This window comes from Apus apus, chromosome 3, assembly GCF_020740795.1.
Source record: "Apus apus isolate bApuApu2 chromosome 3, bApuApu2.pri.cur, whole genome shotgun sequence".
In the NCBI taxonomy this organism is placed as follows: Eukaryota; Metazoa; Chordata; class Aves; order Apodiformes; family Apodidae; genus Apus; species Apus apus.
This window is the reverse complement of record NC_067284.1, coordinates 1,085,458-1,209,062: the sequence shown is the minus strand read 5'-3', so window position 1 is coordinate 1,209,062 and position 123,605 is coordinate 1,085,458. Positions and strand designations below refer to the sequence as shown.

The 123,605-nt window shown below is 46.2% G+C and overlaps 1 protein-coding gene across 2 annotated transcripts; it reads right to left on the bottom strand.

Annotated features, from left to right (window-relative positions):
• Window positions 1-2,678: 2,678 nt before the first annotated feature.
• Window positions 2,679-99,157, bottom strand: LAMA4 (laminin subunit alpha 4). 2 transcript variants are annotated; one of them, XM_051613090.1, is made up of 38 exons: window positions 98,776-99,157; window positions 80,639-80,740; window positions 70,672-70,796; window positions 67,387-67,467; window positions 62,375-62,589; window positions 61,153-61,248; window positions 59,724-59,875; window positions 59,476-59,586; window positions 55,695-55,806; window positions 52,427-52,594; window positions 51,486-51,679; window positions 49,486-49,602; window positions 45,455-45,603; window positions 43,067-43,208; window positions 41,937-42,033; window positions 40,834-40,950; window positions 39,589-39,774; window positions 33,032-33,171; window positions 31,654-31,827; window positions 30,606-30,748; window positions 30,138-30,300; window positions 27,981-28,114; window positions 26,082-26,253; window positions 23,763-23,894; window positions 22,320-22,462; window positions 19,646-19,784; window positions 18,434-18,571; window positions 16,249-16,382; window positions 14,423-14,587; window positions 13,572-13,725; window positions 12,673-12,866; window positions 11,875-12,064; window positions 10,889-11,044; window positions 9,896-10,055; window positions 8,747-8,877; window positions 6,935-7,028; window positions 5,738-5,857; window positions 2,679-4,016 (listed from the first exon to the last, which is right to left on the bottom strand). In XM_051613090.1, exons 1-38 carry the CDS (start codon window positions 98,971-98,973, stop codon window positions 3,871-3,873), a joined length of 5,484 nt encoding a protein of 1,827 aa, XP_051469050.1. In that variant the 5' UTR covers window positions 98,974-99,157; the 3' UTR covers window positions 2,679-3,870. The 2 variants fall into 2 exon arrangements, with proteins under 2 accessions (XP_051469050.1, XP_051469051.1); XM_051613091.1 differs by having other exon boundaries at window positions 19,646-19,781.
• Between the last annotated feature and the right edge of the window lie 24,448 nt (window positions 99,158-123,605).

Genomic DNA, 123,605 nt, shown 5'->3' with positions numbered 1-123,605 from the left:
CAGAGCTTAGGTCATAGTTCATTTTGTTGGATTAAAAAAAAAAAAAAAAGGATTATTTTTACATAATTATTTATTTATTAATTATGAGTTAGAATGGTTGGCTTTTGGGAAATTACTGTCAGACCTGTAACCCTTCATCTTTTGCTTTCCTCTCCAGGCTGTTGTCCAAACTCTTGATCCTTGATAAAAGCCTTAAGCTATGGGAGATCTCGAGAGACCTTCAGAAATAAGAGACAGAGGGGCTAGGAATCTCCTAATTAAATACTCTATTTTGAAGCAATTTCTTGAGTGTTTCAGCTTGAGATTGGATTCTTTCCTACGTAGCCACACAAATGTCAAATTTCAGACTATTCCATGATACAATAACAGTGCAGTTGTACCTGATTTAGATAATGGCTCTAGCGACACTTATTAAAACCCTGCAGGTGACAGGGCAAGTTACAATCTCCTCAGGGTCAGTGCTCCTTTTTTTGGTAGGCTTTCTGCAGGACTGAGATAGTTATATTCATATTGGAAATGCAAATGGGTAATCTGACCATGTACCTCAGAACTTGGAGGTTTCTCCCCAAATCTTTGAGGACGAATCACTTTGTACTTTGGAGCGATAATGTTGAAGAGAGAAAGAGAAGACAACTTGGATTCTGGGAAGAAAACTGCTTCGGCAGTTGCTTTCTCTTAATTACCTGGAGCTTTGAAATGAGTGCAGAGGTGTGTGTAATGTCATGCATCCCATGCAGACCTTCCTTGGTGCATATGGAATGTTAATTTCAAGCTCTGTGTTGGAGGCAGGGAAATTTGCATTATTATCTTTCTCCTGAGTCTGCAAGTATCCTCTGGTTTATCGTATTTTTCTTTGGAAACCCTGTTCTGCAGAGTCAAAACCTGCATCTCTGAGGCCAAGGAATGAAAACTGAGGAAGATCTCCTCCACAAATAGTGCTGGGTTTGATTAGCTGGTGATACAGTAAAGAAAAGTAAATGGAATGGTAGCAGTTTATGAATTTTAATATTGGGGTTTTTTAAAATTCTCATACTATTTTACTTCATTTTCAGTTTTCCATAGATAAAGTATGCAAAGGACTGATTAATCAGAAAAGCCATTCTTAAATGTAAATTGGTTGAACAAAACCAAACCTCATTGCAGCAAATATGGATAAGAAAAATACTGTTTATTCACAGAGCTGGGATGTGAATATGAGAAAATATGCTTTGGTTTGAAGTAAGATGGAAAAACATTCTGATGATGAATGTAGTAGTTAATGTGCAAAACTCCACTGAATACCAGCATTCACTAAGCTGTGGTGTTCCTGGGAGGCACCAGCATTTGCTATTCCTGCCTATCTCTGCTTAGAAGCTGCAGACAACCTGGGAGGGAATGTCAGTTAATCCTTGTCAGGAACCCATCTAAGCAGGGAATCTGCTGTTCCTTTCTCTGCAGCAGTAGCATCCTGGAGCTCAGGGCCTGAGGAAATTTAGCTCAGGTTGTGGTGTCACGTTCTTAAGGGCTTGTAGTGAGAGGACAAAGGGGAATAGATGAAAACTGGAGGAGGGGAGATTGAGGTGAGACATGAGGAGGAGATTCTGGAGTGTGAGGGTGGTGAGACCCTGGCCCAGGTTGCCCAGGGAAGCTGTGGCTGCCCCATCCCTGGCAGTGTTGAAGGGCAGGTTGGATGGGGCTTGGAGCAACCTGGGCTGGTGGGAGGTGTCCCTGCCCATGCAGGGGGTTGGATCTGGATCGTTAAGGTTTCCTTTTTCACCCCTGCTCCCAGCTGCACTGCCCTGACACCTTGCACAGCCTCTGGTACCCACTGATCTGAGGACAATCCCCCTCAACCTCAATAACAAAACATTCCCACACCAAAAGCTGTATGTGTTTTCTGTTCAGTGCCTGGGCATCAGCTGGGAGCAGGGAAAAGCTGAGCAGGCATCCTGGTTTTGTTCTCTGAGACAAAGGTGGCATTTGAAGGCACCTGGATTTGGAGCCCCATGGTGTGGTTGCTTCAGAGAGGCTGCAGAGGGGTGCTCGGACTGCCTGCTCCTGAGGGGTGGGCAGGGGGCTGTGGAGTGATGGGCAGAGGGGTCTGCACCTCTCCCTGAGCTGTGGCCTCCCTATGGGCTTGGGAAGCACAGCAGTCTCGGGAGCTGCAGGGAACAGAATAGGAGCTGTGTCCAGGAGAAGGCAGTTAGAGCAGGCGTGGGGCTGACAACATGAGCAGGGCTGACAGGGCTGGTGGCAGGAGAGGCCGTGGCTGATGGAGCCACACTATCTTCTCTCCTCTGCTTCCCACCCAGCTCTGATCTCTAGAGAAAAGTGGGGAGGCAGTGGTGGGATCCCAGCTTTTGGAGAGTTCCTGTGCCAGGCTGTTCAGAGCTTGCTGTGCTTTATCCAGAGCAGACCAAGACCACTTCACTCTGTCAAACCCCTTTTCCTACTGGGAGAGTAGTATGGAAGCTACTGCTCAGTGCTTACACATGTATCTTATTCTGGTGGTTCCTCTACCTGTCCATTGATTCAATATCTTTGGATTCCATTTGTCACTTATGTGTTTTCCAGATGAGCTGCTATTAATTTTCAGTCTGTGAGGTGTTGCCCTTCACTTTCACCTTTCATACTTTACTGCTTTGCAGCTGGTCATGTTTTGGATGGATTCCAACAATAATTTGCCCAGCAATCATACATTTTCCTGTCAACAGTAGTTTATTCTTTAAAGAAAACAAACTTAAATGATTTTGGTGCCTTGTAGGTTGTCACTGAAGAGGCTGAGTTTTGCCAGTGTCTTGTGTCTGTTGGATCTTCAAGCCTGCTGGAGCAAAAGCCCAGTATCATCTTCCATCTGCCTTCTAGGGTTTGAACACAGCTCAGATCTGCAGCCCTTTGCCTTATGTTTGCACCTTCCTGTTCCACTCCCAGTTCCTCTTCCAGGATACATTCCACAGGAACATGTTTCCAGTTTGATGGTTATGGCTGCAAACTGGAGTCCTGCAGCAGCCTCACAAGGCAGTGTTAATTTTATGTGATGTGCCTGAAACTGTGACTACAATTCTGCTTCATGGTTACTTGGGTTATATTGGTGCAAACGAGTTCACAACAAGGTGATGGATTTAGTGCTGTGTCTCTATGCAAGTGCATTTAAAATTTAGAGAAAAACCCTGACATTTTGAATTTTGCTTCTCCTCTCCCTTCCTTGGTGAGACAAGTATTGCTGTGAAGCTCCTCAGTTTAGGTAGATGGTTGGTTCTAGAAAGTGTCTGGCTTAAAAGATACATGTCCTGTCTTCACTTTGTGCTAGAACATGCCCAGGGAGTCTAGAAGAGGATTAACATTTTCAGTTTGTAATTGTTTGTAAGCCTACATAGTTGGTGTGCTCTCTGCCTCTCATTTTAAGTGAGGAATGTGTACACGAGTTGAATGGAAACTGAAAAACAAATACCTTTGAGCACAGTTATTTGCAATATTATCCAGCTTTATTCTGGTGTGTGCATTAGCAGATCTTTTCCTGTGAAACAAAGGGTGGCCTAAAGTATGGAACGAAATGATGGAAAGGATCTATCTTGAAAGTAACACATCTAATGGAGGTTTTGTTTCTTTCCTCACCCCACATACTGGTGTGACAGGCTGGCCGCAGATAACGCTGTAAGAAATGGTAAAGCTCACTCTTGTGGCATAGTAAGAGAAGTGCAGAAGCAACAGCCCTTTATTCTTCAGGGATTTTTGTTTGCACATGAGGACTAGAAGTGACCCTTAAACATCCTGCTTTCTGTAGACGAATCCTTCATCTTTTCATCCTTCTTCTCTGGATGAACCCGGTTTCTTTTGTCCCGTTTTACTTTCTGTGGTCCAAGGAGCTGCACAGGGTTGATGCAGGCCCTGTCAGGCTGCTGGGCAGGTGTTGATGCTTACAGCACCACTAACCAAAGCTGCCTTGCTAAAACTCACTGGCTTCTCATCAATCATGAAGTTACGGATGCAGCCGATGAAGGAATTGCGTGTAGTCAGGCTGGCTGTTAGCAGGGACTCTGGAAGGAGCAGATTTAACAACAAATAATTAACAAGTTAGAGCTCACGATGACCAAAATAATCATTTTGGTGGCAGAATCTGTAACAGAAGGTGAACCCCCTCCCTAAGAGCTCAGAGGTCTGTTCTGAGGACCGTGCTGTAGTACATCCTGCACATCTATACACTCCACCAACATAACTGGCCAGTCCAAATGGTACAGAGAGGATTAGTAAAACACTGGAGCACTGGAAGAGTCAGAATATAGGGAAGGTATTTCTGTTGCACTGAAAAACCTGCAGGGATTAAAGAGAAGCTGGTGTCTCCAGGCTAGTCTGTGTGTACAAGAACCTGCCACACGTTTCTCTTCCTTGGCAATTTGCTACTGACTGCAGCTCTGCTGAGTGTTGTGTGGGTCTGTTCCAGCATCTGCTCTCCTGCCAGTGTCCTAGAGACTGTTAGAGTGAGTGTGGGCAGTTCTCTACATCTGTGTCAAACTCTTGATGCTGCACAGTCAATAGAAGCAGAATCTTGCATTTTTTGACCAGTGCATTTTCTTTTAAATAGCAGAGTAGATGAATCCCAGGGTGCATGTTTGTAATTGCTTTTAGCATTACATCCAGTGTCCTCTCTGTCTGATTTGTTAGATTGCATTTAGATTCTGGTATTTGCCTGGCACTGGTTAGTATTCTAGCTTGGTTGTTGTGGTGAAGTTCAGTGTAAGATGTTTCTGCACTAAGGTGGTAACAACATTAGAGAGCCAACGTGTGGCATTGCTTTCGTGCTTCAGCATGAATGGAGCAGTGGAAGGCTCTGTCATGAAGCAGAACTGCATTTGCAATCACCACTTTATATTACCTCTCTGGGAAGAGTTATAAAATTCCAGTTTGGATTTAAAGACTGAACAGGCATCTGCACATAGATTTTTATTATTCCCTTCAGGCTCGTTTGTCCTCCTGCTAGTGTGGGATGGATGAGATCAGCATGGACTCAAGCCACTAATCTAAGATAAGTAATGTCATAAATTTTGTAGCTGGAGCTGTTCCTGATTGACACGCAAGGCACGGAGAAATTATGTCGTGTGTTTTCCATGAGAAATGTGCAGGAGATGGCTTAAAAATGGAACCACGTAGTGTTGATTACAGTTTGCATATGAAGCTCAGCAGAGTAGCTGTGTCTGTTGAGTAAGGGAAGTTACTGTAGTAATCTTGGCCCACGCTCCACAGATGGTCTGTGAGTCACAAATTCACATGAGCAGACATCTGTGCAATAGAAATCACTAGTCAGAAATAGAATCTTCATGTTTTGTCTGGTGTTCAAAGAAAGAAGTCTACCAGCAACCAAACCCTGAGATTCCAGTTACAGCCACAGTGAGTTTCCAATCCCATCAACAACTAAATAACTTCTTAAAGCACAGTCAGCCCATTCTGGAAGAGTCAAGTGGGAAAAAAAAAAAGCTATTTTTTTCCTAGCTAGGTGATTTCTCTTCTGACTCCATATCTGACCCTCCAGCAACTGTGACTGTGTTTATTTCACTGAAGCAGCACTTTTTTTCTTTGAGAACTTGAGGCAGAACATTTCTCATCAACTGTTGAGCCTTTGAATTTCACCAGGTTCCTCACATCAGGTTTGTGTTGCTCTTTTTTTTTTTTTTTTTTTAAATGAAAACAAAAGCTTCATGTTTTTTTTCTAGAAACTGTTGCATTTTGAGAACAACACGTGGTAACACTGCCAAAGCCTTACCTGGCACACCTCCAATGAACACTGGCTCCTTGTGGTCAACTGCCTTTGGATTTAGTGGCCCCACCACATGGTTGACTTCAGAGTCCACGTCCAGCTGCACCACGTTAGCATCTCGAATAACTGAAAGGAGAAGGAGCAGGGATCAAAAAGGTTGTAAAAATAGCAGGTGAGTTTTCTCTGACAGACAGACCTTAGCTGTTTGATCTGAGGAGCTGGGGTCAGTGTTTGCTCGAGGGGGTGTGAGCCACCAGTGTGTGTGGACATGTTGGCACAGAGCAGGGCCAGTGCCAGGTGCAGCTGGGAGCAAGGTGCTGTGCATGGAGCTTCTGGCTGGTGGCAGCTGTGTCTGGGCTCAGAGTCTGAGCACACAGTGGCACGTGGCTTGGTGAGACTGTATCACAGACTCACAGAGTGGTGGGGTTGGAAGGGACCTCTGGAGATCATCTACTCCAACCCCTGCTAGAGCAAGATCCCCTAGAGCAGATCCCACAGGAACATGTCCAGGTGGGTTCTGAATGTCTCCAGGGATGCTAACTCATTCCCAGTAGGGACATGCTGGGATGCAGAGAGGTTTCCTCCTTGCTTGTGTCCCTGGGTTTACTTCAAAAGGAAACCAGAACGCGTGGGGAAAGGGTGCACACTTGGATCTCCTCTGGATGTGACACTGGGAGACATCCCAAGTGAGCACCTAGACAGGAAGAAGAGGGAGCTCAAAGTACCTGAGGTTTGGAAGTACCTTTTGACTTTCAGACCCAGGAAAGCAGAGTGGCTGTCTGGCACAGGGGCCAGATCCTGACCCCAGGCATCTCTCTGTGTGAGGCAGGGGCTCCCCAGGTCTGTCCTGTTAGTTGACCTCTAAGGGCAGCACATATTTGCCTACTGCCTTCCACCAACTTACTGACCCTCCAGTTGGGAGAAGAATATAATCTGGTGTAGGGCTGAGGAGGGATTGGACATGGAACTGCCAGCCTTGGTTTTTCTTCATAACAACTTGTTCTCATCCTCCCAGCAGCTCTACAGTTCCTGTATCTGAGGGACAGACTCGACTGTCTCTTTCACACAGACTTCCACCCTGGCAGGTGAAAGGGAAGAATGGAAAATACAAGCCCGTTCCCAGTGCACCAGCCCATGGAGATGGATATCTGGGGAGGGGGAACTGGGTCACCTTCTTTAAAGGGATGCTGCTGTTTTACTGACCTGCAATTCGGTGCCACCTGCCATCGCAGAGACTCTGTTTCAGTGTCACTGAAGTTGAAAACTCCCTGATTCCATTATTGAGTTTCACAGTAACCTGGAGGAAAAGAATGTAGTCATCACTGTCAGCCCCATCCTGGGCTGTTTTCCTTCTGTTGTAATAATGCTGCATTCACTACTCAAAACATGTCTAGTATGTAAGTGAAAGAAAAACATGATTTAATTCTATTCTTTAAAATAAAGCACCTTTCTCATTCGCACGTATATTTGTTTATTTTTTTAGATTCAATAGTTCTGCAACATTTCTGGTTTGAACTCAAGAAAGAGTTAAAAAGATATTAAAGAATAACAACGAATTTCACTTCAATTTTCTAGTACTGCTGCCCTGTGTGATAAATTAGTGTTCAGAGGCATCAGATGATGTCTTGGCATGTTGCTGGCCTCTGAATGAGGAAAACAGTGGTGAACAGCCCAAGCATAAGCAGCCAAGAAATGAGAAAGGACCAGATGAGAAACCTCAGAATAACTTTGATTTTTTCAGGCTTACCAGGAAATTTCTGGCACAGCTAGGAAGTGAACCTTGTTCTGAATTTTGCATGTCTACTGTAGAGATGTGTATTATGGTGGCTGTGCAGGGAAGTGGCCCAGTAGTGGCCCCTGTTGTGGGGCACAGAATTCCCAGTAGGGATTGCCAGAGAACTCCAAACATGGAGCCAAATAAAACTCTCTGGCTTTTCAAACGTCTGTGCTGTCCCTGGCAATGGTGACACCTTGCCTGCTGAAAATGTTGCATGGGAACAACTTATATTTCAGCTGAGAGGATCTCTGTTTCAGTATAGTTGTAGTTAAGAAATCTTTGAACATTTTTTTCCACAGGGGCACCAGCAAACATCAATGCAATGATCCTCATGTTCTCTTTCATCTACACATGGACAAAATACAAAGGAGTGAATAAATAAAATGCAGGATCATGAAATAAAGTGGCTCCTTAGTGAATCCCACAGACAAGCTGCACTGATGGAGAGAGGTGTGTGGACATTTAAGAAATGAATTAAAGGTGCTGGTTGTTCTAGTTTGTCCAGCAAAAATGTTTTCACAGAACAGGTCTTTGGTAACACAGCCAAGGAGAGCAGAGAGTGGCAAAGCCACAGGTGCTCACTAGGACAATGTAATTGTCATGCTTGTTGCAGTGAGAAGCAGGGAAGAGCTGCTTTTCCAGGGGGATTGTGTTTATTGTATGTACAGGAAGTGATCTCTAAGGTGTGTGGTGTGAAGGGACTCAGATTTCAGCATTGAATGTAATAAAACAAACAGCAGCAGCAACAACTATCTGGTAAGTGCAGTTCATTGACAAAAACCCAGAGGCTCTAGGAACCAGACCAACAGATAATCAGAACTTTCCCTCACTCTGCCCATCACACACGTGTGTCTTAAAGCAGGAATAGACCCAGCACAACTCAGGCTTCTCTTTTAATGAACCAGAAATAAAAAATCATCAACAGTTACCTTATTTGTGCTGTTACACGTTTTTCATGTGTGGATGAAAAAAGAGTCAGTGCTTTTGCTTCTTTTCCACTGCTCATGAAATATTTACAGTTGGTCTCAGTAAAGTGATCTGATTTTGCTTCAGGTGCTACTTGTTATATTTTAAAGGGAGTATCTAAGTTGCCTGATCTAAGCAGTTGGAATGTATTGGAGAGGAATATGAGGCAACTCATGGTGAGTTTGCAAGAGAAAAGCTGCAGGTAGCAGAGCCCAAGGAGGTAGGAGAGGAGCCAGTGAGGGCAGGGGAGGCCAGGGGAGCTCCCACTCTACCTGTCCATCTCTCATGTGCATGTTCAGGTACTCTCCGTTCACACTGTGGCCGTGCAGCAAAATCCCGGAGCTGCTTCGGGGACGGAGCTCAAAAACAACTTCAAATTTCAAGCCTAGACTGAAGGATTCATCTAGGGGGGGGAAAGAAAATAACATTATTTTTGTCCTGAGTTAGGAATGAAATTGGTCGCCTGCTCAAAGTCAAAAGGGCGACTGAAAGCCCCAGGGTGGAACTTGCTTGTCCTGTCTTTAAACCGCCGGAAGCGGTGCCAGTGCACGCAGGTGAGGAGATGGTGTGTTGTGCTGCCAAGGACCCCTCCCAATGCTTGTTTTCATTATGTCTGCTTGAACTACTAACCGAGGTTTCTTTGTTTTACTAATTATTTGTTTTTAAAGTATTTTGTTAAAACAAATTTTCTCAGCAATGAAACGGGCAGCAGAAAGTAAATGATCTGTATTTTTTTGGCAGCTTCTTCTTGTGCAGTTTGCTAGATACTCAGCAGTCTTTGCACAGTGAGTGGGAGTTCACCTGAGCTTTGAGGGTTCAGCAGAAGAAACCCCCTTTTTCAATCTGGTGTCAGGCCAGCAAGGAACCTTGCCTGACTCTCCTGGTGTTGCCAATGAACAGGGCTGTGTCATTTCTTTTCCTGTTCAGATCAGAGCCTATGTGACCAAAACCCCTTCCTGAAACCCTTCCTGGAGCACAGCAGGCTGAGTGACAGGAAAGATGTGTTCTGTCATGCTGTTCACACATGCAGAAAGCCCTTCCTTAGGATTCTTTAGTTACTTGTGGTTTTATTATTTAAGAGCTAAGGGATGACCATTTACTCATGTGCTTGGTCTTAGCCACATTGACTTCCACATGTTTATGATCATTTTTACCACATTATAATCTGCTTCCTTGCAAAAGTGTTTTAATTATTTTTAATACTCACATAGGTACAGGCAGCTATGTTTATGAAACAGCTTCTTAAGTTCCGTGGTGGCATTGTGACCTGCCACCTTCAGCTGCTTCCCACAATAAAGATCTCTACTTCTTAGGGCTTTCAGCCCCAGAAGTTCCCACACCCTTGGGTGAAATATGTCAACCTGAAGCATGGTGAATACTATAGGCTTATTATGGGATGCATTTGCTCAGCAAGGTATTACCAAGGACGACATATCCTCCTTCTGATGAGAAGTATGTTCCTGCTTCGGCCGGGCCTTCAAAGCAAGGCGTGACGCTGAACGTCTGGGAGGCTGAGGTGACTGATCTCCCATTGAGCTGTAAATTGCTGAGGCAGCCACTGAAACTGTAGACAGAGTTAATCTGAGGGGGAAAAACAAAGCATGATTAACAGGCAAACTGCTTGTGGAAGGAAAGAAACTCCTCCGTCTTTGCTTGTACTTGTTCATGAGCTGTAAGGCTGTGACTGTCTGGTGTGTCAGTGCTGAATTAAAATGCTTTCCAGAGAAGAGAAGCAGGACTGATGCTTTTCACAGCCTCTCATGTCTCTCTGATGCCTTCAAGGTAAGTCCAGCTCGTGTTGTTTCTCAGACAGCCCTTACTGAACCCTGAGATACAAGGTGCAACTGGAACCAGGCAGTGTGACACACACCTCATGCCCTCAAGGCGAGGCAGGGCTCTGCTGCTCCTGAGCAGCACATCTGGCTTGTTAGGCACCTAACACTGAAGGTTATTTTGAAGGAGCCTTGGTTATATTCTTTTTTGCTTTAACACTCCTTTCCATGTACTTCAGTACCAAGATGTAGAGCAGAATCCTGACTTCTAGGTAGTGTCTTACAGCAGGGATACTAAACAACACGTGATCTCTCTGAAGCTCCTCTGTACCCCAGACCTTTGGGTGCAACTGACCTCGCCTCACTTCACCTGTCTCACCTAAGCTTGGGGGTCACCAGGGTTCCTCTGTTCCTCAGAGACCACTGGCTTTGCAGTTGCTGCTGCAAGTCTGTGGAAGCCTCGTCCAGCTGCAGCCAGCCCAGCCCTGCAGGACCTGTGCTGGCCCCTGGACCTGGGCAGTGTCACTTCAGCATGCTCAGGACTCCAACCACAACACACTTCATCCTCACCTCATCCCTACAGTCAGTTTGGCAACTGCTGTACACAGAGCTGTGGGGTGATGGAATGGCTGGCTGCTTTACCTGGATATTTTTTACAGCTTTTCCTGGAGCAACACCCCCAATGTAGAGTGGTTTGGTGACTTGCCAGGGACTGGCATTACCACCAAAAGGTTCTTCCAGTACTCGGAGACCGTCGATTATCAACCGACCAATATTCCTGCCTCTCATAAATATCACCTAGAATGGGAGAAAAAAATAATTGGAAGATTACTTTAAGCTGTTGAGGGAACATTCCTGTGCAGTGGAAGAAGATAAGAAGTTTGAGAAGAAAAGCTTGTGAGTGATATTCTACAATCCTGTTGGATTAACTGCCATCATTCTTTGCTGGACAATTCTGTATTTTGCATTAGGTAGTAAAACTGCTGTCTTTTTGACATTTTGGTGCACAAGGCAGAGGTAATCAAGGTGTCCCAAGGTCTACTGAGATCTGCCCATCTTATGTTTGCAGATGTGATTCATTTCTACAGGGCTATCACCGTGAGCATTTGCATGGTCGTCACCAGTTTTCTGGTCAGGATTCATCCAGTCTGCTTTAAACAATGAAATGCCCATGTTAGGAGCTTAGTAACTGTAGAGTTCCTCTGTGGTCAGTGATGAGAGAGGGAAATTCAGAGGGAAATTCACCTGGATCCATAAAACTGTCTTTTTTATTTTCATATCCTACAGAGGGCTCCTCAGACAGCTGTGCTCTTTGCTTAAGCACAAAATGATCAAAGTCCTTCCTTTCCTAGCTAAGTTACCTCTGAATTGTCTCACTGCTCTACTTGTTCCTGCCCCCTCTGTTGAGCTGTTAGTGTTGGGAATTGCTGGGGTTTTCTAGCTGCTTCACTCTCCTGTCCCTAGTTAATGACTTAATAAAATGCAACATTGAAGATTTTAAAGTATTGGCAGAAGTTTCTCAAGGTGTGAGCACAGGAATGAGAACTCCCTGAGCTGTCACATCAGCAGGGACTTTTCTGCAGCCTTGCTGGCATGTGCCACTCTAATGCTTCCTTTCTTTTACTTACGTTGTGCCAGAGGCCATCATTGTATTTCTCTTGGCTCTTAATCCTTATCTTCTGATGACCAGCATTAAACATGAAGATGAGTCGGCCGTGAGCAACGAAAAGGGCCATGAAGTTGGTCTCTTTTTGATCCGAGACGTAGAAAATCATTCCGTGAGATGAGTGGGTTTTCAGACTGATAGAGAACTGGGCTCTGGCACATAAATACACAATATTCAAGTTAGAGCAGATGTAATTGACTTACATGAAACTGTAGGCAGAGGAAGACAGGTTTTCCCTCCATCCAAAGGAATATCTATCTCCTTTATGGAACTGCTGTTTTTGAGAAACATTCTTTACTGGGTCTTTTTGGAGTAGAAGTCAGAGTTGCAGAAGAAACTGCCTTGCAAGGAATTTGTTTTAAAAAATTAAAATCTGTAGAGCTAACAAAATCAGTACAGGCCACCAATAACTGACACTATGCACTCTAGAGTTCCATTCCTGTTGGACATTAGTGCTGGGAGACTTTTAAACCACAATGGCATGGAGGCCTGAAAGGTCACAAACCTTTAATGTCTTCCAGACTCCCTGCCAAGCTTCTCCTTCCTTGTAGTTCCTTGTAAAGTCCAAAACAACGTGGCAAGCTCTGCCAGCTTGGTTTGACACTGAACAGTGAAGATCCTAACAACATGCTCTGTACAAGCATTGGCTGAAGATATGAAGAAAAAGCCAAGGTGACAGCAGAACAGAGCCTTTTAAAAATTGGAAATATGTCTGTCTCCTCCCCAGTGAATTCAGTTTTTATTTCTAGGGTCCCCTTACCTTTCACCAAAATCCTTTGGGATGTGATCAAATTCCTGCCGGCTGTTTGCTGTTCCTCCAAACTGGAATGCATCTTTGGTTGCCTTGGGATTCACGGGCAAGTGGCACTGAGGGTCTCTTTGCATGTTCACCTCTTGATGCAGCTTTTTGAGGCCCCCTGAAGGCTGAGAGATCTTGTCTTTATCTCTTCCCACCTTCGCAGAAAGAGAAACATCAACCAGAAATGTTAAGGATGGTTGGACATAACGAAATAACTCTGATATCTAAGCTGGTGATGTATCGTTTCCTTACAGGACAAACAAGAATGGTTCCCTGTCAGATTTTCCATGAGGAGGTCTAGTACAGATGCTGGTTTAGGGTAAAAGAAGGGTTAACCAGAGCACTGGTGTAGCTAACATCATTGCAACTCAATTCTTTTCTAATGGAACCTTCTCCTTTCTGCTTTTGCTGACACCAGCTCTACTGCAGGCAGGAGAGGACACGATGGAACTGAAGGCTCTGGGTGCTGCAGGAAGGATTTTGTCACACTGGTGTTAATGCATGCTAACTGTGCCCAGTGGAAAGAGCCACACAGAAGCAGCTGAGAATAGGAGCTTGTTCATTCAGGACATGGGAAATCAAAAAGGCTTGTTTCTGAAGTACTTCTGTGCAGATGTCATGGATTTTATTTTACAGCTCTAGGAAGAGGGAGCGGTGCAAGTGCAGGGCAGATGGAGGGGGTCAGGGCAGTCATTTGCAGCAGTGGGATATGCAAAGGAACAGGGTCCTTTCCCTCCTGCATCTGAAAAATTCCTCATGTGGTGCATCTTGGGCCCACGATCTGGAGAATCCCCAGGGGTGACACAGGACGGATCAACTCTGGAAAATTCTAGGTGGTACTGGGACAATTTGTAGCAAACCTTTTTATTACGGTTTCCTTTGGCTTTTGATGAGTTTTTTCCTTTCTTATGGAGAAGAGCAACTGGAGGAGATTCAACAGGGCATCCATACAAAGCAGCCTGAACTTTCTCAGGGTACTGCTGGAAATCTTCCACTTCAACCTCTCGGTCCAGCCTGTGTTTCACATAGGGGGGGACAAGAACAGCTTTCTTTGCAAGTGTTGGAATTGTCAGCATAAAAATCACAGAATTTTACATTTATAGTTCAGGTGGTGCTTAATTGCTGGGTGTTCTGTCATTCTTGGCTCATGGGTAAGAGTACAGGTTGACCAGTCAGTGTTAGAGTAATGCAGCCTGTACTACCCCACCCCCTTGCATCCATGATTGCACAAACAGTCTCAACCTGCAGCACCAAATTCACTTCAGAATCTTCCACATAAGAACATTTTGTGAAGCTAATAAGATCAACAAATTCTAGCCATTTTCACAAGACCAAACTTCTAACTTCCCCAGCTCCTGTGAGATGCCTTAATATAATTTTGTTTCAAAGGCAGAGCTGAAAGCTGCATCATCTAAGTGTGAATTACAGCTGTGCACATTGCATGTTGCACCAGCAGGTGTGGGACTGAAAGCTGATTTACAGCCAGTCGTTCCTTTAACAATTCCTTTAACTTTAACAGTATCTTAACCTAGCAGGGCTGTGCCAACAGGTCCCATGGCAAATGAGCTGAGAAGCTTCTTCACACGTAACGTCCAGCCTTGCAGAACGAGAGAGGGAATTTTATTCCGACAATAAACCAATTCTCTCCAGCTCCTATCTGAGCTGCCAGGCAGGGACTGCTTGGTGGTGGGTTTGGGGGGAAGCTGCTCACCTGGTGAAGTAAGCATTGCTTATGCAGCCCGTGAAGTTGGCTTGCTGGGTTCTGAGGGGAGAGCCACCAAAATAAAACTTCTTGCCACCCTCTGGGCTTTTCCCTGCTCTGTCCTTTGCTGGGTTCTTCTTGCTTTGTTTCTTGTCGTCAACACTCAGCTCGTATCTGCAAGGCAAAGAACCCATTCTGTAGGCAAGTCTTGGAGCAGCCAGTGCAGGTGGTTAGATGGCCCTTCACATGCAGCCAGGCTGCTCCAAGCCATGTGCACATCACTGAATCACAGAGTTACTGAGGCTGTAAAAGACCTTTAGGATCATAAAGTCCAGCCTGTGACCAACACCACCACATCTCCAGACCATGGCACTAAGAACCACATCCAGCCTTTCCTTGAACACCTCCAGGGATGGTGCCTCCACCACTTCCCTGCGCAGTCTGTCCCAATGTCTGATCACCCTCTCCATGAGGAAGTGCTTCCTGATAGCCAACCTACACCTCCCCTGGAGCAGCTTCAGGCCAGGCTCTCTTGTCCTGTCACCTGGGAGAAAAGCCCGAGCCCACCTGCTCACAACCTCCCTTCAGGGAGTTGAAGAGAGTGAGAAGGTTCCCCTGTTAGTGCTCAAGGTGAGAAGCCCTTCTCACTCCCAGCTGTGCAGCAGTAGCAATGCCATTACCCCCCTGGCAAAGTGGAGTCCAGAGGCCCATGGATTTTATAACACCCTGGGGTTAATTGTGGAGTCCAAAATAAATTGAGTCCACCCAGTGAAGGTAGATAAGTTAAGGGGCTGGTAGTGAGTAGATGGAGCCACCATTTAGGTACAGCAAGATCTAAACACGTGCTAATCCTTCTTCTTTATGCCCCTATCAATTTTTCCTTCTCTTTCATCACAGTACATTAAGTTTAAAGTTTATACAATGCTTTAAGTTTACACTGTGTGTTTTTTACCTGATCTCATTTTGCATCACATTAGTGGCTGCAGAAGTCAGGGAGGATCCTGCTGCTTTAGTAAGAAACTGAGCATAATGAAAACATCAGACATTGGTTTGGCAAGTTGAGAATTCAGAGCACTCAGGGAAGCATCACAGTCCCCAACGCTCTCCCAGAGGCACCTTTTTGCACCTTCAGCTTTTCAAACTGTGTTGCTGGGATGTTGGAAGTCATGGGAGCAACCCTCTGCTTCTGTTAGAAAATTAAGAGTGACCTGGTTGTGTCTGCACGGGCAGGGCTCTTCAAGAAAGACTCTTTGGTTATATGATCTTCTGAAGAAATTTTAAACATAAAAAGCATCAGTAAAACCTGCCAATAAAGCAGTGCTTTCAAGGTTTTAAAGAAGCAGGCAGAGCCTTATTCCCTGCTGCTCTATTTAGTCTTACATTTCTGTCTGTCAGTGCTAAAGATATTTTCACCACGTTCCACTGAGTATGGCCCAAGTGAATCCTTCTTGTGAAGGTGCCCAAAACTTCAGGGTCAATTTGGGATTGCTCTAACAAATCAGAACAATCAATCCTGCTGAAAAATTAATCTCATGCTCGTCTTAAATTATATTAAACTACTGCCATAGTTGAGTACAAAAGAGGGACTCAGCTTTTAGAAAAACTCTTATTTTAGTTCTACTAAAAATTCCCAACATCTTGTGTTCCGGCCAGACTGGCCAGTTTTCAAGCAGTGATTTTTGGCTTGGTTTTTTTTTAAACTGAATTGGTGAATTAAAACTATAACTTAAACCCCCCCCGCCATCACTTTGAAAGGGAGTATTACATGCTAATGTGCTTTCCAAGAAATATCTATGCTCCTAAGGTGGGGAACAGGAGAGGCTGGACAGCTTTACCTTTCTGGGGTGACAGAAGTCATGATGAAGTGAGTTTTCCCATCGTTGTAATTTCGGTCGGGGGATTGAATTTTGGTTCCACTTGCATTTAAAACCACAGCACCTCTGTCCATGGAGATGGATAATACATCTGACTGAAAGGCAGACAGAAACATCTTCATAAGCAAGTGGAACACTGAGCAATTAACAGTTCTGTGCATTCTCCTGTTGTCTTTATTTTCCTTCCTGCTGTTTTCCCCATTTGTGCTTTCTTGGCAGAAAGGGATGCTGAGAACCAAACCAGGAGATGATCTTGTTAGAATTGATGTTCTTGCTGTTTTTTTTAAGCCTGAATTCTGGGAATTCTGCTGCTGATTATGTCTCATGTGTCTGTCACATGAGCCCCTTCCCCACCATGGGTATAAGGTGCTTGCAGTTCATTTGTGTTCCTGGAGCCCTTGGTGCTGCAGGATTTTTGCTGTCATAAAACCTAGACATTTTTTTCTTCTCCTAATTCCCTCTGATCAGATCCATTCAATCACTCAAAATTATCTCATAGAATAAGATCTGCTATCTGGGTCAGGCATATAGGATCACAGGGCCAGAAAGCAGGAATATTTTCTGTTCTATTTGAGCAAGTTCTGCCACTGTGCATTGAGAAGAGCGTGTCCAGCAGGTCAGGGAGGTTCTCCTGCCCCTCTGCTCTGCCCTGGGGAGGCCTCCCCTGCAGCACTGCGGGCAGGTCTGGGCTCCCCAGTTCCAGAAGGACAAGAACTACTGGAGAGAGGCCAGCACAGGGCACTGAGGTGCTGAAGGGGCTGGAGCATCTGCCTGGGAGGAAAGGCTGGGAGAGCTGGGGCTGCTCAGCTGGAGAAAAGGAGGCTGAGGGGGGATCTGATCAGTGCTGGTCAATATCTGCAGGGGGTGTCAGGAGGATGGGCCAGACTCTGCTCAGGGGTGTCCAGGGACAGGACAAGGGGCAGTGGGCACAAACTGGAGCACAGGAGGTTGAACCTGGAGATGGGAAAACCCTTCTTGACTCTGAGGGTCCCAGAGCCCTGGGACAGGCTGCCCAGGGAGGCTGTGGAGTCTCCATCCCTGGAGACATTCCAGCCCCACCTGGACGTGTTCCTGTGGGATCTGCTCTAGGGGATCCTGCTCTGGCAGGGGTTGGACTGGGTGATCTCCAGAGCTCCCTTCCAACCCCACCACTCTGGGATTCTGTGATTCATCCTGTCTCTATCAAAGTGCTGATAAGCTGAGCCTCCATTTGTGAAGTAGAGCACTTGGCAGCTCACAGGATTACAGCTTTTAAGTTAAGACCAGAAGTGGTGTTTTTAAGGCCTCATTTATGCCAAAGATGTGGATAACTGACATGGTTCCTGATTTCAGTTTAGGGTAATATTGCAGGCTGTAAAAGGTAGAAGTTCAGGGATGGTACTTGGTGTCATGCAGCCTTCCTGCTGCACGGCTGACCATCTTCTGCAAGTGTGGCAGAACAGACCTTTGGAGGTGGTTGCAAATGTTCTGTCATCTGAGGTCACACTTGCTGTAGATGTCAGTCTGAGCCTGCAGGATCTGGGAAGCAATTCTCTGGCTCACACATTTTGGGAATGCAAGTCCTTCTTTCTGCCCATGTCACTCCTCTGAGGGGGCATTTAGGGCAGCCTGGCTTCCCAGAGCTGCAAGGAGCCATTCTCAAGTGCAGCTTTTCACAGCCACACACGGATGTCTGGGGGCCAGCTGGGAAGGCAAGCAGCTTTCTGACTGACTCAAAATGCCACTAACTCCAACAAACGTTGGCTTTCCTTCTAGGGGATTGAGTCTAGGTGGAAAACATGAGGCTCCTAATATTATTTGTGCTTTGGTAGCACCTACAGATCCAAACAGGGATTGCAGTGCTGCTGAGCTCAACAAGATCCACTCTGTATTTTTGCCCTGAGGACTTTATTGAGCCCAAATGGATGCATCTTAATTCTGGGCAGATGATCAAATCCTCTCAACACCAGAATGTCTGAGCATTGCTGGTTTTCATCTGTAGATTAAGTGTGATCTGTGAAAATGAGGCCATCAATGGATCTTTCTGTATTGTGAGCTGCTTTCTCTGTTAGGAAAAGATGATGTGAGACATTGTATGATTCCCCTAGGATTCTGGGAGACAGTCCAAGGCTAAAATAAAACAAACTGTAAAGAAATGCATACTCACTCCTTCTGAATAGTAGAAGAGCAGCCCATTGGGCTGCAGGGTCCGGAAATTAAAGCCTCCTTCAAATTCACCCAAGAGAGACACTTTCTGGCTTGATGCAATGAAGCTCTCTCCATTGAAATACGCTTTGCGGGACATCTGTGTGTTACACCAAACAAAAGCACATGGAAATGGCAGAAAATAATCCAATCACAAAATGAATGGGGCTATTTCTTTTTAAAAAAGACACAGCCAGATTGATTCTATAAAAACATCAATTTCTCCTGCGTGTCTCCACCTAATTCATCAAGGCTTTCCATTTTAGGCAGCATGAGACAAGTTGTTCTCAGTTCCCTGGGATTCTTGGTCTCATCCTAAGTCTGCAGATGTTGGTGAGCATGAAGATTAGAAGCAGAGGGGCTCAGGCCCCTGCCTGGCCTGTCTGACACTGAGTTACCATCCCAGCAGGTGGCACATTAATTGGGATGCTGGGATGGGGGGTGTTGGACATGGTGGTCTGCAGCCCTTGGAGTCTCAGGAATTAAGCTAGGTCTGAGGTGGGACAAATTGCTGCCAGCTTCCTCGTGGGCAGTGAGGTTGCCTGTGAGCTCTGCACGTGGTGGGCTCCTCCATCCTGACAGGCCTGTGAGCGTGGCTTTGGATAGACAAGGCTGCGTGAGAAGGGCCACAAACACCTGGAGATGTGCCAGCCTTGCAGGGTCATGGAGAAATGGTGAATGATGGAAGGGATCAGACTCCAAATGGCAATTTTCTTAGGGCTAATGCCACTGCAGTTGGTTTGTGTGTCACAGGGGAAGGGCTGACCTGACTGAAGGGGAGATCTGAAGTGAAGGGCGAAGGTCTCTCATTTCACACATCTGCATTAGGATACATGCAAGGACAATTATCCTTGTTTTTTTAAGGAAAAAATACTTATGCTGGAAGATTTCCTTTCAGAATGCAGCACACAAGGCGCTTCAGATCCAGCTTTCACACAACATTCTCCCATGTGTTAAGAATATCAAGGGGAACACCTGGTGCTGCAGGTCAGGGTGAAAATGGGGCATTATGTCAGCAAATTTCACAGCCTGACACCCCAGCCCTGCCTGTCACTGTCTGCACTGTCATCCCTTGCTTCAAGGCTTCTGTTGGTTGTTTGGAGCAAAACTCAAGCTCCCAGCTGAACCCACTGCCAAAGCTTTATTGTTATCTCACAAATGATGCTGTGCTTACCAGTGAATCCTCTGGGCACCCATAGCTGATTCCCAGGGTTCCTGGTTCTTCTAACAAGTTGAAATCCTTCTTCTGGAACTGGAAACCCTTCATGCAGCCTTTAAAGCCAACGGTTCCTGCCAGGTGTGAGCTAATGCTGCTGGGAAACAAAGTCAGACAAGCTGTGGTTAGAGGGCCCTTGCCTTTCTGAAGAGGCTTTTATCACCAAGGCGTTCTAAAAAAACCTTGGAAGAACCTCAATGATTTGCCTCACTAGTGCCCAACTCCTGCATCTTTTTGGTAAATGCTAATAAACCACATTATGTGTTTTGAAAAGTCAAGATGCATCAGATGTAACAAATGTTACAGAAGGAAAGAGATGAGGGTTCAGAGAGGAGACCCATAGAGAATAACCAATGAAATCAAAAGTCTTATTTTTAAATGGTTTTCTACCCACTTACAGTGAAAATGAATAGATTTCTATCTCCATTTTTGATAATTTTTAAAAGTGCTGGTTTATTTCTCCTGCTTTGCTGTCTTCTTGTCCTGGGAAGCAAATGGTTCTTCATTTCTTAACAGGCAACAGCACCAGAGGTCAAGGCAGTGAGAGTAAACTCTGCTTGCTGAGAAGGGGCTTTACACAGTTGTGCCTGAGAGCAGTAGGTGGGCTTCCAGGGTCCTGTCTGTGCCAGGTTTGAGGTGGAGAGCACAGCAGGGCACCCCACGTGTGCATCATCCTTGTGCTCTCGACAGGATGGACCTGAGCACTGGGACTCTTCTCACTTTTCTGCTTTATGCAGTGACTGAGTTGGGAGAAAAATGACCTATAATGGTACTTCCAGGTGAATTTGTTTGGGAAAAATGACAATTGAAAGAGGAAAGGGCTGTTGGAATGAATGCAAATATACTGCTTTGAATGAATACTAAACTCCTCCTCTAAGACTAGAGCTAGCTTTCCCTGCTGGCAGTCAAATGTAAATCCCCTGAGAAAAAGAACCATAAATATCAGTAGTAGATATTCCTACTAGTAGATGGGTAGTAGTAGATCACCAGTAGATATAATGGTAATCTGACCACTTATGCTCCTGATGAAAATGGAAAGATTTGGACCCTACTTTTTGTTGTCTGCTCTTGCCATGGGAACCAAAGCTGGGAGCAGTGTCCAAGGCCAAGGTGTTGTTCTGCTTCAGCTTATATTTTTCAGCATTATAATGGATAATATTTTCACAGTGCATATGGATTATTTTCTGATGTGACTTGCTCCTGGAGATGCTGTGTGACAGTCCCCTCCAGGTGTTGTGCAGAATGACCACCACTGACTCAGAAAGCTGCAGGCATAATTCATGGGATTTATCTTCTAGCCCACATTTGGGAACAAGTTTTGTCTGCCAATGATGTGCTCAGTTGTCTAGATCTCTAGGTCCTTCTGGGATTTTCCAGTGTTCTCTAGGCTTGATTAACCAAAGGAATTTTCACCATCCTTTTGTTCTTTGTTTCTAGATCATTAATGTATTTAATACCAGCCCTAAGAGAGATCCTCTGGGCATGTGCTGTAGACTTAGACCATGAAAGCTGAGGAGTTACTCTGTGGGCTGTTTTCTCTTCCCCAGCAGCTTTTGAATCCCCTGCAGCCTTTACCCCTCTTCCACTCCACTGGTCTTCTTAATAGCCCCTTATGACAGACCTTTGTAAAGAGCTATTTGAAAGGCAGATAAATGATAAGCTCTGGTTCTCCCTTCCCACCATTTTGTCTGTGTGCTCAGGTAATTACATGGGATTGAAAGGCATCATTTTCCTTTACGAGAAGTTTGTCCCAATCTTAAAAGCCTTGACTGTAAGTGCTTTGTATCTCAGACATTATTTATTGATTCAACAGGCTCTCCTGACAACAAAATCAGGTTTCAGGAGCTTTACCAGTAATTCCTAGAAACTATTGTGCAACATTATTTGCTATCTTTTTTTTTTTCTTCTTTTTTTTTTACACAGAGGGTGCTTAAAGAGCTGTTATTTGCTTTAGCAGCTGTGACACTTAGAACAGCAGCTGGAGCCCTTCTGAAAATGCTGTCTGAGCCTGGGGATGAATACTGCCTGTCAGAAGAGCAGACTCTTCTTGAGGCAGCCAGGCTGCTGTCCCAGAGAGGGACCCTGGTCCAGCAGATTCCCACTGCAGGAACTGGGGATTGTACCATCTGCTGAGGTTCAACTTGGCTTCTCTCAAATGGCACCATGAGAAAATGAGATGTTTCCTCTTCTTCCCAAGCCCACACAGAGCCAGCTGAGCTGGGTCCAAGGAGAACCTGAGGTGGATCAGAACTATAGAAGGAAAAGTATCATCTCTAGGTTTGAAGCTGCAGTTGGTCCTTCAGCCACTGCACTGCTGCTCCACAAAGATCACTTTTTGCAGAGCAGGTGTTCTTTGAAAATTACTTTTTGCTTTAAGAAGAAACCAGTTTCAGTTCCCCTGGCTGAAATTAGACCAGTTGCAGCAGAATTTATCTGTGCTGAATCAAGCCTAATCCTTGGTACTTCAGAGCTCTGAGAGGCACTCAAAAGAGTGCCTGAGGGGCTGTTTTACAAAAGGTGTTGAGGCTGGGAAAAATATTTTCATGCAAGCCCTTCAGCACAGGTCATAAACCATCACTTAAATATGGTGAGTACTGAGAAGATAAGGACTGAATCCCAGTTGTAAACCAACCTGGAGTGCAAGACCTCAGCAGGAACTCCTCCAATGTAGATGTCTGTGAATGGCATGGCTGTCCTTTCATTGTCCACACTTTTTATATGTCGCCTGTCTACTACCAGGATCATCTTCTTAGAGTTGTGATAGATAATAGAAATCTGGAAAGAAAAGCATGTGCTTAAAATTGTACAAAAGATCATCATATTTTGTAAGCTGTTGTGGGGATTTTGCAAATCAGATTGCATCTTTATCTCTTCGTTTGAAAAGTTCCTCCCACTTATCAAAAATGTTGTTTATAAATTGGGAGAGGCTGACAGCAATTACTGTAGGGACCTTGTTTTGATGTCACAACTTCTCTGATGACTAAAAACCCAGGATATTTCAGTTATTAACAAATCCATGTCAAATTCTAAGCTGCAGCAACAGATCAGCTCCCTTAGCTTCAGAGTGATCTCTTGATTCACCCAAGAAGTTAGGGCATGCTTCTTAAAAAAACCTATTTCATTGTCAAAACATCAAAAGCTTCATTGTGCTCCTCTTAAACAAGGTTATAATTTCCTTTTGAATTAATTACACTTTTTCTTCCAGGTGAAGTGCCCTTGGCCAGTAATATGCAGAACCATAGATTCACAGGATGTCTGGGGTTGGAAAGGACCTTCAGAGGTCATCTAGTCCAGCCCCCCTGCAGTGCACAGGGACCTTTGTGACCAGATCAGGTTGCTCAGGGCCCCATCAAGCCTGACCTTGAATGTCTCCAGGGATGGGGCCTCCACCACCTCTCTGGGCAACTGTTGCAATGGTAAAGAACAACTTCCTAATGTCTGATCTTAAATCTACCCTGCTCTAGTTTAGGGCCATTCCCCCTTGTCCTCTCCCTCCCTGCCCTTGTCCCAAGCCCCTCCCCAGCTTTCCTGGAGCCCCTTCAGGCACTGGAAGGTGCTCTAAGGTCTCCCTGGAGCCTTCTCCAGGCTGAACACCCCAGCTCTCCCAGCCTGTCTCCAGCCCTTGGATCATCTTTGTGGTCTCTTCTGGACCCTCTCCTACAACTTCATGTCCTTCTTATGTTGGGGGCTCCAGAACTGGCCACAGTTGTCCAGGTGGGGTCTCAGCAGAGCAGAGCAGAGGGGCAGAATCTTCTCCCTGGCCCTGCTGCCCACGCTGCTGTTGGTGCAGCCCGGGATGTGATTGTGTCCACAGGAATGTGTCCACAAGCACTGATCTCCCAGGAGGCAGGGAGAGCCTGCCCTTTCCAGCAGACAGGGGTGGTGGGACTTGCAGAAGCCCTTCCCCATGCAAGCAGGCATGCACTGCACTCCTCTGCCCGCTGTGCTGCATCACCACCTGGCCCTGGACCTTTCTGCTCCTTTCAATGCTGTTGGAGCAAATTATTGCTGCTTTGGAGCTGCTGGAATAGTTGGTCAAGTGGCTGTGCTTGTAACCTGCTTGTAACATCTCTACCTCATGGAATCTGGCATCATTAATCTGAGCTTTCTTCATGGAGTCCTCGAGCAGCACGGGGCCAGAGCTGAAGCCAAAGTCGTAGCGGAGGTGCAGGAAACCGTCGTGCATCTCCAGGCTGAAGAACATACTCTGTATAAAACACAACAGCAGTCAGAAAAGCACTGTGATTGTGGCAGGAATTTGAAAAGAATAATAGACAGTCTTATGAGAGGGTCTGACAGTGGGAAAAACATGCTGGGAAATGTTTTGTTGTGGTTTTTTGTTTTTTTTTTTTAATTTGTTTTTAAAGCTATAACATAGTTTCTGGATTATTTTTGCATATATATTACACGTGCATATGCACACATGCAGACATAATTCTTTGGTAAACAGCACTTATTTGAAGACTTCACAGAATCACAGAGTCACTGAGGTTGGAAAAGACCATCAAGATCATGGAGTCCAACCATTAACCCTACTCTACCAAGTCCAGCACTGAGCCGTGTCCCCTTGGTGACTGCTTCCCTGTAAGAACAGTATTTGGTGGCACAGTGATGTCAGTACTGGTTCCCAGCAAAATATTCCTGATGCAAACACATCTTCCTGCTGTCCAAGCAATACCACATGCCCCAGATGAGAGATATTCTACTGGAAGGAGCAACGTCGTGCTGGAATGGCTGTATCTGCGTCAGCAGCCTCTGTCACCCTGCCTGTAGCTGCTCGGGGCTGTGTCTTTGCACAGCTCTGGTGTGTTTGCTGAAGGCTGAGCAACAGCTAGAGTGTATTTGCTGTGGATTTGGTTCTTGGATTTCCTGACTATTCCTGCTTCATGAGCTGCCTGCTGTCCCGTGGCTGGGAGACCTGAGCTTTAAAAAGAGCAGATCTACTTCAGAAAATCCTTGGGGAGTGCTTGAAATGAAGATCTGCACCATAGAATCAGTCTTGTTCTAAATGTGAAGATAAAGAAGCAGAAAGGACAGTTCACAGCAACTGGGTATCTGGGTTAATGTTTTTAATGCTAATGTTTGCCTTTTCTCCTGCTGTTCATGCTGTTGCTCCCGTGTCTATGGAAACATGGGAACAATGATTCTCAGCAAACTACTGCAGGGCAAGAGCTGCTGCCTCTGACAGAAACGAGTCCACCCTCAGATCATTACTGAGAGTAGTACGAGTTGGTTTCAATCCAGTGCTTTGAAAGGAATCTGCAGCTTGGGTTTTCCTTGAGCAGCTCGAGTTTGAAAAGGAACCAGGCAGGGGTTGCCTGCAGAATATTTATGAAGTGTCTTTGCAGAGCTGGTTAAGGGGCTGGCTCACATGGCCCTTCTGAGAGTGCCATGGCAGGCAGGGTCTTGCACAGCTCACATCCATCTCCCTGCAGCTGCCACTGCACCACACAACGTGCACACACCTCTGACAAGCCTCTGGGCACTTCTGCTGGGAGGAAGGCAGCTGATCTGCAGCAGGGGCTGTGAACCTTTTAGCAGCAGTTGCTCAGTCCAAAACCTTCTAAGAGCAAAGGTTAGTGATGGCTGCCCTGCTGTGGAGCAGCTGCTGCCCACAGCTCTCCCCTAGAAGTTACCCTAAAGACAAACACTAGAGAGCAGGTCTTCTAATACAAGTGGGTTTTTCTCCTGTAAGTGCTTGATGCAGTGGTACATGTTGGTGTCTGGAGAAGTGTCTGTGGACAGCAGCTACATAGTGAGACGTTCTCTGTGGCTCTACCAAGCTGTGCTCCACACAGATTTTGGGAGCTTGATGTGGAGATGCCCAAAGACAAAAAAATCCAGGTTTGTCTTGAGAGGATATTTGTGTGTGGATTCTACTTCAAACCCTTGCAGAGTTTGCATCACCCTCAGACTTCTGAAAAGCTGGTGATATTTGGATCGAGCCTTTCTCTTTGGGGCTATTTTCCACTTTTAGTAACTTTATTAGGTGTTCAACTCTAGCACACACTGAGACAAGGTTCTAAAGCGGCAGATACCACCAAGTGGCTGTTTTGTGGGAGTTACTTCACAGAAATTTCCTATTGCTTTGATTGTGCATTCATCTTGAAATAAAGATGCAGCTACTGGGCTCAACTGGGGTCCCTCTGAAGTGTCACCACGGGGGGGTGACCACTCTGAATCCTGCCTCTCTCTAGATGGGAGCAGAGTCCAACACAGGGCTTTGGCTCCCTGGGCCCATTGCAAAGCAAGTCCTGGTTCCCTCCTCATATCCGCACACACCAGGTGAACACAAAGCGTTTCCTCTTCCCAGAAGCTGAATGTATGGACACAAGCACTTTGGGTAGTGTGTGCTACTGGGGGTGCTGGGGATGGAGCAGGCCTGGGTACTCACCCCGTTGAGCATCAGCAGGATCAATCCGTTGTCTGTGGGGGTTCGAACTTCGATGTCAAACCGGGTCACTTGGCTGAACCTTCCCCTCCTCTCGATGTTTCTGGCCACGGCGTAGCCAGAGCCATCAAAGAAGTAGCTCACAGCCCTGCTCTGGGTGAAAGCCAGCTTGTTTCTGTGAAAAAAAACCACACAAGGAGCAGGGAAGCAACACTTGGCACAGCCCCGTTTTAACTGGGGGAAATTTAAAGGCCTTAGCAATTAAAATGCTTTCTTGAAATAATTTGAACTGCTCCTTCTCCCTGGCAGTGGTGAGGCTGGTGGGTTTTTCTTTAAAATTCTTTCTGTTGTTTTTTTGTTTTTTTTTTTTTTTTTTCCCTGAAAAATGATGTGTACCTTTGAAAGTACGTTGAGCTCTCATGCTCTTATCCTGTGTAGCATGTAGAGGGCAGGAACATTCTTCGGTTGTCCTTGTGAAGTGCCAGGCCAACACCAGCTCCTCCTTACAAGGTTACTCTTACATTTCTATTCCAAGCTCTCCTGGTTTGTGCAGAAACCCATTTAAGTTCTCCAAGGCCTTTAGCTGAGCACGGGCTCTGCTGGGGAGCCCAGGAGCAGCCTGCAGGAACTGCCACAGCACTGTCAGGGCTGGAAAGGACCTCCAGGGATCATCTAGTCCAACCCCCGCTCCAGCAGGACCCCCTGGAGCACATCCCACAGGGCTGCATCCAGGGGGTTGAATATCTGCAGAGAAGGGGCCTCCCCAGCCCCCCTGGGCAGCCTGTCCCAGGGCTCTGTCACCCTCACAGCCGAGAAGTTTCTCCCCATCTTTCAGGGGCACTTCCCATGTTCCAGCCTGTGCCCGTTGCCCCTCGTCCTGTCCCTGGGCACTGCTGAGCAGGGTCTGGCTCCAGCCTCCCTGCACCCACCCTCAGACACTTGTAGGCATTGATAAGGTCTGTCCTCAGCCTTCTCCTCTCCAGGCTGAACAGCCCCAGCTCCCTCAGCCTTTCCTCACCAGGGAGATGCTCCAGTCCTGAAGAGCAGCACTTTGCACTCTCCATGGGATTGGCGTGGGAAGCAACTACTTGCTCTGTCCCAACACAGCCTGTGAGAGCTGGGGGGTTCTCTCCTGTTCCTTGTGTAGAGGGATTCTCCTGCTGCTGCCTTGGGATCAACACAATGCCAGCTCATGTCTGTGCTGGACAAATGCTGTGGTTGATGTTCTCCTCTGCTTTAGGGGCTTCATTTCCCAGTTAATGAATGTAATTCTGAGGATTCTCTGTGGTGGGTTTAAGGGCGTATGGCATGAGGGAACTTCCATCCTGGCTTTGCCAGGGGTGAGATTGCACTAGAGTTTAGCAGCCCCACTGGAGCTGACTGGCTGTGGCTCTGTCTCTTGCTGGGACAGGGTTCCAGTCAGGATGTCCGAGGCAGGCAGTGTGGGGAAGGAGGGAGCCTCCCTCCACCATGGCCCAGCTGGGACAGCAGGGTGGACACCCACTGCACTTCCCTTTTGGAGGCACAAGGAATGTTGTGAGAGAGCTGATGGAGGCAGCAGCAAATCATAGAATCATAGAATGGTTTGGGTTGGAAGGGACCTTCAAGATCATCCAGTTCCAACCCCTGCATGGGCAGAGACACCTCCCACCAGCCCAGGTTGCTCCAAGCCCCATCCAACCTGCCCTTCAACACTGCCAGGGATGGGGCAGCCACAGCTTCCCTGGGCAACCTGGGCCAGTGTCAGTGTATAAGCTGACATAACTAGGAGTTAGAAGTGGCAAAGTTCTTTCTGGACAACTCAGTGTCACCTTCCCGTTTGTGTCCTGGAACAGGAAGGACCTGCTGGGACTGGCACTTGCAACAGAGCAGAGCAGCAGTGAGGGTGGGACTGTCCCCTACCTGGCACAGGGTGGTGATCTGGTGGTGTCCATGTTGTAGACGTGCCTGAAGTTGTAGAGGCTGATCACCTGGTCGTTCAGGGTGGCCAGCTCCAGGCAGCCGATGAAGCCGGGGAGGTCCAAGCTCGGGGGGAGCTGTGCAGAGGGAAAAGCAAGAGGAGCCAGCTGACACCCTTCCTTTGGGAGTCATGCCAGGATTTGTGCCTGGGGGCAGCCTGCTCTCCGTGCTCTGCACATTTTGAAACGGATGGGATGATGGCACCTTGGAATGCTCTTTGCAGTCCTTACCCTGAGGTGGCCCTTTTGGTGTCAAAGTGGAGCACAAACATGGGGAGAACATCAGGGCAGGGAGGGTGGCTGCAAACAAGAACTGCTTCTGCAGCTTTGGAAGGAGCACACTTGAAGAAGGGTAAAAGGGCTGAGGTTTGACTGATCTGATTTTGCAGACTGTTTTGAATCTCTCCCTAGGTGTTTCCCATCCAGTGCACAGACATGCTTCACTGCCAGAAACATCAGGTGGTACTGGGGTGGAGAAATGAGAGAGATCTTTAAACTCAGGAGGCTTGGGTTCCAAGTGGGTGCCAGTGGCTAATCCTCAGCAGGTGTTGTTTTGAAGAGTTAGCAGGGTATGGAAACTGCTTCTCTTCACAAAGGTCACAGCAAATGGAATTTAAATGGCCACATTGGTGAGGGGAAAAATACCAACAAATAAAGCTGAGAGAGCCAGTGAATAATTCTTTTGATATTAAGACACTCTGCCCCGTGGAGCAGGTGTGATATCAATAACATCTCTTGTGCTTCAGTCTGGTCACTGCCAGTAGCTTTTCACTGGCTTCTCAGCGTTTCCATTTGGCTTATGATGCAGTAATCATGGGCATGCAGCAAGGCAGAGTGTGTAACTGTGGGGGAAAATGAGATTCTTATCTGTAGCACAGATACATTTGGTAAATGAATGTTGCCTTTTTTCCTTTGTTTCTTCTGCCATTCTGTTAAATGACACGAAGTAGGAGGCTTCTAGTGGCTGAGTGGTACGTTTGGTGGTTAGAAAGGATGTAACAGGGCAGCAAAAGCCTTATTTTTAGCAAATAAGACTGTATGTTAATAACTGAAAATGTGAGGCGTCTGTTCCTAAGGGAGGAGACACCAATATGCTTCTGAAATAATTCCATGAGTCCTTTTCTTCCCATTCCTCTTCCCATTTTCCTTCAGTTTTCCCTTTCCCTTGGAACAGACCTGGAGAGATCATTTCCTGGATTCATCTGTGTGTGTGTGTGTGCAACTGTGACTCAGTCCTCAGTCCTGCTCACAGGCAGTTTGCCCCCAGGCCTCAGTTATCTAAGATTCAAGCCAAGGCAAATATCTGGTAGTCACAGCAACAAAAGCTCAGGAATTCAGAAGTGTATTGAGTTGATCTCTGTTTTTATAGGATGAGGAGGGCTGCTGGGGGAGCAGTAGCTGGATGTTTTTAGCACCTGCTACAGTTAGCTGAAAGAATTTAATCTTTCTAAGTACATTTTCACTCAGCCATGCAATTTTCACAGCCAAGGTAATAATTGTAATAATTTCTAAATCCCAAAAGAGGGCCTGGTGTGTTCACAGAAGCAGATCAGTGAGGTGCTGATCCCTGCTGCCCCAGGCTGAAGCCAGTGTCTCTCCCAGGCCCTCACACACGTTTCTCCCAGGCAAGTCTTCATGGTGCTCTGGGGCTGGATTTAAACAATGATAATTCAAATTCAAACAAATCACTATATTGCCAGTTTTCCACACTGTCCCAGGATTAATTTTCATTTTTGTGACCATTGTAAAAGAGAAGCTTGAAAACAGCTCATTAGGATTGAAGAAAACCTGGTAGCCTACAAACTTTGTTACACAGGGCTAACAGGTCTTCATTTATGCTTAACAGCTGGCAGGCTTTTTTCTTGTGATTGCATTTCAGAGAAAGTGAAGGGCAGCCAACAGGAATCTGATGGTCTTACTGCATGACATGATATGCTGGAGAAAACAGGATTTTTCACTACAGCTAAAAGGCAGAGTCCTAAGGTGACAAATGACTAAAGAAGGACATTCTCTTTGCTAACTACTCCTGTGTTTAAAGGGAAGCAGGGCAGGATAAGTTCACCTTATTTAATTTTTAATATAGAGTATTTATCTGACCAACCTGGAAGTCTGGAGGCACTCCTCCAACATAGAAAACAGCATTTTCAGGTTCCAAATTCAGGAGAGAGCCAGGACCAAGAACCTCTCCCTTTTTGATGAATTTTTCTTCAGCCGTGCTGCTAAGACTGGGCACAGTTAAAAACATTTTTCCGTGTCTTCCAATCCTGTGGAAGGAAATTGCAAGAGAAGAGAGTTTTGCATTGGCTGCACTCAAAAAGAACAAGAAAGCCTCCAACTCCAGGAAGGGTTTTCGTTTCCTCAGTAGAAAACTGGACTTTGTGGGGCAAAAGAACTTTCTCTTCCCCACTGTGGCCCCTTGGATCCTGACTCTGAAATCAAAGAGAATTTGTTTTTATTTCAGCAGAACCAGGCAGTGAATATTACTGAGGAGCAGTTCTGGCTCAGCCTGGTCTGTTGGATTTTTTCCATTACCTGCTTGACTTTGGGGAAATGTACATTACCACTTTACCTCTCAATTTTGATGATGCTGAAGTAAGAAGGCCACGTGCTGACTGGCTTGGCATCCAGAGGTATCTCCACATCTTGGCCCCCCAGATTATAGATGTACACAAGGTTGTCATTTTTAATTGCAAGACCAATGTAGCTTTTTGCCTAAAACACCAATGGAGAAGGATGTCAGAGCCTGGATGCAGAACCTTAGCATAAGATGGGCTTTGATTAACTACATGACACCTTGAAATACAATTACTAAACAAAAGCTTCATTCTCTAATTACTTTCTTTCACCAGATAAAAGTGTACAGAAAAAGCCTCTGATATTTTATTTAAAATTAATTTTATTGAGGTGAATACAAGGTCATCAGATGTCTTCTGACCTCAGATTGGTTGTGTTCAGGGGGAGCTGTTCACCAGTGTCCAGTGTGCAGTGTCATGTGCAGGAAACAGGAAGAAATATTTGTCTAAAGCCCAGGTATGAGGCAGCAATTAAATATTCTACCAGGAGAGGTTTCACTTGGTTTATATTCACTAGACATTCTTTTCAGAAAAGTTTAGAATGAAAAGCCTGCCCCTTTGCCTTGCCCAAGGAACAGCTCGCCAGGATTATACCTGGCTTGTGGACTGTGATTTTTTTTTCCTTTAGGAATGACAATTTGAAGAGCAATTATTTCACACCACTTACAGGTTGTAGATGCCCTTTCAAGGTGTTTCGAAGTCACAATGTACAGAGTGTACAACTGCAGCACAAGCCACAGGCAAAGAACCCTGCTTATCCTGTGGGCCTGTGGCCTCAGAGGTTTGGGATGGACACTGTCAGCAGCAAAAAGTGTCACCAAAAGCCTCTGGGGTTACAAGAGGAGGCAGGGGTCTTGGGAACACTTGCTCTTTGCTGATCACAAACTCAATGACAGCCATACAGTAGTTGCCTCTTGTTTTGAAGCATGGAGAAACAGAGAGAGGAAAAACCAAGGGCAAATAAACTTCAAACCTATGTACATTTTCTTTTAAAATAAATACATACACACACATATATATAAATGAACTGGGTTATTCTCTTACATTTTTGCTTCCAAGGTACAAAATGAATCTGTCTGGAGATGCTGCCAGTTGTGGGTTGTCTTTTTCAAACTTGATGTACAAGCTCATGGAAGTGAAAGATTTCAGTTCCTCCACGTTGATCTTGGGATTGACTTCAACAGCTGATTGTCCTCCAAACATCATGGAAACCTGGACCTGCAGTTGCAAGGGTGCTCAGTGAGACACATTATTGCTGCCTGGGGACATTAGGGGAGGTAAATGGGCAAGAACTCTCAGAGCAGCCTGGTTACTGCAAGAGAAGAGTTGCCACCTAAATATGGGCAGTGGAGACTTGGATGTTTATAACAATCACTTCTGGAAGACACTGGAAAGAAGATGAAGGGAATTAATTTTAAAATTAATTAGTTAGCTGTGCTCAAGCATGTTCATAAAGTAAATTGAATTTCAGGGGGGTGTGTGCTTAATAGAACAAAGGCTACATCATTATGTGTGGCACAGAATGGAATTCTTACCGAGCTGTAAAACTTCTACCCACCATTTACCTGTTAGCTTTGGGAGCAGTATGGCCAGTTTTCTGTTCACAAATAATCCTGCTGTGTTACTGGAGTTAAAGTGGTGTATGTGAGATGCTGACAAAATTTTAAACCACGTTAATTTTATTTTAAAATGCCTTTAAGGCAACTGAAAGCATGTTCCCAGCTTTAAGCACAAGGTGCCTGAATGATGAAATGCATTTCCAGGCCAGTCAAGCACTGAGCACAGACTCATGGATTTTTACTTTTGTTTTTCTGGAAGTGGTGTGTATGGCCAGCACATCCCAGCACTGTGGACATACAACAGTGCACTGAATTTTTTATTTCTCTGAATGAATTAAAATATACTGGTTCAAATTTTGACACCAGAGTTGGTGTTGCAGAAAAAGCCCTCATACCTGATGTATAATACAAGTGTGTCTCTTCACTAAATATGTGTGAACCAAAGGTTTTCTTACCTGCAGAAAATTAGTTAAAAGAAAATAAAACCAGAAGAAATCCTGTCATCCCAGAGAAGTTTGTTGTAATTACTACTGCTTGTAACTAATTTTGCCAGCTGAGTAATGAGCTGTTAGTTTTAGCTTAAAGTGGTTTTGGTATTGTGGCCACCTTCAACACTGTGCCAGTGAACTGAAACAGCCAGTGCAGGAGCTGTGCTCTGCCACGAGCACCAGGGAAATGTGACTTGCTGGCAAATAGCAGCTGTCAAGATTTTAATGACTTCTCCCATGCTCTGTTTATCCAGTTGCTGGGAGATGATCACGTCAAGGTTTGGGCTTCTGACATAGACCAATAAAATGGAGCTCCTAGGAAGATGCAGGTGGTGATGAGCAGTAGTAGCCCCAAGTCCCACCCAGCAGTTTTACCTTGCTTGCTACACTCCTGGTTTGAGCAATTAACTCTCTGATCCTCTGAATGCTGGAAGAAACATTGTTTGCTGGTGCCTTCTGTTCCACCCTGCGCAGCTTGTCCAGGAGTTGAGGGAAGACTTCTGTAAGTTTCTGCACTGAAGTTGGAAAAGAAGTGACAAGTTGGCTTGTTTCCTTTTTGTAACACTGATTTTGCTGCAGGAAAATCCTTCCCTACCCTGCCAGGTTGGCTCCCTTATCTCCTTCCTCTTGAAGAACAAGTCCTGGCTGTGGTGTGAGAGGCAGTGGTTTCAGAACAGGCAGTGATTTGTCAGTATTGCACAAGTTTTTGGAATAAAGGTTTGCACAAAGGAGACTACTTTCTCATGGGACCCCCAGGTACCACCATGGGGTTGTACCTCCGTTATATTTTCTTCAGGGAGTTTTGCAAATGTTGATTTTAACCTTTTCCTTCAAGGTAAATAAATGTTAAGCCCAATTTTACAGCAATGGCAACTGGAGCAGACGAATGATTTGTTCAGCCTCTTACTGGGTATCTGGAGCTGACCTGGGAACTGCATCTGGGAGCCCTGGTGCATGAGCTCCTCAGATCCATGTCAGGGGAGATGAGGAGCTTGTTTCCTCAGCTCTCAGCTGAGTGTTTCTCCCAAGGGTGATCACCCAGACAGCAGCTCTGGCTGCACGGCTGATGGGGCTGCCTGAGGGTCACAGCACAGCCTGATAACAGAAACAGACTCACAGAGCGGTGGGGTTGGAAGGGAGCTCTGGAGATCATTGCATCCAACCCCTGCCAGAGCAGGATCCCCTAGAGCAGATCCCACAGGAACACGTCCAGGTGGGGCTGGAATGTCTCCAGGGATGGAGACTCCACAGCCTCTCTGGGCAGCCTGTCCCAGGGCTCTGTCACCCTCACAGGAAAGAAGTTTCTCCTCCTGTTGAGGTGGAACTTCCTGTGTTGTCACTTGGTGCCGTTTCCCCCCATCCTGTCACAGGCACCACTGAACAGAGACTGGCCCATTCCTGACACCCACTCTGCAGGTATTTACGGACATTAATCAGGTCCCCTCTTAGTCTTGTCCTCTCCAGACTAAACAGCCCCAGGTCTCTCAGCCTTTCCTCACCAGACAGATGTTCCAGTCCCCTAATCATCCTTGTGGCCTCCGTTGGACTCTCTCCAGTAGCTCCTTGTCCTTCTTGCACTGAGGACCCCAGAACTGGACACAACACTCCAGATGTGGCCACACCAGGGCAGAGCAGAGAGGGAGAAGAACCTCTCTCGACCTGCTGGACACACTCTTCCTAATGCACCCCAGGTTTCCATTGGCCCTCTTGGCCACAAGGGCACCTTGCTGTCCCGTGGTAACTCACTGCCCAGCAGGACTCCATGGAGAAGGACCATCCTGCTTTCTGGCTGTGGCAGCAGGTCTGCACTGTACACCAGCAGCAACCCTCAGCTGCTGATGCATGTGCAGCCACGTTGTGCTGCTCACCTGCCCTGGGGAGTGGGAACCTCTTCAGCTCTCCTGCCTACATCTGCCAGGGGGCAGGAATCAGAGCCCTGGACCTTCTGCCTTTCCCTGCTGTGTCTCTGGTACATGTGCAGGTGGGATTGCAGGTGGGATTGCTATCAGAGCAGGTGCTGTGGTGTGTCCAAAGGGAGGGAAGTCCTTTCCCACAATGATAGGCAGGCAAAAAAATTACCAAGAAAGAAAAATAACTACCCTTGATTATAATTTTTATTTATTTGTTTGTTTTTTGTTTATAATCACAGCAGATGCCAATGACATCCTGCCCTTTGGGAGATGTTTACACATCACATCGTTTTTCATCTTTAATTAGATGCAGGTACAACGAGCTGGATCAATGAAATGTGGCCTTAGCCACAAGCTGCGTGTGTGTCAGAAAGACTGAGAATTCAGAGTTAATTTTTAATGACATAGATTCACTATAAATGTTAAGAGCAGATTTGTAGGGTTTGCAGTTACAGTGTAGGGGTTGTCAACTTGCTCTGCCTGCTCTTGTGTTCTTCCCCTCAGGTTGTTCCTCATGTCTGAGCAGGAAGACAGGCAGGGGAGCTGACCCTGGGAGGAACTGAGGCTGGAGGGAAGGGGAGGAAGGAGGAGTGTCCTCCAAGCACTTTGCCAGTGCTCTTGTGACTAAAAACTGCAGCAGCTTCTCAGCCTCATGCAGAGCAATCCAGAGTATGAGAAGATCCTAGAATCATAGAATGGTTTGGATTGGATGGGACCTTAAAGATCATCTAGTTCCACCCCATGGGTAGGGACACCTCCCACTAGACCAGGCTGCTCCAAGCCATGGAGTCCTACAAGTCCTGACTCTACTTGGAAAGGGTGAAAACCTGTGTTTGCCATAGTCCTGCACTCTGCTTGGTTTTTTTCACCTGTTTTACTTTCCAAGGCCAGCGTAGGAGTGGGCCAGATGGAGCTTTACCCTCTCCAGTTATTCCCATCAAGTCCTGCAATACCTTACATGCTGGGGGTCACTAATCAGATATTCTATATAAAGATTACTGTGCATTAAAATGCCATTAGTTTTGCAAATCCTCAAAAACCTACCATGAACTCTGGGTAACACATTAATTCCAGAATGCATTAAAATTTCTACTTAAAAGAAGTAACCACTAGAGTAATCAACTTACAGAAATATTTCTCTGCCTTTTGAAATGAACATTCTATGGCATTTGAAAAGAGCCCATATTATTCTTAAAGTAAAAAGAAAAAAATAATAATGCAGGCTCAGAAAGTGATTTAGCAGATTCCAACTGCCTTTTTTTTTTCATAATCAGCAAATGAATTGGAATTGTGTCTGATCTGATGTCTTGAAAAACTGGCTTTTCATCTGTTTGAAATTCGAGGTATTAAACTTGAAACACCACTGGGACATACAAACAAAAAGCTAACATCTGTTACTACTAGTACTGGTATAAAATCCCACCATAAATCTCTTCCTGTTATCCTTTAGAGTGACATTCTTCAACACAGAAGAATATTGATTTTTTTAAAATCTAGTCTTTGAATTCCAGAAATGCCTGAAAAAGGAAACCTGGTCTTACCTAGTGATAAAACACAACAAAGAATGTGAGGGGAAGTGTCAGGGAGGAAATTCCTTGGCTATAACCTTCCAGACACTTTCTCCTTCTGTGTTTTCCTTCCTAAACTGTCCTTTGTCCTCCCTTCTGGAGCCCACCAGTTCCCTGCTCAATGGGCACACAGAATGTTCTCAGACAAACTGCCCAGCCAAGACGTGCTCTCAGCCCTTTAAACATCAAGTGCAAGCTTTATTCAAAGGCAAACCAGACACAGAATCACAGAGTCACAGACTGGTTTGGGTTGGAAGGGACCTTAAAGACCATCCAGTTCCAACCCCCTGCATGGGCAGGGACACCTCCCACCAGCCCAGGCTGCTCCAAGCCCCATCCAACCTGCCCTTCAACACTGCCAGGGATGGGGCAGCCACAGCTTCCCTGGGCAACCTGGGCCAGGCTCTCACCACCCTCATGGTGGATAATTTATACTTTATTATAAATGCATGTAATAGTTTTATATAAAACCAATTTTTATTTAGAGAGGCACAGAGTCACATTAAAAGGGAGCAATGGGTAGGATTTCAAATACATTTGCTATTCCCCTGCCCCTTGCAGGGCTTTTCCTGACTTATGAGGAAAGTATAAAGCAACCCACATCCTTTTTTCACCAAAAGATATTGCTGATAAACTGCAGTGACTTTCCAAGACTTGGAAAAGCTGCCTCCACAAGTGCAGCAGGACACACATTGCTGCAGTTTGCATGTCAGCAGCTCTCAAACAGTTTGTGGCTCCTCCAGGCACCCTGATGTGATCTGCACTTTCAGGGTGGCTCCCTGCCTGCACACCCACCAGCACAGGGAAGGAGTTTTGCCCAGGCACATCACTCAGAAGCAGAGCTGTGCAGCACAAGTGATGCTGTGCCATGATGCCTTCTGCAGAGCAGAGCCAGCTGGGAGAGCTGGGCCATCCCAGGTCTATCCACTCTGATGGAGTCTATCAAATTCTACTGGAAAGATTTCTTCCAGCATAGCAGCTAGAATGAACAGATTTTTTGAATGCTGAATGTCTGCTGACATTTTGAGCATGAGGAGCCAAATGCAGCTTGTGTTGCTGCTCTCCCTGCTAATCTGGCACTGGTAAATGTTACATGTAAATCAAGTGTAAAGGTGAATGGAAACAAACCCTTCATGTGTAAGCTATGGCAGACTGTTTCTCTTAGATGTTTTCCTCATCCCCTTCCCTCCCTGGATGCCAGTCATACCCACATGTACATTCTCTCAAATGGGAGTTGGAGCCCATAGCTCTGTCTTCATCAAATCCATTTCCCAGCCCTGCTACTTTTCCAGTAAGTGCCCCTTTCTGGAGCTCTGGGCAGGGACCAGCAGTGAGCTTGCCCAGAGGGAATGGCTCAGTGTTCCCTTTGGATAAAAGGCTGCCCAGGGAGGTGGTGGAGGCACCATCCCTGGAAGTGTTGAAAAGAAATGTAGATACAGTGCTTAGGGACATGATTGAAGCACTGAATGGGTAAATCAGGTTATGGTAGGGGGAGTTAGGTTATGGTTGGACTTGATGATTTTCAAGGTCCCTTCCAAGCAGGATGGTTCTATGATTCTGTGATTCTAAATATGAGTTGCCTCTGATTCTGCAGCCAGAAGTTGGGATATTGACCAGCAGTGAATTTCTTTTTGTGGCAGGAACCACTTTTATACCAGTTCTTGGGAGCACTCACTTCCTCAAAAATATTGGTCTTGTCCATCACTGAAAATGGATATTCAGAATAATGGAACCCAAAAAATTGGTCTTATCCATTACTGAATTCAGGAAAGAACATGACCCAGGTGTTTCCCTGGTCTAGAGGGAAGAGGGTGGCTTTGGGGCACTGGAGGCAATGTTGGTTTGGGCACTGGTAACACCATCTGCAGTCAAGTGACACTGAAGCTGCAAAGCTCCTAATAGAAGGAGGAGGGATTTTGGGCAGTAAATCTGAGATTCAGGCTTTCTGGAGATAGAGTGGGTGGAGTTATGGACCTTCTCTGGGGCCCATTCAGGAGGCAGGACATCACTGAACTGTGCTGCAGGGGATGGAACATCATCCAACAAATGCAGGAAATTACTTGTTCAGCCATCAACAACTTTGGATTATTGAGCCTCTTGAGCAGAGCCAGGAATACATTGAGCAACAAATGATGGTTGTCCTAAATTATTTATTCCCAATATTTTCGCTTCTAGATTGAATATTTTCTTTCCTAATTGTTCTTTTCCCTCTTTCACCAGTCACTCCATGCCAGCTTCACTCTCCTTGCCTCTTTTTCCATTCTCTCTTGTCATCTTCATTTCAGTTTTGTAGGCTCAGTTTTTCTTTTGTCTTTATATTTACCTATATTTTTCATAACAAACCTTCCATTCTTTATTCTTCCTCCTCCCCAGTAATAAAAGTGGAATTAATGTGATGTTTACAAGCTTTTCCAGCAATCTCCCTGCTTAAATATTATATTTCTTCCCTAATCCTCTTTGCCCCCTTTGTTTAGACTACAAGCTCATCAAGCTAGGCACTATTTCTCATCCGTGTTTGTGCTACTGAGGACAAAAGGGCCCTGTTTTCCAATGCCTCTCAGTGTTAAAAAAAGTAACCAAACCACCACTCTTAATAGCAAGAAGTATTTAAACGAGCTGTCTACCATTCAGTGGGACCTTGGTACCCTGGTAAAATGACTTAGGAGCCAATTCAGCCCTTAAGTGTTTAATTTTTGGAAACGCCCAAGTATCCAAAAGTTTTAAAGTTTAGTCAATTCTCTAGACAACTGCTAATTTTTGAAATGTTTTTGTGGAGGTAGAATGTTAAAATCACAGAGTTGTTACAGTTGGAAAAGCCCTCTAAGATTCCTGTGTCCAACTGTCAACACCCCCCCCAAAAAAAAACCCCAAAACAACAAACCACAAACCCAACCAAAAAATAACCAGCCAAAAAATAACCAGCCAAAGAACCCACACCAAACCCCAACCAAAGAACCCACACCAAACCCCCCCACATCTCACCACACTAGGGCATGTCCTATAGGGCCTCATGTACACGGTTCTTAAACATCTCCAGGGATGGAGACTCCACCACCCCCCTGGGCCTGACCACTCTTTGGTAAAAGAAATTCTTCCTGACATCCACTCTAACCCTCCCCTGCTGCACCTTGAGGACATTTCCTCTGGTCCTGTTGTTATTTAATTGGGAGCAGAGCCCAACCCCCACCTCCCTACAACCTCCTTTCAGGAGTTGTAGAGGGCAATGAGGTCTCCCCTCAGCCTCCTCTTCTCCAAACGAAACAATTCCAGCTCACTCATCCTCTCCTCATCCTCTCCTTGTAGGACTTGTTCTCCAGCCCCTTCCCCATTTTGGTTGCTCTTCTCTGAAAAGTGCATGCAATTAATACACAAAGTCAACCACTAATCCAGCATTTTGCTGTGATGCTTCCCTGACCTTCAATGCTAAGGAGTGGCAAAGTTGAGGTCACCATACCTGCATCCCCAGCCGAGTGCACAGCACTGTCATATGCTGCTGAATTGTGCTGGAAGTCCTGCAGGTTTTGAGACCACAGCTTCACGTTCTCGCCCATGGGCGCCGTAGCCTGGGTGACTGTCCTGGTGGCACTCACAGCCTCTGCCGTCTGCAGCTGAGCTTGCTCCAAACGCTCCCTGGCCTCCACTGCAACATAAAGAGGGGATGGGAAGGAATGGGCTCTCCCAAAGGTTCCAGGCAGCTATCACCACCACTTGGGAAGTGCTGAGGCAAAGGGGATTACAACCGGCTGTGGAACGGGGATCCCACCTTGCTGGGTTGGTTTTCTTTTCACTTGCACAAGGAATATTAAAAAATAAATAAATCCTGTGGTTAGTCTACAGGTGTAGCCTTCAAATTTGACAGATTCTCATTTCCATTCTAGATGGGTAGAAATGCTCAATGTCCTTGTATTTTGAGGGGTATTGTACAGCCAAGGAAGTTGGAACAGAGATGGAAAAGGAGTTGGATTTTCATTAAGGTTTTAAAACAAAATGCACGTATTTGTTGAGTTTCTTCACGGAAGCTATTTTTGAAGGATAGAAACCAAGGACACTGAAGTGTATTTTTTTCCCCTACCTGTAATTTTGTTTGCTTGTTTGTTTTGTTTCTGTTTGTTTGTTTGCCTGCTTTTTTGGAGTTACCAAATGCTGTGTTTGTAACACCTGCGGCATTTTGCAGGGATGATGTCCTGGCTGTGAAGCCCAGACAATTCTAGCTTAAGTCAATGAAGAAGTCTTGACCATGTCATCTTTGAACAGCTTCAGACATACTTGCAGGATGCTCTATGATGTCTCTTTTCTGAAAAGCTAAGGTGACATTAGGTCAAACAAGCAATTACCTCCCCAGCACTCTGCATTCCAGGTGTGATGTACATGGGAATTAGATTTTAATTATTAATACAATAAATCCACAGACTTGTAGGGCCTCCAAGCCCTGAAAACATCAAGAGTAACATGGGAGAGGACAATTGTAGTAAGGAGTATCAAGAAGAATATGAACAACTTCACGTGGCAAAAGAGAATGCCACGGTTAATGTGTTCAAGCGGGGATGTTTGCTGCCCAGCTCTGGGAGTTTTAGCCAACGTCCTTCAGGCCTCCCCGGGACAGAAATCTGAATGCCAACTTCATGGGTTGTGTGCAAAGAGAAAATATGCTCTTAAGTGTGTAAGTGTGTGAAGGTAAAGAGGAAGCTGCTCCTCGCACCTGCCTCTGCTGCCTGCATGCTCGCCACGGCTCTCAGCAGCTGGCTCCGCAGGGCGCGCGTCCTGGCCAAGGTGCCGTTGAGGTGCCGGCCCGTGTCTGCCACTGTGACATCCTGGCCTGGGGGGAGAACAGAGGGGGGGAGCTGAGCGTTCTGAAAGGCAAGTTTTGTCTTGTGGAGGTATGTCATTGAGCATCTAACACGCCATAGGACAGGCTGGAGAAACCGAATAAAGGTCAACAAGGCCAGGTGCAGAGCGCAGCATCTGGGGAGGAACAGTCCCACGCACCAGCACAAGCCAGGGGCTGACCTGCTGGAAAAGAGGGGGGAAAAGACTTGGGAGTCCTGGTGGACAAGGGGCTGACCATGAGCCAGCCGTGTGCCCTGGCAGCCAAGAGGCCAACACCTCCCTGGGGGGCATTGAGAAGAGCGTGTCCAGCAGGTCAGGGAGGTTCTCCTGCCCCTCTGCTCTGCCCTGGGGAGGCCTCCCCTGCAGCACTGGGGGCAGGTCTGGGCTCCCCAGTTCCAGAAGGACAAGAACTACTGGAGAGAGGCCAGCACAGGGCACTGAGGTGCTGAAGGGGCTGGAGCATCTGCCTGGGAGGAAAGGCTGGGAGAGCTGGGGCTGCTCAGCTGGAGAAAAGGAGGCTGAGGGGGGATCTGATCAGTGCTGGTCAATATCTGCAGGGGTGTCAGGAGGATGGGCCAGACTCTGCTCAGGGGTGTCCAGGGACAGGACAAGGGGCAATGGGCACAAACTGGAGCACAGGAGGTTGAACTTGGAGATGGGAAAACCCTTCTTGACTCTGAGGGTCCCAGAGCCCTGGGCCAGGCTGCCCAGGGAGGCTGTGGAGTCTCCATCCCTGGAGACATTCCAGCCCCACCTGGACGTGTTCCTGTGGGATCTGCTCTAGGGGATCCTGCTCTGGCAGGGGTTGGACTGGGCGTCCCGAGAGGTCCCTGCCAACCCCGTGATTCTGTGATTCCATGATCACTGCACTATTCTGTTACAGAAGTAGTTCTGCCTTAGTGAGGTGCTTTTAACACATATTTTAATGTACAAAATTATAAACCGACTGGGGAAGTAGAGAAGAGGTATATTTACTGTCTCCTGCTGCCCGTTGTAGCTCCATGGCTCGGTGGAGAAGTTCTTCACTTTTACCTCTATGGTAAATGATCTGAGTGTCAATTCCACCTGCAGCCTACAAGGATGGTCCAGAAAAGAAAGTCAGAGCAGGGCTTAGCACTTGTCCCTCTTTGTTGTCTTTCATTGTGGACAACCTATTACTCCATGTGGTTTTCCAGACAACAGCAAAGAACAAAGATGCAGAAAGCACAGAAATTCACTTCTTTTATCAACTTCAGTGTAGTCAACGTGGTACTGGTGCTGGGCAAGGTGCTGAGAAGGGCAGCTAGGCTGGTTAGGGGTCTGGAGAACAGGTCTTACAAGGAGAGGCTGAGGGAGCTGGGGCTGTTCAGCCTGGGGAAGAGGAGGCTGAGGGGAGAACTCATTGCTCTCTGCAACTGCCTGAAAGGGTTGTAGTGAGATGGGTGTTGGCCTCTTCTCCCTGGTGACCAGAGATAGGACAAGAGGAAATGGGGTCATGTTGTGCCAGAGGAAGTTCAGATTGGTTATTAGGAAAAATGTCTTCACTGAAATTGGAACAGTCTGCCCAGGGAGGTGGTGGAGTCACTATCTCTGGAGGTTTTAAAAAAAATGGGTAGACATGGTGCTTCAGGAGGTGGTTTAGTGGCCACAGAGGTGTAGGGCAGATGGCTGGACTTGATGATCTTGAAGGACTTTTCCAACCTTAATGGCTCCATGATACTCATGCCCCATGTTAGTTAGGGGCTGGAGCTGTTCATTTCTGCTGTCCCCTCAGATGGGTGAGGAGGAGCACGTGCACTGTCTGGGGAGCTGCCTTCCCCTCCCCACTGGTGTGTTGGAAGCAGAGAGCTGGACTCCAAATCCCACAGCTCTGTGGAGTTTAGGCTCCCCTAATCTAACCAGGTCCTCTTGCTATCCCACTAACAAGCTGCTGTTAAGCAGCATGTGTACAGCTTGGAAACTACCCGCAGAAAATGCTTATGAAATATTTTAGAACTGCAAGGCCACGTGCAGTGAGGAGTTCAGTGCTGACAAGTTAAGCTGAGGTTTGTTTTTTCTTTATACTCAGGTGTGTGAAGTCCCTGAAGCACTGCAAGGTAAGAGCAGGTACGATGGACACCACTTACATCCTGGACCCGGTGCGTTGTGTTCAGTGCCAGCAGAGCAGCTTTCTGGGCTTCTGCAACGTAACCAGCAATGTTCTCATGCACGTTTGAAGCATTTATTGCCTTTTGTACCAAGCCATTGGTATCAACGCCGTACAGTTTCCTGGGAAAAAGAGAGTAAAAGGAGGAAGAAACCAAACTGAATCAAAGTCGTTTCAAATCCATTGATTTCCTTAACGTGGTGTGAATTCTGACCACACAATCACACCCATAAATATAGTGAAACAGGTGAAAACTACGTGGATGGAAGGTACTTCCCAGTGGTTTAACTCTGGGAACTTTGCTCTTAACATCTAAGTTAGCAGCCACTACTTTTATCTTTTTTAAATTTAGGTTCTGTACTCCATAAATGAGCAGAATCCCAGATGGATCAGTTGTCCATCTTTAGGGATAGCTCCTGGCCACGAATGGAAAGACCTGTGTGTGTCAGTGACCAGGGCAGCTGTGACACTGGGCTGCTTGGACTTTATAAAAGTAGGCAGGGAAAGGGGGAGGATCAGATGCAGAATTGTCTGTACTTATGAAATGCTGCAAAAAGTTAGATTTAAACATGCCAAGGTGGCCTTGCTGGCATGGCAGGGCTTGATTTGGTCATCAGGCTGTAACTTCTTTTCAGGGGAGATTCCAACCAGCAGCTGTTTTGGGCCTCAACCTTCAGCTGTTGGCAACTTTGAATAAATAATAGTTTTTAACAGATTTCTGAGTATATGTTACATATAAACTCTAAATTTTAATCTATTTACACGTGTGTTTGGGCTTCCCAGTGCTTGCAGGCTGAGGGATTATTCAGTTTCCAGCTCCAGTGTTGTTGCAAGGATTTCCTGCTATATTCCCCTAAGGCAAAGGAAACAGGGAAGCTGTGGCTGCCCCATCCCTGGCAGTGTTGAAGGGCAGGTTGGATGGGGCTTGGAGCAACCTGGGCTGGTGGGAGGTGTCCCTGCCCATGCAGGGGTTGGAACTGGATGGTCTTGAAGGTCCCTTTCAACCCAAACCAGTCTGTGGTTCTATCATTCTATGAAACTCGACCAAATAAAAGCCTAACAGGCTCATGAAGCTCATGAAACCCATAAAACCAGATGGATTTGAAGACAGGCTCAAAGTTTTAAAGGATTAGATTTTCATTGCAGGACAATCTCCTCAGCAAATAAAAGAGTCAGCACATTTCCATCTGGATATTTCAACATTATTTTTGTTTGCTTTCTGTGAAACTCCTGGTGTGTTCAGCCTGAGAGTGATTTTTAAATTATTTTGGAGCAGGGATGAAGGTGGCCATATGGGGTGTTTTCTTTCAAGGGATTCTGCTGCCCCCAGTGAGCTGATCTCAGACTGAGCATATTGCTTATTTTTTAGGCTGTCTGCAGGTTGTGTGACATTATGGAACACAGTTTCAGCTTGAAACAACTGTAAAAAGAAAACCATCTGTTATTTTTTTTCTCTATTTCAATCTCCAATCTAGAGCATACTAATATTAAGAAACAACTGGTGTTTAGATATTATGCTTGAAGTGTAATTTTATCTTCCACAAGCAGATGTCCGTGTTAATTAATGTAGAATCTGGTGAAATACTTTATTTAAGAATTCATTTGCAGCAGTGATTTTCCACGGGTTGTCCCAATTGCAAATGAAGTCAGGTTTCAAATCTGTCTGGAAGGGACTTTTTAGTAAACTGGGGGAAAGTTGATGCATTTATCATCTTCCAGCAAAATAGGAAGACTCACTGACTCTTGGTGTTGCAGAAGGCCAGTTTTGCTGGGACACAGCCTGCTGAGAATCAGAACTACTCCATCTGTAAACCAGTTCTTGAACAAACATTATCCATTTTATGGATAAAAGACCATTTTATGGCCCACAATGCAAACATTTTTCAGTGTGGATGAACTTACTGCCATGAGCTGTTTCTGCAAACCCCGTTTAATCCACCTGCAGTGTTTTACTTTTCAGGAGTCTACCTTTCCTGTTTGTCTTGATACAGAAAGAGAGGAACATGCCAAATCAGAACAGGGAGAATGTCATGCAAGATACCATGGAATCATGGAATGGTGAAGGTTGGAAGGGACCTTAAAGATCATCAGGCTCCAACCTCCCTGCCACGCGCAGGGCCACGTGTATGTATGTGTCCCTGCTCATATCTATGTTTGCTCTTTGGAAATATTAATAGACCTTGTTTAGCTGCACTTCAGCTCTGCTCCCTGAACCATGACAAGTCCTTCCATACCTGACTTCACAGAGATTTGCTTAGTGCCTATTTACAGACAGATTAATCTCACTTTGCTCCTGCTGCTCTCAGTTCATTCAGCTGCTCCATCAGCAGCTCTGGTGTGAACAGAGTCTGCTGAAGTGAAATGTTACCGGGCCAGCTCATCAGCAAGTCTTCTCAGGAGGAGTGCATGTTGCATGGCCTTCTCTACCAAATCAGCATCAAACAGTGACAGATTGGACAGTTTTTCTTGCAGTTCCTTTTTTGCTCCATCTATTTCTGCGTAGAACCCTGACACGTTCTGAACAAAACATGGAAGGAAGGAAAGAAGACAAAACCTGTAAAAAAATCAAGTCTGTATTTTTGATTATTATGTTTTATTTTACCTTCTATATTATTATCATCGTGTTGTTCTTTTGTATTTGTTCTGTGTTACATTTTTAACAGATAAAAAAGAGGGAAGATCCAAAAGAGTCTGTCCCATGAGTATCAGTCTGGCAAGACAAACGCAGGAAGATACAAAACAACCAAAGCTCCAGGAGTCACTTAAAAAGATATTAGAGAGATGTGTGTGAAATACAAAAGGAAGGCAGCTGAGACATTTCTTACTATCTACTATGATTGCTCCCAATCCTTCAGAGTGAAGTGCTAACAGGTGAAGTAATTAAACTAGATCTTTGCAAACAATTGTGGTTCTTCTTAATTGGGAGGTGGAACCCACCATTTATTTATTTATTTATTATTATTTTTTCTTTGAATTTTATTACCTCTTTTCTGTGAAGGCTTAAGCCAGAAATTAGTTTTTGGGACTTGTAAATGATCTCTGTCCAAGGAAACTAGGCAGTGCTGGTGTGGGTGGGCTTGTACAGCACCCAGTGACTGCGGGGCCCTGGCACTGCTTGGTTCCTGCCCAACCTGCTTCCTTGGGCAATAGCCCCGGATCAGATCCTGTGCCAGGCACAATCTGGGAGTTGCTGGAGAGGGTCAGAGAGTTTATCTGCTCAACTGTCAGCTGTGCCACATTGTGGAAAAACAGGCCCTGACCCCTTTCTGTTTGCTTGACAGAGACATCCCTCAGGCTAAGACGTGTTGGGTTGGTGTAATTTGCAGTTTAAGTTGTAGATCAGTTCACCTCAACACTATCTATGTGTGTGTCTGGGCAAGGAGCAGTGCCCCTCTGCCTTGGCCATGCTTCCTAAATGAAATGCTTGTGGGGCAGACCAAAAGGGCCTGTGTTCACCTCCTCTCCAATACACAACTTGCTGATCACAAAATCACAGAATTTTCTGAGTTGGAAGGGACCTTCAAGATCATCCAGTTCCAACCCCCTGCATGGGCAGGGACACCTCCCACCAGCCCAGGCTGCTCCAAGCCCCATCCAACCTGCCCTTCAACACTGCCAGGGATGGGGCAGCCACAGCTTCCCTGGGCAACCTGGGCCAGGCTCTCACCACCCTCACACTCCAGAATTTCTGCCTGATCTCTAACCTAAATCTCTCTTATTTCAGTCTACAACCATTGCCCCTTATCTTCTCCCTACAAGCCCCTGTAAAAAGCCCCTCCCCAGCCTTCTTACAGGCCCCTTCAGGCACTGGAAGGTTGCTATAAGGTCCCCCCAGAGCCTTCTTTTCTCCAGGCTGAACAACCCCAACTCTCAGCCTGTCCTCATCAGAGAGCTGCTCCTTGGGTCTTTTTCGTGGCCCTTCTCTGGACATGTTCCAACAGCTCCACATCCCTCTTGTGTTGGGGGCTCCAGAGCTGGACACAGTATTCCAGGTGATGTCTCACCAGGGCAGAGTAGAGGGGCAGAATCACCTCTTGATCTGCTGGCCACACTTCTTTTGATGCAGCCCAGGATGAGGTTGGGCCTCTGGGCTGCAGCTGCACATGGGTGGCTCATGTCCAGCTTTTGATCCACTAGGACCCCCAGGTCTGTTTCCACAGGGCTGCTCTCCAGCGTGACCTCCCCCAGCCTGTATTCATGTCTTGGGTTACCTTGGGTCAGGTGCAGGAACCTGCACTTGGCCTTGTTGAACCTCATGAGGTTCCCCTGGGCCCACTTCTCCAGCTTGTCCAGGTCCCTCTGGATGGCATCCCATCCCTCTGGCATACTGACCACACCACCCAGCTTGGTGTCATCAGCAAACTTGCTGAGGGTACTCTCAGTGCTACTGTCAATATCCTCAATGAAAATATTAAACAACACTGGTCCCAGTACCAACCCCTGAGGGACACCACTTGTCACTGTTTTCCATCTGGACATTGAGCCATTGGCCACTACTCTCTGGATGTGACCATCTAGCCAGTTCCTCATCCACTGAACAGTCCACCCATCAGACCCATATCTCTCCAATTTAGTGAGAAGGATGTTGTAGGGGACCGTGTCAAAGGCCTTGCAGAAGTTCAGATAGATGACATCCACTGCTTCTCCCTGGTTGACTGATGTAGTCACTTTGCTGTAGAAAGCCAGGCAGGATTTGCCCCTACTGAAGCTGTGCTGGCTGTCCTGGATCACATCCTTGTTCTCCACGTGCCTTAGCGTGTCTTTTAGGAGGATCTGTTCCATGATCTTCCCAGGCACAGAGGTGAGGCTGACAGGTCAGTAATTCCCAGGCTCCTCCTTTCTACCCTTTTCAATATGGGCTTAACATCTCCTTTCTTCCAGTCACCAGGGACTTCTCCTGACTGCCAGGACTTTTCAAATACCATGGACAGTGGTTTGGCAACTACATCTGCCAATTCCTTCAGGACTCTGGACTGTATCTCATCAGGTCCCATGGACTCGTATATCTTGCATCTTCAAAGATCTGCCAGCTCTCTTCTGCTCCCTTGTCCCTGAGGGTCTTTTCCCATGGGGTCCTACCTACTAACTCCTTGAAGAGCTGGAAGTTTGCTTTCCTAAAATTCAGAGACCTGAGTAAGCTTTTCACCTGCCTCTTACCCTTAGGACACTCTTTTATACCCTTGAGGCGCTTCCTGTCTCCTGCATCCTTTATGACTTCCAGACCTTCACCCTCCATCCTGCAAACCCCAGGTATGTTTGCAGCAGGCTTTGTTTTCCCTTCCCCCTTCAAGCCTAGTTTAAAGCCCTGTCAATGAGCCCTGAAATGTTTGAGGATTAGAAGTGTGGCCTGAAAATACTTGATAAAAGGAAGATATAGAGGGAGAGAAAAAGGATGAATGAGTGAAGCATGAAAACACTGATTGCTGATGAGGACAGAAGGTGCAGGATGTTTGCTGCTTCCTTCCCTGCAGTGGCAATGTCTCCTGTGTGTAAACTGACCCACAGAAGGGGGGGGTCTCAAAATGAGAAACTGAAGCAATTTGGTTTGCACAAAACTCAGGAGGAAAGAAAACCAGCAACAAAACCTGCTGGATCACCCAGGGACAGCTAACAAAGCAAGCTGTCTTCTTTCTGTCTTCTCAAATTATTTTTTTCAAGGAAAAAGAATAGCTTTGGATATTTGATTTTGTCTTAAAAAAAAGAGGTGGGCAACCATGGCCATAATAAGTGTCTGTGGAGAATTTTCATTTGTCTTACATGATCTCAAAACTTTAAAACAAAATATATAAAAACCAGGAGCTTTGGTAAATATTTTAGTTAGCAAAATCCCCATTTGATTTTCTTCACTTTTTCATATAAAATCCAACCCCCTAACATTTCTAAAGATGTCCTATGGCTCTTAGTCCCATTCAAGACCCTGGATATTAGTCTGCAGTTCCAGAAGAGGATTTCTGTAGGGCAATATCTGTTCACATATGCTTAACACTCTAATGGTGGCTGGTTTTAACACTGATATCTGGGATCTTGAACCTTCTCCCACGCTCACTTGCAGGCACGAGAGAAGGAATTCAGCCTCTACTGCAGCCTTTTCCCAGAGCATCTTTGGGCAGCTGCTTGTAATTAAATGACTGAGAACTCCAGAGCAAAACCCTCCATTCAGCTCTGCCTGCAGAAAGGGGTACTGATAATGGAGTTATTTTTCCAAGTTATTTTCCAAGTAAGATGTAAGTACAGAGCTTTTCATCCAGGAAGATTTATACTTTTTTAGGGGGTAATGTTCATTAGTGCTTCATTGAAGCAGTATGAAAGAGGAGAGCTTTTCATGTAGTGGCCTCATAACACAACTTGATAGCTCAAAAAAGCATATATATGATTTAAACAAGTCTCTGAGGCACTTACCTTTATCACCTCACTTAGCTCAGAGCTGACCTTTTGTGGCCCTTCCAGAATTGCTGTGGCACTTTGCAGAGTGCTGTTCACTTCATCCATCTGCTTTTTTATTTTCTCTTGTTGTTTCTACAAAAAAAAAAATAAAATTATATCACCCCCCCAAACCACCTGTGCAGTGCTACAACACAGTGACACCATTTTTGCTGAAGTGAATTCAAAAGATGAAGGGATGAACTGAAAAGATTTTAGACAAATCTAAAGCCTAAATTTTCCCCAGACATCTCTGATAGCTGCCTATTATAATAATGATTATTATAATCCATATTACAATGTGACTCTTTGCATTTTCTTGTCCTTGTGAAAGAATTTTTGTTTTTTGTAAATAAATTTATTAATTTCATTTTATTCTACAGCATGAGCAATGACTGGAATGAAACATTATTCTGTGCACTGCCAGCAGAGACAAATTAAACATGTTTTTTTCCTAGTGGTCTAGAGACCATTTTTTTTCTGGAGGTTTTTTTAAATCCACAGTAGAGAGATCTCTTTTTCTTGTCAATAGTAAAGCTAATATGGCCAATCTCTTTGGTACAGATTTGGCTCTCATTGTGAAGAATAATGAAGACCCAGCTGGTTCAAAGCAGTGAGCACTTGTGGCCACACACTTCAGGCTTTGCTTCATGAAGAGGAGCTGCAGCTTGTCATGATGAAACAAGCAGAAGAGACCAGCAGAAGAGGCTTCGTGCAGAAGGATCCCAAGCTGCTTGGAGGTTTCACCAAGAGCACGCCTGGTTTCTCTGCTGAACCAGCATGAACTCCTAGTGCTGCCCATTTCAAGAGCTCAAAACTTAGCCCCTGATGCTATGAAACCCAGAAGCTGGCCTGAATTTGCAAGATTGTTCTTCAGATCAGAAAACTGCTCCCTGAACTGGTCTCCTCCAGAATCCAAATAATTTCAGACAGTGAAATGAGAACAGTTCTCTTAAGACGGTCCCAAATTGTTATTTTCTTCCTTGCTGAAAAAATACATTAAGGGAAAATTTTAAGTGGGACATTCTGTTTTTTTATCCCTGAAAGGAAACTAAAGAAAACAGAGAAAGAATCACAAAGCTGCTGGGAGGAGGAAAAAAAAAAAAAAGAGTCTTTTTGTATGGCTGATGGGTTGGGTACTTTTGGGATAAGAAACTTAAGACTTTGATTTCTTCACCAGCCAGAGGGGGTTTTAGCCTAATACCAGCACTCACAGACAAACATGCCCGTTCTCTGCTCTAGGGGACAGATCTCTGAGCCCTCCTCTGGAGTCATTGCTCAAAACACCAAAATGTTCCCTTTGAACAGAGCAGAAGGGAAACCTGCAGTAGCCCTGTAGCTAATCTGTTCACTCAGCAAGCAGGAAACTCAGCTTCCAGGTGTCTGTTGTGGAGCAGATAAACGATGGATGTGTGCTTGAAGATGCAAGGACAATCACCTGCTCTTCCTGAACAAAATGGTGATGCATTTTGTTTAAAGAGGACAAGAGAGAAAGCTTGGATAAGACAGTATGAATGCACTCAGCTCAGGGCAGGAATGCATTGCAGAGTCTTTATGAATTATTGTTTTAACAGAATGGATTAGTTTGGTGAGCATGAAGTCCTTCCTCATTATAAATCAGTGCATAACAGGTGGAGCAATCCCACCACAATATTTATAGCAGCCATGCTACTTGGAATTCTAAGCTTCTGGGGTTGTGTTGTAACATGTCTTCCTAGCTTAGGCTTTAGTAGCCAGTTCTTCCTTGGCCTGCTGAGACATGCCACACCAAGACTTGTGATTTATTGGCAGTCCATGAGTAAATAATAGTACCTTGCATTTCCACCACTCGTTTCTTAGAACTCATCCCTCTGAGTGGTCCAAGAAATTCTTTGGTGTGGTGATTCCTGGATCTAAACTGCTTGCATCCTGCTATTTTAAGCACTGACAGAACTGGAGTGTTCACAGACAGCAGTGGTGGCAAAAGTGCTGCACAGTACCTCACGCCTCTGAAGACTGGCTGTGTTTCCCTTGTTTATATCCTCTGCTTGGAGAACATAGTCAAGTGCCTGGTCTAATGCCTCCCCCAGGTCTGACAGCCTCACGTCCTGCTCGCTGAGCTGCTCCAGCACATCAGATACTAGAGATCTGGTGTCATTGTACCTCTCATGAAACTCTTCAACCTGCTGGAGCACTGGGAGAAAAATCACAGGCCACAGTTTAGTCCAAAGCTTGGGTTTCTGACAAAACTCACCTGTGCAACAGCTCCAGTTGCTGTTACTCAGAGGAAAACAAAACACTTTCGTTAGAAGCTCACTAGAAAGATCATACACAGAGATTTTAATTTTACCTCTTCTTTTGGAAAGGAAAGCTGCCTCTCAGTTTAGCATCTTATTTTAATTCCATTAGTTCCCATCTCAAGTAGCTTTCCCTAAAAGAAGCTAGGCTTGGCTTTCCTTGCTCTTCATTTGTTCTCCATTGGGGCAGCTACCCTGACCACCTGGAGAGGACAATCCTTGTCCTGGGGCTCTGGCTCAGGCTCACCGAGCTGTGAGAGCTGGGCTGCCACCCTTTCCCATGCCAGCAGCTCTTCTCTCTGCCGGTGGTCACTGTCCCCATGGCAGGTCTGGCAGGGGGGAAGGAAGATGTTCCCCTGGGCAACTCCTGCCCTGGCACCAACCTTCCCCAGCAGCTGCTGCCGAGGTGCTGCAGCGCAGGAGGACACACAGACACACACGTACTTTCCTGCCTGTTCTGCCACGGGGGCAACAAGCAGCAGCAGGGACTCGGGGCAGGCACCAGTTGGTGCTTCCAAGCAGCTGCTGCTGCTCCCCAGGGGCTGATCCAGCACATGCAGAGCTGCCAGGGCCCGCGCCAGCCGCGCGGCAGCACGTGGGGGAATGGAAAACCCTCACAAGTGTCTTCAAGACTCCAAACTCACACTGCTCTGCCATGCTTTCCTCCTTGTCTGCAACCTGCCGCTGATGAGTGAAGGGCTGACGGCCTTTGATCTCCTTCAGCATCTCCTCAGCCACATCCAGCTTCTGAGCAATCTCTTCAGGGCTCAGCTCTTGTTGAATCGCGTAATATTCCATCTTACTGCCGATTTCTGGGGGGAAAGGGAACAGATGGTCAACCCAGCACAGCTACAGAGAGATAAATACTGTGGGGTGCTTTTATTTTTGTCAATCCAGATCATCCTGTTGGCAAAAGAAAGTTTAAATTGTCTTCCAACTCGATAGTAAATAGCTATTGTGTTTCATCTAGTGTTAAAATTAAACCTGTAAATAAATCACGCTTTCTGGCATCTGTGGGGGTCTCATCAGAGGAGGATGAGGTTAAACAGGAATGGGTTCTGTACATTATTTGGCTTGGCAGTTCCCATAGGCTGGGAACATCATCTGAGTGGGAGTTCTGGTGTGTAGCAGCCTGAGGCTTTCGTCCAAGATGGGGGTTTTAAGTGCTGCTGCAATAAAGTCATGTTTATCAAACAGCAGCAATGCAAGGAGACTGAGGGAACCTCTTTTTCCATCTGAAGAAGTCTGAGGCACCCTAAAGAGGTTACATATGGCTTATGACCTGGCACTGCCTAGTTGGTTTGGACATAGACACTATCTCAAGGTTTTGGTCTCAGTTCAAAACCCCCTGTTGGATCCCTGCAGCTGGTCGAGTTGACCCTTCCCAGTCTGCAGAGTTTACCCACCTCCCACTCCCAGGCCTGGAATACCAGCCACTCTGGAACACCAGCCTCCTCCTTTCTTGTAGCCTATGATGTGTGTAGCTTTGGCCTGTGTTCATCACTACTGCTGTGGACACCCAGAGCTGGCAAAGCCAGCACTGTGCATCTGTAAGGTGTTTATTAAAAATAGATGTGTAATTGTGGTACCACTGCTGCTTTGGCAGAGTGTCTTTGTGTGCAGCTTCTTGCTGTCTCCTGAGCTCACTAGTGAAGCTTTAGAGGCTTGTACTGAGCAGTAACTGATAATGACCAGCAGCTCCATGGGTTTCTTTTTCCTTCTCCTGCTGGCACATGCAAGTGTGATGGACCCAGACACCTTGCCCCCTGCAGGGCTGATGCCCTGGTTTTGAGTGTGGTGGAAATAATTTTCACCTATTTGTCTCCAACTGAACAAGCACTCTCTTTTTTATTCACAGCCAAGGGGAATCTTCTTCTACCACAGCTCAACTGCATGGTACTATTTGTGTGACAAACTAGATCCATGTCTGCCTTCTGTGGGTCCTGTCCTGCCCATAACCAATTCATATTCTAAAAGAATGACTCACAGAGGTCAACCAGTGATTGTCAGTGATAAACAATGAGGCTCATGCAGACACTTTTGCTCAATAATTGTTGAAATAAAACGTGACAGATGGACAGAGTCAAAGGTGATTTAGCATCACAGTTGTAAGAAGGCAGAACAAATGCAACATCCCATGAGCTTGGTCTCAGCCTGTCTCCTTTGTGTGATGGGATATGTTAACTTCACAGTGTTTGTGGAAATAAAGCAGTGGTTGGAGCTGCAATGGAGATAAGGATAAGCAAGGATAACAGCTGATATATAACCACTCTTCCTTACACCAGCTGCCACAGAGCTTACAGTAGCTGCTCTAAGACAGAACTACTCAGGTCTGTTGATGAAGTATTTCTAGGTACAGAGGGCTGTAGGACTTCAGCTGCCAGGCAGCCTTTCTGCTCCGGTGCCATGTGCAGCTTTGGTACACTTGGCCTTGCCAGAGGCTGGGGGCAAGCAGAGTGCTCTCCAGCAAGGTGGAGGCTTGCAGGATGCAGGTGTGCAGGGGGCTAGGCTGCTTCTGGGGACCCTCACCTGGGGCTTTATTGCTTGCTGGAGGTACTGAGGAGGAGGTTGCCATTGGTTTAACCTCTTTTTTATGTATCAGCAAGATATGGGCTCTAAATAAGAAAAGTCTTCATCTGGGAAGGTGTAAAACATTTACATTGACTGTCAGAAGACAAGTTATGTTTTGAAGTTTGTGCTAGTTCTAGAGATGCTTTAATTGACCTAGCAAGTTGTCCAATGATAGCATTTTTAAGTTTCATTTGCATCCCCTCACATCATGTGGGCAGATGAGCAGGACACTGAGATAACAGGTGACAATTTGTCCCAAGATTTTAACATGAAAAGGCTCTTGGTTTCGTTTCCTAATTTTGGGAGATCTTCATCAACATGGTTACCCTTCCTCCTGTGAAATAGCATCACTGGAACCATTTCTGATGCTCTGCACTAACCACAGTTTTTAAAGTTCTGCCTTTCACTTTTACTGGAGGCAGTGCTTTCTTTGTGGAAAATGAGAATGCAGTTTTCCAATTCTGCTTCTGCATTTCAGGAGAAAGAAAACAAAAAAACAAAAAGGGCAAGAGGACAACAGTTAGTCTGTAATGCTCTGCAGATGTGTCTGAGCCCAAATTCACTTGCAAATTCTGGTCAGATGAAGCAATAAGCGGCTTGAAAAGAAAATCACCAATCCTTCCCACACTGAGCTTTGGGAAGCTGTAAGTTCTCCAAATTGTTTACTATTCAGCATCCTTTTCTTTCCAGAAGCACATGGATGAAGGTATCTGTACCAGGACAACCCTGCTCAGCAACAGCTAAAAGGTAAAACTGGATTTAATGTAGCACTCACTGGTGTGATCACCAGAATCAGTCAGACCTGACTGGGGGTTCAAAAGGGAAAGCACAGTTTGTAAAAACTCTAGCTATTTATATGCCCTCTCTGACTTATCAACAGGGGAGGGGAACATTTACTTGCATGAGTCTGCTGACAAGTAAGACACAGACCACTCTCACCTCCCATTGCTGCTCATACCTGTGGCTCCATCCACCCCCAATCTGATCCTGACTCTTTTGTTTTACCACAGGTGCATAGAAATACCTTGAGCAGCTATTCCAAAAGACAAAGGATACCAGCTGAATTAGCTGGAAGCATTTAGTGCAAACCTATTAGCTATGGTTTTGCTCTGTCAAAGGGAGAAAAAAGAAAGGGAAGCTCTTGTTCTGGGTGTCAGACCAAGTCAGCCCATGGTACCAGCTGTCCTTCAAGAGAGACAGGTTCTTGCCATGGCACTGAAAGCTGCAAAAGCCTTGTGGGGGAGTTGCTTTGTGAGAGTGCCCCGGTGCTTGGACATGTTTGTGCTGGGGGTTTCATTCATGCTTGACACTGACCTGAAGCAGAAAAAAAAATCTACATACCTTGGATGTTATCCCTCATATTGCTGAGCTGCTGCACAAGCTGGGTCGCACGGTGGTTGGTCTCCATGGTTTCCTTCTGGACCAACAGGCCTTTGCTGGATGCTTCATTTCCCTGTGAATAAATCAGGGGAGGGATACATTAGGTTTCTTTCCAGATCCATGTGCATGTGTGAGGATGAGCAGAGTAAACAGACATTTTGCTTTCCCCTGATGAGCCTGTGAAAGTCCATGTGTCACATAAAGTGGTATTTACAGAGGTGTTTGGAGGGAAGGGCTGTCTCGTCGGTGTTTCCAGAATTGCGCGGAGAGAGATTAAAATCTGTCCCATATTTATCCATCATTTGTTGCAATCAACTTGCCATAAATTATGTAGAGTTGTAAAGCTCCCATCTGCTGAGTCTCCCAGACATTTAGCAGGGCTGGCTCATTTTGCTGGGAATTGTGTTTCCTGAGTAAGCAGATAGGCTGAAGAATGAGACGTCAAGCTCACAACCATTTTTAGATCAATGTCTCCCTCAAGTGAGGTCCCCAGCTCTGCAACTTGGTTAAAATTCAGAAAAAGCATGAGGGCTGAAATCCTCTGAAGACCGTAGCCACACTCCTAGAACATATTATATTGGAGGGTGTGCTTGGCATTGTGTTCCCTGACATGTAAGGAAACTAAGAATTACCATGTCATAATTACCAGCTCTCCTAGAAGACCATTGACTTTGGGACTCCTTAGATTTAATTTTCACTGGTATTTCCCAGGAATGAGAAAAAAAAAATATGACTGCTGTGCCTTTGGTATTTTCTGGCCCCTGTGGGTGTGTGTTTGCACATTTGAAGCCCACACCAGATGCTTGCCAGTGGTCAGGAGTTCAATTCAGCCCTCGGGGCTGCAGCAGCAAAAATTCCCACTGTAAAATTAGTTTCTGGGTTTGAGGTGCCCTGACACCTTGGAAGCCAGAATAAAACAAATATAAAGGCTTATAGAAAGGTTTTAATTTTATTTCTATGTATTTGTTTTATTAGTCTTTGAAGCAAAAGCAATATGTTTCCTATTAGTTTTCCTTTATTGCTCTCAGGGCTCCTGTGGAGCTACTCCTGTGCTACTCAGCATCACCCCTTCATGATTATTTTAAGCATCTTGCTGCTGTTTATACACACTCTTGCCTTTACATAATACTCTTTCCTCTCCCAATTTTTCTTTAACTATTGAGCACATGAGGAATTAATAGAATCATAGAATAGAATCATAGAATCATTCAGGTTGGAAGGGACCTTAAAGATCATCCAGTTCCAACCCCCATGCCATGAGTAGGGAACCACTAGACCAGGCTGCACAAAACCTCATCCATCCTGGCCTTAAAAACCTCCAGGGATGGGGCATCAACAACCTCCCTGGGCAACCCATTCCAGTTCCTCACCACTCTTAGAGTGAAGAATTCCTTCCTAATATCTCACCTAAATCTTCCCTCTCTCAGTTTAAAACCATCACCCCTCGTCCTGTCACTGTCTTCTCTGATGAAAAGCCCCTCCCCAGCTTTCCTGGAGCCTCTTCAGGCCCTGGAAGGTGCTCTAAGGTCTCCCTGGAGCCTTCTCTTCTCCAGGCTGAACACCCCAACTCTCCCAGCCTGTCTCCAGAGCAGAGCTGCTCCAGCCCAGGGATCATCCTCATGGCCCTTCTCTGGACCCTCTCCAACAAGTCTACATCTTTCTTGTGCTGAGGGCACCAGAACTGGACACAGTATTCCAGGTGGGATCTCACCAGAGTAGAGTTTTGCTGATTGCTGTGACCTTGATGGGAAACACAGCAGCATGAGTGAGGGACACTCTTAGGGACCCTCAGATTCCCACTGATGTTCCAAGACTCATCCTGGACTTTGCGAAGGACCCAGGAAGGAAAGGCTCTCCCTGCCCCAGATCTCTGCCAAACACCTGGGACTGAGCTAAGTGCTGTTTTGCTCTAACCCCATTCCAAGCAGGGTCAGGGAATCACAGCTCACATTTACTCTTCTGATGGAGCAGGAGGATTTCCCCATGGCTGGTGCATTACTCCTGCCCTCAGGGTTGAGATCAGCCCCTCCAGTGACCCCCTCAGGCATGGGGACATGCAGGGGAAATGCTCCAAGTGGAAGATGAGGCAAATCTCTGCCAAATCCAGTCAAGCCCTTGCACCCTTTTTCCCTAAAAGTGCCTTGAAAGAGAAAAAAGGTTCAAAATATTCAGAGCTATTACTGTGGCCTTCCTCCCACTGTGAGAGTCTGGGGCTGTTCCTTCCCTGCCTTTACAGGCAAGCACAAGAGTTCACGTGGAACAAGCTTTGGAGCTAACCAGGGGGGAAAGGGCACAGGAAATGCTGGATTTCTTTCTTCAAGGACAGTCAAACTGAGGAATGAGCTGAGAAATCCCCACGTAGCACTACAGATGACAGAAATCCAAATTCACTAAATATTCCTGGAAAATCTAATGCCTTAATCATCCTACTGACACAGAGGGACCCTCTGGAATCCTGCAATGCCCTTTCTGCTGGGAAAGTGCTGATTAAAAACACCCAAACCCACATTTTCTCTTCCATCTCTCTGTATAGTCCTTTCTCCTCTTCCTTTGTGTTTGGTTTTTCCTGCTCCTGGCTCTTCCATTTGAATTTCAGTTGAAGATCTAATTTTACTTTGTCTTGTGAAGGAATTGGTAAGTGAATATAAGGTCTGGCATTTTGCAATAAGCATGAAATATCCTCTAGTCATCCTACAGCTGGGGCTACCTCTGGCAATAGCAGAGTGATGCATCTCACTAATGTCTGTATCTTAGCACCAGAGAACTGCTTAATAACACGTGTTTAAAACAGAGGAGAAGCAATTTTGAACGTTATTACTTCTCTTAACATCAGCATTCTTCTAGGGTGCAATTAATGTGTTATGTGAGCTGAGAGCAGATGACCTTAATTTTATAGCCTGGCAATTGAATGTGGATGCAACATTCATATTTACAATTGTTTTAAAACATATATTGAGTGCTGATCAAGCTCCCATCTCAGTGGGTGCATGAAAAACATTTTAAAATGGCAGTTTTGTAACATATTTTGAAATGTCTAATCAGGGCTAATTTAATTTTACGAGCACATGCATGTAAAACTGGTACAGTGCAAACACTCCCCAGGTCAGTCTGAATTACTTTAATGTCGGTTCCTTTGCTTAATTAGAAATCAAGATTTGAAGCAGGAAGGCAGTGTGCCTGTCTCAGATGAAACATGTCCATGTTGTCTAGGGGGGCAGGGAGGTCCCCAGATCCTGAGGGGAGCCTTGTGGGGATGGGTGACAAACCTCCCAACACATTCAACGGGCTTTGGCCCTACATCCTTCCTTTTCTGGGAGAAAGACTTGATAGGTCATTTATGCTTTTAATTCAGAAATAAATTAAAGTAGAAAGATTAGATATGGACAATAGGAATAGGAAGTTCTCCTGACCATCTTTCAGGGCACTCCCACTCTTTGTTGGTGAACCTAGAGGTTCAGACTAGATCTTAGGAAACATTTCTTTACTGACAGAGTGTTCAAACACTGAAATGGGCTTTTTAGAGAGGTGATCAATGCCCCAGTGTTAAGAGGCACTTGGACAATGCCCTGAACAACATGCTTTAACATTTGTTCAGTGGCACGACAAAGGGACGAGCAGTTGGACTGGCTGATCGTTACAGATCCCTTCCAACTGGAACTACTCTGTGTTAAACTCACATGCCAGCATGAAAATATGACAAAGTGCAAACTCTCAGAGCTCTGGCAGGGGGTTATAAACACACCTGTTCATCAAGTGTTGCTGCCTCTCTCAGGAGATCATTCATTTCATCTGCGGCATCATCGACCTGGATGGTCCAAAGCACAGCATGGTTCTTTTTTTCGGAAATGGCTGCCTGTGTGTGAGGGAAAGAATTCAGTGCATCTGGAGACAAAGTATTTCTCTAGTGAGAGGAGAGATCAAGAACCACAGGAGTGAAATGGAGATTGATCAGAATGGCATTAGGAAATAAAATGTCATCCATGTTTGTACCTGGAGATGGGTGGCCGTGAGGTTCAAGTCATTCAAGCGCTTTTGAGCTGCAACACCAGTAGAAATGCTCAGTAACGTTGATTTGCTTTCATCAATGGCCAGGACTGCTAGTCGGATGTCATCTGTCAGATCCCAGATACATTTGTCACAGCCTGAGAAGAAGAGGGTGTCATTTTTCTGTAGTGTTTTTGTCAGCTAACAGCAAATTCACTTTGTGGTGCTCTTGCCCTGTGGTGTTCCCTCTCTTTGTCACTGAAGGACGCCCCTGGGTACCCATTTCCCTTTCACTTTCACCCACCCCCTTCCAAGGTCCCACAGGACAGTCAGGAGGCTTCCAGCTGAGCAGCTCCAGCTGGGATTGCTCCCAGAGGCTCCATCATCAGCAGGGAAGAGAGGGGAGGCATTTCCTGGCTATTCCCTAGAGGTGCTGTGTGTTTGTGGCCCAAGGAACAACAGATGGGGGTCACCAAAACAACTGGATTTTGTCAGAGCCCAGCACTCTGTGTATAAAACATGGTGGTAAGGATGTCCAGCAGATGGGCTTTTGGCTGCCTATGTAATTAGGAAGGCAACTTCTAAAAATACAGTTATAACAACTTAGGAACACGCTCTTGCAGAACTGTGTCCTTGTCCCTGCTGAAGGCTTGCAATGTCACCCTGTGTGTAGTGACACTGGTGCCACCACTGAATGCAAGAGACTTAGGTCAACGTGCAACATACTGTCCTACAGAAACTTTTGCCTGGTATTATGTATCTGTATTCCTGACGGCAGCAGCCCCCAGATGTTTTCCTTCTGGTTTTACCTCCAGGCACACGGCCCCTCTTTTTGGGAGGGGGTTTAGGAACCTGTCTCTGCTGCACGGCCTGTGTTGTGCCACAGGCACACTCACACTGACGTGTAGAAGTGTTAGTGGTTACCAACAGTCACTACGTAGTGGTGCTGGAAAGTCCCCAGGCTGCCTGTCACTGGAGTAGGTGAGAAGACAGTGGGAAAGGAACTGCCTGATGGAGGTATGTCAGATTGCCCACAGCAACAGCTGTGGAGTACAACTGAGGAACCAGAAGTGCTCTGCAAGAGGGCACAGAGAAAGCTGTGGTGGCAGTTTCTAGGGCCAGAGTATTTTGTAGGCACCATGTCTCAAAATCTGGAGAAGTGGCCTTGGTGACACTTCTGCTCTGCAGTTTGTACCTGAATGGTCAGCCTGTCTCACAGAGCTGGACCTGTGCACATCAGCCAAGCAACTGAGAACATGTTTAAATGCCCATCCAGTGGCACATTGTGCACATTCACAAGTTTTAAGTGTCCTGTGGGACCAAAGTCAAAGGGCTGAGCCCACTGGGGAACCCAGCCATCAAGTCACCATTTGTCTGCATCTAAATACAAGAGTGATGTTAATTTTTTTTGGTGTTCTCATGATAATCTTCTTACTGATGGTCGGGCAGTCTGTGCCAGTAGAAACTTCAGGAGCGTCTGCGAGGCATTCTCCAGTCTGGCTGTCACACATTCTCCCTCCACAGTTACATTCTGGGGGAAAAAGAAGAGAGTTTTGAAAAAAGAATCTTCAGAAAGCACAACCCATCTTTCATCTCCCATGACTAGTGAATTGATTGTATGTGGGATTGTGCATAGACAGTCCAACCAAAATCAAGGGCTTCTTGGACTGATTTTTCCTGTAGGGTGTATCCTGGAAGAAATATTTCCTCTGTATCTTGGGCTGCATCAGAAGCAGCTTGGCCAGCAGGTCAAGGGAGGTGATTCTCCCCCTCTGGTGAAGACCCCACCTAGAGACCCCTAGACAGACACATGGGAAAAGCAGAATACCTCACCAGACTGAAAACTAGCAGAGACTGGTCGAGGATTGGGTCAGGACAGCAAGGACAATCCTGCTGCCATAAAACTTCTTCCAAGTCTTTAACTGCCATCACTCTGAGTGGTCATGTGGGGTGGCATGTGGTGTGAACAACCACCAAGGGGATGTCTCCGCCTAAAGAAAGCTCAGAGAACCCCTGCTCTAAAACAAGATGCAGGACACAACGGTGCCTATTTGTCCTACTCAGGCATTTGAGATGTTGGGTTCTTGGGTCTGAGTCTTCCTCATAAGCAACGGAAAGAGGCCCAGCGCCTGGGATGATGCAGCCAAATTACCACAGAGTCACAGAACCATCCTGGTTGGAAGGGACCTTGAAGACCATCAAGTCCAACCATAACCTAACTCCCCCTACCATAACCTGATTTACCCATTCAGTGCTTCAATCATGTCCCTAAGCACTGTATCTACATTTCTTTTAGACTTTTAGACACCTCCAGGGATGGTGACTCCTCCACCTCCCTGGGCAGCCTGTTCCAATGTCTTTGGGTAAAGAAATTCTTCCTAACATCAAGCCTAAACCTCCCCTAGGGCAACTTCAGGCTGTTTCCTCTGGTCCTGTCATTCTTCCCTTGGGAGCAGAGCCCAACTCCCACCTCCCTACGACCTCCCTTCAGGCAGCTGTAGAGGGCAATGAGCTCTCCCCTCAGCCTCCTCTTCCTCACGTCCTGCCGGGCAGGTGCCCAGGGGCAGGACCACAAGGGTCTGCTGGCTGACCCAGGCCCCTCTCTGGGAGGTGCCCCCGCAGCCCCTGGCTGTGCCCCCCTGATCTCCAGGCAGTACCTGTGCAGTTCTTGGCCACCCTGGCGTCCCCGAAGAAGCCCGGGGCGCAGCGCTCGCAGCGGAACCCGCTGCTGTGGTGCAGGCAGTTGCGGCACTGGCCCGTCACCTCGTCACAGTCCTCGAAAATCAGGTTGGGGTCGGAGTTGCCGCTGCAGTCGCATTTTTTACAGGTGCTTCCTGCCAGCAAAGGGTTCCCGTAGTAACCGGGGGCACACCTGGAAGAAGAGCAAGCCCAGCAGTGAGGAGCAGTGATGTTCCCAGCCCCGCTTTGGCTCTGACCTTTTCAGGGCAGCGGGCACTGACGGGGCCCTGCAGCTGCTGAGGGGCAGAAGTGAGGAGCTGTCTTCCTGCACAGGCTGCTCCGTGCTCTAATCCCAATCTATACAGTTCCATATTTCTTCCCTTCTCGTACACACCTGGGATCTCAATCACACCAGTCTGCTTTACTTTTTTTTTTTTTTGGTATGTGTATCTTTAGCAGTCAAATGTTTTGTTCCCCATTGTTTTAAAAAATCCATGAAAGAGCGACCTTGGCAGAGAGGCAGCTCTAGTGTTTATTTTGGTCTCTTTCAGCTTGGGATCTTACCAACTATATTGTGTCATATAGGAAACTGAAGTAAGAGGCTGCATTTCATGATGCTGAAACTCTGAGGAAGTTCATTATAATGATATATACAAAGTACTGAGCAGAAAATGGCTTAGAAAAATAATTCTATAGTGCAGCATTGGGATTCTGGTTTTCATAAAACAGAACAAACACTGAACCAGCCTCCATTTTTCACATTTGTTTGGTGTCAGCCTCTGGGCTGGGGGGAAAAGGCTGAGAGCAGCCACCAGCCCAGGAGGGGAGGATTCCTCTGTTGGTTTGTGGAGGGAGAGAGGGAGGTGGGTAACAAGGACTGAACTGGATCCAAACTGCTTTTGGTGTCTTTTCACATCTGGGAATTATTTCAGTTGGAAACTTGGTATATCTTAAAATGGAAGAGATGTTGAAGCTGTCGTGGGTTTTGAAAGTCTAGACAGACCAGCAACGTGTAACATCCCTGGGTGACCAGTGGCCCTAAGCGCAGACAACAGGTGTCACCTTTTGGAAAGAAAGGAGAGGGACTCAGTTAAAGGGGCTTCTGCTGGTCTCAGGGAGCGTGCTTAATCCTACAAGCCAGAGGAACTTCTGCAAAACAGCCAGCAAGGCCAACAGAGCTGGCACTGGAGTGGGCACAGAGCAGCTCGTGTGAGCAAATCCTCGAGCAAGGGCCAGGCTGGAGGAGCTGGTGGCTGGAGCAGCGGTGGCTGATGGGCTGGAGGGCTCAGCTGGCAGGACAGGGACAGCTCACACTGCCCATGGTGTCACTGCGGGGTGGCAGGAGTGGCCATGACCCAGCAGCCTGGGGCACAGAAAGCAGGGACTAGTACCCCTGAACTAGGAATGAAGAGTCACTGTGTGGAGGAGGATAAATGGCTGGTGCTGCAAGGGCTTCTTGGAGACACTGGAGGACGAATCGTTGCTGCAGTGATTTGGGTAAAGAGTAGTTATTGAATTTCACCCCGTTTTATCACCCTGCTCTCCTTGCCTCTTTTCCCATCATAAAGTCCTGCTTTAAGACACCCTTTGCTCTGCTGCTTGTTGAGCTCTCGGGCAGCTCAGTTCAATTTTCACAGGTTTCTGGCTGGGGACCTGAGTCCAGGTCTGTCTTCTGCTAAAATCTGAGTATAGTCAAACCCAAGTTCTGCTACATCCCAACAATTAAAATGTGGGAGATCTGATAAGAGCTTCCAGCTTTTGATCTGTTCCTACATTTTTTTAATTTTTATTTTTTAATAAAGAAAGTAATTTCCTCTGTGCTGCTTTGTTCACGTTCCAATCCTGAACCCCCACAGTAAAAACACATAAAATTTTAAGCATCTTAATGTAAACCACTTGGCTGCATCAAATATTGTCTTTGCCAGTGGCAAAGACTCTGTCTCTTTGCAGCACTGCCAGAATCTTTTGTGCAGATCTTATCGTTTGGGTGACCCAGATGTAAAGAACAGAAGTGTGACCTGGACTTCTGTCCACCCCTTGAAGAGCTGTGAGTGCGACCTGGAGCACAGTGAGTGTGATGCAGCTGATTTCGGGGGAGTTACTCCCCATTCCCATGGGAATTAGAGCAAGCAGTGACAGAAAAATGCTACTATTTTGTCAAGTCAAAAGTCTTGCTAGAATTTTCTAATATTTAAGCCAACTTGAGGTTGTAGTACTTTTCCAAATGTCAGAATTTTGGCATGTTTATGAAGTTTGAACAAGGAAAAAAACTCCTCTGTGTTTTTTTGTTTGTGTTTTTTTTTAAACCCCAGCACATCAGTGAATCATTAAATTTATTCTGAACTCTTAAAATCTTGCAGAGTTGCTTTTTAACGTTCTGCAGTGAGGTATTTTCCACATGGTTGCCTGTCTGCTCTGGCCTCAAGTCACAGAATCTCCTGAGCAGGGCAGGGCCAGAGCCGTGTTGTGCCCGTGGCTGCCCAGCTCGGGCTCTCAGCCAGCACCCACCAAAGGCTGTGTGCTGTTCCTCTCAGCAGGACAAAGTGTTTGTTTTGTTTTTTTTTTTCTTCTTATCTGAAATATACCATTCAGTTCCCTTGCCAGAAACTCAGTGGGCAGCTCCTCACAGCCTCACAGATATGTTCTGTAAGTGCTGCTTTTTATGAGCGTCTGACTCGGTTTCATCAGCCAGATCTCCTCATCTGGAGTAGCTGTCTTAACACAAATAGGAACTTTTAGAGCTGAAAATAAACGTGTCCCCTTCACTTTCCCCTTCCCTCTGCTACTCAGGGCATCTTGTAGGGTTGAGCTGTGCTTGGCCTCTTTGCAAGAGTTGGTGGAAGAGCAGAGGCAGCTGGATGGAAACATCTGCTGCTCCATCTCTGCACTCATGGCCTGGAAAAGCAGCGGGCTGCAGTAACTGTCTTTTCCTCTGGTGTATCAATGAATGACTGTTGCTAACAGACAATATTTCCTCTTCCATAGTAAAGCTGCTACCTTATCTTTGTTTCTTTTTACAGCCATGTTTGCTTCCTGTAATTATTGGTGAGTAAGAAATTAACTTCCTCTCCCCTGGCAGTGCCAAAAGAACCCTTTCCATCTATTCACTTTGGACACGAATGTATCATTTGCTCAGTTATTAACATTTGGGCATAAACAAAACTTGGATTTTGTCTGCTACCCCCCTAACGTGTCATTGCTGAAGTCCAGGAGCAAAAGGATTCATTCCTGGATTTGGAATTGGGACGCTGTCTTTCTCAGCTCTTAGCAAAGGCCTCTGTGATTTCACAACCCCCTTTTCTGGCAAATATAAACTGGGTAGGTCTGTGCCAAGCCCCTGGAGCTGCACAAGAAAGCCTCCCACATGGATGCCAGAGGAAATGGAGCAGATTGCCCCCCCATGTGCTGCTCTGGAGGTCCCAGGTGCTGCCTGTGGAGCAGTGTCCTGCAGCTCACAGCCCCTTGGCACCACCACCCACTGCTGTGCAGAGCTGGGAGGGAGCCCAGGGAGCAGGACGTCACCTTCCTCACCCTGGGGACATGAGCTGCTCTGCTTGGGCTGCCAAGAGGGACAGGAGCAATGCCAAGAGGGACAGGCTGATTTCCTTTTGCAGCTTTTTCTAGCCCATCCACACAGTTTTGTGTTCTTTGAGACAGACACACTGCATCAGGCTGGGTGGTGGTTGTTAGGAAACAAAGCTGATGCTATTTTCTGCTGTCACTATCAATCTGCTACCCATTTAATAGGTTTTGAATTGCTTCTAGTCTAGGTTGACATTTTAATAACCATTAAGAAACCTCTCTGACCTTTTAATTGTCTGCATTATCCTTTGTGTATAAATCTGACATTTTGGAAGGACAAAAGAATGCAGCCATAGGCCTGGAAACAAGGGTGGGTTTTTCATTTTGGTGCTCTCTGTCTAAAGGGCTCTTACTGTTGCTGTCACCACGTTAATGATGCAGAAGTAATATGCTGATGTTTTTGCATCACCTGTAAGGGCAAAAGCCTTCACTCCTCATTTTACCTTTTTCATACTTATTTCTCCTGGCATCTCAGCTTCCCCCTTCTCCTTTTCCCTGATATTTACATGAAGTGTCATCTGAATTCAAGACTTGCCCAGCAATGACCATGGACTGGTGTCTGTAATGCTTCAAGGGCTTTAAGCAAAACCCAAATGAAATGTTCAGGGAGCCAGAGCCTGAGCCATCCTGTACCCCCAGGCTTTGTGTTAGAGCTGCTTTTGTTTATTGGTGGCTCAAAGAGCACTTCCAAATTATAGTCAGGTCTCTGACATTCCTGGAAACATCATCCATGTGTGTTCATAGTAAGTAAGCTGGCTCTTTACAAGATGGAAAAGTAAGTTAAATTTCTCCTGTATAGCTGAATTTACTTGTGTTTTAAGTTATTTAGAGGATATTTACTGGAAACTTCTTTATGGGCATAAGGGAAAGTTGAACAGCAACACTGGCCTATGGTTGTTTGCTTGACATTTTGAATTATGTCTGTGAAGTACATTTAAAATTTAACTAAAAAAGCTGCATTTGCTCATTAAGAATCTGTCTAGGTAGAGGGTTTTCTCCTTGGCTTTTGAACAACTTGTTTTGGTAGAAGCCTGCTATATATTTTAGAGTGGTGAATTGCAGGAGGCATCTATGAGGTGGTTATTTTTCACTTCAGCTGCTGTTTCTGACTTTTATTTTGTACTTTGATTGGTAAATCGTATTCCTTTTAGGAAGATCACCACAGGGAGGTGCAAAAAGTACAAGAACTCAATCAAAATATATCAGATGTGAGTGTCTGTCCTACCCTGACATGTCTCCACCTACGTTCTCACGGTTTTTACTCAGCACTGAACGGGCTCCTGCAACAGTCACGGCTCACCCCGATGAGCACAGATGCACAAGATTTCTCCCCTGTATGGAAAGATTCCCCCCGAGACTCCTGGACTTCAGTATTGTCGAGCAGTGAGTCATTCTGCTGGTTTCTTACCTCTCACAGTTGGGTCCTGCGTAGCTCTCCGGACAGACACAGCGCACGCTCCCGCCTTTTCTGTAGCAGGACACGGCAAAGCTGCAAGGGCGTTAGAATCAAGTTAGAGGAGCAGGCAGCAGCAAACTCTTCGGAGTGCTTCTTCATTACATCATAGACATTTGCTGCCAGGGTGGGCTCTGCCTCTTGGTTACTCATTGCTGAATCCATAATCTTAAGCTCTGAACGTTATTTACATTATACCCCCTGTTGAGAGTTTTTAATTATTGCGGGAAGCACTAATGAGTGTGTAGCACTATGGAGCTGCAGGAATGCACACAAGTGTAAGTGCCTGTCTCGCAGGGGAGACCAGACACACCTGGAGGTTTTGATACAGACATTTTAGATAAAAGACCTAGGATCAGTGTGTGTGTCATGCAAACCTCATTTCTTCCTGTCTCTTATTCTAAGGAGTGAAATATTGCTTATGAAGGACACCCCAGTGAGCCCTTCAGGAATTCCTCTGGAATGGGGACAGCAGTTTCCTGTGCAAACCCTCCAGTTTTCCTCAAATCCAGTCTGGAAGTAGTGAGTGGTGAAAACCAATCCCAGGGATGCTGTCCTTCTTTCCAGTGAGCCAGGCTGCCCCGCCATGGCTCTGAGTGGTCTCTTCTGAGACCAGCACACTAGGCAGTGCTCCTGCTTGCAGTAATGGCTTGGGCTGGAATTTTCACTGCTGTGATTCTGAAGAATGGATTTCTTTGCTTTCTTTTCTTTTCAGGATTTAACAAATGTGTGAATGAATATGAGACCCCAGGAAGAGCAGCAGCCAGATGTGGGAAGTGTAATCTGGTGCGCCTCAAACACTGCAAGGGGCATGGCTTGAAAACAGCTGCAGGAAAAAGACACACAGCCCTAAAGATAATGTTTCCAGTTAGTTTGCAATGTGAGTGAGTAAATTCCTACCAGCCCTGGAATGTGAGCAGAGCACTGAGGGCAGCAGCTGCTCCTGGCTGCTAAAAGGCAGGTCCTGAGCCACACAGGGCTGGGCAGCCTTGGGCAGGTTTCACCCCCCTTGCACAGTAGGACAAGAGGCCCAGAGCCATGGGAAAAAGCATGATCCAAGCACTGCTCCTTCCAGGAACAAGCAGCATTGGAAGGTGACAAGAATTCCTGCATAAAATCAGTCCTGTTCAGTTTGACAGCCAGGGTCAACTACACCTCTGTCTGCATCTGTGCTGTCTCCAAGTGTTTCGTATAGCCAGAGAAAACACAAAATGAGATTCTTCTCACAGAATTCACAGATTGCCTGCAGTAGAGTTTTCTTGAGAACATATCAATAACACCATGACAGTTTGGCAGACTTTTTCTGCCTTCACAGAAGCTAATTCCTTCACATAGTTGAAAAAAGCAGCATTGTGGATTTAAGTTATGAAATAAGACTGGAGCCTTCCTGAGGTTTTATATATTTTGTGATATTTTTCGGGAAAAAAAAAAGTTGCTAAAATTCCCTCAGGTTTGAAAAGCAGTAACATCTGCTGGACTGTGGAGCAATCTCCCTCCTCCTTTTTTTGTTCCAAAGAGATGACATTACACTTCATGTGTAATGTCCAAAAGTCATTCCGAAGGTTCCCAGGACAGCAGATATGAAGACAGCCTGGCCAGAAAATGTAGAGACACACAGATGATTCCCAAGAAGAATTGTGTATCTGATGAGACTTTCAGCTCACAGATCTGGTCACTTTGTCTAGCTATTGTGAATTCACTGGCTATTTCCCCAGTAAAACAGATCACAAACCAACATTCTCTGATGTTCTTCACTTAAGGTTTTTAATGCTTCCCTGCTTACTGGTAGTTACTGTTTTACCCTAATATAAACGGAGTGGGATTAATGGTGGAAAAAATTAAAAAACCCTACAAACAAACAAGAAATCATGGTTGTTTTCTGACTGTAGTTATGCAAGGCTGAATGTTGCTCAACCACTATTATTTGCCTGTTCCATCCCCAGCTGAAGGCTGGTGCTGTGGTCACATCTCTCTCATGCAAGAAGCTGAAGAGGCAATTTTGCATACTATTTAAATAGGAGTCTTAAGCAAATTGGAATTGGATATTTCTTTAACTCTTGCCTTCAGGACTTTTCTGAGGGAAGCATCTGAACCTGAAGTGTATTTTTCCTGATGAAGTTCTAGAGGGGTGACATATCACAGAACATAGAATATTCTTATGAAGTTCAGCAAGACCAAGTACAAGGTCCTGCACCTGCAGTTTTTCAACAGCAGCTGTTCTTCACCCCACAGCCCTCCTCCCATGTCTGCAGCTCACTGTGGAAGACAAGAGGTGATCTCAGAGTTTGGCCCGGGGTGATTTTACTCCTTTGCCATTTTGAGCCTGTGCCAGGAAGCAGCTGAGCAAAGGAGCTCATCCTGCCCTGGGGCTGAGCAGCCAATATAACAGCAGCAAGCACACACAGGGAGGAAATCCCCCTCTGCTGAGGAGTCCAGCTTGCTAGAAGATGGCTTCCACCATTGGCAAGTAGCTTATCTCCTCTGTGCAGGACAGAGGGCTTTGCATCGATGCCCCTCTCCAGCATGGACCTCAAGCAAGGGGGGGGTGAGTAACTTCTTTCAGCTGCGTTACTGATGGACCACTGGCAGTTTCTAATAGCTGCTCATGATTTGTAGTTAGTTGTTTCTTCTGAAGTGGGTAACAGCTGGAGCTCTGTGGCTTGGTCCTGGTTTTCTGTCAGCTTCAGAGTTTCTTACCCCAAAGTACCTGTGCATCAGCTGAAGGTACCATCCCTGTCACAAGGGCCTCCAGCCCTTTCCTTTCAACTGCTCCTGTACTGACCAGATCCAGCTGCTGTTTGCTCAGGATTTTCCCTGGCTATGCAGAAGTGGTTTGTTTTACCCTCCAGAGGCCATGGACTGATCTTTCTGTCTGTCTGCCTCAGACATACACATCCCTGATCCCACCTTCCTGGGGAATTTGTCTTCGAAGGATTATTGAAAGTAACCAGGCAGCTGAACAATCTCTCCTACGAAATAGAGGGAGAACCTGAATTTGCTCAGATACCTTCTCCTCCCCCTTGGTAAGAATTTCTAGGAGCACTTAAGGAAATTTTACACCTTCTAAATTAAGTGTTGCTTCCCGTGGTTATCAGTGTGAGCAGCTGAAGTCCTCTTGCTTTCCCCTGGTTGGTGAGGGAAGCAGCTTTTGTCTCCTGCACTGAGCAAGTGATGCTGCCCTCACCTTGGAGATGGCCAGAGCCAGCCCAAGTCACAGAGAAGTAAAAAGTCTTTACATACTTGGCAAGAGCAGGCAGGGGGCAGGGGCAGGGCTGGCAGAAGGTGGGCACTCCTTGGACAAGGTCACCAATGAAGCCGTCGGGACACTGCTCGCAGTGCGGTCCTGTGGTGTTTCTCTGGCAGCCCTTCAGGGGAGAGAGAGCAGTGAGAGGTGAACAGGGGAGATTCTCCTCGCGCGGGGAGATGTTATGGACTGGATCACAGAACCACAGGATCACCAAGGCTGGAAAAGACCTTTCAGATCATCGAGTCCAGCCTGTGACCAACACCACCACATCTCCAGACCGTGGCACTAAGTGCCACCTCCAGCCTTTCCTTGAACACCTCCAGGGATGGTGCCTCCACCACTTCCCTGGGCAGCCCATTCCAAGGTCTGATCACCATTTCCATGAGGAAGTGTTTCCTATTATCCAACCTAAACCTCCCTTGGAGCAGCTTCAGGCCAGGCCCTCTTGTCTCATTGCTATTTGCCTGGAAAAAGAGCCCAGCCCCACCTGACTAAACCTCCCTTTAGGTAGTTGAAGAGAGTGAGAAGGTTCCCCCGAGTCTCTTCTTCTCCAGGCTAAACAACCCCAGCTCCCTGAAGACCCAGACCAGTAGAACAGGGTCAGGTGCCAGACCCTGGCCCTTCAGGGCATGGACAAAGCCAAACCAGCTGGCACTGCTGCACATTCAAGTGCTGGCCAGGTGCAGGGGGACAAGCAGACACGGGTGCCTGCCGGGTGCTGGAGCTGAAACAGCAGTGCCTGTTGTCAGAGATATCCAGGGGGCTCAGGTGTAGCTATCAGCTCTGCTTTGAACTGCATCTGCCATGAGGAAAAAAATCTCTTATTATACCAAAACAAAATGAAAAATGTCTGCTGGTAAATGCTGTCATCAGATTTCAGTCCAGGTACAGGTCTCAGCAAGGCTGCTTCTTGGACTGGATGACTGAGACAGAGTACCAGGAGAATCTGGCTGAGAAGAGTGGCTGATACACCAGTGGTTCTGATGTGTTTATCCTGAGATGGAAAGTGCTACAGCATGAAGGGATGTGTGATCACCACACCTTGTTCTCAGCCTTAAAGGAGGTCCCACTTAATGGTGGGAAGAAGCTGGAGCCTTCCAACCCTTTCTAAGAAATGCAGAGCAACTGTGCAAAATGTTGCTCACTTTTTATAAGCAAGTTTCATCTCCACAGTTTGATGTTTGTGAGGAAATACACTTCCTCATGCAGAGGCAAATCAGCCACCAGTTGATCTTGTTGGGGCCCCAAGGAAGTACATCAAACTGTGGTGACTTCATAAAGAATATTTGTTCCAAAATATCTCACGATACAAGGTCCAAAATTGTGCCTCTCAGATAAATGCAATCATGAAAATATAATTTTCAATCACAACAATAAAAAATGACGTGGTTTGCTGTAAACAACTCTAAGTAGGCTTTTCAAGTCCTGTAAGCTTAAGTAAGCATTGGTAGATGTTTTGGTTTACAGACGGACATATTTAGATGCCCCAGGGGATGTGGGCTTTCCCTTAGGCACAGGGCAGGGTGGTGGGTGACTGGTGCAAAGTGTGCAAACAGTGCCCCTGTACCCTGCAGGACTCCTGAAGACTCCTGTCCCCCTTTGCACTTCAGCTAAATACCCAGAAATTTTCATCAAAAACTACAGTCAGGAGCTCCTCCTTCACTAACCTGAGTAACAGTGCAAATAGCAAGTGTATGAGGGGGAACCAGAGGACAGAAGGTACCTGGACTTTTAAAAAAGCCAACTAAGTTGTCAGGAGGCTTTAGGAAAGTTTATTTTATGAACTGAAAGCTGATAAAGGTAGGAAACAATGGATAGAATGTAACGCTCACTTTTCAGAGTGGGGAAGAGTCATTGTTTGGTCACCGAGGCCTTTGTGCCAAGGCCAGTTTTATTTGCTCTTCACCAGTCTTTTAAATAACAGACCAAAACCTCTAGGGCTGCTCAGCTGGGAGAGGAAGGCTGGCAGAAGTTGTGTTTGGGTTCTGTATAAACACCAAGCTGGCAAATAAGCTGAATGCAGGACACGTGTCCACCCAAATCCTGCAACTCCACAGCTGAGGGGCACTGACTTCAGAGGTGCTGCTTTACATGGGATGTAAGAAGCTCCTGCAGCTGGCTGCCAGGAGCTGGCTCTGTGTGCAGGGACAAAAAGGGGTGTTCTAGAAAAATCCATGGGCAACAGGTGCAGAAATGGACACTCAAAGCGCTCAGGAGGTATGTACCCACTAACGTATCCTGATGCAAAAACTAGGGATGCTGGAGGAGTATGGAACAGAGCCTTCACTGAGAGCCACATGGCACTGGAAGGACAACACGGTTTTAAAAATAATTTGCATTTGTCATTATTCAAATAAAAAGTTATTTTAATGTACTGTGAGAGAGAGAGAGATGGGAGTGTGAGCACTGAGCTCTCAAAGAGAAAGAACAATCCTGTACCTGAAGCACAGGTGGAGGCCTCAGGTGGGCTGCATTCAGCTGCAGGCTTCATCATGCTCTTCATTTATGCTCTGAGCAATTAACTTCCTCCTTCTGGTCCTCAACTCTCCAAAAAACACATGGGTGTTAGGAGAATAAATCCATTATTGGTTTCCAAAGCTCAGACACGATAGTGATAACCAGAGCAGGGCAGCAGGGGAGATGATGTTGCTCCTTAAATCTGCAGTGATTTTCATCTCCTAAACCAAAGAAAAGTGCTACAAAAGGCCCTCTCACCCCAGAGGCCCTGGGAGCTGGGTGGCCAAGGCACTTCTGTAGTTTTTCTTTGGTTAGTGATTATGTGAAGGTGGCTTTATCTGAGAGCACAGAGCCCTTCATGTGGTCCAGTTCTGCTCAGTGAATACACTGGTGCACAAATAATTATGAAGAGTTGCTGGATTCTCTTCAGGCAATGGCACCAGGACAAGTTTCCCAGCAAAAGACAAACATGCTTTTCTGTAAATGAATATAACTGAAAATCTGAGAGCTGGGAATCTGCTCCACCTTAATTTAGGAACCTCAGCTTAGAAGAGCTCCTTCTAATCGTCTTCAAAGGCACCAGGTTCATGCAATGTGCCACTCAGGCAGTTTTAGGGAAATTATTTCATCAGGTGCCTAGCAGTGAAATCCAGGCAGGCTGAACCTCCTCCACAGGCAGCAGAGAGCAGACTGGTTGTACCCTCTACAGGTAAAGACAGACAGGACCCACCTGTGTCAGACCCCAATGCTGGATGGCATGGACACTCTCCAGGGGCAAACAAAAGCTAATAGTCAGCCCTGCCTCTGGTCAAGTTAGTACAACAAAACAACCTCAAAATTCCCAGGGCCTGAAATACTATCTATGAAATCTGGAAGAGCCCTCAAACCCTGGTTAGGAATTCTGAATATTACTTTGTTGGTGAAAACAGTAATTGTTAGAACATAGCTGGAAATGTTGGGTTTGTTCTGGGTTTTTTCTGTTGGGTGGTTGTGGGTTTTTTTTCCACCTTATTTCTTGTTCTTCTGAGAAATAGTCTTACAGAAACTGCCAATGCAGCAAGGTTGCACAAGGATAAGTAAATTCTACAGGTAGAGGTGCAAGTGGTTTACCTTGCTGTGCAGTCTGTCTCCATTTATTGCTGGGCCAGTGGAGGTGGCCTGAGGTGTAATATCTGAATGTAGATTTAGACTTGCCCAGATTTGAGAGGTGCCCTCATATCTGAGGGTACAGAACTGCAGAGCGCTGCCCACACCAGAACTCACTCCTGTCCCAAAATAATCATAATCAAAAGAGTACTTCAGCATAATGACTTGAAAGCCAGGAGATGTACATGTTTTATCCTAGTGGTTTTTCAGTGCCTGAAGGGGCTCCAGGAAAGCTGGGGAGGGGCTTGGGACAAGGGCAGGGAGGGAGAGGACGAGGGGGATGGATGAAAACTGAGGAGGGGAGATTGAGGTGAGACATGAGGAGGAAATTCTGGAGTGTGAGGGTGGGGAGAGCCTGGCCCAGGCTGCCCAGGGAAGCTGTGGCTGCCCCATCCCTGGCAGTGTTGAAGGGCAGGTTGGATGGGGCTTGGAGCAGCCTGGGCTGGTGGGAGGTGTCCCTGCCCATGCAGGGGGTTGGAACTGGATGATCTTGAAGGTCCCTTCCAACCCAAACTATTCTGTGATTTTATGAGTCTATGTTTTTTTTCATCTTTGAGGTTTATGATTTCAAGCCTTCTCTCTTCAGGCACAGGATGAGATGCAGTGTTAGCTTTCAGAATTTCATTTGGAGGGAGATGAGGCACTAATAGGAAACACTAAGTATTGGGCAACTTCTACTAAAGTCAAGTCAACTGTCAACCTAAAATAATGAGAACAGCAGCAAAACCTGGTTTCTGGTGCGGTTTGGGTCAAGCTACCTCTCCATGTCAAAGCTTTGGTTTGTAGAACTCATCCTGTACTAAGGAGTGAAGCGGGAGCTGGTGTCTTGCCACAACCACCTGGCCTCCTGCTTCCTCAGTCCATCGCTTGTCTCAGCTGCCCGTGGGAAATGTGACTGAGCAGGGGGAGCCATGGCAGCTCTTCCTTGCAGTCCTGGCCTGACTTCCTACGTGCCTCTGATGCCACCTGCACAGGGAATGGACATGAAGTGGTGGCATGCTGGGGGTCATTGCTGCAAGTTTTGGAGGTAAATCAGTTACGGCAACAAATACTAAGTGTAAGCAGAACTAGGAGGGAGGGAAGTATCTTTGTATTAGAAAATGAGTCTTCTAAGAGTAATGCCTTTGACAGCTACTGCACACCAAAGCACCCTGCAGAAGAGCAAGGCTGCATTTCAGCACCAGCCAGTTGCAGTTCTGGTCGGCTTTCCAAATATCAGGCTCATATATAGATGTAGTCCTTCTTTACAAAAGGAAACAGGGAGCTGTGAGCTGAGGGCTCTTTGTGAAGCCAGAAGTACCTAACAAGCTGGAGAGCTTTGATAGCTCCCTGCTGCTCTGTGCTCGTGCCTGATGGATGGTTGTAGCCCCGCTGGCCATTCTCCAGCCCTGCTTTGGCAATCATGTGGAACATATTATCCTTTTGGGCAGAACTGCCAACTCCCTTCCAGCCTTTCCACTCAGCTGCAAACCCAAATACTTGAACACAAATCACTTACACAACAATATGCTCGGGTGTAAAAAAATTCCATAAAAGGCTGGAAAGGATTCCAGCAAATTTATCCTCTCTACTGTTATCATCCTTTGGTCTTTCTTCTTCCAGAAAGGACATGTAGTTTATTTATTTATTTAGTTAGTTAGTTATTTTTGAGTAATCCTGTGATGCCTTACATATATGCTGATCAAATATACAGGACTGAGATGAAAACACAACACTTAGAGATTTTTACATAGATACCAATAAATTTACCCTCCACGTTCTGCTAAAGTGCTCTCTCCAGAGTTCTTCTGCTCTGTGTGTTTTCATGCATTTATGAAGATAAAACCTCCATTAAAGAGGTTCAAGGGGGACAGGGATTTACTTGAGAGAGTCCAAGGGAGACTGCAAGGATTATGAAGGGACTGGAACATCTGTCTGATGAGGAAAGGCTGAGAGACCTGGGGCTGTTTGGTCTGGAGAAGAGAAGATTGAGAGAAGAACTAATTAATGTCTGTAAATATCTGCAGGGTGGGTGTCAAGAAAGAGCAGCCAGTTTCTGTTCAGTGGTGCCTGTGACAGGACAAGGGGCAATGGATGCAAATAACATTAGTAAGAACTTCTTTCCTGTGAGGGTGGCAGAGCCCTGGGACAGGCTGCCCAGAGAGGTTGAAGAGTCTCCTTCTCTGGAGACTTTCAAGACCTCTCTAGATGTTTTTCTTTGTGACCTGCCCTAGGTTCTGTGGTGGCCATGCTCTGGCAGGGGGTTGGAGTCAATGATCTCCAGAGGTCCCTTCTGGCCCCCACCATTCTGTGATTCTGTGATTAACAGTAGAAACTGCAGAAAGGACTCTGATAACAAAGCCCTCCCCCCGGTTTGTCTGGTTATCCAGCTTTGTAATTTTAAAATCCTTTCAAACTTTCAACCCATTTTACTGTGTTCCTCTGGAGTCAGTGCAATCACACTTTTGGCCCATGTGGAGCCTTGCCCATTACCACTCCTTGCACATGGTATGAGACCTCACTGCTTTAGACAACCTGTTCCACCTCCACATGCCACTCATTTCACAGCTTGACCACCACAGCCACACTGACATTCTTCTCAGCTGTCAAGTAACCCAAAGCCCATTCCCATGTCTTAATCTGAAAATGTTGAACCCTCAGTGGAGGTGCTGCAAGAAGCAGCTCAGCTGGGGGCTGCGGCTGGGCGGGCTCGGGGGGGTGGTGGAAAAGGAAAACATCCTCTTTGTACCTTCATATCTTCTGAACAGCAAAACCCAGTGGGCTTCATGCAGGAGACATGCACACCACCAGCTGCAGACTGCCCCTGGCAGCTCCTGCAGTTTCACCCAGTTAGTGTCACATGGACACAAACCAAAAGCTAGAGGGTCCTACAGATTGTTTCCTTTTTTTTTTTCTCCTCTTTGCTAGGATTGAGAAAGTGAAGTCAAAAGTCAGAAGCCTAAAATCAGTAGAAGGAATTGGTGTTTGTTCCTCTGCTAGCATCCCATCATCACCAGGTGATGTCTGTGAAATGAGCATTGTTTGCCATCTCTGATGTATCCTCAATGGAGCTGACCCTGTGCTGGCTGCTCTGCTGACACTTGGCTGATTCTCTGTAGAAACAAAATGGACTGAGTGGCTCTGCAGTTTGAATCACAGGACCATGGCATTGATTTCTGCACCAGTTTTATGTGGCCATCTCTGCAGGAAAGGCTCTGTCTGCAATGATTTCTTCTCTCTGGTTACCTAATGAGATTGCTGAGTCGTTGACTGTGTCATTCAATAAGCTTTTAAAGGCTTGCGGATTTGATTTACACTCTGTGAATAAGCTGAGAGAACTTTTGCAACAGAACCCTAAGACAGATACTTGTGTCAGCAGAAATTAAGGATGTGAGCACTTTACCCTAAGGCATCATTAATAGGGGCTTAATTTTATTTGATTTCAAACTCAGGGCACAGGCCAATGAGAATTTCATTAATTTTTATGCTGTGGGAACTACATTTGCCAGATTGATTTGGGGGATTTGCATAATATGATGGTCTTAGAGCATTGTATGGAGTCTGGCCCTTATATTTCATCCCTTTTGAAGTACCTTTCCATCTTTATACTGCCCTGTACATTTATTAATTTTTTATAGCTTAGTTATTATTTAAACTGTAAAAAAGAATTATCTACCAACTGAACACAGTGTAGTTAGTACTTTCATGTTGTCTTCTGTCATTGCTATCAAAGTTAACTTAAAAAAAATCACTTTCATGATTAATTCATTCCATTGTGTGAATAAAGACAGACATATGAAACGATAACTTTGGTTAAAGATCTTCTGCTAAGGACATAACATCTGTGACCCATGGGCAGTGTAACGTGGTGCCAGGGGAGAGTCCAGCAGGGATAAAACTTGAGAACACCTAAAGTTACACCTCAGAAACAGGGACACAGCAGGTTTGTGCTGATGGGAGTGGAGGATGACAACAACAATAATATGGGATAAATAAGATAAATACAGAATATGTGTATTTCTTTTTTTAACAGCCTGTTAAACAACTAACTGAGAGCAGAGAGTCATATGTCTTACTACTAGGGGGGAGTAATTTGCCTAAATTGATGACAGAGAAACTAATGAGCTCTCAAAGCTATGGGGTCCTGTCTTCCTGTCTATGCTCAGAAAGACCTGGCCATGCAGGTACCTACTGCTCAGACCTCAGCAGGCTTTGAGCAGATCCACTCCCCTGCCTCTCCAGAAGGGTCCTGAGGGAAGGCTGCTTTGTCCTCTGCTTCCAATACAATCCCATAACCAACCATCCAGTCTCCTTTTCCCAAATTACTTGCATTCATTCATCTAACAAGCTTCTCCCTGCTGTAATTGAAGTTCCATCTTTCTTTCTCTAAGCTTTTCTTCTCCCAGGCTTTCTCAGTCTCATTTTGCAGTTTATCCCTTTCATTGGGTTTCCAATCTTCCCTGGACATTTCTGCATCCTCAGGGAAGTGTTACTGCGGCACCCAAGGGCATCTCTGGTTTTGTTTCATCCTACTAGACCTTTCATACCCCCTTTTAATTCTGGACTTTCCTGTCACCACCCTCTTTCCCTCTTCCTTTTACTCTTATTTTACTTTAGCCTTCTTGCTTTTCCTCTTTATTCAGAAGTAAATGTCCTGAGTTGATGGTTTATGAAATCATTCAGATAAGCCACCGAATGGCCTGTTTGAACTCAAGCAGCAAACTGGGGCTTAGCTCTTAGTTTTCTTCTTTACTACCTGATCGATTCCAAGAGTTTAATAGGCCAGAGAAACATTAGTCAGGAATGCAGATATTCTTTCTGATTACTTCCTGTTGATGCAGTAACTCTGTTTTTCTTTGGTTTTTTGTTGTTTGTTTTTTTTCCCCCCAACTTTTGACATTTAGTTTGTGGTTTTGTTTTTTTGTGGGTTTTTTTTTTGTAGCAGATAGAAAATAAGTCTCCTGTTGTGTTTGTAAACTGTCTAATCACTTCCCTACTTCATACATTTTACTCCAGCAACTCTCTGGTTACCAGAGTCATCAGAAGCAGGCGTGTCAAGATCTCTCTCTCTCAAGTCTTCCATCAGTTCCTCTTGTCATCATTGTCATCTGACACTAAGGGGACTATCATCCTGTGAGCAAAAGCCATGTGCATGGGAAAGAGAATAGCTGGGAATGCCTGTCACTGCAAAACCACTTAAAAATGTAATATTAGAACACTAAGGCGATATGTGTTCAGCAGAAAGCAACCAATCCCCAAAGCACAACATTGGCCAAGCCATAACAATTGTCAGCTGCACTCAGTCTTCCTCCCACGGGAATGAAAATGGTTTGAAACATGCCAAGGTGTGTGGCTTCATGTGCTGGTGTAGCTGAAAACTTGGTTGAGGCAGCAATGATGCAAAGGATGTGAAAGTCATCAGGCCATTCTGAGAAGGGCAAAGGTTTGTGGCTTGTCCAAGGTAACACAGGCAGAGCAAGGAGCTCTGGGCTCTGCTGCTGCTTTCCCAGCCTGGGAAGGGTTCACTAGTGCCTGGCTCTTGCTGTGGGGTTCAGGTACTGAACTGGCGAGTTCTACCCTTTTTTAACACTGCTCTGATTGCTCACTAGTAATTAGGGTAAGTTTTACTGGACTGAGTTTTGCTCTGGAGCTGCAAGTAATCAACTACTAACACTAACTCACAGCTTTCTGTATGAGCTGTTACTGAGTGAGGCTGAACATGTGGGAATGGTAACACAACCTCAGAGTTCAACACACTCTTCCCTTGTGTTTTATTTCAACCTCCTCATGTTGGTCCTGCCCAGCAGGAGGCTGCCATGCAGCAGAATTACCATGGGTAGCACATGTAGACACACTCCCAGGGGTCACCACTGTAAATTGTTTATATGATACACAGCACTGTATTCATAAAGGAGAGAAGGAAATGTGTTTGGATTTATACATTTTTTCTCCAGAGGTACAAAAAAATTCTTTCCCTACTTCTGATGGACTAGAAGCTTTCCCCAGCACACTGACTCTGACAGATCCAGAGTGCAGGAAGTGTTTTGAATCTACAGATGTAATTCAAGCAAGGGAAAATGAAATTTGGCCAGGGTGACCTTATTAATGTATTGATCTTGGCCCTACCTGTGGTTGCCCTTCAGCAAGAAGCTGCTGTGGGGCAGACACTGCTTCTGCTGTGCACTGAGCTGGGGCCTTGATGTGCCCAGCAGGGTCAGACCACGGTTTCTAGGGCTTGCCTAGGAAGTGTTTCCTTCATGGGAAGCCTCATAAGAGAGTGAGAGAAGGCAGAAAAGTTCGTGTTACCGTTAAAAAACCAACCAAGACAGGTTACTTTTGTTTAGTGAGGGACCAGCAGAGAAGGCAGGGATTCCTTACCACACAGATTCCGGATCCGTCGAGGCATCTGTTGGCGTTCCCATTGCAGCTGCAAGGGGAGCACTGTCCTGAGCTGGTGCGGTAAAATCCTTCTTCACATCCCTGCCAGGAGAAACCAGACATGAAGTATTTCCTCTGCATGAGCCTTCAGAGAGTGGGGTCTGGCTGGGAGGCACGGGAAGGCAGGAATTACAGCCCCCAGGTCTCCCCAGAGCACAGCCCCCCACAGCAGACCCCACACAGGCTGAACTCCAAGCTGCTCTTCCCTCCCTGCCCTGCTGCTTGGTTCTTGGCTCTGCAGGACTTCAGCTGCCAGCACTCCTGCCTGTGCCCTGCCCCTGGCCAGCAGGGCCTGCCTGCACGGAGGAGCTGGGGGATTCTTGCTGCGTTTGTGCTAGAGCATCAGTTGATTAGAAATTATGAGCCTTATTATTGACCTCATCAGTGTTTACAAATACCTTAAGGGTGAGTGTCAGGAGGATGCAGCCAGGCTTTTTTAGTGATGTCCAGTGATAGGATAAGGGGCAGTGGGTGCAAACTGGAACACAGGAGGTTCCAAGTAAACATCAGAAACAACTTCTTTCCTGTGAGAGTGACAGAGCCCTGGGACAGGCTGCCCAGGTTGTGGAGTCTCCTTCTCTGGAGACATTCAAACCCACCCAGCCACGTTCCTGTGTGATGTGCTCTGGGTGACCCTGCTCTGGCAGGAGGGTTGGGCTGGGTGATCTTTCCAGGTCCCTTCCAACCCCTCAGATTCTGTGGTTCTGTGATCCAGTAAAGAAGGTGCATTCATAGGAACAGAATAGCTTTTAATTTAAAAAGGAAAAGCTTTAGAAAGTTTGCTTGAGATGCAAGGTTTGCTGAGCTTTGGATGAGGAGCCTAGAGGAGACAGAAACATATCTCCCAAGATCAATGTCCCTCTGCAGGAAAGCTGCCTGGCTGCTGGGACAGGCTGCCCGAGCTGGGCTGCCTGGGAGGCTGGGGAGATGTGCCAGCCAGAATTTGTTGTCGTTCCAGGAAGTAATCAGTCCCTGAGAGATACAGCAGCTCTACAATCATTCTGCACGGGAGATAATAAATAAATGGAAATTACATGACAGGTAAAAATTTCCTGTTATTTCTTAAGTGTGTGGCTGGGCCTGGTGAATATAGTCTGGTCCTTTTGATAACTCACTGAAACTTACCAAAATTAAACAGAAGATTGTAAATATCTAAACCACCTTCTTTTAGATACTAATTAGAGCAATAATAGAAGGAGTCAAAAACACAAACGAAGCTAGTAAGGTGTCCCTCTATGGCTGGAAGATTAAAAGAAAATGAAAGAGGATGGTTTTTGCTTGGTAGGCTGTGTGTAAAGTTTTCTCCATGGAGGAACTTGCACCCCATTGTGCAAAGCTGGTGAGACCTCAGGAGCAACCTCTGCTCCTTGGCCCCACCTGCTCCCCTGTGCTGTGTCCCTGTGCCACCTGGGTTATGTTGGATCCACACAGACCCGTGCATGTTTGGGTCCTGAATCTCTCACCCTTGCCTAACTCTTGCAGTGTGGTTGCAGTGCTGATGTAAAAGCCCTAGGGTGATATTTAGACCTCCAGAAATTTTTACCCACACCCTTTCCTGCTAGCTGTTCCTGAGGTGGCTGTCAAAGCCTGAGGTATGTCAGGCTCTGCTGGAATATTTGTTGTGGCTGCCTCTGCAGCACTTTATGTGTTCTGTGGCTCTTGGAGTCACTCAGTCTTGCAAAACCTGGGAAAAGTGGGAGGTTCCAGTGAATCAGAAGGGTATGATCTTCTACAGCTTGCATCTGGAGGTGGTATGAGGCTTCTTGTTATATTGTACTGCTCTAATTAGGATTAGATTTCTTTTGCATCTCCCCCTCCCTCCTCTTCTTGGGTTGCCCTGCAGTGCAGGGTGGTTTCTTCTCTGCACTGGTCTAACCATTGCTTCTCACGGCCATGGTCAGCTGGGACATGCACAGCAGGTCTGCACTACCCAACACAGCACCATGCAGTGGTACCTCCCTGGCTGCAAAATCCAGTCTGTGAGCAGCACTGGTAACCAGCCCTGCTGGTGGCTGTGGCTAGTGGACCCTGGGACAGGGTTGGGGCATGTTGCTCCTCGGGTCTGAGCCTGTTCCTCTGCAGAAGGTGGCAGATCTAGCTGTAGGGCACTGGGACCAAGAGCCAGAGACCCTGAGATGCATCTGCGTGTTAGCTTCAAGGGTGGGCAGAGGCTTCTAACCAGCCAGATAAGCTGTTTGTTTAGAAAATGATGTCTCTTATGAGATGACTAACAACAAGCTTTAAAAATGAGGTTTACAAATGAGTCATTAATCTAATCTTATCCCAAAGAGCTCTGAGAAGCTGAGATGAACATAAATGGAAAACTCGGTTGCCTTTTCCATTCTTACACACGATATTTTATTTGGTTTGCTTTGGAAACACCTTCTTAGATAATAGCTCCTAGGAAGAAAAGCCATCACACCACAGCCACCTTGGGGCAGCAGAAATAGTGTCTATTTGTGCTGCTTGTTTCTTTCAGTTGTTCAGCCCAAGCACGGAGCTGCAGGACTGGCTCCCACCAGACTCAGGGCTCCAGCTGACTGACTGCCCCACACACTGTGGAAAGGAGAGGGCTGGTTTCTAAATTGAAACCAGACTCTTATCCCAGTGTCTGGCTTGGCAATATTTCTCTCCACCCATGCAGATCTAAGGCATATTCTATTCTCTGGTGCCCCTCAACTAGTGGGTGGTCCTCGCTGGGCCAGTAGTGTCTGTCCAAAAGCTTTATTGGTTTTGAAGGTCCAAGTAGAATAGTTTTTTACTTATGGTGGTGAATATGGACAATGGAAATGTATGAGAGTGTGGAAAGGTGTCCATGCAAATCCTTCAGTGAGCATAAGGATCATCTCCTTTACTCTCCAGTTGAGGGTATGTCTGCATTGCATCCTTCAGTGAGGCTTTTCATCTCCACCCTCCAGCAGTTACACCATAACAGGGTGGTGCAGTCCAGTTCCCATCACTGGTTCCAGCTCTCTCAGCAGAGCTGTGCACTCTTGGCTGAAGTCCACTGGGAGCCAGTTTACTCCCTGTTCTGAGTAGACACCCTTAGTTCTTCAAGACAGCTGCCTGAGTTTGGAGTGTCTCTGCTATTCTTGCTGCCAGAGCCCCTCTGGAAAATGAGATACAGGGTCTTAAGGAACCTGGGTATTTTTTGGCAACATTTTTTCCCCACATTATTCAATTCCTCACAAAAAATTGGAAGGTGCTGATGCTCACTACTTTCATACAGTAGTATTGCAACCATGAGTTGCAATAATTTAAACCAGAAACGAGGAATTGACAGTCAGTTCTATGAGGGAAGTGGGGATGAGGGGAAAATGGAATCCAGACTCTTGCCTTTGGGTTCAGAAGTTTTCCCAGGCATTCTCAACTATTCTGATATACTTCTGTTGCTCCTTGCCCTTCTAGTGATAATGGAGTGATGGGCTGGTTGTCCCAGGGTGTGAGCCAACATCATATTTATAAAAAGAAGTGTCAGAGCAGGGAGCTAATTGAGGGATTCGAATGGCGGAATGTTCTGGGAGCACAAATTAATTGCAAACAGAGCAAAAAGGTCTGGAGCAAAATGGAAATACCCTCCCTGAAAAATTGTTATGTAGGCAATTGAGTGGGGACCATTTCTGTCCACTGTCTGTTTCTTAATGGTGAAGGCAATTAGCAGGCCAAAATGCTAGGTCTGCTTTAACAATTATGTCTTCACAATGATGAGATTTTAATTTTTGCCTGGGGGGCAATATTTGTTTGAGTTTGAGCAGAAAAGTCCACTCTTGTGTGGATCTTGCTGAGCTCTTGGAAGTCTTTTACACCCATGGTGCATTTATTTCCCCCCCTGCCTTGCATCTGGATTTAATGATGACGTTTCTTGAAGCCAAGAGCCCCTGCAGTGCTGAAGGCACTCGAGCCTGTGGTCACATTCTGGGTGTTGAGACCTTTCTGCTGCTGTGGGTGCAAGGTGGGGCTGAAGGCAGAAGACAATCCACATCCACAGGGTATGAGTTTACTGCCCTGTTCCACCCTGACAGTTTCACTAATTCCACTGGAGCTCCTCCTGGTCTGTGCCTGCACAGCCGAGGCCTGAGGCAGCTCTCCAGGTCCCAGCTGGCAGTAGTGGTGCAGCCATGCTGGGGTTGGTATCTTTGCTGTCACCCTGTCTCCTCTGGCTTGCTTTTCCCCAAAGAAGAGGGTCCTGCTGGCAACGTACACAGTGTTCTCTGTGCCTGCACCCAGGCCAGGCAGCAGAGGGCAAGGCTTCACCCACAGGCTTATGAACATCTCAACCAACTAATGGTTCATTTTCTGCCTGGGTTTTGCTCTTGGACAGGTTGTGGTGTTCCCATCAACATGCACAGCCCAGCATGGCAGCTGCTGGGCCATGTTCCCACCAGGCAGTCTGTGTGGGACTGTTCTTTTCTGGTCAGAATCAATGAGCTTCAGCACATGGACATGGGCTGTGTTATGCTGCTCTCCTAGGAGAGCTCCACGCTCATTTGGTCACTCAGATGTAGCTGGTGACTCTCTCATCTAATGGTAAGAAAACATGGCATGTTTCTTTAGTCAGTTCTGGAACTTGTGACTTCCCTGTCAATACATGAAAGCACAAAGGGTCTCTTTCTTCCACAATAAAAGGCTCCCTTGGATCCACACCAGGGTTTGTTATTTCCAGAGATTTCTCTTGAGTGCTGGGGTACATGAAGGGATGAGGATTCAGGTTAAATGGTCCACATGGAGACATTTCAGCCTTTGTTCTCTTCATGATGCTCATGCCTACCAGTCTTGGGCCAGGAATCTCATTACATTTGATCTAAAGCAAACCCAGAAGAAAAAGATGGTACTTGCCTCCAGGATCATTGTGAAGGAGGAGGCAGCTGGTCCCACTTGGGGACTGCAGCTGAAGAGCAGCTCTGGAAGGAGCAGCTGCCAAGTCACTGCTAGTTCAGTGTCAGCTGAGACTGGCTTGTAGCTGCCCTGGGTGGTGTGCTCCTGGCTGCTAGAGGTGGAATCAAAGGCTGAGTTTCCTTCTAGGTCTGAGAAGGATCTTTGGTGGAATGCAAGGATTTCAGCCTAACAGGAGTTTGGGATTCAGTACAAAACGACATCCCTGGAACTCCCCATCTTTTGCTGTACTGGGGTGCATGAATACTCTAACCATCCTGCACACATTTTAAAATCCCTGGATCTAAAAGAGAGAGCAGCCTGGAAGTGCACGTCATTGCCATGGAAGCAGCAGCCCTCTGCTCCTTGGGGACATTTCCAAACCCAACCCAAACATGCTTGCATTTGCTTATTTTTTTATGAGCAGTATTTGGAACTGGCAGCCACAGTTCTGAGGCCGTTTTGAAGATTGTTTGCTTAGGCCAACTTGAGATAAACAGCCTACTGCCCTTCCTAAAAATAAAGCTGTTTTCCCCTTTGAGTATCTCCCAGTGCTTTCTTTTATGTAATTATTTATTAGAAATAAGAACATTAAAGAAACAAGTCTGAGAAAGCAGTCCTCTGCTGTAGATTTGGTGCTATTCCAATTTCTCTGGTCTCCTCAGAATAGGTATGACTCTTTTCTGAAGAGTTTCTTGGTCTTCCTGAGCTACAGTACTGCCTTCACACTCAGAATGCTCAGTCCTTGGCCAAGAGCACACAGAAAGCACTTCAGATCTTCAGCATGTCCCACCCGACGTGTCTGTGTCAGCCACAAGACAGTCCCAGGCTGAAGACCAGAGGACTTCATGCCCCAGGTGCAGGGTTGAGCTATCACAGCTGTGCTAGCACAGGGATGTCCTGGCCAGCAGCCTCCACAGCTGGCTGGTGGGAATGTGTGTAGGAAGCCCAAACCACAGCAGGCTTGGAGTCACCATCGAGGAGACATCCCCAGGGGATGCAGCCAGCTAGACACCCTTCGTGTGGTTCAATCCTTTCTGTATCAAACGTGTCTGAAGTGGGGCAGCTGGGCCTGGTGTTCTCTACTGAGAGCAAAGGGGGGCTTGGAGGAGGACCTCAAGTGCAGGCACCTGTACTGCATACAAAGCCTAAGGACATGAAACATGTTTCACGTCAGGTGGGCTGTGCTCTCTAGAAGTGTCTGGGTTATGGCTGCTGTGCTACAGATCTGGCCAAACTGCTGTTCACCCTGTGCCTTTGGAGAAGTGCAAAGGCTCCCAACAGTCTGTTCCATACAATCATAGAATCATGGAATGGTTTGAGTGGGAAGGGACCTTCAAGATCATCCAGTTCCAACCCCCTGCATGGGCAGGGATACCTCCCACCAGACCAGGTTGCTCCAAGCTGTTTTTGTTAAATAGAAGTTGTTTTTGTTAAAATATCTTCCAGGGCATCTGTTTTTGTTAGATACAATGATTAAAACATTTTCCTCTTCTTGCAAAAACCAACGAGGAGTTGGTGCTCTCAGGGCAGGTGCAGACATCACTTCTGCTGGTAACTTCCCCTCTTAACCTGCCCTGCTCATTTCTGTTCATTTGCTACATGCATCTTCTTAGGTATGGAAGAGGCTGCTGTGAGTTCTTCCATCCACTGAGTTAAATTATAACTAATTTTAAAAATACAATGCCCTGGTGATGCCCTTTTCAAGAACTGTCACACTTCACTGTAGCTTAAATTACAATTTGAAGGCAGAAATGGATTTCAGGTTCCCAGGCCTTGAGCAATAGCAAATTCAAGACTGTCTTTGTAGCTGAACCTAGAAATCCTTGAGAAGTGACATTTTCAGGGGATCTTTGTCGTTGTAGAATGAGGCTCTGACAAGTCAGTCACTGACCTGTTGGCCAGACATGCCCAACCATCAAAGTCACCATGAAGACAGATGGACAGAAGTGCTGCCCTGTGCTGTGAGGTGCTCCACAACGTGCAGACAAAAGCAGACACCTGCTCTGCAGTTTTATTCCTTTTCCATGGATCTTTTTTGTTTGCTAAATTTGTCTGAGCTTTGAAGCCTCACAAACCTAAAGAATTAAATCCAGACAAGCTTGCTCACCAGCTTCCCCTTGGGCCTCCCAGCTCTATTTATAATTTCTGTAAGCCTTCATTACCTCTGGGCTACAGTATCAAATTCTTCTGAATGAGAAGGTCACATTCTAACTATTATTACTGGAGAAATTCGTTCAGTGTGTGACATCATAACTAGACAGTTAATTACCCCATTTAATTTGGCACTAGAGCTGTTAGAGAACTGTCTGCATGAAAAAAAAGCCACTCTACAGTATTTACCATTTCCAGGGCATAAACCTCATGCAAATTAGTAATTTGCCATTTCAAATTTCTTTTTAAAATTGTAAACTTTTCTGAGAGGAATCGCATTTTTTAGCTTAGTCTCCAAATTCATAATAGTTCTATAATAAGCACACTGGTGTGGTACATTAAATTCCTGTAGTGTTTTCTTAAATTTCTGACATTGCTAACTGTGAAATCCAAGTTGCTTCCACTTGTAAATTAGGAATTAGCCAGAAGCTGGTGAAGAGTTTTGGGCACAAGGCTGGTAATTTTCCTTTTTTTTTTTCTTCCATTTATCTTGACAGATACCTCAGTTGTGATGGCATTTAATGAGATGACAAATTAATTACACAACGTGTAATGTGTGAATTACACAATAACAAGCTTTCTGTTTTGTTACTCAGCTTGCAAATGTAAAACAGAATTCTGTCTTGCTGAAATAGTGGAAATCCCCAATATTGCTGCATATTCTGCTTATAGAAATTGAATTCTAAGATGAGACAGTTTCAATGAAATTTAGAGCCTCCCTGGGTGCTTATGCCATAGACCTGGTCAAATTAATATAACAATAGGATTTTCTAGGTCAGTGATGTGAAATGTTGGTGCAAGCTGCAGAGCTGTGCTTTCTGTGGATCTCAATAATTTGTATCTTCAAACATAAAAACCCTCACCCCAAACCCAGCATTCCTGGGTTTGAGTCTGTAATCTTTGCCAGTAAACGAACTGTTCAATGAGTGATGAAACAAAGGCAGCCTTATTTTCTGTTCCTGGCCTCCTTTCTGAGTGTGGGGCTCAGTGCTGCCCCTTTATTGCCTGCATCCCCTGTGCTGCCCCCCGACAGACACACAGGCAGGGTCTGGTCTCTGCAGCTGCTCAGGAGCACAGCTGGGGACTGGATCCAGTCTGAGCCTCCAGCTGACACTGTGTTGAGCAACAGCTTCACACTGCAAGGTCTTCATCTTTTGTCTACACAGAGGAGTTGAGCTCTCCTCAGAGTTTACTGAAAAAATCCTAGAATCCCAGAACCCTAGAATGGCAGGTTGGAAGGGACCTCAAGGACCATCTGGCCCAGCCTCTCTAGGCACTACTCTAGTTGACATGAGGTGGCTCAGCACCCTGTCAAGCTGAGACTTCAAACTGCCCAGTGTGGGGGAACCCACCACTTCCCTTGGGAGACTATTCCAATGTCTGACTGTCCTCGTGGGGAAACATTTACCTCTTGAGCCCAATGGGAATCTCCCCAGGAGCAACTTGTGCCCATCACCCCTTCTCTTCTCAACATGACTCCTTGTAAACAGGGAGTCTCCATCTTCCTGGCATCCCCCTTTTAAGTACTGGAACATGGTGATAAGGTCTCCCCAAAGCCTTGTCTTCTCCAGGTTGAACAAACCCAGTTTTCTCAGCCTCCCCTCATATGGCAGGTCCTTCAGTCCTCTGACCATCCTTGTGGCCCTTCCCTGCACTCTCTCCAGCCTGTCCCAACATTTTTGTAGAGTGGGAACCAGAACTGAGCACAATACTCCAGGTGTGGTCTGACAAGGAGACAGGACAAGGCCCTAACTTAGTAAGAGCCTGATTTGAAAATTCATTTGCTGAGTTATCCCTGACAAATGGGAATATTTATGTATCTCCTGAGGAGTTATCAGCTTACCAGCTTCCAAACCAGAAGGTCATTTTTAATGATAAAGTTTAGATTATGATGCTGATGGAAACCCTCTTCCCAAAGTTTCAGACAAAGAGCTTAGAGATGACTGAAATTAAAACTAACAAGACTGAAACTAGTTGCTCCAATTCTAGGTAAAATCTTGCCAGCAGGGGAGATACAGAACAAAAGGCACCTTTTATTCTCCCTGTTGCATGGTAGAACTAGCACTAGAAGAGAGTGCACATGGGTCAACTCCAAGCCAATAAGCAAAGCAGAGGATGGACAACTGGCAAAAATGACAAGGAGCCCCCTTCCCAGCCCACTGTCCCTCTGGCTTTGGGTTCCTTGAGTGGGCTTGTGCCTTGTCAGAGTGACAGAGTAACAGGGACGCCCTCAAAACCCAGCAATGGCTTTATGCAGAGCAATGACTTTATTGATTACCTTGACTAAGGAACTATATCTCATTGAAAAAATCCATTCCCGTGCAGAGAATGTTTCCAGACTGTTGCTCCTTCCCCAGTCCAAAGGAAAACAAAATGCCATTCAGCAACAGCCATGGGGTTGGATCCAACATAAACATTTCTCAGCTAGGCATTCTCCATAGAAGTGCATAGTCATTTTTTCCATCTGCAGTGGGAAAGACAAAGCCTGTGCTTTAAAAGGCATTCTTCTCCAAAAGGGGGAGGGTGAAATGTTGTAGCTGCCTCTAGGCTGGTTGAGGATTAGAGACTAATACCAGCCCCTGCTTTCATGTGCTTATTCCTACAGCCACCAAGTGAAAAAGCTACTCTTACAGATATTCACTGTTGGAAACAGAAAGTCTGCAGCTGGAAAGGTAGCCATTTGATTTTCCTCTTTCAACCAAAAAGCCAAGTTTATTCATGGAGAACAATTTACAGGAAAAGGGATCAGTGATTCTGCCCTGCTTCCTCGTCAGCCACCCTCCACCCAGGCCCCAGAAAACACTGACATCAAATGTGTGTTCTGACTCATATTTTCTCCTCTTGAGTCCCCCAGATAAGTAAGACTTAATCAGTTGACAGACTGCAGCACTCCCAGAGAGATTTTCCAGGAGAGACAAACATTCTCAAGGGGTGAAAAAGAGAAGTGGCCTTTGGAGCAGGTATGACTGTGCTTGGGGGGCCCTGTTAGAGCTGAGAGGGTAAAGCTGAAGATCCCTTTGATTTCCCTTCTGCAGCAATTTCTCCCACCCCAGACGTCCAGTAATTCCTGGTTTGATTTTGCAGCTCTTTGGAATGTTGGAATTAGAGTAGAGACCTACAGAGACCCTCCTTGACAAATTGCCATGGCACCAATTTCCAAGCCTGTCAGCACCAAGCACTGGAAAGGTCAAGAGAAAGAACTTTCACCCATCTCTCCCTCCCAAGGCTGGCCCTTGGGATGGCTGGTGGGAAGGTGCCATATTTTTTGGCTGTTCTCAGGAATAGGGTTTCTCTCTTGAGGGTGGCAGTGCTTGCAAATGTGAGGGAAGGAGGTGGGACAGCTCAACATAGTTAAATTAGCACTAGAAGCCTCACATCCAGCATGGAGGTGGGCAGAGCTTGTGCTCCAAGAGGAGGGAGGAAAAGCCAGGGCTAGGGAGATGGGGTAACCTCCCCTCAAACAATCTCTTTTCTCATCTCTCACAAAAAATTCCTTGCTCAAGCCTCTGTTTCCAACTGACTTAAAAGTAATTCACTTGTGCCTTGGAAAGTGTTGAACCTCTGCAGACAATCCCCACCACTGAGGGGAAGCAGGGAGCCCCAGAAAGCCCCAAACCTGCAAAAAGCTGAGTGTGGCACACAAATTCCCTCTGACCTTACATCATGTCTAGACCTTCAAGACCTACCCACCTCACCCTGAAGGGATCCATGCCAGGTGCTGGGGCTCTGGAGACCTTGCCAGCCCTTGAGGGACCAGGCTGTTGTAGCTTCCCTGGGCACCTTGGTATTTAGGATTTTAACAGCAGGGGCAGGGAGAGCTGTTTTCTTTTTTCTTTCTTTCTTTTTTTTTGGATGCTGGAGCAGATTTTCCCCAGGCAAATGCTTTAATTCCAGGAGAGCTTTCAAGGAAGTGTCCCTGGAGCCAGGAGTGGTGAGCACAGCATAACAGAGTCATGAATGACAGGCTCTCATGGGCTTTCATCCAGGCTCAGGGGTGGAAAACCACAGTGAGAAACCCCAGGACATACTGGCCTTGCATTAGCCTTGGCAGAACAGCAGTCTGCTAGCTTGGAATCAGAGAATCATGGAAGCAAGAAACTTCCTGCAGCTCAGAAGACCCTTCCTACACCAGGAACGGGTGCAGCACAGGATGGTCCCAGGGTACAACTCAGCCCCAAACCATCCCGCTTGGTTCCTGGTTTCATGTGCTTCTTTTTCCACCTGACACCAGTAGTGAAAGGCTGAAGGAGTTCATTTGTACTCCATTTTCTTGGGAAGGCAGAGTCAAACTATGATTCAGAGCCCTGCAGTTTCCTCTAATATGCCTGGTTTTGCAGATCATGTTGCAAGTTGTTCACGCAGGTAGATTCTTTTTATTCACTAATTCTTAAGTTGTGTTTCAAATTAACATTCAGGTGTGCCAATTCTTCCCATGTTCCCTGGCTTCCAAATGCCAGGACTTCAAAATTAACATTTTAGTTCTTCTTACAGCCTTGCAAACCTGGAATAGTAATTTCTAAAATATTTTTCACAACCCTGTATTATTCTTCGGCTCACACTAAGTATCTTAGTAATTCTTGACTTTTAGGGTTTTAGCACTGTTTCTTGCTGCTTTGCCTTAGAAAATAAAAGGGAGTTCTAGTATTTCTGAAGGATTTAAGAAAATAAACACCTAAGGCATTTTGCTATACAGCTAAACAGGAACAACAAAGCCAGATGAGATTTACTGCATTTTAGTCAATCTCTGTTTGCATTGACATGACTGTATCACTGTATGGATCCTGACTTATAGTTAGGAAAATCTGTTAAAGATAATTTAATGACAAAGAATTAGATTTCAAAAACTGTGGAGCTCTGGCAGCTTTGTACATGGTACGAGTCAGCAAGTGTTGGATCTTGTGTGAGGTTGCACAGCCCAAACACCCCCAGCTCGTGCTGGTGTCTGAAAACGAACTGGGATATGATCCAAATGTTCGAAAGGACCAATTGAAATATAACAATCCAGTGAGTGTGCATTTTGGTGTTTGACATCTGAGTCCAGAAACAAATTGTACATTATCAGTGGCTGGTTATAAATTACTGAGAAACTAGATCTATTTTCCACAGCTCATGAACCCTGGGAGCCGTAGCTGTTATCAGTCTGAATCAGGACAAGCACTTCTTCAGAAACCAATTCTTTTATTGCTTCTCATGCCCCCTGGAAAAAACGGGCTTTTAATTCCTTCCTTGCCTCTCATGTAATGAATAAGAGTGGGCATGAAATGCCTTTTATTGGTTTTCACAGCCCTGAATAAGCTTTGGGGCACTTTGCTGGTACATGCCCAAAACTTTGTGGGAACTTGCTGCAATGGAGCTCAAACTGCACTGTCCTGGTGGGTGCTTTATGCACCCCCTGGAAATGGAGAACATTTCCCCCTCTCCATCTGCTCTGTCCTGTGCTTCCATTTACTTCAGCTTCCTATGATTTAAAAGCTTTGGGGTCTGGAGGCTCTGCTGCAAGCAGCTGATTTTCATTAAAGCTTTGATGAGAAACTGAAGCTGGTATCACAAACATCTGCAGCAAAACTTCCTTCCCACTAAACAGACGTTTCTCAGGACGTAACCTTGATGTACCAGAAAAAAACCAGCAGCTAGCAATCCAGCTTGCCCATTATGGGAGTTAACCTAACATAACCTCAAGAGGCTGAAATAAGCTGATTTAAAAAGTTAGATGCACTTCCCACTAGTTTAGAAGAATATAAAGGTTTGTCAAGCTAAAACCCTTTTTGGCTCACACCTCAGGATTAGGTCTTCTGCTTCTTCTTTTAGTGCTAGTTTGTTTTGAACAGATTCATGCCAGAAGTAAGGATCAAACTGTGGTTTTCCAAACAGTCTGAAAGGTTTTCTGTTCCAGCCTTTGTGAAGGAAAGGGTGAAGAGAATCCAGTGATAGTTTGAGTCCTGGTTAACGAGTGGGTACGTTTATAGATTGATCTTTTATATATACTCACTGTGAACCATTTTAGAGAGGTGAGTGTCACAGGTCCTGTGCTAATTATTTCTTATCACTTTAGGAAACCAGAAAGAAAGGCCCTCAAATACTGTTTCTTGCTTTTGAAAATTTAGATCAGCAGCTGCTGGTAGGAGAGGTGGGAAGAAATGGTTGTCAGACACGTAACGTTTAACATGCAACCTCCAACAGAAAATTTATGCTTCTTACTGTTTCTTCTAGTAAATGGCTAATTTTGCCTTGACTATGATAATTGTTCCCCATAAAAGACCTCTTTTGCCTCTCTGCCTTTACCCTGAGCCAAAAACACTGATGCTGGAAACAGTTTTCTTCTTCCATCCATCCAACAATATCATGCCTTCCTCACTCTGGGAATTGGCTTTCTGCCCTGTCCCAACTGCTTAATTTTTTTTCTATACCCTTAAGGCTCTCGATTATCTCATTCTAGCTCTATTTTTTTCCCTCTTTTGCCTTCTCTCTGCTTCAGCTTGCTTCCGTTCCCACTGTTTGCTTCACTGCTTTCCACAGAGGACATTTGAAACCATCTTTTCTTGCTTGGCAAGTGTCTCCACAGAATATCTGCCTGCCCTTTCTTCCACTAATCCCTCCTACACTCATCTCCTGTCCTGGGCTCTCTTTGCTATTTTCTGGACCTCGTGTTGTCATTTACATCAGAATGCAATGAATCTTCTTCTGGATGTCACATCTGCTCAGCATTCAAGTGAGTGACTGGACAACAGGAATCACAGGGGATCCTTTGCCATATTCTCTAATGTTTGAAGTCTTGTACCATTGTTCATTCTCACCTCAGACTCTGTACTCTTAACTTTCTACTGGGGAGTAAAATCTACATCTATGGAACTAAAACTCTCACTTCAATGGACTTTACAAACACAGATGTTGACAGTGGGAGGCATCAGACCCACATGGTCATGTATGACCTGCCTCTTGATTAAAGGGCATGTTCTTGACAGTGGGATACAACTGTTCTCAGAAATTACTTCTGGTTTTCAGTTTTGACTGTGCCTCACCAAAACTGGAAATGTCTCACCACCCCCTTTCCTTCTGCTGAGTCCAGGCTAACACCTGGAACCCCAAAACACAGGTTTCTGATGTTTGCCACTTGCTTGTTTGCTTACATGTGGTGTCTGGCTGTCAGTTTTAAGTCCTTTGCTTCTACCTCTGATGAATCTTCCTTGTAAAATATTTTAATCTATCCTTATTTTTGGAAAAATCTGTCTCTGATGTAACGCTGCTAACTGTGGTTGAGTTACACAGGTGAGCTGGATCCAGTGCTTTGTGTTCAGTGTCTTTCAGTTTCTTGCTGCCTCCTCACACAGCAGCATTCAGCACTGTAACATCTCCCTCGTGTCCCCCTGATGTCTTTGTCAGCCCAGGAACTCAAACATCTGAAATAGCTCACAAGTACCAGAGTACTTGTATAAGTGCTTTTCATATCTTTCTGCCTCTTGGTAGACAATCCAACACAACCAGAGAAATTCTCCAGTGCTTAATTGCCTATAAAATTAAAATTTGTAACTGACTTATAGTCTGAACTGGGTCACCCCCAGTTTCCATTCCTTCCATGTGATCAGACCATCATTTCTCAGCCTAGTGAGTCTATTCTTAACATTTTTGTGGTCTATGTATGTGCATACACAATAAGGTCAAAGCTTTTTCCTAACACTGTAAACCTTCTCACGATGGTATTTTTTTCTGAAGAGTTTCAATCAATTTTTAAACATTAAACTTGATAGAGAGGCAGAGAGCTAGAGACCTTATTCCATGATGGTCACTACCAGTGCTCCTTATGCAGGTAACATGACATTTCATTAAGTGGAATCTAGTCCAGTTAATTTTAACATCTACAGTTCATGTCCCAGCCTTAGCTGGCTAATAAAGCTGTCCTGAAATCAGTATCTAACATAGTCCTTACTGAGGAAGAGGCTCATTTTAGGGCCTCCAGGGAAGACAGCTGGGAATTAGAGGTTTAAAAAACCTGGAGTCTCCATTGCTATATGGGGAACTGGGTTATATACTTGGAGACAGTGTCTGATTTGGATTGAAAAGTTTAGGCAAGGTTTATGCACCTAATTTAGGTGTCCTGGATCACATTTTGATTAACAGGGCACCAAGCTACTAAATGTTGCTGAGGTCCAACTCAAACCCACAGTATGCCCTGTGAGTGGGTGCAGCACAATTAGCACAGCATTGAGAATGTAGTTGGTTCTTGTCTCTGCCATCAAGAGGTTTTCACTTAAATCCAAGGCACATGAAAGCTCCTCATAAATGTTAATTATGAATTTTTAAACAACTTCTCCCAATTCCTTTGGGTTTAGGGGTGCCAAACGTGGGAATGGAAGAGGAGTGGAAAGCAGAAACAGTCACTAATACTGATTTACATCCCTTGGGATCACCTGTCCTTCTCTAGGTTCATAATACCAAACTCATACCAAGATGTAAGAACATCCCACCAGTTCCAGCCTGGGAACTCCCACCAGCACTCTTTCAGACCTTGCAGACCTCTGAAGGTGGGTAGAGCAGAATCAGAAAAACGCTGCCCAGCGCTGCCCCAGACGATCTCCAGTTGCTCCTGGGGAGATTCCAATTGGACACAAGGGGTAAATGCTTCCCCCTGAGGACAGTGAAACATTGGAATAAGTCTCCCAAGGGAAGTGGTGGATTCCCCCACGTTGGGCAGTTTGAAGCCTCAGCTTGACAGGGTGCTGAGCCACCTCATGTCAACTGGAGTAGTGCCTAGAGAGGTTGGGCCAGATGGTCCTTGAGGTCCCTTCCAACCTGCCATTCCTGGATTCTAGGATTCTACGACCTCTCTCTGCCCTGGCTTCTGCTCCACCTTCACAGCAGCAGGTTGCACTGGCTCCACGGGGGCTGACTACCACCACTGGCCACCAGGAATTCCCATCAGCTTCTCTGTGACTCTGCCTCACAAGTCTGTCCCCTTTGGGTAGTTTGTCACTCTTCATCGTGGCTTGCAGCCTTGGTCTGCTCGGGAGAGCTGGTGGCCTGAGTCAATATGGAGATGGAGGAGCTGAGCTCTGCTGTCCCTTGTGAGCTGCAGGTTAAGAACTCAGGCTTCCAAAGAGGCTAATTCAAACCTGCTGGGATGAGCCCTGTTCCTGGGGCTGTGGGAAGGAGAAGGTCTCTGAGGACCAAAAGAAATGTTCCATCCTCTGGTCAGAGACTGCTAGACCATCACTCTTTTGCCCCTACATCAACCTTTGGGTTCAGAGCCAGTTCCCCAGCTTCTGGTGCCAACTCCAGGTGTGGATCAATGGATAAGCAGGTTCTCATGGTTACAGAGCCATCAGCTCTAGCTAGAAAGAGCACCCTAGTAGGACTCTTTGGAAATTGCCATGGAGGTGGGCCCTGAGATGCAATCTGTAGCTAGCAAAGGATCCTGTAATCCCAGGAGGCATCATCATTAATTGGTAAGATGAGATCTAGAATGGAGACATTGCCATTCCAGGAGCTGAAGTTAAACTGCTGGAACAAACACCAGCTAGAGAGTCTATCAGATCAGACTGTACAACCCAAACTTTAGGGAGGACTGACAGGAGTGAAGGAGACTGAAGCTGTTGTTCCTGTGCCACGTCCAATATACATCACAGCACTTTCCCAAGGTAAAGTCAAATATGTCAGAGTGAAACAACATGCAGTGTGTCTTCAGGAAAACCACACTACACAGCCATATAGAGAAAGGTTAATGATCCCTTCTGCCCATCATCCTGGGACAGCCAGCTATAGACCCCATCTGGCTCTAACCCGGGCATTTCATTGAGGGATTTTCCATGTTGTAAGCAACAGGTGGCAAGGCAGCTTCCTGGGGTTGATCCCAAGCCAGGGGAGAAGAGCTGCACATCCCACACCGTGGAGCCTGTCCAAGGCTGGGGTGACCCCCAGGACCCCTGTGCTGAGCAGAGCAGGGTTCAGCCTCCAGGTTTCTCACCCAGGTCGTGTTTCACGCCGAGCCCCTGGCAGGGTGGGCAGGCATTTCCCAGGGCTGCCCAGCTGCTTGCAGCCACTGGGACAAGCTGTGCCCACCCCGTGGACACCCCGGCTGTCTGCAGGGCTTATGCACTGATTTCCATAGCTGTTAGTTCTGGCAATTGGAGCGTAGGGGGAAAATTAGCCCTGTGAGATCAGAGACTATGATCTTGATATTGTCACGGGGACACGGCTGTGCTAAGCTCACCTCATTTTGGGATGTTATGCTAGAAGAACGACCCTTTCCCTTCCCATGACCTTATGCAACTCAATTTGCCTTCTACTTTTTGCCTCCCACGCATGAGACATGACTCTCCCCCCCTCCCAGCCTATGCTGGAGTAATTTCTGGTTTTCTCAAGCTGTATTTCTGAGCAGCCCATTCCTGACGCAGCCTCGCTAGACTGAGGAGCATCAACCCATCCCAAAACACAGGGGTTGTGGGAAAATTTTCCACCGTGCTTCTCCGTGCTCTTTAATCTGTCACTGATCCCAACTTCATACTTTTTGGAAGTCTTGAAACCCCTGCAGGTGTTTTCTCTGCAGGCAGTTTCCCACACACGTGTTTTCTTGCCCCCAGTCTCTTCTTGAAAAGAAACTTCAAATTCTGGCTGTCAGACACAAAAGCACAAACTTCTACAGTGCTGTGTTGGCCACCAGAAAGACAGACTTTCTGGAAGTTTGAGTTACAGCTGCAGGAACTACAACAAGGTGAGCAGACAAGCGTTGTGACAATTAACCCTTGTAAAATAGCTCTGTTTGGCCAGGCCCGTTGGGCTATGTTGGTAGGGAAGCCAGGGACGTGCCATGCCGGGCTGGCTCTGAGCACAGCAGCTGTCTGCCCACAGCAGGCAGGGCATCGGGACGTTGTCAGGAACTGAAACTGAACTGAGCTGCCTCTCTCCAGCCCCCAAATGCAAACAGCTCAGACCCCCCCGCGACAAAAACCCGCCGGTATCGCTTTAAGGAGCGAACGGCGAAGCAAACGGGGAGCTTCAGCAGGGAGAGGTGAAAGCAGGAAAGCACAGACACCAGAGAGAGAAGGGGTTTACTGTACCTCTGCAAAGGGCACCCAACTTCCAGCAGCTCCTGCCTGCAGCACTCTGGTCACTGTGGCTTCTTGCACACCGACCGCGGCGCTGCCTTCAATGTCAAACTGGAAGACGCTGCCCTCGGTGGAGGCTGCGCTGGAGGAGAAGCACCTCAGAGAGAGTAAGAAAGGAGCAAGCAGGGGCCAGGGGGGGATCAAAGCCATGTCCTCCCCTTACATCCAGCAGTGGTCTTCCAGAGATTGCTTCCCCTCTTCTGCAGTCAGCCCCCCCTTGGCTTGGTGGTGCCTCCGTTGTTTCAACTTTCTCGCAGCGCTCGGTTTCCAGATGTGGCACGTCCAGGCAGTGTAAGCAGAGCCTGCCTCACCAGGGGGAAAAAAAAGGGGGGAAAAAAAAAAGAAAGCAAAAAAAAAAGGCAAAAAAAAAAAAAAAAAGGCGAAGAAGGGAAGAAAAGCTCTTTTGCTGCCTCCCTCGTTCACTCAGTGCCTGTGGCTCCTCTGGTTCCCCAGAGGCTCCAGCTCACCCGCAGACGGATGGGCAGTGCTTAGCAGAGAGTGTCAAGCAGAGATTGTATTCCAGGAAAGCACGGCTGGCTCCACAGCCACCTTATCTCCCCTCTCAGGATACAGACTGACGCTCTGCTCGGGGCTCTGGCTTCCTTCACCTCTTCACATCGTTCCCTCTCCTACCTTTCGTGTCCAGACCCTCCCACTCAAACTTTGCCGTTCAGAAAGTGAGGTCACCCTCTCCTCCCCTCACACCACCCCCCCCACAGCTCCATCCAACTGCTCCACATGCAGCATTTGAGCCTCGTGACTGTTGGGGGTTTAATTTAACGTCTCCAGTTAATTCAGGAAGGTGCCAAATGCATTAAAAAAACAAATGCTAGACCAACCTTTTCTTTTGGCATGGGGGAGGGGAGGCTGTGGGCGGGAGGAGGAGGAGGGAGGCAGCCCGGCTGTGCCATGGGCTAGCAGGGCTGAGTGGTTTCTCTAACGTGCTTCATTCATCTCCTTTCCCTCAAGCCCACCTTTCAGCCTCTCCTCGGCTGGTGAAAAAAGAGCATCGTTCACTGCAATTTTGGAAAATGACTTCATTTCTCAGACTTATGAACTTTTATTTACAAAGAGTATCTTGTATTCCTTTTTCAAGAGATGCTTTGTGAGGCCCTGGTAACAAGGCTTGCAGTGTGTGGATGGGAGTGAGCTGAATATATTGCCCACAGCTGACTTCATTTTGTGACTACGATCTCAAGGAGACAACGCAGGAACCCTTGCTAGGTTTGGGGAAAATGTCAGGATATAATTATACTAATGTGCCCCATTCCAGCCCAGGGGCCAGCACCCTGTCCCTCAGCTGTCCTTTGCACAGGGGTTTGTAGCACCATTGGCCTGACAGGCTTAGTTCTTAACAAGAATTGGCTTCTTTGGCTTCATTCAGGAAGCAGATTCCTTCTTTCTTCCTCCCTCCTTCCCCCCCTTTCCTATCTGATTGAAGATATTAGGAGCCAAGGAAGCAGTCAATAGAGAGTTAAGGTAAAATGAAGAGCTTTGGCTGTCTGTTAACTTCTACACACTTGTAGGCACAACTTTGGGTCTATAAGTGCTGTACAGATGTCATCTAGGGACTACAAAGAAGTTAACTGCTTTTCAGAAATGGTGTAGCTGAGCAGGCAAGGTCACTCCAGCTGATGGGGTAGAGCATCACACCAGCAGAGAAGAAAAAGCTCTGCCACCCAAGGCTGTCAGTTTCAGGACCAAAGTTTGTAGGAGGAAATAAAACGTGGCAAAAGTGGTTGCAGGTGGTTCTGTCCCGTGGAAGTATCTCTCTGTCATCTGGACCTGACATGGTTGTAAGAACAGTGAAATTGAACCCTCCTATTTCTGGCAGTCAGTCAAAGACTTGGGAGGGAACTTCTCTTGCCTGGTAGAGAAAGGAATTAAAGAAAGTAGGTGGTCAGTAAAGAAATTACAAGAACCAGGAAGACAGGAAAGATGAGAAGATTTGGCCAAACAGGGAGCTCTTTCTGAACCTGAAGCTCCAGAAAGAAACGTGTGGGAAGTGAACTGCTTCACCAGAGAAAGAAATTCCATTGGGAATATGACCAAGGATGCTTAGATTACAATTTCTTCAGGAACAGCCTGATTTTTATTGGATGTATGTATTGCATGTATACAGGAGGTAACAAAATGAACCTCAGTGTGTGATAAAGCCATCCCACCTAGTAGGTCATTAATAATGCAAAACCACTGAGACACATTTACAGAAAGCAGAAAATGCCCTTCTTGAAAAAGGCAAAACTGACCAAGTGATAACAACGTACTGACATATCACATCTTTTTATGTAAAACCAGAGCAAAGATTCACATCCCTGAAAAAGAGTTCACACTGCACTTTGAGAGAGGTGAGATTGTGACTACTCTGAGGATCAAAGTCTGAAAAGGAGGAAGATGTCTGGTTAACATCTTTGGAAAATCAGATCCTGTAAAAAATCCCAGACAGGCCCAAGGCATTAAAAATCTGTAAAACATCACATTATGAACTGATATGGGGAAGGAAATACACTACTTCCAAGGGCAGAATTACAAAATGATAAATAATTTACTCTTAAGAAATGCAAGCAATCAAGAAAGGCACAGTTCATCACAAGATCTAAATCTCTCCTCAAATATAAAATAGTCCCATACAAATAAATAAATAAATTATAAGCATCTTTTGAGCAGAAAATATATCTATGTATATTATTTTCCCTAAATATTGTTATACTTTTCATCAGTGGAATAGCTTGTAAACAACAACTGCTCACCAAAAATTGTTTCCTGCCTGTAATCTTAAATATTTTAAAATATTGGATTCCTTTTCAAATGGTGTAGAAATTCAGAAAAATTAAAACGGTGCATAAGGTGCTCATAAACCCACAACCTCTGAATGTGAATTTATGCTGTGATGGGCTTCCAGTTTCTTTATCCTTGGTGGAGACAATGTGGGTGTCTGAGAGTTGGAACAGGACTTCTTCAGCATGGCAGGGCACAGAAACAGGAGGTTCCTCTTTTGTTTTCACAGGACCATCTTCTGCTCTTCTGATTTCTTTTCCCCTGTCTTCAACATTTGGTTTTGATTCACTGTGACAGCCAGTAGGATTGGTGACAGACAAAAGGAAGAATCCAGTGCAAGGCTTATTACAAATAACGTCTTCCCAAAGAACCCATCTCAAGCTGCTGTGTGGGCCACTGGGGGCTTGTCAGGTCCCAGCTCTAGGGCCAAGTGTCACCAGCTGAACACCTGATAACGCTGCACGGTGGCCCAGTGGAAATCCTGACAGAGGAGGGATGTTTGTGATCCAGAATGTTTTGGAACCAGTGTATAAAGCACCTCTGTAAAGGTTAGAAGGCTTTGACAGTTTATCTACATATGAATTAGCAACTGCCTCTCTGCACTGGAAACCTGTGTCAGTTGAGGGGCAACAGCAACAATTTGCTCATCACAGGCTGTGCCAGAGAGAGAAGCTTTTAAAATCTCAGTTATCCAAGCAAACCAGCCCCTTTGTGAACTTATTTCATGTGTTTCTGATTGTACAATACTAGGAAAAGTCTATGTTTCAAGTAGCAGGTAGAGTTCAGGCATCGGGCTTCAAGGACAGCAAGGCCTTCCAAGCCTTCAAGCTGTAGATGTGGTGCAAGGAAGCACAAGCAGGTGCTTTGCTGCTGTGGTGTGCCAGCTGAGGGCATCACCTAAAGAATTCCCCACGTGACCAGGCCTTGAAGCCAGCACGGCTCTTCTCTCACGTTACTGGTTACTGCCCACACTGGGCTCTGGCTGATTCCAAGCTGCTCGCATTGGCCTCGGGGTGTTTATTTTCTGCTTCTGTACTTGTTACTGCATTATTTTTCCCTCTGTAAAACTCTTCAATCAAGAATGCCAAAATCGGGCACGTCTGCTGACAGTGCCATTGTTCTTCAGCAAGGCAGAGCTAAAGGCAGGCTTGTCTGCTGGGAAAGGCTTTGCAGGATTTCCACCTCCAGAGTAGAAGAAGGAAACAACGACCTGTCCTGCTGCCAGCAGGGAACTCTCTACACCTTGTAAGACTAGAATTGAACCACAGCAGCACATAATGCTGGATAATTTACTTAAGTCCAACCTACACTGGCTGCTCAGATTTAAAATAGTCGTTTTCCCAATCCCAGTATTCTCCCCCCAGTGGTAACCAATAAACAGTAACAAATTCATTCCTTATTAATACTTTCAGTATTTCTGGTCATTTTTGTCATCCAGATTTGACCCCCCTGATACTCTTGCTGTACCATTATTGCTGTTGGAACTTCAGAGGTGCTAAACCACCATCAATGGTATCACCTACCTCATGCCTTGTGGCTCCCAAGGCTCTGTCTGCTTCCCAGGCAGCTTCTCTCCACAAATTTCTGGGAGGGAGGTAAGAATTTTAGCCCAGCCCCAGTGTAGGAGGCTGTATCAGAAAATACCTTTGCATTTAGTGCTGCATAAACAGCAAAGACTCAGTGGTCTTAGAAAAGTGAATTAGAGTGAAGCAGAGGAGGTGGGGATGGAGAGATGAGCATGAAGAGGTTTTTCAGGCAAGAGGACCAATGGAATATTCCAGTAATTCAGTCTCTTGTGACCTAGTGTTTGGCCCTGGCACCTTGGCTTGCACATCCAGATCCTGATAATTCCAGATGGTGAGTTCTGGACATGTCTGCTTATCTTTTAAGATAAAAATAAGTCAAGACAAATAAATTCAGTCTATTCTAACCAGTAAAGCAAGACCTCCTGCTAGGAAAACAAAATGTTCAGTAAGAAATGAAAAAAAAATAATTAAAGATGTTATTTCTACAATGGAAATGACCCTAGTATTGTCAAATGTATGTGTAGGTTTTTCTGTCTGATGGAGTATGATTAGGAGAGAACAGGATGACTATATTTTGCTCATAGGTGGGGACAGTGCTTCATATGAGGAGATACATTGGTGGAGACAGATGTGGCATAGCAAGTCTGTGGGGTTTTTGGGTTATTAGTGGATCTTACTGCTAACAGCAACACATAGTACAGAAGAGAGTGGATGGCCCTGACCAAGAAAATGTCAGCAGCTTCTTTTGGAATAGATAGGAATTATCTTCCAAGTTAGATTGAGGGGGCAGAGACTAATTGTTGGACAGGCACCTGTTTTGACCTTACAGGAGCAGAGAGCTCTTGTTTTAACTGGTGAAGCTGCAGTGGGTGTCAGTGCAGACAGAAATCTCCACTGGGCTCTCCAGCAAAAAGCAGTGAGTTTAGGATGGGGATGATGGGCTGTGGCCTTTGTTCTAATTTACTTCTGAAAAAGATTACATAAGAGAAAGGGAAATAATCTTACACATTTTACCACATTCAGCTTAATACAGGTGAATATTGATCCAATTCAGACAAATCCTTTTCTCAAAGTGGAGGCCTGTCCCACACCCAAACTTTCTTGGAATTTTTTTCCCCTTTTGCTGTTCTCCCTGCAAATATTCTCTAAATCTCCCACATTTCCCTTGATCTCCCAATCTCGACTTGGGCAGGATGGAGAGTTGGGCAGAAAGGAACTAACTGAGATTTAACAAGAGCAAATGTAGGGTCCTGCACCTGGAGTGGAACAACCCCAGGCATCAGTAGAGGTGAGGGGCTGACCTGCTGGAAAGCAGCTCTGGGGAGAAAGGTCTGGGAGTCCTGGTAGACAATAAGTGAAGAATGAGCCAGCAAAGTGCTCTTGTGGCCAAGAAATCCAATGGTATCTTGGGATGCATTAGGAAGAGTGTGGCCAGTAGGTGGAGAGAGGTCATTCTGCCCCTGCCCTGGTGAGGCCACATCTGGAATTTATCCAGTTCTGGGCTCCCCAGTTCAAGAGAGACAGGGAACTGCTGGAGAGAGTCCAGGGCAGGGTGACAAAGATGTTGGGGGGCTGGAGCATCTCCCTGATGAGGAAAGGCTGAGGGAGCTGGGGCTGTTCAGCCTGGAGAGGAGAAGGCTGAGGACAGACCTTATCAATGCCCGCAAGTGTCTGAGGGTGGGTGCAGGGAGGCTGGAGCCAGACCCTGCTCAGCAGTGCCCAGGGACAGGACGAGGGGCAACGGGCACAGGCTGGAACATGGGAAGTGCCCCTGAAAGATGGGGAGAAACTTCTTGGCTGTGAGGGTGACAGAGCCCTGGGACAGGCTGCCCAGGGGGGCTGGGGAGTCCCCTTCTCTGGAGATATTCAACCCCCTGGATGCAGCCCTGTGGGATGTGCTCCAGGGGGTCCTGCTGGAGCAGGGGTTGGACTAGATGATCCCTGGAGGTCCCTTCCAGCCCTGACAATTCTGTGAGTCTGTGATTCTGTGATTCTCCTTTACTGGAAAGTCCTCAAAGATACAATGATACAATTCCTTCATGAACTGCCCTCCTGGTCTGATGATTCCTCTCCTTGGGTTTGTCTGGAATCTGTCACTGAAGCACTGGGCACCAGGGGCTACCTGCTCTTCCTGGTCAACTCAGGAACAGCTTACTCTAACAACAACGACAACAACAAAGAAGATTAAAGCAAAAAAGCCTGGTTTCTTTATTTCTAATCACTCAGCCTCACCTTGTTTTTGGTACTCACACCCTTATAAACTGAAATATGTAGCAATTACATTCCTGCACAGTGCAGCATTTCCCCTTGCATCATGCCTTGACCTACACTGGCTGCTTTCCTCTCCATCTGGAGCTTTCAGACATTTCCTTTCCTCTCCCAGCTTGTTCTCTAATTCAAGTTGCATATCTCTCTTTCATTTAATTCTCCATTCTCTCTCCAGGGAAGCTTCCCCACCCTTCCTCATCAGTCCTGGTTTGATCATAACAACGGAACATTGGCTAAAGAAAACGAGTTGCAGAAAATTCCACACTGAACTTCACACCCCCTCTGGAAATCCCCATAACAGTTACCCAAAAGTGAAAAAAAAAGAAAGAAAAGCCCACCCAAAAGCCCAGACCATGGAAAACTGGCTAACAGCTCTCCCAGATCCAACAGTGCTTAACTTCTCCTTGGGTATAAAGTCACACAGAAGGAGACAGTCCAGCACACTGCCAGGATGCCTCCCTTGGATCCTGCATGGGCAGCACAAAGAAGAAATTGTCTCAGATGCCTCCAAGTCTATCCTAGGTGCTCCAGAGGCGTGCCAGAAAGGAGGGTGTCACCTACAGTTAACAGCAAAAATGTAATCCAACAGAGCTACTGCTGGTGGAAACACTCACAGTCCAGACAGGAGAGTAAAGCCCTCGGGGCACCTTGTTTTCCTGCATGTTGGGTGTTTTTTGTAGCCTCCACTGAACTCTGAACTTGCCTGGACACAGAATCATAGAATCATGGAATGGTTTGGGTTGGGAGGGACCTTCAAGATCATCTAGATCCACCCCCTGCATGGGCAGGGACACCTCCCACCAGCCCAGGCTGCTCCAAGCCCCATCCAACCTGCCCTTCAACACTGCCAGGGATGGGGCAGCCACAGCTTCCCTGGGCAACCTGGGCCAGGCTCTCACCACCCTCACAGCCCAGAATTTCCTCCTCATGTCTCACCTCAATCTCCCCTCCTCCAGTTTTAACCCATTACCATTTGCTTGTTTAAAATTAATTTCCTCTATGACAATTTGTGCCTATTGCCATGTCCCCTTGTGCTAGATGAAACAAAGAGATATCACTTTGGATTTGCAAGAGCAATCTTTTCCAAGATGCATGTCCCATAGGAGGGCATCCCAGCACCAGTCATTCCCTTTTTAAGCATTGCAACAGTTTTAAAATTGTTCTGTGCCAGCTTGAAAGCAGCCTGAGCTGGCCTGCACAGCAAGGCTAAAATGCAGCAGAAACTTCTGGTGGGGATTTGAAATGTTGCCCTGGAACAGGAATAGTTCAGCAAGGCAGAGTCAGAGCATTTCTAAATCTAGATTTTCTTTGTGCCACACCCATTGCTGTATGATCTAAATGGGGAATTTTTCAAATCCTTGATTTCTCTAGTACTGATTTATGTTTGCTTAAGTGGAGTGAGCAGTGAATATGTTCTGTCTTATCTTACTGCATTTGGATGCTAAATTTACTTTTCCTGAGTGGCCCAGTAAGCAAGGAAGAGGAACAAAATTTGACTGCACTGTGCCACCTGTATTCCTGACAGCTTAATTTGTTCATGTCAAGTCTGCAGGCACTAAACAAATGCTCATGAGTGTCTTGACTATCTGATGAAGGGAACTAGCTGGTATGATGCAATTAGCTGAGCTTGTTGATGATGATGGACAGCTGGAGCTCTCTGGGTTGTTCCAAAAGGGCTTAATCAAAGGCATCAGAATAATAGAAGCTCCTAAATGAGAGAGGCAGTGATTTAAGACAGTTACTTAGAATTTTTTTTAATTGTTGTGTTTATTATACTTCCCATTTGTCCTTGACATTTATGTCTGTACCACAAATGAACAAGACTGTCCTCTTGATTTCATTTCAATCAGAAAGAGTTTTAATTTGCATAATAAACTGACAGCATTTGTATGAAAGTAAGACCTGTAAGAAGGAGAAAAAAAAAAAATTCTCCCTCAGTTTTGCAGGATTTTCATGTCCTGTCTTAACAGCAAGGGTGTTGGAAAGTCATTTTCACTTACAGTAAACACTGGTTTTCTGGCTTTTTTTGTTTCATTTTTTGTATTTTACTGGTGATTTTCACTGATGGGTTCAAGAGAAGAACACAGTGACTCCCTTGGACAGGAGGCACAACTCAGCTAACCCAGCTTGTCTGGTGGCAACAGGGCTGGCTGAGCAGCTGGTCCCATTGCCAGGAACTGCTGACAGCAGCAGCCACCCCGTTTCAGCTGTTCCACAGCCAGCCTTGATGGCCAAAGAATTGCCCAAGTGCTGCCCAGATAGAGCCAGATTTGGGGGCAAAAAAAAGAGCAGTAGCTTCAGGACTGCAGCTGCTCTGAGAGAGACCCTGCAGCACAGGGTTTCATTGCATGTATGGGTCCCGCTCTGCCCCCAGTGCCTTTCCCCAGTGCACAGCAACCATGCTGTGTTTCCAGGTGGAGCAGGATGAAGAAGAGGGTGGGAGACACCAGCACCTTCCAGCTGGCACCGAGCGTTCTGCTTCGCCAGCAGCCAGCCCCGACGGAGCCAGCAGAGCAGTGTGCATGCATGTTGAAAATTGGCTGATTTAGTTGCCTCCCCAGACATACAAACCAATCCTGGTAGCTCCCTAATCGCCAAGCTTTGCAGTCAGGCAGCTCCAGATGAAGCCAGTCCCTTCCCAGTTAGACACTTGCTTTCATAGCTGGGAGGAAACCTGCGCTGCTTTGTCCGCTGTGATTAAGCTGCGGGAGGTCTGGATGTGAAGGCACGTGCAGGGCTCCCAGCAGAGCTGTGCTCTGGGGCAACTGCCCTTAGGTGCACACATTGTGTGGGTGACCAGGGGCAGCTGGTTCTTCTCTGGTGTCTTGGGCAGACTTGATCTGAACCAGGAAAAACCCCCCTGCCCTTCACAGGAGTCAGAAGTTTTGCTGGGTGGCTTTTCCCAAGGAGTGGAAAGTTACTGGCTTCAGCCTCACAAACAGGGGCTGTAAAGGCAGATCAGCTGCCTGTTGCTGAAGGTTGTGCTGATGGCACAAGCTCTTGCTTTGGGGCAAAACTCTCCGTGTGATGTGTCCTCAGTTGTGCCTTCAAAGTTCTGGCCACCTGGGAAGGTCTCCTTGCGAGATACCTGGTGTTTGGAGGATGAGGGGACTGCTTAGATACCTTTGGAAAGGTTTCCTTTGGATTTCTCTCAGCTGTGCACTAAGGTCAGGTGATTCCTCTGGCTGAGCAGAGAATACCTACTTGAGAAGCTGTTCTTCATAACTTGGGTGAAGGACTTAACAAGATTTGGCTTCTGAGCTGGAAGTGTTTAACAACCCCAACAAATGGGTGAACCGCGTGGGCCCGTAGCTGAGGCTGGCTGGGATAGCAGCCTCACAGCCCAGGAGGAGCAGGGCACAGCCACCAGGGCTCCAGCCCCTCCTCTCCTGCTCCCACACAGCCCATTCCTGTGGGAATCCAGGCAAGCTGGGTCTGCAGCAGAGATGTGGTCAGGACCAGGCGACTCACCCAGACAAGGGCAAGGAAATAACAAACCCATCACTTCACCAGTCATTTAGTTCTGCACCGTGAGGTATACCCAGCTTCTCAGGATCTATCTTTGTTGTAAAAGCAACAGCAGTGGATACATCCCAGTCCTCCAGTCTGCTCTATCATTCCATCATACACACTGTGTCTCCACAGCATCACCCATTATTACCCTGGTAATTAATTAGCAGTCCAAACCAGGCTGGTGTAGCCAGTACCTTTCTGATAACTCCTGCCAAAGCTGCAGGGCACAAACCACTTGATGGATTTTTGCTTACCACTGAAGTGATGGTAAAAAAGACACCTCATCAAAATTCCTGGTACAGAGGCGACAGTAAACCCACCAGCAGTGTGACACCATTCCTGTTGTGGTTTCCAAGGAAACCAACCACTTTCTTTAGTGACTATCACCAGTTTCCTTAGCTGAGAAATTACTGCTAAGTGCCAATAAGTTTTCTTCCCATTTAGGTTTATTCTTACTCACAGCTGACAAAAGCTGTCTTTAAGCTCCTCTTTTCTGTTCTCTTTTCCTTAGTTGATGAATCCAGGTAGAGATTTTGACTGCTTTCTGTTGTGACAATCCTTCCTGATGTTCTGTTCCTAGCTCCAGACCTGATCAGGGTTGGCAAATGCTTGGATCAGAAGATAGAGTGGTCTCTTCAATTTGATTTGTGTGATGGGAAAACCCAGGGCTGCAGCAGTGACTGCACCTATTGTATCCATAGCAGCCAACGTCACACTTGACTGCTTTGGAAACAGTCCCTGATGAATCTGGATTTGCATGAAAGGCTCGATTGTTCATACAGACCATCAAATTAAACAAAGGAAATTTCCCTTTTTAGTTGTGTTTGCAGAAAGACAAAAATAATTGCTGTGGGCCCCACACTGTGAGTCCTCAGTGCTTGCTGAGCCAGACCAGGTCTTTCCTGTGGATCAAATCAACGCATCCGAAGATCTTTTGTTTGGCAGATTCCAGGGCTGACACACTCCAGCCTGACCCCTCTCTCAGAGCAGATGATTTTAACATTGTTCATCATGCAGCTTATCCTTCCATTTCTGATTCTTCTGCCTTCTTGTGATGCCAGTGGTACCTGCCCTCTCATCTCCTCACACACCAGCACCGACTGCTTCGACGTGAGGGTGTCATTCTGTGCTGAGCTGCTCCCTTGGCTCTCTCTTGGATGCAACAAAACCAGAAAGTTTAAACATTTTAAGATTTTTAAGCTCATGGAGGTGAGACTGTCATTGTCTGGTATGAGCTGTTCAATTTTTTAGGCTAGCTATTTTAGGCTGGATGTTTTAGGCAAGATTTCACAGGTTTTGGACTCGTAGGTTAGCACTGGGAGCTCAGTTCTGGAACCTCTTACTGGTTGCCCACTGTTGGTTGAATTTAGGCTGTCCTGGGTTTGGTTGTGGCAGCCTGGAGTTACTGTTCTAGGCAAAAAAAACCCAAAAAACAAGCAAGCAAACTCAAACCAACAAGCTTTTAAAGTTTCTTTGCCAATTTGCTGTGTAGTTTGAATGGTACCATCAGGAACAGAAAGTGGTGGTGTTAAATTAAAAAAAGGAGTATTTCCATAGGCTTCTTTAGAGCTTCTTAAAGAGTAACATCTAGAGCTGTGCCTCATTTATAGAGTTATATGGGATAGTAAAAGACCCACAAACTATTACAAATAAAGGGAAGTTGCTCTGGCAAGTCTTTGCACAAGTGATTTCTGGACAGACCTACCACAGATTTAGGTACCAGTAGCAGCTACCACTGCCTACTGACAGTTTCACGCAGGCTTCCTCCAATAGTGCAGCCCAAAGTGAGGAATGTGCTAGGAATGGAGCACTGAACTGAGCCAATAGGTGTGGACCCAGTCAGACTCTCCCTGCGCTGCTCTCCCTCTTCTACCAAACTCCCCTTCAGCCTTATTTTCCCACTCCCTGCCCAATGATGCTGATCTAAGCCCACGTGCCAGCACTGGCATTTCTCTCAGTCCTCGGTGAGCCAGCTCAGGCAGCTGCAGAGGAAGTCAACTGACCTCACAACACAAAGCAGGTTGTTTGCAGTTGGTTTTGCTCCCTGACCTTGATCACTAAGAGGTCAGCAAGTGCCAGTCCTGGTGCAAGCACTCCAGGAGAGACGCTGTGCTGGAGGAGCTGGGTATCCTGACTTACCTGATCCCTGGCTTCTCCTGGGGTGTGCTGACTGAAACCAGGATTCACCACCTTCCTTGCAAGGATAACTTGCTTTTCAGCTTCCCAGATGCAGTTTGTTGTGACTCGTTAGGACGCAGCTCGATGAAAGAAAACAAAGACCTGAACTGACCCGATAGATCTCGGAGTTGTCCCCAAGCCAGTAAGAAAACCTGAGGGGGATATTTCAAAATATAACAAGGTTGCAATTTGCTAACCAAGTCATTTGTTTAATTTCAGAGTTCTGCCAAATGAGCAGATAAGGTGCTGCCTTGACCCCTCTGGAATCCATAGCAGTTTTTTGATTTACTTGAGCCAGGATTTGACTGCAAAGATTTTTCTCTTACCACAGAAAGGAGAAAATCAGAATTTGCTCTCTCTGCATCTGCAGTGGCCATGTATTTAAGTGCAATTGTTTGTATAAAAGGGAGCTTACAGGGGAAAAAGCTAAATGTGGAAACCAAAAGCTAACTGTCCATATATACATGGATCATTGCAATATGAAGTCCAAGGGAATAAAAAAATTGATGTTTAGGAGGACAGGAATGCTTTAGCAAGTATTTAATTAATCTTATTAAATTTAATTTAATGAATTTTCATTTTCCAATGCACTGCCTCAATACCACCTGCTGTAGTGGGATATCTGCAGTCGTGACACCTTGAAATATCCAGTGTTACCTGCTAAATAAGTTGTCTGTTTTAGTGAGACTCCAGCAGGTGAGTCTGTGGGAAATAATGCAATAGAGGCGAGAAGGCCCAGAAGCTGCATTTTTGCCTTTATTGGTTCATAAAAATCACTGGAAGATTCAGAGATGTGTAAGGAGATTGTGGGACAGCAGCACAGACACTGGGGCTGATCCCTTTCTCAGAGGGAACCTTGTCAAGGTCAGGCTGTTATTCTGACCTAGCATGGATTTTTTGGGGCAGAGGGAAAACAACCTTTTCAGCAGAACTGTGTCAGTTTGAAGTTGAGAAGTATTTCCCAACACCTCATCTGGGAAAAGCTGGCAAAGGTCAGAGCTATCACCTGAAATAAAAGAGGAAGATTCAGAGCTATGAGATGTTTGGCAGCCAAGACTGCAAGCCAGAGCACAACTGAACTCAGCATGTATGTGATTCTACAAAAAAATACCCCACCCCAAAACAAAACAAAAAACCCCAAAGAAACAAAATATCAACCAGAAAGAAAAGGACAGTGTTTAGCAGTGGCTGTAATTAGCAGAGGGTACTGATGGTCTCCACCTCTTATTAATCCACTTCAGAGACTGCAGCAGCATCACAAGCAGTGTCAGAAGGCTCAGTGTTCAGCAACTGCTTTTCTTGCTCAGTAGACTCCATGGACAGAATCCTGGAGACCTGGGATTATTACATCTTCCATCCCCCTTCACCCAGAAGTGTTCACTTCCTTTCAACCCTATGGCTCATTAATTCCCCCAAAAAGAGAGGGGGAAAGAAGGAGGAGGAAGAAGAGGGAAAAGTCAACACTTGAAAACGCTGTAGATTCAATTTGGACTAGAAAGGGACTTCACATGTCTGGAAGCACAATAGCTCTTTCAAGGCCCAAATTATCCCCATATAATGACCTTTGAAACATTCTCTGAAGTTTTTAAGAGGGACCACGTCATGGCTTGGAATTTGGATGCATTTCCAAGTGCAGTGATAGCTTCATTGTCTGGACTTTCTGCCACTCCTCTCTGCCCCCTGATGAGTTCAGAGGGAGCAGATCTGGCAAGAAACTGCAATTGATCAGCTTTTAGTGCAGGTCTTCTCCTCAATGGCCATCGTTAAATGTATGTGGGATGCTGGGATGTGGATTGTTGGGATGTGGGATGATGGGATTCATGACACTCAGTGGAGCTGCAATCCTTTATTCCATGCCTGAGGCAGACAGGCAGGGAAGAAAAGAATCTCACACACACACAGATAGCACCTACTCATGACTTTATGTCCTTGGATCATGCAGATTTCATTGCTTTGCCTAACTCTGACAGTAGAAGTGCTGGCAGCATCAGGTGTTTGGTTTAGAAATCTTGTTTTTAGTTTAATTAAAAAGCACATCCATTTTATACTTTACCCAGAATGGCCCCAAGGCCACTGATTACCTTTCACAGGCAAGCTTCCCTGAATTAGTAAACTGAGTGTGCCTGCATCACAAAAAAAATGTCTGTATATAATAAGAGAAGGTTTTTATTTGGAGACAATTACCTCTTGGTCCTAATGAGCAAATGAGTTTTCCAAGTCAGGAGTAGCTCTTACTCTGTGTATCTGTTACCCTGAAGCAAAGGGGTCGACTCTGAACTGATGAGCTCCATGTCATGACTGGTCAAAGTTCCTGGTCTATCACTCAGCAAGTAGAATTCAGAATGTAGAGAGAAAATCTTTAAGAGATGCTATAGCTGACTAGTTTGTTCTTCATACTTTCCCTCTTCTTTATTTTATTTGTTAGAAAGTCTAGAAAGGGACTTAGTATATTAACATTCTGCTGAGGAAAGTGAGTGCTCAATGGCCCAGACAACATCAAGGCTGCAGTGAAAGGAATATTGTGAAGCACCTCGTGTGTGCCTTTCAGCTCAAAAATGTTCAGTGATTGGGTAGTGCTGATAATTCCCGTTGCACAGAGGTGAGAAGGTATAAAAAGAGATTGATCTGAGACAGGAAAAGAGAAGCACAAATAGGATCTGCATAAGGCTCGGAGCATTACGAGTTTCTGTTCGTCTTGTCTGGGCTTTTAGATTTCTAGTTTTATTATTTCTGTAGAGAACACCAAAGAATGTCAATGAGACAAAAAAAAAACAACAACCGTTTCTCCTGAGGAACCAAACAAGTCACAAAGCACAGAAGAGAAAAGCAGGTGGAAAGGAAGCAAAGGATTTGGGAGGAAGGGTGGTACAGTGGTTTGCACTTGGGCTGGCTCTGATTCACTTCGCTGTCCTTTCTGGGCTGTGTGGCTTCAGATCACACAATCACACAATCATACAATCACTGAGGTTGGAAAAGACCTTCAAGACCATGGAGTCCAACCATCAACCCCACTCTGCCAAGTCCAGCACTGAGCCAGGTCCCAAGCACCACATCTAGACATTTGAACAGTAAATGAACAATAAAATAAATGTATTTTTACATCATTACCAGGGTCAGGCTTTCTCAGATGCTCACACCTCTGTGGTGCAGAACTACCTTGATTTCTTTTCGAAATGCAGTGGGTTATATCTTGTAAAAATGGGATTATATGAGAGTTTCAGGAACACAAAATGTCACAAAGTGACGGCCTTACTGTGTGTTCCCACAGGGCTGACACAACTCAAAAATTAAGAAGAGTGTCAGCTTGTCAAAATAACTCCCAAAAATGCAAGGGAGGCAGTTTGACACAGCTGAATAAAACCAGAGGATATCTGCTCTGTTAGCCAGACTGCTGCTGCTACCTGCCTGACACTGTAACTTACTCTCAGTCCTGCAGAACCTTTTGCCTGGACTCAGCTTGATTACATTTGATTTCAATAGCACTATTGATAATAAAGAATGTAAGGACATATATTTAAGCTCTGCAGGATTGAAGTCTTATTCGGCTGAATTTTCTAATTGCTCCAAATGAGATTAATTGAGATAGGGTGACCACTGACCCACATTTTTGGTTCAGTGCATTTTTTTTTAATAGAGACTCAATGTTTCAGTCTATTGGCAATTTGTAAAATGCATCAACATCATCTACTATTTGTTTCTTCATGCTGATACTTTGGTGCAACAGTGGCAGAGTTCCTGACATAAAATGCTGTCACTGAGCAGACCTCAGAATGACTGTTTTCTTTACACATTTCTGCTTCCAATGTCTTGCAGCAGGCAGATATTCCACTGACCTTCTGTCTCCAATTAGACCAGCCTGCTTCTGAAGGGGGTCAGTGCACCAACACAAGGAAAGCTCTTCCCCAACAGGTGCATGAGGGCACAGGAGGTGGGGGAATGTGGCCAGAGCTGGGCTCTTCAGGGCTGAGGAATGTCATGTCCCAGGAGTGTCGGAGCAGTTGGGCTACGTTCAGGTGTCAGGACAAACTGAGGAAGAAGGAGCACAGCACAGAGGAGCAAAGCTGTAACAGCCTCCCTTTCAGCAATCCACCCTGGGCTTAGCTGGGCAGGACACTACAGGGTTGCCTGGCAGTGTCCAGCCATGGTGTGCCAGCACTGGGCTCCAGCACTGATGAGGAGTCACTGCTGTAGACAGGAAAAGTGAGACACTGACCAAGGAATATTGCCCTGACTCAGATTTGTCTTAGCTCCAGCTCCATGTGCACGAATCCCATGCTGTCCAGCCCAAGAGGGAGGGCTTGTCAGCCCTCCTGGCATTCAGGCTCCAGATGCCACAACCCAACACCAACGGGGTGACTGCAGGGTATTGGGAATGAAGCCACAGGCTGCACGTGCACAGGTCCCCTGCCTTGGTCAGGGAATTTAACTTCACTGCAGATCCAAGCTTAAATCTCTTCTGTGCCTGGTGGGACTCATACCTGAAGGTCCCACTTTTCAGGAGAATGCTTGAACTATCCAGTGGTGCAGAGATTTTAGTGCTTTGTAGGACAGCTGTTCTCCTCACCCCACATCACTTGGGTCACAGGCTCTCTCTAGGCAAAGAACAGTCCTGGGCTTAGTCCTGTGCCCAAAGCCAAGTAGCAGCATAATGAGTTTGCATTCACAGACTTGTCTTTTCCTTCTAAATAAGAAGGCTGCATAAAAAGAGCTTGTTGGAAACAGTCCTTATCTTGTGGTATTTTTCAAACTCTGCCAGAACAAGGTGGTGGATTCCGAGTTCCTTGTGAGATTCATGCAGATAGCTAGATGTCAAGTCTTCACTGCAGACAAACAAATTAATAAAAAATAATAACAATGAAAAAACCCCAGTGACTTCTGACACGCAAAATCTAAGTTAAGGATGACCCACCTAAAATAAGCTACTTATGTTAGTTCCATTAATTTTATTTTCTTAGGAGTCCTGAAAAGATGCATCAGAGACATTTCCATGCAGACTTCTTTTGGCTTCACTTCCCAGTTACCTGATTGAAAGCTCCTGCATTTTGATGGGATTTTGTAGGAAGCCAGAGGCACACATTTCCAAAGGCAGAGGTATTGCTGAGAAAACTGAGCAGCTCTGCAAGTCCAAGGCTGTTAATCACCTACATCAGGCCAAGACCCTAAACAACCAGAAATATTTGGCTGCCTCTTTGAATTCCAGTGACATCTTAAAATATACACCATCCACCTCCTGCCAAACACATGGCTACTGGGCATGCTAAAACCCTCCTGCAGGCTGATGCTGCTCCATGGAGCCACTCAGAGGCTTTGGCCACACTCTGCCCTGTTGTTAAGCCAGGTTTGATTTAAGAGCAGAGCTAGGAATGGGTGTGCTGGGCCAGGAGCAATCATCTCTCTCCCCCTGTCTGCTGTGTCTGCCAGTGGCCAAGAGCAGCACACTGGGAAGCACACAGGAACAAGACTGTCACGTTGTGATACTTCTCTGGACTATTTTCCCAGACTCAAAAAAATTAGTGCTCAACAATCTTCTGAGCCAGCGTTGTTGTCTTTGTGTCAAATGGTCCTCAACAGATTTTTCTACCTCGAGTTTTTCTGGTAAAAGTTGGAACTCACAGTGAGATTTTGGTTCCTCAGTGCTCTCTGCCAAAGAGCTGCTGCCACCAGCCAGTGGCATTTTGTGCCTCCTCTTAGAGGATTTCATCATTAAAAATGTACTTATGCAGCTACCTTCCAATGACAAGCATTGCAAAAGCAGTGGGTTCTTTTCCTGTGGATTTCTCTCTGTTTCAGCTTCCTCTTTATAAAATGCAGCCACGTTCCCACCACATGTAGGAATCACTGCTTGTGAATCCCTGGGGTCCTGTGCCAGCCCTGAGGAAAACCCCTGGGGGAGCTGAACAGCTGAACAACATGCTGCACATGGAGCTGAGCCCCAGACACTGAGCAATGAGGAGAAAACAAATTGCCAGTGGGATGCTCATTAAATGAACACCATCCTCTAGTGCAACGGACAAGCACAGACAAGCTTCTTAGCCACTTCTGTAATTAGAAGCAGTGTCCTAACAGACACTGGGAAATGCTTCAGGTGGCTCAGGTTTGACTTGAAAAGTTGTTTCAGTGCAGCTTGTGCATGTCCCGTGTCAGAGGTAACACCTTGCACTTAGACTGAGACAGCTGCTTATTAAAAATTGATATTGTATTTTTTCCTTTCAAGTTCTAAAACACACGAGGGATTCAGTTCTGAGAACACCTGAGTTGGTTTTCCTGAGACTTCTGCTCTGCATCCTACCCCTTGCGTTATGGGTAGGTTAGGGACAATGTTACTTCTGCAAATGAAAAAGACCTTTGATAACTACTGTGACCAGATCATGCGTGCTGGGATGAACTGGAGTGCTCACCAGGCTGCTGTTGGGAATGCAAACCAGCTGCTCCTCAGCCACCCTGAGCTGCTCACAGCTAACAGCTCCCACACTAACTAAATTCTGTTCTGTACAGGAAAGGTGTTTGCAAGATGTCCCAGGCTGGTAAATACCAAAGGGTTGCATTTAGAAACAGCCCTTGGAGCTGTATCCTCTAACAAGAAATGTTTTTTGTCAGTATTAAGGAAAAGGTCAAATATGGATGCCAGCTGTCCAGCTGTCTCAGCAGAGAGCCAGGAGGGAACAGATGCAGAAGAGGTCTAAGTGGATTTGTAAAGTAAACTCTGCTTGTTCTGCCAGCTGTGTTACCTCTGGGTTAGAGCTGATACAAGCTTCCTGGTGCTGTTTGAAAGATTGCCTTTTTCCTGCCCAATTCTTGCTTCCCTGAGAGCAAAGGAAGGTATTACTGTTCCTCAGCTGCCAGGGCTCCAAGAGGCAAAAGAGAAGCAGCAGTGATAACATGAGTGAAGGTGGGAGCTCAGTGCCTGGAGAGGAAAACTCAATAGTCTCCAGTTCTCTAAGACACACCTTGTGGCAACTCACTGGGGCAGTATTCCACCATGGGCTGGTGGGGCCACACTGAAACAGGATGGGAAACAAACACTTTTGAGTTTCAGATTCAAAAAAACCAACAAGTAATATAAGGATAAAAAGTAAATGAGTGAAGCAAAGTTAAGTAAATATAAACTGTGAAAAATTGAATTGTTTCAAGTTTTTTGGATATAAACTGGTCTTTGAACATACTTCCCAAAACAGGCATAGAGAGAGGTGCCAGCCATGTGTCCAGAGTGACAGAACTAGAGTAGGAGGTGCTGGGATGGAGAGGGCTTTTTGGCATTAAATTTTCATCACAGCCAAAGTAAAGTGGTTACTCTTAGGCCACAACCTGGGGCTGAAGATGTGGTACAGTTAATTTCTCAGTGACAGAAGCTGACCTTCTCTGCAACATGGGAACACACTAAGGAGAACCTGATGTGAGCCAAAGCAAAGGCTCACAGCTTTGTTTTTTTAGCTGTTAATACAAGCAGCCTTTACTCCAGAGCTGCTTCCTTGCAGGAAGTGCAATCTTCTGCACATGCTGGGGAGACAGAAGCAAGGTGCAGGCTCAGCCATACTCCTGTGTCCATGTTGTGGCTTGACCAAAGTGTTGCAGGTCTGAGAACTGTCAGAGCTGGAAGGGACCTCCAGGGACCATCCAGTCCAACCCCCGCTCCAGCAGGACCCCCTGGAGCACATCCCACAGGGCTGCATCCAGGGGGTTGAATATCTGCAGAGAAGGGGACTCCCCAGCCCCCCTGGGCAGCCTGTCCCAGGGCTCTGTCACCCTCACAGCCAAGAAGTTTCTCCCCATCTTTCAGGGGCACTTCCCATGTTCCAGCCTGTGCCCGTTGCCCCTCGTCCTGTCCCTGGGCACTGCTGAGCAGGGTCTGGCTCCAGCCTCCCTGCACCCACCCTCAGACACTTGTGGGCATTGATAAGGTCTGTCCTCAGCCTTCTCCTCTCCAGGCTGAACAGCCCCAGCTCCCTCAGCCTTCCCTCATCAGGGAGATGCTCCAACCCCCATCATCTTTGTCACCCTCCCTGGACCCCTGATGAACGGTGAACGCCTCCGTTGCTCTCCCAGCAGCTTGGTGTGCATGATGCTGCTGGAGCAGCCTTTGGCAACTGAGCTTTGGGGACATTTAGGTTGCTAAAAATGTCCCTGGAGTGACAATTCACGGGCACAAGGTCTACATGCTGCACTGGTGGAGTCACTGGCAGGGTGGTCACAGGCCCCACTGGGAAGGGAGCCAAACCTGTAGCAAACACGCAGGTAACTCCCAGCATCTGCAGAGCTTCTCAGGTTCCTCAGCTTGCTGTGGCTATCAAAGGTGTCATCTTCTCTCCCATCAGTGCAGGGATCCCTTCTACAGCATGCTGTGCAGAAGGCTACTTGGCATCTAGTAGCTGTGTTTTTTCTCATTTTTAGTTACACATTTATATTAAATGTGAGATCCCTGAGAAAATAACAAGAAATGAAAAGCAAGTTCTGCAGGTGCTTTACCAGTGGATGATTTGGTATGGCAACCCATCTGGGTGCATGTGATTAACATTGAGATTTAAACAGTTGAAAATCATTTAACATTTTCCCATATTTCATTTGTTTCTCCTCCTCTCCATTCCCAAAGTACTGGTGTCTTCCAAGAGTGATCTAATTTAAAATGCAAGCATATTTAGTTCCTTTAAAATGCCCCTGTCACTTTTTAACACCAAGGGAGGAGCTGATGCATAATAAAAAATTCAAATTCACCATTCTTTTTATTCACATAGGGAAAAGAAAGGAAGAAATGTTAGCTTATTTATTTCCAGGGAGCATTAAAATTCCCTGCCCTGCAGTGTGTTTTTGTTTTGGTTTCTTTAGTTAATAGCCTGTATTCTGAGTGCTGGTTGGTAAAGAGTAAAAGAGAATTCTTTAGTCCTGGGAATGCAGAGATGTTTATTTCCACTTGGGGAGGATAACGTGTTTTTGAAAACATCCAGCTGTCTGCAGAGTTAGTTACTGAAGCACCTGGTGTCCCACACTCCATCCAGGATTATACAAATATTTGCAACTGCAGGAAGGCAATACAGCTGTGCAGGCTCATGTGGGGGCTCGCTGGCTTCGTTAAGTCCAGGAAAAGCAGCCACACTAATCAAGGTGGAGTTGCTTGGAAGAGAGAGGAGTCATTGCTGAAACGCAGGTTTCCCCTCTAGTTACCTGGGATCTCGTTACCATTATAGTCTCCTATCATTTCTCTGGCAACATGGTGTAACCAAATCCTGTTCCCTTTGACGCTGTATGTTAGATTCCTGGTTTTTAAGGGTGGGAAAGTGACACAGCAAGGAGAAATTCAGCTCCAGCTCTGGCTACTGCTGTTTGTGGCAGTGCAACCTGCTGGACAAAACCGCAAACCCAAAGAAGCCGAATGACGTTTCCTGCAGTGGTGAGTGATTCTCCCTGGCAATACATGCTGTGTTGAAGACCTTTCTTGCCCTGACTTACTCGGCAGACACAGCTGCAGGAGGCAGCCCTGGCTGGAGGGTGCCCCACATGCAGGGCAAAGAGCAGCAAAAGTCCCAGAGGTTGGGATTCAATTCCCGGAAGAGCTGGATGCGTCACCTCCTGTTGCTCCAACTGAGGGAAAATTCCAGCAGTCATCCTGGAAACAGGAAAAGTAAAACCCTCCCTGGTCCCATTAAATAAGGGAGGTGCTCCAGTGATGCCCAGTATTCAGGGATAAATGAAAGGCTGGAGAATGGTGCTGCACATACAAGTGGTCCTACCTCTGCAAGCGAAACGCAACTCCAAAGAGAAGTGAGTTGTTACAAATGAAGCTTTTCTGCAAAGCCCCAGTGTGTGGGATATACAGGGAATTTTCAGCTTTCCCCAAACTCAATAATCCCAAATGATTTAGAAGAATCACCACAAATGTATATGGGAGGCTTTTTGTAGGGTTCTGGGTTACACCCCCTAGGTGGCAAGTTTTTGATGTTCAAGTGTCATGACCCAAAAGAGCGATGTGATTAGTTAGCAGCACGTGTCTTGCTATAGGGCTGGTAAATCAGCACTAAATGCCCAGCAGGTGGAACAAAGATCATCAGGTAATTCACTCGTCTTTACTATTTTTGCTTGCAAATCAACCAGTCGCTTGGTCACCTGAAGCATTGTTAGATGAGAAATGGTTTTCAGGTCTTTGGTTTCAAACTGTTCCTGGCTGATCTCACTGGCAGCGTTTTCATGTGGCAAGGCTGTGTTGTGTGTTGCCAGGGGAGGACTCTGGAACTTGGGAAATCTTTTAAGTGAGGTTTTAATAAAAAAGCAGAGTGACAGAAGTTTTTGAAGCAGAAAACTCCAGTGACTGAAATGATGACAATGGTTTGGATATGGAAACAGGGAGGAGAGGTGGGGCGTTACCACCCTTCTGTTCCACAGCTTTGCTCACCAAAGTTATACTTCAGATGTGCTGAATCCTATCTCACTTGGGCAGGTACTCAGTGATGCTTCACAAAGACAGTTCACCCTCACTTCTGTGCTGGAAAGCACATGCTGTGGATGAATATAAACCACTCTCCAGGCTCGTTTTATCATGTAAACTCAGGGATGTTTATTGACAGGATGGTCAAATCAATAGATAAAGTGAATAAAATATTAAATGTAATTGGAGGTTAGTAAGTATTAGATAATATTTCAAAGTCAGTTCAAACCAGCTGTGGTGTGAACACCATCATGTGGATCAAAATCTGGCAATAGAAAGGCTGTAAAAAGAACAGTGTGTTAAATGGGAAAAGATATTTGGTTGGGTGAGGTCAGGATTAGCTCTTTTATTTTCAGATTTTGTGGCCTGAAAAGCAGTGGAACAGCCTGGTGAAACTCACAGCTGTCAGGGTGATGTTTCAGAGAGCAGGGAAGGCGTGAGGAAAAGGGGCCTAGAAACAGCAGTGAGAGTTGCTGAATACCAGATCACCTGCAGACACGGAAAGGAGCACAGGGAGGCCATGGCAGGAGGGGGGAGCCCAAAGAACATCCTGCCCTGGCCCCTCCCAGGCACCAGCCCTGAGAGCACCAGCCCATCTCTGTGCCTGGAGAAGCACAGGGACAAAGGCAGGTGGGAACCCGAGCTGCAGGCTTAGAGGAGGGGACACCCTGTCCAGTTCCTTCCCGGGCTGTCCCAGGAGAGCCTCACAGCCTCTGTCCAGGTGTGACACCCATCAGGAGGAGCCAATGCAGGGCACTGTTGGGACAGAGGGGGATTAGTGCCTGGGGACATGGGACACACTGGGGGGTGCCATGGAAGAGCATTTCAGGATCACACCCAACTTAAGGGATGTTCAGGGGAGGAACTAGGGAGGGATTTAAATGATCTGGGGAGGAGTAAGTGTGGGAAAATAAGAGGGATAACAGGATAAACAGGCCTGGTCCATGGAAACAGTGTGCTTGTCTGTCTGTGCCCTGTGCCTGATCAGATCAGACCTGTCTGCTTGTGGAATTCCTGGGTGAGGGACTCTCCATCTGGCTGGCTGTGTGGATCTGTGTGTGCATACCTACATATTTGTATTTTCCCACTCACAGGCCTCCATCCTGCTCAGCCAGAGAGAAGTGTGATGAGGCCATGGCTCTGTGTCCATCCATGCACACATGCACAGATGTGCTCTATGGAAGCCTGTCAACTGGCAATAGATTTTCTGTCTTGCTTCTGGTTGGAACTGGGGGCATTCATGTGCTTCAGCTTGACCTTTCTTAGGCTGACACATATGGTCCAATATTTTGCCCCTAAAAGAAATGACAGAAGAAATGACACCCTGCTCAGCACCCCTAGAATTATCATAGAATCATTACATGGAATGGTTTGGGTTGGAAGGGACCTTCAAGATCATCCAGTCCCACCCCTGCATGGGCAGGGACACCTCCCACCAGCCCAGGCTGCTCCAAGCCCCATCCAACCTGCCCTTCAACACTGCCAGGGATGGGGCAGCCACAGCTTCCCTGGGCAGCCTGGGCCAGTGCCTTCCTGCCCTCAACTTTGCCTGAAACACCTTTGAATCTGAAAGGAGATGTGGCCTTGCAAAATGAAGTATTAGCAATCAGAAGAGTTCTGCTCCAAATTACCAGCATGACCTTTGGTTGACTCTTAACATCTGGTGTACAGGAATAAAGAGTATCTGATGAGAACTCCTAAAGATGAGTTGGGTTTTGCAGCACGTAGCTTTGACAGTGGGGTTGCTGCAGCTGCAGCACCAAGACTAGACTTAGGAATAGAGGCTGAGGGAACTCTACATGCTCTTTCCATGGGTGATGGTAGCTTCCAGGCCATGTGAGGACCACTGCCTTCCTTCAGCATCCTGCAGGTGCCTCTAGCTCCCCACAGCCCGTTGCCACTCCTGGTCCATGCGTTCCTGCTCTTAGGAGGTTCCAGCCACGTGTGCTGAATTGCTGGTTAAAGCATCTCCCTGCCAGCTGTTCCTCCCTGGGTGGGGTGGCTCTGCCTGGTGCACCTCTGCACTGCCCTGCACTTGCAGCAATAGCAGGAGGACATCTCCTACCTGCATCCCACTTGTAAAGATGGTTATGGTAGTAATTCTT

Coding starts and splice junctions, on each gene's coding strand:
- LAMA4 (XM_051613090.1), bottom strand. CDS start 98,973: ATGGCTTTGATCCCCCCCTGGCCCCTGCTTGCTCCTTTCTTACTCTCT. Junction 59,587..59,723: donor TCACGGCCACCCATCTCCAG/GTACAAACATGG, acceptor CCTCACACACAG/GCAGCCATTTCCGAAAAAAA. Junction 10,056..10,888: donor AAGCTGTAAAAAATATCCAG/GTAAAGCAGCCA, acceptor TTTCCCCCTCAG/ATTAACTCTGTCTACAGTTT.